The sequence below is a fragment of the Oncorhynchus mykiss genome, chromosome 8, assembly GCF_013265735.2.
Source record: "Oncorhynchus mykiss isolate Arlee chromosome 8, USDA_OmykA_1.1, whole genome shotgun sequence".
NCBI classification, from domain to species: Eukaryota; Metazoa; Chordata; class Actinopteri; order Salmoniformes; family Salmonidae; genus Oncorhynchus; species Oncorhynchus mykiss.
In genome coordinates this window covers 5,923,444-6,067,328 of record NC_048572.1, presented here as the reverse complement: position 1 = coordinate 6,067,328, position 143,885 = coordinate 5,923,444, and the positions used below count along the sequence as shown (strand labels likewise).

General features: G+C 44.1%; 1 protein-coding gene across 1 annotated transcript; it reads left to right on the top strand.

The window, feature by feature from the left end:
- The first annotated feature begins 22,402 nt into the window (after nt 1-22,402).
- LOC110529295 (synapse differentiation-inducing gene protein 1-like) lies at nt 22,403-128,387 on the top strand. Its single transcript, XM_021611414.2, has 4 exons — nt 22,403-23,414; nt 39,970-40,570; nt 106,656-106,793; nt 123,760-128,387. The coding sequence occupies exons 2-4, from the start codon at nt 40,058-40,060 to the stop codon at nt 123,916-123,918; spliced, it is 810 nt and encodes a 269-aa protein (XP_021467089.1). The 5' UTR covers nt 22,403-23,414; nt 39,970-40,057; the 3' UTR covers nt 123,919-128,387.
- Nucleotides 128,388-143,885: the final 15,498 nt, after the last annotated feature.

Genomic DNA, 143,885 nt, shown 5'->3' with positions numbered 1-143,885 from the left:
CTGCAGCTCGGGTACTGACCAAGACCAGACAGAAAGAACACATTATACTGGTTTTAAGGTCTTCTCACTGGCTACCTGTGAGTTTTAAAATGCAGATTGCGCACCTCAATACATGTCAGATATGCTTTTAAGTTATTTACCCAGTTGGTCCCTCAGGTCATCAGACTGAGAGGCATGGAGAGGCAACCTTTAGTTACTATGCCCCCAGCCTTTAAGTATTATGCCCCCAGCCTCTGGAATAGCTGCTAGAGAACCTGAGGGGGGCCAAGAGGCATGGAGAGGCAGCCTTTAGTTACTATGGCCCCATCCTTTAGTTACTATGCCCCCATCCTTTAGTTACTATGTCCCCAGCCTTTAGTTATTATGCCCCCAGCCTCTGGAATAGCTGCCAGATAACCTGAGGGGGGCCAAGAGGCATGGAGAGGCAGCCTTTAGTCACTATCCCCCCATCCTTTAGTTACTATGCCCCTAGCCTTTAGTTACTATGCCCCCAGCCTTTAGTTACTATGCCCCCATCCTTTAGTTACTATGTCCACAGCACGGCCAGGTGGACTGGGGACGGCAAGGAGTCATCATGCCAGGTGGTCCTGAGGCATGGTCCTAGGGCTCAGGTCCTCGTTCGAACAGTCTGTGGATCCAGCCTCTGGAATAACCTGCCAGAGAACCTGAGGGGGACCAAGAGGCATGGAGAGACAGCCTTTAGTTACTATCCCCCCATCCTTTAGTTACTATGCCCTCATCCTTTAGTTACTATGTCCCCAGCCTTTAGTTATTATCCCCCCAGCCTCTGGAATAGTCTGCCAGACAACCTGAGGGGAGCCAAGAGGCATGGAGAGGCAGCCTTTAGTCACTATCCCCTCATCCTTTAGTTACTATGCCCCTAGCCTTTAGTTACTATGCCCCCAGCCTTTAGTTACTATGCCCCCATCCTTTAGTTACTATGCCCCCATCCTTTAGTTACTATGCCCCCATCCTTTAGTTACTATGCCCCAGTCTCTGGAATAGCTGCCAGAGAACCTGAGGGGAGCTGAAACTGTGGACATATTTAAATGACATCTTAAAAAACACCTTTTAGCTTTCCTTTTCCTCACAGTATTTTTTAATGGTTCAGTTTCTGTCATTCTTTGTTTGTTTTCTTCAATCTTACGTTGGTTGGGTAAATAATATTTCTTAATTTTTCCAGTAAAGCACATTGCATTGCATGTCTGAAATAAGCCATATAAATAAAGCTTGGTTTTATTTGATTAGATTATTTTTTGTAGTTAACCCTATCGCAAACCTTAACCATCCAGAATGAGTGCCTGAACTTAAACCTTATTTTAACCATCAAGAATGAGTGTCTAAACTTAACCATTAAATACAACTTTTGAAATGGAGCGATACAGAACAGCAAGAGAACAAAAACAACCTCAAAATTTGACATTTGGAGCAACTTGGACATTTGACGTTTGGAGAACGTGGATGAAGGTCTGATTCTGCAGACTGAGAGAACGTGGATGAAGGTCTGATTCTGCAGACTGAGAGAACGTGTTGTGTAAACTCCATGGAGTCTAAAATACATATTCACAAACAAGTCTACGAATCGTTTGCACAAGAGCTGGAAATTACTCACGTTTGAGAATTGTCAAGCTTTTTTAAAACAATTTAGTTGAAATGTACAATTACCATAGAAAGAATTATTTGTCCCGTGTGTATTAAAGTAGGGAGAACCACATTAAGGGTATTATTTCAATATTTCAAAAACAGCAACGACCAAACAAACATCTATATACTACTGAGATAAGTACGAGGCCGGTTCTCTCTCTCTCTCGTCTCTCGCTAACTCTCTCTCTGTCTTTATCTCTGTCTTCCTCTCCCTCTCTCTGCCTCTTCCTCTCTCTCTCTCTCTCTCACTCTTCCTCTCATCACTGCTGAGTCTGTCATGGTGTTGTGGGTGCAGGTTGTCATGGTGGTGTGGGTGCAGGTTGTCATGGTGTTGTAGGTGCAGGTTGTCATGTTGTTGTGGGTGCAGGTTGTCATGGTGTTGTGGGTGCAGGTTGTCATGGTGTTGTAGGTGCAGGTTGTCATGTTGTTGTGGGTGCAGGTTGTCATGGTGTTGTGGGTGTAGGTTGTCATGGTGTTGTGGGTGCAGGTTGTCATGGTGTTGTGGGTGCAGGTTGTCATGGTGTTGTGGGTGTATGTTGTCATGGTGTTGTGGGTGCAGGTTGTCATTGTGTTGTGGGTGCAGGTTGTCATGGTGTTGTGGGTGCAGGTTGTCATGGTGTTGTGGGTGCAGGTTGTCATGGTGTTGTGGGTGCAGGTTGTCATGGTGTTGTGGGTTCAGGTTGTCATTGTCACGATCGTCGTAAGAAGCGGACCAAAATGCAGCGTGGTATGTGTTCATGATGATATTTTAATTAAAGAAAGCACTGAACACTGAATACAAAACAATAAACGAAAAACGACTGTGAAGCTTTAAGAACTGTGCTGACACAAGCAACAAACATAGACAGACTGGCGGCTCTGGCGCTCATGACAGACTGGCGGCTCTGGCGGCTCAGGACAGACTGCCGGCTCTGGCGGCTCAGGACAGGCCAGGGGCCTAGCAGCTCTGGAGAGACGGGAGACTCTAGCAGCTCTGGAGAGACGGGAGAATCTGGTGGCGCTGGAGAGGAGGAAGGCTCTAGCAGCGCTGGACAGACAGGAGCTGCCAGCCAGCCAGGAGCTGCCAGAGCCGCCAGTCAGCCAGGAGCTGTCAGAGCCGTCAGCCAGGAGCTACCAGAGCCGTCAACAAGCCAGGAGCTGCCAGAGCCGTCAACCAACCTGAGCTACCTCTCCGTCCTGAGCTACCCCTCAGTCCTGAGCTACCTCTCAGTCCTGAGCTACCCCTTAGTCCTGAGCTGCCCCTCAGTCCTGAGCTGCCCCTCAGTCCTGAGCTGCCCCTCAGTCCTGAGCTGCCCCTCAGTCCTGAGCTACCTCTCCGTCCTGAGCTGCCCCTCAGTCCTGAGCTGCCCTTCAGTCCTGAGCTGCCCCTCAGTCCTGAGCTGCCCCTCAGTCCGGAGGAATTTGCTAAGTCCAGGGGTGTCCCTCAGTCCTGTGGGCCTATTTATTAGTGTTCCCAGGTCAGGGTCGGCGGCAAGGGTCGCCGTTTCCTAGGAGACCACAGAGGCGGACTAAGACTATGGTGAAGTGGGGGCCACGTCCAGCGCCAGAGCCGCCACCACGGACATATGCCCACCCAGACCCTCCCCTATAGGTTCAGGTTTTGAGGCCGGAATCCGCCGCACCATGGGGGGGTAGGGGGGGGGGGGGTACTGTCACGTTCTGACCCTAGTTCTTGTGTTATTTGTTTGTTTTAGTTGGTCAGGACCTAAGTTGGGTGAGCATTCTTTGTTTTGTGTTTCTAGGTTGGTTTTCTGTGTTCGGCCTAGTATGGTTCTCAATTAGAGGCAGGTGTCGTTAGTTGTCTCTGATTGAGAATCATACTTAGGTAGCCTGGGTTTCACTGTTGTTTTGTGGGTGATTGTTTCCGTGTCTACGTTTGTTCACCACACGGTACTGTTTCGGTTTTGTTCACGTTTATTGTTTTTGTATTCATAGTGTTCAGTTTATGTTTTTAAATAAACAACCATGGACACTTACCACGCTGCGCATTGGTCCTCCGATCCTTCTCGCTTCTCCTCCTCAAACGAAGAGGAGGAGGAAAACCCTTACAGTCATGGTGCAGGAAATATATAGTTGTCATGGTGTTGTGGGTGCAGGTTGTCATGGTGTTGTGGGTGCAGGTTGTCATAGTGTTGTGGGTTGTCATGGTGCAGGTAATATATAGTTGTCATTGTGTTGTGGGTGCAGGTTGTCATGGTGCAGGTTATATATAGTTGTCATGGTGTTGTGGGTGCAGGTTGTCATGGTGTTGTGGGTGCAGGTTGTCATGGTGTTGTGGGTGCAGGTTGTCATGGTGTTGTGGGTGCAGGTTGTCATGGTGTTGTGGGTGCAGGTTGTCATGGTGTTGTGGCTGCAGGTTGTCATGGTGTTGTGGGTGCAGGTTGTCATGGTGCAGGTAATATATAGTTGTCATGGTGTTGTGGGTGCAGGTTGTCATGGTGCAGGTTATATATAGTTGTCATGGTGTTGTGGGTGCAGGTTGTCATGGTGTTGTGGGTGCAGGTTGTCATGGTGTTGTGGGTGCAGGTTGTCATGGTGTTGTGGGTGCAGGTTGTCATGGTGTTGTGGGTGCAGGTTTTCATGGTGTTGTGGGTGCAGGTTGTCATGGTGTTGTGGGTGCAGGTTGTCATGGTGTTGTGGGTGCAGGTTGTCATGGTGTTGTGGGTGCAGGTTGTCATGGTGTTGTGGGTGCAGGTTGTCATGGTGCAGGTAATATATAGTTGCAGTGGATTGCAGTGGATTGTGCGTCAAATGTCCATCCTTCTGATTCTCCGCTAACCAAAAGTAATAGGAATAACAGATTGAATTTGTTAGGAAACATTTTCTCTCAGTCACAAAAGGTGGAATGTCACTGTTGTTCTCCACTAAAATGTTAAACCCACCTAGTTCTTCTAGTCATGGGCTTTGTTATTGTCCAGGTGTGTTGGATAGAGCTAGAGCCGCCCTGTGGAGCCTAAGACCATGGTTGAAGAAGGCTTTACATCTTACATTTTGCAGTGTCAAATCAACACTACCCCTAGCTCAGATAACATATGGTTTCACTCTACAGAGTGTATAAAGTACTGATCATAGTGTAACATTTTGAGTGTTAATGTAACACTCCACAGTGTACAAAATTAACATTGCATTACAGTTACCAGAGAGAGAGAGAGAGAGAGAGAGAGACGGACGGACGGCGCCTGGGGGAAAACAGTAATTTACTGTCCCTAATATTCTGTGGCAGCGGGATTGAAGTCATTTCAGCACAAACAAATTGGATCTCAGAGCCTCATTGCCGGTGACTCAAGTCAAGCCTAAAGCTACAGTATGCTACGGTAGAAGGGGTATGGTGCAGGTACATAGCTACAGTATGCTACGGTAGAATGGGTATGGTGCAGGTACATAGAAATATAATTAATAGAGAAGGGAAAAACCCAAAGCAGTTTGACTTGAAAGTGAATGTCGGTTCTATTCAGTCTATTTATATGGTATAACAGCAGCAGACCCTGCTACACCACCCAGAGAGGGTCACAGCTGAATCCTCCAGTATGATTGGTGGGTACTTCACTAATGGGCAATCTGGGTGCCATGCTTCAAAAGGGGAGAGGAGAATGAGAGAAAAGATGAGGAGAGAAGTGCGGCGTTTCTGATTGATGTGGTAGAAGTGCTGCCGGGTGCAGCCAACCATCCAGACGATCAGAGCCTGTTCTGTCGAAAGACGGCGGAAGCGTTGATACAGGGGAACGAGGAGCAGGATGGGGCGACGGCTCGTCACATAGAATGAACCTCAGGAAGAGAGAGAGCGAGTCAGAGGACAGAGATGAGCTCAGTGGTTCAGAACTGTTAGGTTATTACACGCTCAGAGACGCCTCCCTTTGTTTCCTCGCTTTCTGTTTCTCTCTCTTTCTCTCTCTCTCTCTCTCCCTCGTGTCTTTCCTTTTCTCTCCCTCTCTCTACGTCTCTCTCTCTCTCCACTCTCTCTCTCCCCCTTCTCTTGTCTCTCGCTCTCTCTCTCCATCACTCTGACTCCACTCTCCCTCGCTCATTTCTATTGTGTGTTCTGTGGTCATCCCAAACAATGGATCCCATAGTTCCTGACTTATAGACTCTTTGATCTGGTTGACTACTTGTTCTACTGCGTTAATGACAGTACTCACCTAAGGGACTGTAACATACACTGTTTTAAAAAGGAGTGACGGCTGGATATATTGTCTCCTTCCATTGAGCCAGCGGGGTTCCCCATCCGTCGAAGCGGACAGGAAGAAAGAACTCTCAAGGGGGGGAAAAAAAGTTGGAGGGATTTGTTTCATGATTAACAACACGTGGTGTGAATGTGGTAACGTACAGGAAGTCCTTTCGTTCCCCTGATCTGGAATACCTCACAAGGAAATGCCGATTGAATTACCTCCCGAGATAATTTTCTTTGGTTATTGTCCCTGCAGTGTATATTCCTCCCCAAGCCAACACCGCGACAGTGGACGCTGGACTTTGTGCAAACTGGAAACAGCATATCCTGAGGCCACTTTCATTGTAGCTTGGGGGGACTGTAATAAAGGAAATCTGAGGAAAACGCTACACAAAATTCTTTCAACACATTTTCTGTGCTACACGCGGGGAGAACAGACTAGACCACTGTTGCTCTCCCTTCTGGGATGGCTCCAAGGCCCTCCCCCTCCCTGCCTTCGACAAATCAGAACACACCTGCATCCTGCTCCTCCTCACCTATAGGCAGAAACTTAAGCAGGAAGCACCCTGGACGGTTGGTCTGACCAATCGGAATCTATGCTTCAAGACTGTTTTGATCAAGTGGAATGGGGAATGTTCCCGGGTCACCTCCTGAGAATAATATCAATGTATACACTGATTCGGTGACTGGGTTCATCAGGAAGTGCATAGAGGATGCTGTTCCTACTGTGACGAATACAACTTATCCCAACCACACACTGTGGATAGGTGGCAGCATTCACACAAAAATAAAAATGCGAGAAAAAAAACCCGCATTTAACCACGGCAAGGTGACTGGGAACATAGACATGGAAACACAGACCAGTTTTGACCTTCGTGAGACAATCAAAGAAGCAAAACGACAGTGCAGGAACAAAGTGGAGTCGCCATTCAACGGCTCAGACACTAGACACATGTGGCAGGAACTCCAGACAATCACGGATTAAAGAGTGAAAGCCAGCCACGTCACGAACACCGATGTCTCGCTCACAGAGAAGCTAACCACCTTCTTCGCCCTTTGAAGAAAACAAGACAGAGTCACTGACATGGCTCCCCCGCTCACAAGGACTATGTACTCCTGATCTCCGTGGCCGATGTGAGCTAGAAATTGAAGCGTGTTTTACCCTGGCTTCTGGCCCAGACGGCATCACAAGTTGCGTCCTCAGAACATATGACAACAGTGGTAGGCCTAATAGACCTGGTAGGTGTGGTAGGCCTGATTACCAACGATGACGGGAAACGTCAATCCCCAACATCGAACAAAACAAAGGAGTTAAACGTGAACTACAGGAGACAGCAGCGAGAGCAGTGGAGAGGGTCAGAAGCTTCAAGTTCCTCTGCGTGCACATCACTGAGAACCTGAAATGGTCCACTTCACACCGACAGCGTGGTGAATATTGTGCAACAGCACCCCTTCAACCTCAGGAGGCTGAATAAATGTGTCTTGGCCCATAAGACCCTCACAAACTTCTACAGATGCACCGTTGAGAGCATTCTGTCGGGCTGTATCACCGCCTGGTACGGCAACTGCACCTCTCGCAAACGCAGGGCTCTCCAGAGGGTGGTTCGGTCATCCCAAAGACTCATCGGAGGCACACTGCCTGCCCTTCAGGACAGCACCCAGTGTCACAGGAAGGCCAAGAAGATCATCAAGGACCTCAGCCACCTGAGTCATGGCCTGTTCACCCTGTTACCATCTAGGTGGAAACAGTACAGGTGCATTAAAGCTGGGTCTGAGAGACTGTAAAACAGCTCCTTTCTCCAGTTCATCAGACTGTTGAACCGGCACCCGCCCAGTACCCTACCCTGAACCTTAGACAATTTCACTAGCCAGCTACCACACTGCATCTTAGAGACTGTTGTCCTATTTATATAGAGTAATTGAACATTGGTCGCTTTAATAATGTTACATACTGTTTTAGCCATATGTAATTACTTTATTTTAGTCATGGCTCAATATATAACTGCTGCTGAACAGAACTTTTTCTTTCCATATACACATATACCACATATACCACATATACCAGGGCTCTCCAACCCTGTTCCTGGAGAGCTAATGTCCTGTAGGTTTATACCAGGGCTGTCCAACCCTGTTCCTGGAGAGCTATTGTCCTGTAGGTTTACACCAGGGCTGTCCAACCCTGTTCCTGGAGAGCTAATTTCCTGTAGGTTTATACCAGGTCTCTCCAACCCTGTTCCTGGAGAGCTACTGTCCTGTAGGTGTTCGCTCCAACCCCAGTTTAAACTAACCTGATTCAGCTTATCAACCAATTAATTAAAAAAAACAATTGCGCTGGATTGAGATTGGAGCGAAAACCTACAGGACGGTAGCTGTACAGGAACAGGGTTGGAGAGCCCTGGTCTATACACACCATTCACATACATATATATTCATTTACTGTATATTCTGGATTGTGATTTTGCTGGTTCTGACATTGATGATTCTGATACTGCTGGTTCCGACATTGCTGGTTCTGGTTTTGCTGGTTCTGGTATTGCTGGTTTTGATATTGCTGGTTTTGATATGGCTGGTTCTGATATTGCTAGTTCTGATATTGCTGGTTCTGACATTGCTGGTTCTAACATTGCTGGTTTTATAAAACTGGTTTTGACATTGCTGGTTCTGACATTGCTGGTTCTAACATTGCTGGTTTTATAAAACTGGTTTTGACATTGCTGGTTCTGACATTGCTGGTTCTGGTATTGCTGGTTTTTATATTGCTGGTTCTGACATTGCTGGTTATGGTATTGCTGGTTTAAAAAAAATACTGGTTCTGATACTGCTGGTTTTGATATTGCTGGTTCTGATATTGCTGGTTCTGATATTGCTGGTTTTGATATTGCTGGTTCAGATATTGCTGGTTCTGATATTGCTGGTTTTGATATTGCTGGTTCTGATACTGCTGGTTCTGAAATTGGTAGTTCTGATACTGCTGGTTCTGATATTGGAAGTTCTGATACTGCTGGTTCTGATATTGGTAGTTCTGATACTGCTGGTTTTGATATTGCTAGTTCTGATACTGCTGGTTCTGATATTGCTAATTCGGATCATGCTGGTTTTGATATTGCTAGTTCTGATACTGCTGGTTCTGATATTGCTGTTTTTGATATTGCTAGTTCTGATACTGCTGGTTCTGATATTGCTGGTTCTGATATTGCTGGTTTTGATATTGCTAGTTCTAAAACTGCTGGTTCTGATATTGCTGGTTTTGATATTGCTAGTTCTGATATTGCTGGTTTTGATATTGCTGGTTCTGATATTGCTGGTTCTGATATTGCTGGTTTTGATATTGCTAGTTCTGATACTGCTGGTTCTGATATTGCTGGTTTTGATATTGCTAGTTCTGATACTGCTGGTTCTGATATTGCTGGTTTTGATATTGCTAGTTCTGATACTGCTGGTTCTGATATTGCTGGTTCTGATTGTGTTTGTTGTTACTGTATTGCTAGATATTGCTGCATTCCGCTGCACCTGCTATAAGATCTGCAAAACTGTTCCAATGACCAATAAATGTGGATTTGATTTGACACTGAAACACACACACACTTTCCCTCTCTCACGACACACATGCAGGGAGGGTGGAATGTTTCACCACATCAGTACCCTGAGTGCAGAGCAGCAGGCGTCAGACCCTTCTTTCACAGATCAAACTGACAACGCCAGCAACACTTTGTGTCCGTGCCAAAAATGGTAGGGCAATAACTTTATATATATATATATATATATATATATATATATATATATATATATATATATATATAAACTCAGCAAAAAAAATTGACATCCCTTTTTCAAGACCCAAAGATAATTAATAAAAAAATCCAAATAACTTCACAGGTCTTCATTGTAAAGGGTTTAAACACTGTTTCCCATGCTTGTTCAATGAACCATAAACAATTAATGAACATGCACCTGTAGAACGGTCATTAAGTCACCAACAGCTTACAGACGGTAGGCAATTAAGGTCACAGTTATGAAAACGTAGGACACTAAAGAGGCCTTTCTACTGACTCTGGAAAAACAACAACAACATTGCCTATGAACACAAACCCACCGTCGCTGGACCAGTGAGGACTGGTAAAAAGTGGTCTTCACTGACAAGTCGCAGTCTTGTCTCACCAGAGGTGATGGTCAGATTTGCGTTTATAGTTAAAGGAATGAGCATTACACCGCCTGTACTCTGGAGCAGGATCGATTTGGAGGTGGAGGGTCCGTCATGGTCTGGGTCAGTGTGTCCCAGCATCATCGGACGGAGCTTGTTGTCATTGTAGACAATCTCAACGCTGTGAGTTACAGGGAAGACATGCTCCTCCCTCATGTGGTACCCTTCCTGCAGGCTCATCCTGACCTGACCCTCCCTCATGTGGTACCCTTCCTGCAGGCTCATCCTGACATGACCCTCCCTCATGTGGTACCCTTCCTGCAGGCTCATCCTGACATGACCCTCCCTCATGTGGTACCCTTCCTGCAGGCTCATCCTGACATGACCCTCCAGCATGACAATGCCACTAAGCACAGAACGAACAGTATGGCTGATTTTTTGACCTGTTGGATCGGAGGGTGAGGGCTAGGGCCATTCCCCCAAGAAATGTCCTGGAACTTGCAGGTGCCTTGGTGGAAGAGTGGGGTAACATCTCACAGCAAGATCTGGCAAATCTGGTGCAGTCCATGAAGAGGAGATGCACTGCAGTACTTAATGCAGCTGGTGGCCACACTGTTACTTTTGATTTTGACCCCTCACCCTTTGTTCAGGGACACATTATTTCCATTTCTGTTAGTCACATGTGTGTAGAACTTGTTCAGTTTATGTCTCAAATGTTGATTCTTGTTGTGTTCATACAAATATTTTCACATGTAATGATTACTGAAAATAAATGCAGTTGACAGTGAGAGGACATTATATTTTTGCGGAGTTTGTATTTATATATATATATATATATATACACTGAGAATACAAAACATTAAGAACACCTGCTCCTTCCATGACATAGACTGACCAGGTGAAAGCTATGATCCCTTATTAATGCCACCTGTTAAATCCACTTCAATCAGTGCAGATGAAGGGGAGGAGACAGGTTAAAGAAGGACTTTCAAGCCTCAAGACAATTGAAGCATGGATTGTGTATGTGTCCCATTCAGAGGACAAATGGACATGACCAAAAGACTTCAGTGCCTTTGAACAGGGTACGGTAGAGATCTGCAACACTGCTGGGTTTTGCACGCTCAACCGCTTCCCACGTGTATCAAGATTGTTCCACCACTCAAAGGACATCCAGACAACTTTCGTCACCTGGTGGAGTCCATGCCCCGTCAAATTGAGGTTGTTCTGAGGGCAAAAGCAGGGTGCAACTCAATATTAGGACGTTTACATATTGTTTCTAAGCATTAGATTGCCATTAAGATCCTTTCAGAGTGAAGGAGGGAAGACCTAGATGGGAGTAATGAAATTAGATTTCAAACCTGGTACCTGGCTGGTTCTGTTTGAAGTTTATTGGCTTAAGTGAGCTACTTAAATCTCAAATGAACCCCAATGAGCAATGAGTCTTTGAACTTTGAACTTTGAATAATGAATAATAAACGTTGTTTAAAAGAACGAACAGGAGAACAAGGCAGACTGTATCTGATACGCTTCATAAAATCTGAATGCCATAAAGTGTCCATACTAAGACTGTTCTCTATTCCTTACAGCAGGGATCATCAACTAGATTCAGCCGTGGGCCAATTTTTTTTTTATTGAGCGAATAGTTGGGAACAAAATTACAAATAATTTGTAGACTGCAAATTGACCGCAAGAAGCCCAGACAGATATAATGTTTGACTAAAACATAATAATTTCAAACTTTGCATACATGTGTATACGATCACATGGTCTCTCTACTATGCGGATACTTGGGGACAGATTTCTTCAATGAATATCACTTAGAGCTGATTTTCCGCTGTAGTTATATATTTTTATTTTTTATAGTCTTTTATATCCAACAATGAACATTTAAATGAAAACACACTTTATTTATTTTTTAAATTTTTATTTTACTCAGAAAACTTCGGGGGCCTAATAAAATCACTGCCAGTTGGGGAACCCTGCTTTAATGGATACGTACTCCTAGGCATAACATAGGCTCCGGGCATAAATAGTGCACTATATAGGGAATAGGGAATCATAGGGCTCCGGTCAAAAGTAGTGCACTATATAGGGAATAGGGAATCATAGGGCTCCGGTCAAAAGTAGTGCACTATATAGGGAATAGGGAATCATAGGGCTCCGGTCAAAAGTAGTGCACTATATAGGGAATAGGGAATCATAGGGCTCCAGTCAAAAGTAGTGCACTATATAGGGAATAGGGAGTCATAGGGCTCCAGTCAAAAGTAGTGCACTATATAGGGAATAGGGAGTCATAGGGCTCCAGTCAAAAGTAGTGATAGGGAATAGGGAGTCATAGGGCTCCAGTCAAAAGTAGTGCACTATATAGGGAATAGGGAATCATAGGGCTCCAGTCAAAAGTAGTGCACTATATAGGGAATAGGGAGTCATAGGGCTCCAGTCAAAAGTAGTGCACTATATAGGGAATAGGGAGTCATAGGGCTCCAGTCAAAAGTAGTGCACTATATAGGGAATAGGAAATCATAGGGCTCCAGTCAAAAGTAGTGCACTATATAGGGAATAGGGAATCATAGGGCTCCAGTCAAAAGTAGTGCACTATATAGGGAATAGGGAGTCATAGGGCTCCAGTCAAAAGTAGTGCACTATATAGGGAATAGGGAATCATAGGGCTCCAGTCAAAAGTAGTGCACTATATAGGGAATAGGGAATCATAGGGCTCCAGTCAAAAGTAGTGCACTATATAGGGAATAGGGAGTCATAGGGCTCCAGTCAAAAGTAGTGCACTATATAGGGAATAGGGAATCATAGGGCTCCAGTCAAAAGTAGTGCACTATATAGGGAATAGGGAATCATAGGGCTCCGGTCAAAAGTAGTGCACTATATAGGGAATAGGGAATCATAGGGCTCCAGTCAAAAGTAGTGCACTATATAGGGAATAGGGAATCATAGGGCTCCGGTCAAAAGTAGTGCACTATATAGGGAATAGGGAATCACAGGGCTCTGGTCAAAAGTAGTGCACTATATAGGGAATAGGGAATCATAGGGCTCCGGTCAAAAGTAGTGCACTATATAGGGAATAGGGAATCATAGGGCTCCGGTCAAAAGTAGTGCACTATATAGGGAATAGGGAATCATAGGGCTCCAGTCAAAAGTAGTGCACTATATAGGGAATAGGGAGTCATAGGGCTCCAGTCAAAAGTAGTGCACTATATAGGGAATAGGGAGTCATAGGGCTCCAGTCAAAAGTAGTGCACTATATAGGGAATAGGGAATCATAGGGCTCCAGTCAAAAGTAGTGCACTATATAGGGAATAGGGAATCATAGGGCTCCAGTCAAAAGTAGTGCACTATATAGGGAATAGGGAGTCATAGGGCTCCAGTCAAAAGTAGTGCACTATATAGGGAATAGGGAATCATAGGGCTCAGGTCATAAATAGTGCACTATATAGGGAATAGGGAATCATAGGGCTCCAGTCAAAAGTAGTGCACTATATAGGGAATAGGGAATCATAGGGCTCCAGTCAAAAGTAGTGCACTATATAGGGAATAGGGAATCATAGGGCTCCAGTCAAAAGTAGTGCACTATATAGGGAATAGGGCTCTGGTCAAAAGTAGTGCACTATATAGGGAATAGCGTGCTGTTTCAGACACCCTATTACTCTGGTTTGAAGCTTTTATATCATCAAGTTTCTGGCTAAATATTTGCTAGAGGCTCAATATGATATACAATGTATTACATGCAGGGGATTAGAAAAAAAAAGCCTTTTGGTACTTTTGAAATGGAATCTGGCACAAAGATGATTTAAGCTTTATTACCTTTCTAAATAAGATATAACACATCACAGATGAACTATCGGAGGACTACGCACAGTGGTGTGTGTGTGTGTGTGTGTGTGTGTGTGTGTGTGTGTGTTTAATAACAAATTCTCCTAATAATAAGTACATCACAGCGTGTGGATTAATGTTGGCAGGAAATATAACTGAATGAAGCTAGTAATATCCTGTTAATTTTGTATTTTAACCGGCAGAGGTCGTATGCCTGTTTTCATTTCTCTACACTGATGATAGATTGCACCATAGAATGAACCAGAACTCTAAATTATATCACGGAAAGAAAGAACGTCTTAGTTCCCATATTCTCTCATCTTTGAAAGTACTGATGTTATGTTTGGTATTGAACTATATATACTGAACCAAAAAAAAATAAACGCAAGATGCAGCAATTTCAAAGATTTTACTGAGTTCATAGAAGGAAAATCAGTCCATTGAAATACATTCATTAGGCTCTAATCTATGGATTTCACATGACTGGGAACACAGATGTGCATCTGTTGGTCACAGATACATTCAAAAAAGGTAGGGGTGTGGATCAAAAAAACAGTCAGTATTTGGTGTGACCACCATTAGCCTCATGCAGCGCGACACATCTCCTTCATATAGAGTTGATCAGGCTGTTGATTTGTGTCCTGTGGAATGTTGTCCCCACTCCTCTCCAATGGCTGTGTGAAGTTGATGGATATTGGCGGGAACAGGAACACGCTGTCGTACAGGTCGATCCAGAGCATCCCAAACATGCTCAAAGGGTGACATGTCTGGTGAGTACGCAGGCCATGGAAGAACTGGTACATTTTCAGCTTCCAGGAATTGTGTACAGATCCTTGAGACATGCATTAACATGCTGAAACATGAGGTGATGTTGGTGGGTGAATGGCAACGACAACGGGCCTCAGGATCTCGTCACGGTATCTCTGTTCAATTAAATTGCTGTCAATAAAATGCAATTGTGTTCATTGTCCGTAGTTTATGCCAGTATATACCATAACCCCACCGCCACCATGGGGCACTCTGTTCACAACGTTGAGCAAACCTCTTGCCGACACAACACCATTCACGTGGTCTGCGGTTGTGAGGCCGTTTGGACGTACTTCAGAATTCTCTAAAAACAACGTTGGAAGGGGCATATGGTGATGAAATTAACATTCAATTCTCTGGCAAAAGCTCTGGTGGACATTTCCTGCAGTCAACATGCCAACTGCACGCTCCCTTTAAAACGTAAGACATCTGTGGCATTGCGTTGTGTGATAAAACTGCACATTTTAGAGAGGCCTTTTATTGTCCTCAGCACACAGTGCACCTGTGTAATGCTCGTGCTGTTTATTTAATCATCTTCTTGATGTGCCACACCTGTCAGGTGGATGGATTATCTTGGCAATGGAGAAATGCTCACTAACAGGGATGTAAACAAATTTGTGCAAAATAAATTGAGAAAATGTGCGTATGGAACATTTCTGGGATCTTTTATTTCAGCTCATGAAACATGGGACCAACACTTGACATGTTCCGTTGATATTTTTGTTCAGTGTAGCTGCAAAGACGAGAAGTCAGCTGTAACGTCGTCAACAACCAACGTGAGGAAGAACCCCAATGTCTCCCGTTTTCATAACTGTGAATGAAAACCAATCTATGTGTGTGTGTGTGTGTGTGTGTCTGTGTGCACATGTTTGTGTGTGTGTACGTTTCATAAAGAATTCCTGTGCGTCAATTTATAGTGAAGTAATTCACCAGGATGCCTCTGAGCTTGAGATATGTGTTGATGAATGGTCTCCGTCATGTTTTCACACACATAAGCAATTTGTCACCAGTATGTGTGTGTGGCTGTGTGTTTGTCTTTAACTATCCTTGAAGGTAACAGAAGTCCTCACAAGGATAGTAAAACAAGGAAAATTCAGACAAGTGGGGACATTTTAGGTTTAGGGGTTAGGGGATAGTTGTATGGGTTAGGTTTAGGCTTAGGGGTTAGGTTTAGGGGTTAGGTTTAGGGGTTAGGTTTATGGGTTAAGGGTTAGGTTTAGGATTATGGTTAGCGGTTTGGGGTTAAGGTTAGGCTTATCGTTAGGTTAAAGGTTAAGGTTAGGGTTATTTTTAGGGTTAAGGTAAATATGATTTTGGATGGGAATCAATTTATTTGGTCCCCACAAGGATAGAAATACAAAACTGTGTGTTTGTGTGTGTGGCTGTTATTGTGAAGTGTTGTGAATTGAAACACATTCTATATTGCAGTGTTGTGAATTGAAACACATTCTATATTGCAGTGTTGTGAATTGAAACACATTCTATAATGCAGTGTTGTGAATTGAAACACATTCTATAATACAGTGTTGTGAATTGAAACACATTCTATAATGCAGTGTTGTGAATTGAAACACATTCTATATTGCAGTGTTGTGAATTGAAACACATTCTATAATGCAGTGTTGTGAATTTAAACACATTCTATAATGCAGTGTTGTGAATTGAAACACATTCTATAATGCAGTGTTGTGAATTGAAACACATTCTATAATGCAGTGTTGTGAATTGAAACACATTCTATAATACAGTGTTGTGAATTGAAACACATTCTATAATGCAGTGTTGTGAATTGAAACACATTCTATATTGCAGTGTTGTGAATTGAAACACATTATATAATGCAGTGTTGTGAATTGAAACACATTCTATAATGCAGTGTTGTGAATTGAAACACATTCTATATTGCAGTGTTGTGAATTGAAACACATTCTATAATGCAGTGTTGTGAATTGAAACACATTCTACAATGCAGTGTTGTGAATTGAAACACATTCTATAATGCAGTGTTGTGAATTGAAACACATTCTACAATGCAGTGTTGTGAATTGAAACACATTCTATAATGCAGTGTTGTGAATTGAAACACATTCTATAATGCAGTGTTGTGAATTGAAACACATTCTATAATGCAGTGCTGTGGATTGTTGTCACGAGTATTCCCAGAATCCCTGGAAATAGCCCATGGAGTGGGAAGGCTCCCCTCTGAACTGTGTTTGCAAGTCTGTGTCAGCCATATTGACTTTACCAAACAAAACATCACAATTGTAAATAATAAGGAGTGAATTGAAAAAAACAAAGACAGATCCATTGTTTCTTTGAAATCCCGGACACCAACATACCATGGCTTCTATTTCCCTGAATGACCACCACAAAGTGTACAGTAGACTTTTACTAAAGTACTATTTTTGATAACTGGCTATTGTTACACTCATACTCTTTAAATACGTGGGCAGGCTAATCATTCTTTAGTCATCTAAAATGTGTTGTGTTGCCATTGACAATTTGAACAACAATGTACAATTCACCTGTTGCTGAGGTAAGTACCCTGCTGCTGAGGTAAGTACTCTGTTGCTGAGGTAAGTACCCTGTTGCTGAGGTAAGTACCCTGTTGCTGAGGTAAGTACCCTGCTGCTGAGGTAAGTACCTTGTTGCTGAGGTAAGTACCCTGCTGCTGAGGTAAGTACCCTGCTGCTGAGGTAAGTATCCTTCTGCTGAGGTAAGTACCCTGTTGCTGAGGTAAGTACCCTGCTGCTGAGGTAAGTACCCTGCTGCTGAGGTAGAGGTACCCTGCTGCTGAGGTAAGTACCCTGTTGCTGAGGTAAGTACCCTGTTGCTGAGGTAAGTACCCTGTTGCTGAGGTAAGTACCCTGTTGCTGAGGTAAGTACCATGTTGCTGAGGTAGAGGTACCCTGCTGCTGAGGTAAGTACCCTGTTGCTGAGGTAAGTACCCTGCTGCTGAGGTAAGTACCCTGTTTCTGAGTGAAGTACCCTGTTGCAAGTACCCTGCTGCTGAGGTAAGTACCCTGTTGCTGAGGTAAGTACCCTGCTGCTGAGGTAAGTACACTGTTGCTGAGGTAAGTACCCTGTTGCTGAGGTAAGTACCCTGCTGCTGAGGTAAGTACCTTGTTGCTGAGGTAAGTACCTTGCTGCTGAGGTAAGTACCCTGCTGCTGAGGTAAGTATCCTGCTGCTGAGGTAAGTACCCTGTTGCTGAGGTAAGTACCCTGCTGCTGAGGTAAGTACCCTGCTGCTGAGGTAAGTACCCTGTTGCTGAGGTAAGTACCCTGTTGCTGAGGTAAGTACCCTGCTGCTGAGGTAAGTACCTTGTTGCTGAGGTAAGTACCTTGCTGCTGAGGTAAGTACCCTGCTGCTGAGGTAAGTATCCTGCTGCTGAGGTAAGTACCCTGTTGCTGAGGTAAGTACCCTGCTGCTGAGGTAAGTACCCTGCTGCTGAGGTAGAGGTACCCTGCTGCTGAGGTAAGTACCCTGTTTCTGAGGTAAGTACCCTGTTGCTGAGGTAAGTACCCTGTTGCTGAGGTAAGTACCCTGTTGCTGAGGTAAGTACCCTGCTGCTGAGGTAAGTACCCTGTTACTGAGGTAAGTACCCTGTTGCTGAGGTAAGTACCCTGCTGCTGAGGTAAGTACCTTGTTGCTGAGGTAAGTACCTTGCTGCTGAGGTAAGTACCCTGCTGTTGAGGTAAGTATCCTGCTGCTGAGGTAAGTACCATGTTGCTGAGGTAAGTACCCTGCTGCTGAGGTAAGTACCCTGCTGCTGAGGTAGAGGTACCCTGCTGCTGAGGTAAGTACCCTGTTTCTGAGGTAAGTACCCTGTTGCTGAGGTAAGTACCCTGTTGCTGAGGTAAGTACCCTGTTGCTGAGGTAAGTACCATGTTGCTGAGGTAGAGGTACCATGCTGCTGAGGTAAGTACCCTGTTGCTGAGGTAAGTACCCTGCTGCTGAGGTAAGTACCCTGTTGCTGAGTGAAGTACCCTGTTGCAAGTACCCTGCTGCTGAGGTAAGTACCCTGTTGCTGAGGTAAGTACCCTGCTGCTGAGGTAAGTACCCTGTTGCTGAGGTAAGTACCCTGTTGCTGAGGTAAGTACCATGTTGCTGAGGTAGAGGTACCCTGCTGCTGAGGTAAGTACCCTGTTGCTGAGGTAAGTACCCTGCTGCTGAGGTAAGTACCCTGTTTCTGAGTGAAGTACCCTGTTGCAAGTACCCTGCTGCTGAGGTAAGTACCCTGTTGCTGAGGTAAGTACCCTGCTGCTGAGGTAAGTACACTGTTGCTGAGGTAAGTACCCTGTTGCTGAGGTAAGTACCCTGCTGCTGAGGTAAGTACCTTGTTGCTGAGGTAAGTACCTTGCTGCTGAGGTAAGTACCCTGCTGCTGAGGTAAGTATCCTGCTGCTGAGGTAAGTACCCTGTTGCTGAGGTAAGTACCCTGCTGCTGAGGTAAGTACCCTGCTGCTGAGGTAAGTACCCTGTTGCTGAGGTAAGTACCCTGTTGCTGAGGTAAGTACCCTGTTGCTGAGGTAAGTACCTTGTTGCTGAGGTAAGTACCTTGCTGCTGAGGTAAGTACCCTGCTGCTGAGGTAAGTATCCTGCTGCTGAGGTAAGTACCCTGTTGCTGAGGTAAGTACCCTGCTGCTGAGGTAAGTACCCTGCTGCTGAGGTAGAGGTACCCTGCTGCTGAGGTAAGTACCCTGTTTCTGAGGTAAGTACCCTGTTGCTGAGGTAAGTACCCTGTTGCTGAGGTAAGTACCCTGTTGCTGAGGTAAGTACCCTGCTGCTGAGGTAAGTACCCTGTTACTGAGGTAAGTACCCTGTTGCTGAGGTAAGTACCCTGCTGCTGAGGTAAGTACCTTGTTGCTGAGGTAAGTACCTTGCTGCTGAGGTAAGTACCCTGCTGCTGAGGTAAGTATCCTGCTGCTGAGGTAAGTACCATGTTGCTGAGGTAAGTACCCTGCTGCTGAGGTAAGTACCCTGCTGCTGAGGTAGAGGTACCCTGCTGCTGAGGTAAGTACCCTGTTTCTGAGGTAAGTACCCTGTTGCTGAGGTAAGTACCCTGTTGCTGAGGTAAGTACCCTGTTGCTGAGGTAAGTACCATGTTGCTGAGGTAGAGGTACCATGCTGCTGAGGTAAGTACCCTGTTGCTGAGGTAAGTACCCTGCTGCTGAGGTAAGTACCCTGTTGCTGAGTGAAGTACCCTGTTGCAAGTACCCTGCTGCTGAGGTAAGTACCCTGCTGCTGAGGTAAGTACCCTGCTGCTGAGGTAAGTACCCTGCTGCTGAGGTAAGTACCCTGTTGCTGAGGTAAGTACCCTGCTGCTGAGGTAGAGGTACCCTGCTGCTGAGGTAAGTACCCTGCTGCTGAGGTATGTACCATATTGCTGAGGTAAGCACCCTGTTGCTGAGGTAAGTACCCTTTTTCTGAGGTAAGTACCCTGCTGCTGAGGTAAGTACCCTGTTGCTGAGGTAAGTACCCTGTTGCTGAGGTAAGTACCATGTTGCTTAGGTAAGTACCCTGTTGCTGAGGTAGAGGTACCCTGCTGCTGAGGTAAGTACCCTGTTGCTGAGGTAAATACCCTGCTGCTGAGGTAAGTACCCTGTTGCTGAGCTAAGTACCCTGTTGCAAGTACCCTGCTGCTGAGGTAAGTACCCTGCTGCTGAGGTAAGTACCATGTTGCTGAGGTAGAGGTACCATGCTGCTGAGGTAAGTACCCTGTTGCTGAGGTAAGTACCCTGCTGCTGAGGTAAGTACCCTGTTGCTGAGTGAAGTACCCTGTTGCAAGTACCCTGCTGCTGAGGTAAGTACCCTGCTGCTGAGGTAAGTACCCTGCTGCTGAGGTAAGTATCCTGCTGCTGAGGTAAGTACCCTGTTGCTGAGGTAAGTACCCTGCTGCTGAGGTAGAGGTACCCTGCTGCTGAGGTAAGTACCCTGCTGCTGAGGTATGTACCATATTGCTGAGGTAAGTACCCTGTTGCTGAGGTAAGTACCCTGTTTCTGAGGTAAGTACCCTGCTGCTGAGGTAAGTACCTTGTTGCTGAGGTAAGTACCCTGTTGCTGAGGTAAGTACCATGTTGCTTAGGTAAGTACACTGTTGCTGAGGTAGAGTTACCCTGCTGCTGAGGTAAGTACCCTGTTGCTGAGGTAAATACCCTGCTGCTGAGGTAAGTACCCTGTTGCTGAGCTAAGTACCCTGTTGCAAGTACCCTGGTGCTGAGGTAAGTACCCTGCTGCTGAGGTAAGTACCTTGTTGCTGAGGTAAGTACCCTGTTGCTGAGGTAAGTACCCTGCTGCTGAGGTAAGTACCCTGTTACTGAGGTAAGTACCCTGTTGCTGAGGTAAGTACCCTGTTACTGAGGTAAGTACCCTGCTGCTGAGGTAAGTACCCTGTTACTGAGGTAAGTACCCTGCTGCTGAGGTAAGCACCCTGCTGCCGAGGTAAGTACCCTGTTACTGAGGTAAGTACCCTGTTACTGAGGTAAGTACCCTGTTACTGAGGTAAGTACCCTGTTACTGAGGTAAGTACCCTGTTACTGAGGTAAGTACCCTGCTGCTGAGGTAAGTACCCTGTTACTGAGGTAAGTACCCTGCTGCTGAGGTAAGTACCCTGCTGCTGAGGTAAGTACCCTGTTACTGAGGTAAGTACCCTGCTGCTGAGGTAAGTACCCTGTTGCTGAGGTAAGTACACTGTTGCTGAGGTAAGTACCCTGCTGCTGAGGTAAGTACCCTGCTGCTGAGGTAAGTACCCTGTTGCTGAGGTACCGTGTTTCTGAGGTAAGTACCCTGTTACACCCCTTTACATCTATCTCTCCTAATGGCCGTGAGCAGCACAGCAGCATGGCGTTTCCAACTGCCTTGAGTGATTCTATTTTTTCTCGTGCTTTAAGTTTAAGTTCCAGCAGCAGCTCGAGTCACATTGCTTAAACTTCAACAACATACCCATGGCTCTGCATATTGGCATTCGTACCTTCCCTCCTTCTAATAACGTCCACTGTTTGAGAAGAAACGTCTTAATTTAGCCTAGGTGTTGTCAGGTTGGAGTTATATCCTCTGGCATAATGCAGTTTCTCTGGACCACAGCAGAATCAGAGTTCGCCCCACTAAAATAAAATTAAATGTAAGTAAAATAAAATGACTCGCAAGACAGCCGCTTACAAACTAGGCCTATAGCCTACCGATCAATGTCCCTGGGATTGAGGCATGTCAATGCGGCTGCTTATCAAATCCTTGATAGGTTTTCCCGTGGTGCCAGACAATGCAGACAGTAGCCTATTCGGTCATCATTTCCTCAAAGCCCAACATTTCACAACGCGAATCAAGACCGCCATGATTAAGACTGCCGGCTGGTAGCAATAATGTCATTATTTGTTCAGTAATTAAAGTTGGAAATTTAAACATTGCAGATTGTAAAATAAATGTTTTTATACGACATCATACTAATCAGCAACAAATATATATGTTTTTTTAAATAGACAACTGACCTGTATAGCCTACCTGAACCTGCATGACATGAGCCATCCTCTCTCCTAGCTGGGACAGAGAGTTGTTGTGTGTAAAACCAGTCTATTAATAACAAATAACACAGTCGGTCCACCCTCAAAAACACTTGAGAGACTCCCCTGGTCTTCTGAAGTCCTCCTGACACACTGTGCATTAGATGTCCATTGTGCTGCACAAAATTTAAACACAGTCAATTTAAACCAAGACATACCAGATATAAGGGACTGTTGTTGATATTGCAACCACACGACTCAAACACCGGTTCACCACTATGAAGAAAACAGCTTTTTTTTTTTTTTTTTTTTGAGCCCTCAAGAACTATTGATCTGTTTGCATCTACCAATGTATTGTCTGTCACAGTATCCCGATGACCTGTCCCAGAGCTTCCTATACAGTTCTCACTGTATAGCGGGGGTGTCCAGTACGCCAGTGATATAACCTATAGGCTTACCACTGCCAGACTCGCGAACATAAACATATTATGCAAACAGTGTCAGGATGCTGTTAACATTAGGCATGAGAGTTGGATGAACTAGCAGCACACTTCACGATCAAATTACACAATTATCTCGATGAGGACGGATACACGTCTGGTGGGATACTGAACGGAGCTCGCAAACTACACCATTTGTTTTATATATATATATATATATATATATAAGAAGACAAATTGTATAAGGATGGAAGACGATACTACTTGGCTGTATTATTTTTTTTTTTTTAAAGAGCATCTTCAAAGTTTGTCTTTATAAACACATACAAAACTAGTTATAGTCTAAAAGTCTCTCTAGATACATGCCAAGGGCACGTTGACGTGTATTGTCACGAACCCTATTAAATGTTGACCTGCACAAGGAAAGCGGACTTGGCGACGCATTGCCATTTAGCTCTGAGAACACCGAGTTGGTTTTGAGTGACGTTTCTTCTCTTTTCCTCCGGTGCGATCGGTCTGCGAGCTACACCGTTTTCTAATTGATCCGTCATAAATGTCATTCCTGAACATAAGAAAGCGGCGACAGCCGCTTACTCCTGTATCGTATTATTTCGTTTCATTAATTTCGAAGCCAGAGGATCGATAAACAAGATCAATTTTTTTGAGAGTTGAGAGAAATCAATAGGCGACATATCAACCGCCACGCCGAGACCTATTCCCTCATTGAAATGAACGCAGTGAAATAACGACTCTAACCGACTCGGTCAGATCAGGTGAATCATTTTCAAAGACAAGGACTATCATTGGTCTCACACCAACCGACAATAATGTCAACAGAAATACAAGCAAGTGGCCGTACATGTCAAACAACGTTTGGATTGTCAGGAATTCGCAGGTAAGACATGTTTTGTATTTTAGATATTATTTTACAAAAGTAACCAACTGTCCTTTTCTTTCCGCATCCAACCATGTAGCTCTGGTATTTCGTGTTCTTCCCATACGATCATATCTCAGCGCGGAGTGAAAGGAGGGCTTGTTGATTTATGAGAAAATGTATCAACTGCCTAAATGCACATTGTCAACGCAAATTGACATGTATGTTAAAACGGTCAAAACATATAGTGTTGGACTGTGGCTTTTAGGGTAACCAAATTGAAAGCGCGCACTTTGCGCATAGGCTGTGTTGTGCCTGTGTGTTGGAACGGTGCGGATATTGGCACATAGGATGCTACGTGTTGTGCAATTGGTCTACCCCATCATTGGTCGTTAAAGTCAGTGTATTTTTGTTACTGGATTAGATGAGGACTTAGTTTATAGGCGTGTGAAACACTGAGAGTTACTTTTTTTTAAATTGTTTTTTTCGTTGCAGTGGGTTTGGAGGCATGAGCATATAGCCTCAAATACCTGAAGTGTACATATCTACATATATGGCACCTTTGTTGTAAATACTAGATCCATTATCCCTGTAGCTTTCAACGTACTGTGTATACTGTACATCCTGACAATAATTGCACAGAATTTTTAATGACAAGAGCATACTGATTCCAAATAGAAAAGTGTGGACTATTGTAAACTGCCCAACAAATTAGAGGGAGACAGTGGCACATCTGAATATTCAAACATCTTTGCAATGGTTTTCCGTGGATCTTAAATTCTCTGTGTTGGGAAGATGAAACAGACAGTCTTTTTTGTCAACTCCCTTTTTCTCTCTTAAGTGAACTACTCACAAGATGATTAATTAATTCTTATCAGAGAAGTGGCGGAGACAGAATCAAAGGAGTACAGTTTTGTTCAGTTCCATATCTCTCTCTCTCTCTCTCTCTCTGTCTCTGTCTCTGTCTCTGTCTCTCTCTCTCTCTCTCTCTCTCTCTCTCTCTCTCTCTCTCTCTCTCTCTCTCTCTCTCTCTCTCTCTCTCTCTCTCTCTCTCTCTCTCGTGTGTCGCCAAGAGGAAGTCAGAGGAGAGCTATAGTCAGGTTGTATCAGCAGGAGTCAGGCGCTCTAATGGCTGGGACTACAGTGTACAGCTGCTGCAGCAACACACACACACACACACACACACACACAATATACTCCCAGTGAATGGAAGGATGCTTCTCACTCAAAATGAAAAGCAGCACTATACAGAAATAACCGTCTTCTCTCTATGTCTCTGTGTCTCTGTCTCTGTGTCTCGGTCTATCTCTCTGTGTCTCTGTGTCTCTCTGTCTCTCTCGGTCTATCTCTCTGTCTGTCTGTGTCTCTGTCTCTGTGTCTCGGTCTCTGTGTCTCTGTGTCCCTGTGTCTCTCTGTCTCTCTCGGTCTATCTCTCTGTCTGTGTCTCTCTGCGTCTCTCTGCATGTCTCTCTGTGTGTGTTTCTCTGTGTCTCTCTGTGTGTCTCTCTCTGTGTCTCTCTGTGTGTCTCTCTGCATGTCTTTCTGTGTGTGTTTCTCTGTGTCTCTCTCTGTGTCTCTGTCTCTGTGTCTCAGTCTATCCCTCTGTGTCTCTGTGTCTCTCTGTCTCTCTCGGTCTATCTCTCTGTCTGTCTGTGTCTGTGTCTCTGTCTCTGTGTCTCGGTCTATGTCTCTGTGTCTCTGTGTCTCTCTGTCTCTCTCTGTCTATCTCTCTGTCTGTGTCTCTCTGTGTCTCTCTGCATGTCTCTCTGTGTGTGTTTCTCTGTGTCTCTCTGTGTGTCTCTCTCTGTGTCTCTCTGTGTGTCTCTCTATGTGTATCTCTCTGTGTCTCTCTGTGTGTCTCTCTGTGTCTCTCTGTGTGTGTTTCTCTGTGTCTCTCTGTGTGTGTTTCTCTGTGTCTCTCTGTGTGTCTCTCTCTGTGTCTCTCTGTGTGTCTCTCTGTGTGTATATCTGTCTGTGTCTCTATGTGTCTCTCTGTGTCTCTCTGTGTCTCTCTGTGTGTGTTTCTCTGTGTCTCTGTGTGTCTTTCTCTGTGTCTCTCTGTGTGTCTCTCTCTGTGTCTCTGTCTCTGTGTATTGTGTGTGTGTGTGTGTGTTTCATGCTAGTCTGCGTTGTACAGTAATCTGAGACAGTGATGATGGCTCCTGATAATACAATTAGAAATGATTAGGGCCTAGTGGACATAGTGTTGATGACATAGTGTTGATGACATAGTGTTGATGACATTGTGTTGATGACATTGTGTTGATGACATAGTGTTGATGACAGTGTTGATGACATAGTGTTGATGACATTGTGTTGATGACATAGTGTTGATGACATAGTGTTGATGACATTGTGTTGATGACATAGTGTTGATAACATAGTGTTGATGACATAGTGTTGATGACATAGTGTTGATGACATAGTGTTGATGACATTGTGTTGATGACATAGTGTTGATGACATAGTGTTGATGACATTGTGTTGATGACATAGTGTTAATGACATAGTGTTGATGACATTGTGTTGATGACATAGTGTTGATAACATAGTGTTGATAACATAGTGTTGATGACATAGTGTTGATGACATAGTGTTGATGACATTGTGTTGATGACATAGTGTTGATGACATAGTGTTGATGACATTGTGTTGATGACATAGTGTTGATGACATTGTGTTGATGACATAGTGTTGATGACATTGTGTTGATGACATAGTGTTGATGACATTGTGTTGATGACATAGTGTTGATGACATTGTGTTGATGACATAGTGTTGATGACATAGTGTTGATGATATTGTGTTGATGACATAGTGTTGCTGACATAGTGTTGATGACATTGTGTTGATGACATTGTGTTGATGACATAGTGTTGATGACATTGTGTTGATGACATTGTGTTGATGACATAGTGTTGATGACGGTAGTAGTTATCAATAGGATCAATCTACAGTACAGCCCCCATTCCATTACACACATCTGTGTTGGTTAACAGGTAAAATCATACTGTAGGACTACAGTAGTATTTTAATAAGGGGATAGGAGAGCAGTAAAAGAACCATTTAGGAAGACGATTCATTTGCTTGATTCAGGTAGGAGGTAGGAGCAGTACATATAACCGTTTAAGATGAAGATGATTCATGAAGAATTGTGTTTAGAATAAACCGAACACGCAACACTAGTCGAGCTCTTCTTCTTTTTCTTCATGTTCTTCTTCTTCTTCTCTAGTCTAGCTCTTCTTCTTCTTCTCTCTAGCTCTTCTTCTTCTTCTTCTTCTTCTTCTTCTCTAGTCTAGCTCTTCTTCTTCTTCTTCTTCTCTCTAGTCTAGCTCTTCTTCTTCTTCTTCTTCTTCTTATCTCTAGTCTAGCTCTTCTTCTTCTTCTTCTCTAGTCTAGCTCTTCTTTTTCTTCTTCTTCTTCTCTAGTCTAGCTCTTCTTCTTCTTCTTCTCTAGTCTAGCTCCTCTTCTTCTTCTTCTTCTTCTCTAGTCTAGCTCTTCTTCTTCTTCTCTAGTCTAGCACCTCTTCTTCTTCTTCTTCTCTAGTCTAGCTCTTCTTATTCTTCTTCTTCTCTAGTCTAGATCTTCTTCTTCTTCTTCTCTAGTCTAGCTCTTCTTCTTCTTCACTAGTCTAGATCTTCTTCTTATCGAGTCTAGTTCTTCTTCTTCTTCTTCTTCTTCTCTAGTCTAGCTCTTCTTCTTCTTCTTCTTCTTCTTCTCTAGTCTAGCTCTTCATCTTCTTCTTCTTCTCTCTAGTCTAGCTCTTCTTCTTCTTCTTCTCTAGTCTAGCTCTTCTTCTTCTTCTTCTTCTCTAGTCTAGCTCTTCTTCTTCTTCTTCTCTAGTCTAGCTCTTCTTCTTCTTCTTCTCCAGTCTAGATCATCATCTTCTTCTTCTTCTCTAGTCTAGATCTTCTTCTCTAGTCTAGATCTTCTTCTTCTTCTTCTTCTCTAGTCTAGCTCTTCTTCTTCTTCACTAGTCTAGATCTTCTTCTTATCGAGTCTAGCTTTTCTTCTTCTTCTTCTTCTTCTCTAGTCTAGATCATCATCCTCTTCTTCTTCACTAGTCTAGCTCTTCTTATTCACTAGTCTAGCTCTTCTTCTTCACTAGTCTTGTTCTTCTTCTTCACTAGTCTATCTCTTCTTCACTAGTCTAGCACTACTTCTTCTTCTTCTTCTTCACTAGTCTAGCTCCTCTTCTTCACTAGTCTAGCTCTAATTCTTCACTAGTTTAGCGCTTCTTCACCAGTCTAGCTCTTCTTCTTCTTCACCAGTCTAGCTCTTCTTCTTCACCAGTCTAGCGCTTCTTCTTCTCTAGTCTAGTGTGTCTTCTTCACTAGTCTAGCACTTCTTCTTCTTCTCTAGTCTAGATCTTCTTCTTCTCTAGTCTAGCTCTTCTTCTTCTTCTTCTCTCTAGTCTAGCTCTTCTTCTTCTTCTTCTCTAGTCTAGCTCTTCTTCTTCTTCTTCTTCTCTAGTCTAGCTCTTCTTCTTCTTCTTCTCTAGTCTAGCTCCTCTTCTTATTGTTCTTCTTCTCTAGTCTAGCTCTTCTTCTTCTTCTCTAGTCTAGCACCTCTTCTTCTTCTTCTTCTTCTCTAGTCTAGCTCTTCTTATTCTTATTCTTCTCTAGTCTAGATCTTCTTCTTCTTCTTCTCTAGTCTAGATCTTCTTCTTCTTCACTAGTCTAGATCTTCTTCTTATCGAGTCTAGCTCTTCTTCTTCTTCTTCTCTAGTCTAGCTCTTCTTCTTCTTCTTCTTCTTCTTCTCTAGTCTAGCTCTTCTTCTTCTTCTTCTCTAGTCTAGCTCTTCTTCTTCTTCTCTAGTCTAGCTCTTCTTCTTCTTCTTCTCTAGTCTAGCTCTTCTTCTTCTTCTTCTCCAGTCTAGATCATCATCTTCTTCTTCTTCTCTAGTCTAGATCTTCTTCTCTAGTCTAGATCTTCTTCTTCTTCTTCTTCTCTAGTCTAGCTCTTCTTCTTCTTCACTAGTCTAGATCTTCTTCTTATCGAGTCTAGCTTTTCTTCTTCTTCTTCTTCTTCTCTAGTCTAGATCATCATCCTCTTCTTCTTCACTAGTCTCTTCTTCTTCTTCTTCACTAGTCGAGCACTTCTTCTTCTTCACTAGTCTAGCTCTTCTTCTTCACCTGTCTAGCGCATGTATTATATCTTACCATTGCGTCACAGCTTCATGGTAGACTACTGATTGCTCAGTCATAGCTAGAGAGAGAAAGAATTTAGCTGTCTGTTTTCATAGTCGTGGCAGCAGGATAAAGCAGGCCTGGAAAAACAGCCCTGACCGATAAGACACGTCGCTATTCCAATGCATCTTCAACGGCTGGCCTTGGGGCTGGGATGATAATGCCTGCCCTCGCTTGCTGAGGTCAGTTGCTTGATTGGCAGCAGGCTGACACAAGGAAATGTTTCCTGGCTGGCTGCTGCCTGCTGTCTAATAGGGTTGTATCCCGAAGCACACGGCAGCCCTGTATCAATATGCATCAGCCCTGCTAGTGGAGTGTAGAGGGTGAGTGGCCATAGCCCCCACTTGTACAGGCGACATGCTGCTTACAGGTGGAGGTGGAAGCTGCTGTGTTCTCATCAGCCACCATCTACCCCCAGGGCCATGTCAGAAAACACAACAGCATCCAGGCTACACAAACAGTGCATTCGGAAAGTTTTCAAACCCCTAGACTTTTTCCACATTTTGTTGCGTTACAGCCTTATTCAACAAAAACAAAAATGTATCTACACAATATACTCCATAATGACAAAGCAAAAACAGGTTATTTTACATTTTGGCTTATTTTTTCAAAATAAAAAAACTGAAATATCACATTTAATTAAATATTCAGCACCTTTACTCTGTACTTTTTTTGAAGCACCTTTGGTAGTTGTTACAGCCTAGAGTCTTCTTGGGTATGATGCTACAAGCTTGGCACACCTGTATTTGGGGAGTTTCTCCCATTCTTCTCTACAGATGCTCTCAAGCTCTGTCAGGTTGGATGGGGAGTGTTGCTGCACAGCTATTTTTCAGGTCTCTCCAGAGATGTTCGATTGGGTTCAAGGCCGGGCTTTGGCTGGGCCACTCAAGGACATTCAGAGACTTGTCCCAAAGCCACTCCTGCGTTGTCTTGGCTGTGTGCTTAGGGTCATTGTCCTGTTGGAAGGTGAAGCTTTGCCCCAGTCTGAGGTCCTGAGCACTCTGGAGAAGGTTTTCATCAAGGATCTCGCTGTACTTTGCTCTGTTCATCTTTGCCTCGATCCTGACTAGTCGCCCAGTCCCTGCAGCTGAAAAAATCCCCACAGCATAATACTGAATAGTGGCTTCTGCCTGACCACTCTACCATAAAGGCCTGATTGGCGGAGAGCTGCAGAGATGGTTGCTTCTGGAAGGTTCTCCCATCGCCACAGGGGAACTCTGGAGATCTCTCAGAGGGACAATTGGGTTCTTAGTCACCTCCCTGACCAAGGCCCTTCTCCTCAGATTGCTCAGTTTGGCTGGGCGGCCAGATCTAGGAAGAGTATTGGTGGTTCCAAACTTATTCTATTTAAGAATGATGGAGGCCACTGTGTTCTCGGCGACCTTCAAAGCTGTAGAAATGTTTTGGTGCCCTTCCCCAGATCTGTGCCTCGACACAAACCTATCTCTTTTGCTCTGACATGCACTGACAACTGTGGGACCTTATATAGACAGCTGTGTGCCTTTCCAAATCATGTCCAATCAATTGAATTTACCACAGGTGGACTCTAATCAAGCTGTAGAAACATCTCAAGGATGATCAATGAAAACAGGATGCACCTGAGCTCAATTTAGAGTCTCATAGCAAAGGGTCTGAACACTTGTGTAAATAAGGTATTTCTGGGCTTTGTCATTATCAGGTATTGTGTGTAGATTGCTGTGCTTTTTGCTCTGTCTCCCGCTCTGTCTCCCGCTCTGCCTCCCGCTCTGCCTCCCCCTCTGCCTCCCCCTCTGCCTCCCGCTCTGTCTCCCGCTCTGCCTCCCCCTCTGCCTCCCCCTCTGCCTCCCGCTCTGTCTCCCGCTCTGCCTCCCCCTCTGTCTCCCGCTCTGCCTCCCGCTCTGTCTCCCGCTCTGTCTCCCCCTCTGCCTCCCGCTCTGCCTCCCGCTCTGCCTCCCGCTCTACCTCCCCCTCTGCCTCCCCCTCTGCCTCAACCTCTGTCTCCCGCTCTGTCTCCCGCTCTGCCTCCCACTCTGCCTCCCCCTCTGCCTCCCCCTCTGCCTCCCCCTCTGTCTCCCGCTCTGCCTCCCGCTCTGCCTCCCGCTCTGCCTCCCCCTCTGCCTCCCCCTCTGCCTCACCCTCTGTCTCCCCCTCTGCCTCCCCCTCTGCCTCCCCCTCTGCCTCCCCCTCTGCCTCCCCCTCTGTCTCCCCCTCTGCCTCCCGCTCTGCCTCCCGCTCTGCCTCCGCTCTGTCTCTCTCTCTGTCTCTCTCTCTGCCTCCCGCTCTGCCTCCCGCTCTGCCTCCCGCTCTGTCTCTCTCTCTGCCTCCCGCTCTGTCTCCCGCTCTGTCTCTCTCTCTGCCTCCCCCTCTGCCTCCCGCTCTGCCTCCCGCTCTGCCTCCCGCTCTGTCTCCCGCTCTGTCTCTCTCTCTGCCTCCCGCTCTGTCTCTCTCTCTCTGTCTCTCTCTCTGCCTCCCACTCTGTCTCTCTCTGTCTCTCTCTCTGCCTCCCGCTCTCTCTCTCTCTGTCTCTCTCTCTGCCTCCCACTCTGCCTCCCGCTCTGCCTCCCGCTCTGTCTCTCTCTCTGTCTCTCTCTCTCTGTCTCTCTCTGCCTCTCTCTCTGTCTCTCTCTCTGTCTCCCGCTCTGTCTCTCTCTCTGCCTCCCGCTCTGTCTCTCTCTCTGCCTCCCACTCTGCCTCCCGCTCTGCCTCCCGCTCTGTCTCTCTCTCTCTGTCTCCCGCTCTGCCTCCCGCTCTGTATCTCTCTCTGTCTCTCTCTCTGCCTCCCGCTCTGCCTCTCTCTCTGTCTCTCTCTCTGCCTCTCTCTCTGTCTCCCGCTCTGCCTCCCGCTCTGTCTCTCTCTCTGTCTCCCGCTCTGTCTCTCTCTCTGCCTCCCGCTCTGTCTCTCTCTCTGCCTCCCGCTCTGTCTCTCTCTCTGTCTCCCGCTCTGTCTCTCTCTCTGTCTCCCGCTCTGCCTCCCGCTCTGTATCTTTCTCTGCCTCCCGCTCTGCCTCCCGCTCTGTATCTCTCTCTGTCTCTCTCTCTGCCTCCTGCTCTGCCTCTCTCTCTGTCTCTCTCTCTGCCTCTCTCTCTGTCTCTCTCTCTGCCTCCCGCTCTGTCTCTCTCTCTGCCTCCCGCTCTGTCTCTCTCTCTGTCTCCCGCTCTGTCTCTCTCTCTGTCTCCCGCTCTGCCTCCCGCTCTGTATCTCTCTCTGTCTCTCTCTCTGCCTCCCGCTCTGCCTCCCGCTCTGTCTCTCTTCATCTATCATTCTCTCTGTCCTGGGAGGTAGTAGAATGGAGATAAAGTTGATGTCAAAGGACAGTTCTGTAAGACACGCACACACACACACACACACACAAACACACACACAGCTGATGTCGATGGTTAACTCTGTAACACTTCTGTAGCAGTTGATCCGAGTTACAATGACAGAAGTATAGCTAACACTGAGTATGAATGGGTTTTTAGACGTGTAAAAAGGGTGGTTTGGGATGCCTGGATCCTGCCAGTAGACCAATCCGTCTCCAAAATGTCTTCCTCTCTTCTTTAGACCAGAGCCCTATTCCCTACAGAGTGCACTGCTTTAGACCAGAGCCCTATTCCCTACAGAGTGCACTGCTTTAGACCAGAGCCCTATTCCATACAGAGTGCACTGCTTTAGACCAGAGCCCTATTCCCTACTGAAAGGAAACCATGATGGTGAGGACGAAGAGGGAGGCATGATGAGGAGGAAGAGGGAACCATGATGATGAGGAGGAAGAGGGAACCATGATGATGAGGAGGAAGAGGGAACCAAGATGATGAGGAGGAAGAGGGAACCAAGATGATGAGGAAGAGGGAACCATGATGATGAGGAGGAAGAGGGAACCAAGATGATGAGGAGGAAGAGGGAACCATGATGATGAGGAGGAAGAGGGAACCATGATGATGAGGAGGATGAGGGAACCATGATGATGTGGAGGAAGAGGGAACCAAGATGATGAGGAGGAAGAGGGAGACATAATGATGAGGAGGAAGAGGGAACCAAGATGATGAGGAGGAAGAGGGAGAAATGCTGATGAGGAGGAAGAGGGAACCAAGATGATGAGGACTAAGAGGGAGACATGATGATGAGGAGGAAGAGAATGGGACATTAGACCGAAGAAAGAATGGGACAGTAGACCGATGAAAAAATGGGACAGTAGACCAAAGAAAGAATGGGACAGCAGACCAAAGAAAGAATGGGACAGTGGTCTCAGGAAAGAATGGGACAGTAGATTGAAGAAAGAATGGGACAGTAGACCAAAGAAAGAATGGGTCAGTAGACCGAAGAAAGAATGGGACAGTGGACTCAGGAAAGAATGGGACAGTAGATTGAAGAAAGAATGGGACAGTAGACCAAAGAAAGAATGGGTCAGTAGACCGAGGAAAGAATGGGGCAGTAGACCGAAGTAAGAATCTGTCAGTAGACCGAGGAAAGAATGGGAGAGTAGACCGAAGATAGAATGGGACAGTAGACGGAAGAAAGAATGGGACAGTAGACCGAAGAAAGAATGGGACAGTGGACTCAGGAAAGAATGGAACAGTAGATTGAAGAAAGAATGGGAGAGTAGACCAAAGAAAGAATGGGTCAGTAGACCGAGGAAAGAATTGGGCAGTAGACCGAAGTAAGAATATGTCAGTAGACCGAGGAAAGAAGGGGAGAGTATACCGAAGATAGAATGGGACAGTAGACCGAAGAAAGAATGGGACAGTAGACCGAAGAAAGAATGGGAGAGTAGACCGAAGATAGAATGGGACAGTAGACGGAAGAAAGAATGGGACAATAGACCGAAGAAAGAATGGGACAGTAGACGGAAGAAAGAATGGGACAGTAGACGGAAGAAAGAATGGGACAGTGGACAGAAGAAAGAATGGGACAGTAGACCGAAGAAAGAATGGGAGAGTAGACTGAAGAAAGAATGGGACAGTAGACCGAAGAAAGAATAGCATGGGACAATGCGTGTGTCTAGAGACTGGTATGAAGGTAGCGTCAGAAAGGAAGGAATGAGGCATAACAACACCAGCAAGGCGAGACAAACCTAATCCATGAGGGACCCCTGAGGAGCGTGTTGTGTTCAGGCATGCCCCAGTGCATCCTGGGAGCACGGACCTGCTGGTTTATTCATGGGGGGTGAACTATGTCGAACCCAGTGAGGGAAGGAGGGTGAGAGGAGCGAGGGGAGAGGGGGAGGTGTGGAGATGAGGAAAGGAGAAGAGGTTAGAGAGAAGTTGCAAGCCACTGGCTTGGAAAACCAATGGCACAGAATGATGTATCGCCTGGGGTTTGGAGGTTACTGAAGACAGCATCCATCCAGGAGAGAGGAGCCACTTAGGTCCCTAAGCCGAGAGAGAGAGAGAGAGAGAGAGAGAGAGAGAGAGAGAGAGAGAGAGAGAGAGAGAGAGAGAGAGAGAGAGACAGAGAGATGGGGGCAGGGACAATAGGAGAGCCACTTGGGACTGAAAACCAATAGAGAAAGAAAGGGAGGGACAGTGAGCTGGTAGTGTTCCCAGGCTGTAGTAAATGGGAAACCCTGGATTTAGAAGGTCACTGAAAACATAATCCATCTTCTCCTTAGGTGATCATTCTACAGTGACTGGCTTCTCCTGTTCCTTGCAGCCAAGCCAAGCCAAGCAGGCCAGACCCGACCTGCCCCACATTCCCTTACTTCACCATCTCCTATCTGTCTATGACAGCTACATGGATACCACGCTACGCATTGCCAACATGGTATAATTTAATTTTTTAAATCTTTCACAGAAAGTGAAAAGATAAGTGTCCTTGACACGTAAATCAATACATTGCAATAAATGCTCAATTGTGGAAGAACACGTTTTTGCGCCACAGCACTTCTGTATTGGTTTTTTGACCCCCAGTTTTCTCAGCATTAGACCTCATTCTCAGTATTAATGATCGTGTTGCTTCTCATTGACCAGTAGCTTGATATTTGTCATTTGCAAAAACGCTGTATTTTAGTGATCCAGACCAGACAGGGAGGTCAATGAGTCAACACCACTGGAAATAATCTGCACTTTATTAGATTACATGCAATCAGATTAATCAAATTATGGTTAGGAGGTGCAAGGCCCACTGCAACACTCATAGAGCATACACAAATCAAATCACATTTGCCACCACACACACACACACACACACACACTCAAACACACACACACAAAACACACAATCTCCCTGGATAGCTCCAGTACAGGTGGTGCTATCGCCTAGGTTATCTGTGCATAGTATGGATATCGAAGCCCATTGATGACAACAACATAATTCTAAGAATAAAAAGGCCCAGACAGGAGCATACACAGAGTGGACAAAACATTAGGAACACCTGCTCTTTCCGTGACCTAGACTGACCCAGTGAATTCAGGTGAAAGCTATGATCCCTTATTGATGTTACTTGTAAAATCCACTTCAATCAGTGTAGATGAAGGGGAGGAGACAGGTTAAAGAAGGATTTTTTTAAGCTTTGAGATAATTGAAACATGGACCGTGTATGTGTGCCAGTCAGAGGGTGAATGGACAAGACAAAAATACTGAAGTGCCTTTGAACAGGGTACGGTAGTAGGTGACAGGTGCACCGGTTTGAGTGTGTCAAGAACTGCATCGGTTTAGCAGATAATAAGAAAAGGTTATCAGTATTTACCCGACGAAGAGAGAAGGAATATAATATATATTATTTCCTGGAAACTCATTCAACTATCTTAAATGAAGTTAAAGAAGGAAGAAGAACTGGCGGGAAGAAATGTAAGCTACCGTTCAGAAGTTTGGGGTCACTTAAGAAAAGCTCATTTCTGATCAATTTTATGTTATTTTAATGGACAACTAAAATGTGTTTTTCTTTCAAAAACAAGGACATTTCTAAGTGACCGCGACATTTTTGAACGGCAGTGTATGTGCCAGGAAGAACAATTCCCACCATACTGACGATCTAAATTATAATCAATTGATTAATCTGATGAATGTTGTTAGAGGTACAGACGCATACAAATAAAATATACACACGTTTAAATGCTTTACACAGAGACCCAGACATAATTGTAAATCATATACGGGTAACTGCCCAAATAACAGAAACACCAACAGAAAAGGTCGTAATAGGCCGTCAGGCCACCACGATCCAGAACAGTTTCAATATGCCATCGATTCTACTAGTGTCTGGACTTCTATAGGAGGGATGTGGACTTCTATAGGAGGGATGTGGACTTCTATAGGAGGGATGTGGACTTCTATAGGAGGGATGTGGACTTCTACAGGAGGGATGTGGACTTCTATAGGAGGGATGTGGAACTCTATAGGAGGGATGTGGAATTCTATAGGAGGGATGTGGACTTCTATAGGAGGGATGCGACACCATTCTTCCACGGGAAATGCCGTAATTTGGTGTTTCGTCGGTGGAAAACGCTCCAGAATCTCCCACGAGTGTTCAATTGGGTTGAGATCTGAGGTGTAATTCTTTACTGAAACCATTTTCTGTTTTAAGAACCGAACAAAAGCAAACGGAACGAAATTGCGATCTCTTTGAGATCACTGAGATCTCTTTTTCTAGCCATGGTAGGCAAAATAATGTTCAACCGAGCATACATGACCCTAAGCATGATGGAAAGTTAATTGCTTAATTAATACACCTGTGTGGAAGCACCTGCTTTCGATATACTTTGTAAACCTCATTTACTCAAGTGTTTCCTTTACTTTGCCAGTTACCGGTACTGAATACATTTAGACAACTTTAATATGTTCCTGGGTGAACCATCGTTATCCTAATGATCAAATTGTCTGTGTGTGTGTTGCTAGAGGTTTCTGGTCTGCAAACCTCAAAGAGCTTGCTTCTCAGATGGTATTTTACTTCTCATATGGTATTTTACTACACACTAGCTAGTACACACTACCTAGCAACTACAGACTAGCTATCTAGTACACACTATCTAGCTAGTACACACTATCTAGCTAGTACACACTAGCTTGTACACACTATCGAGCTAGTACACACTAGCTAGTACACTACAAGCTAGCTAGTGCACACTAGCTAGTACTAACTAGCATTAACTAGCTAGTACAAAACTAGCTTCCTAGTACAACACTAGCTTCACTAGTACCAACACTTGCTCTAGTACCAACACTTGCTCTAGTACAACACTAGCTAGCACACACTACCTAGCTTGTACAGACTAGCTAGCTATTACACACTAGCTAGTATAGCACTTGCTTCACTAGTACCAACACTACCTAGCTTGTACAGACTAGCTAGCTATTACACACTAGCTAGTATAGCACTTGCTTCACTAGTACCAACACTTGCTCTAGAACAGTGTCTGTGGCGTCAGAAGGTATCTGCCAGATCCTATTGAAGGCTTCAGGCAGAAAGCCTCAGTGAGTGATAGCAACCATCCTCCTCCTCCTCCTCCTTCGTTGTGTTGTGTTGTTCTCTCTGTTTTGTAGGCAGGCTAAACAAGCCTTAACAATGAGTACACCAGTATCTGTGGGGAGGGAGGCAAACGCATACACACACGCACACACACACACACACACACACACACACACACACACACACACACACACACACACACACACACACACACACACACACACACACACACACACACACACACACACACACACACACACAAGAGAGAACACAAACACACCTTGCCCTAGTGTTTAATTAAAATGTCTGTATTTTCTACAGATCATGCAGATTAAGCAGGTTCCAGGAGATGGGCTTTGTGAGTGTGTGTGTGTGTGTGTGTGTGTGTTGGTTATTCTTTCCTTGTGAGGACCTAAAATCCCCAAAAGTCCCCACAAGGATAGTAAAACAAGGACAATGATCCCTCCTCGGAACGTTTCCCACATCCACATTAGGTGTTTTAAGCTGTTTTAAGTTACGGGGTTAAGTTAGGTCACACTCAGGGTTAGAATTAGGGCTAGGGTAAAGGGTGAGTGTTTATAAGGGGCGGCAGGGTAGCCTAGTGGTTAGAGTGTTGGACTAGTAACCGAAACCCCCTGACAAGGTACAAATCTGTCGTTCTGCCCCTGAACAGGCAGTTAACCCACTGTTCCTAGGCCGTCATTGAAAATAATAATTTGTTCTTAACTGACTTGCCTAGTTAAATAAAAATAAATAAGGTTAATTAAGAAGAATTGACCAGCCACATTGCCCTGGCTAAACCCTAGCCTACCGTACACAATGGCCTAGCTAAACCCAGGTGTACCGTCCATAACACCCTAGGTTAGGGTTGCCAACTTTCTCACTACCAAATAAGGGACAAAGGGCGGGGTGTGGGTACGGTATTGTGTGAATGAATATACACTGTATATTCATATTCTTATTCAATTGGAAAAACTTTTTTTTAAAATTACATTTAGCCTATAGCTTTACTAAAACTGTATCATTATGTAAACTTACGTGAATAAACGTCAAAATAAATGATCGTAGAAATCACAATTTGGACCTTTTACCTTTTTTAATAAAATAAATACATATTGAAATGCAAAAGAGGAAAGGAGGGTCATGAGTCACTCACCAGGTCTACTTATGTTTTGCTGCTCTTGACTGATTCAAACAGTCCTTTCTCCTCTTGCAAAGCCATTACATGACAAGTCACAGTTCATTTGAAGTTCATTCTTTTCATCAGCTCTGTGCTACATCTGTTTCTAGAGTCTGACCATTTACTGGTCATCGGGGAGAAAGTCCTCTCCACAAAGGCATTTGAGCCTGGCACACTGAGGACAAATGAGACAATCCCGAACATGTTGATCAAGTTGGCTTTCCCTAGGTCTTGGAAAACTGCCACCTGCTTCTCACTGGCAGAGTTTGTGGTATCCTGTCTGGCTTTCTGTATTTCCTCCAGGCTAACACAAAACTCTTCGTAGAGTTGGTCCCTGTCATTTGGAGGGCAACCACCACCTGCTCCAGGTCAGTGGAGGAGAGCTCCTCATGGAGGCCGATCAGTTTTACCATTACATTACCCGGTGAGAAATCAAACCACTTGTAAATGTATGTAATGACAGTGTCATAGAACGTCCTGTTGCTGCTTGGACCTTTGACAATTGTTTATCCATCAGCTGCTTGGTCTGGTATCCCAAAACATCAGCTGCTTGGTCTGGTATCCTAAAACATCAGCTGCTTGGTCTGGTATCCCAAAACATCAGCTGCTTGGTCTGGTATCCCACAACATCAGCTGCTTGGTCTGGTATCCCAAAACATCAGCTGCTTGGTCTGGTATCCCAAAACATCAGCTGCTTGGTCCGCTCACAAAAAAACTGTCCTGTTTCAGCTGAAGCATCTTCAATGTTGAACTTTTGGACTTCCTCGTAAACATCTGTGATGCAGAGCGTTGTTTCCTCCAGCTTTTTTACGAGTTGGTCATAAACACACCCCACTTTGTGGAAAAAGCACAGATAAATCTCAGCAGCTTCCTTTTTTTTCTTCATACTTAAAAATACTATTCAGCGCCACAGGACAGGTCTCCCTAAGGGACCTGAAGTTTGATGTAAGAGCTGGCCAGCTTTGCAGGAGACGATCGACGGCTGGAGAGCCATTGTGTGCAAACATGTCGCAGAATTTCACGCCACTCAGTGTCAACAAAGGCAAAAAAAAAAAAAATGCACGCAGTTCCTCTCTTCGGGAAGCGGATACTGATAGGTGTCTGTGGATCTGTAAAACAATTCTCTCAATATCCACTGACCGCTGATCGCAGGCATTATGAGCTATGTGAGCTGGGCAATTAGCTTTCAGAATGCGATTGTTGTTGGCACTGCTCAATAACTGGTAAACGGAGAGGTGTTTTCCAATTATGTCGGTTTCCTCAGTAGACGTCACGAAGAATGCACCGATATTGCTAGCACCTTTAGCTTAGCGTGGCCTTGTGCATTTCTGTGGATGCATGCTGAGTTAGGTCATTCTCCCTTCTCATTGGCCAATTGAGATTTCCTGACGGCATATAAAGTACAGAAAGCTTTCGTCGGGTCACCACTGACGGCCTTAACACACATCTTCATTGCGTCACGTTGTTTGTTGTAGCTGCACAGTTATTTTCTATTCTGCATGTTTATCCATTTTTCCTTGATATGCCAAACCGACCGAACAATAACAGAAATTACTTTGCAGGAATTGGCGCGTTTACACTATACTGTGATTGGAAGAATATTTAGCCAAATATATAAGGGACATCCCGGCTAATACTGGACAGTTGGCAACCCTACCCTAGCTAAACCTTAGACATCTTTCTAACAGCTACCAGGAGACTAACAACTTGATGTCATTCTTCTGGAAGTGTTAAATGCAGTGTTGTCTCTCAGTAGCCCAGTGTATTGTGTTCACACCACTGCTTCACTGAGACAGAAACCTGAGTTTACTAACTTCTCTTATTTCCTCTCCTCTCTGCAGCTCTCATCCTGTTGAACGCCATCAGTAGCTGCCACCTTCAGTGCGGTCCTCTTAAGCCACTTCCACTGACCCCTGAACCCTCGTTGCCATGGAGAACATGAGTGAGCTCCAGAACCCGCTCCTGGACAAGAACAGCAAGCACGTCGTCAACGGTTACGGCGGCGACTTCCCTAACAACCAGTACCAGGAGAACATCATCAACTACTTAACCGGTGGCGACAGCGGAGAAGGAGGAGGTAACACTAACAACGGTACGGTGGCCCATGTGGGACACAACAACCCCAACGGCAAGACGAAAGCTCAACAACTCCTGGACGCCACCTCACTCCATCTGGCCGTCGAGGCCTTCTACAGGCCTAACTTCATCCTGTACAAGGAGGAAGGGGGAGGAGGAGGCGGAGTCAAGGCCAAGGATTATAAGAACGAGTGTTGCGAGACTACCTTCACAGAGAAGAAAGAGAAGGCGAGGGAGGCGTCTGTAGCAGTGGAGACCCCCGGAAGCACAGAGGACCCTCAGGCCAAGCTGCTGGAAGAAGGAGACAACGTGAAGATACAGACTGTCTCCTACGAGGTGGAGGAGGAGGAGTATGTGGATTACGAGGTAAGGAAAATAATACACTCAGATGTATCCTCCCCATAGTAGATTCAGAATTTATGAGCAGGTACGTGAGCATGCACCTGGGGAATTGCTGGAAGTGTGATAACGGATTTGTGGTTTGGTAGAAAGTAGACATCGCTGTGCCTCCATCTTCTCTAGCTCCTGTGTGTGCTGGCTGGGGGAGCAAGTGGGATTGGTTAGGATTGAGGGGTAGACCAGAGAAGAAGGTAGTGGATTGGAAAGTGGTGCAGAGAAGCAGTTACCAGGTTAGGCAGTAGAGCAGAGAAGCAGGTACCAGGTTAGGCAGTAGAGCAGAGAAGCAGGTACCAGATTAGGCAGTAGAGCAGAGAAGCAGGTACCAGGTTAGGCAGTAGAGCAGAGAAGCAGGTACCAGGTTAGGCAGTAGAGCAGAGAAGCAGGTACCAGGTTAGGAAGTAGAGCAGAGAAGCAGGTACCAGATTAGGCAGTAGAGCAGAGAAGCAGGTACCAGGTTAGGCAGTAGAGCAGAGAAGCAGGTACCAGGTTAGGCAGTAGAGCAGAGAAGCAGGTACCAGGTTAGGCAGTAGAGCAGAGAAGCAGGTAGTAGGGATGTTGTAATTTTTTACAGTAAGAAAAGTAGTAAAGTGAAGTATATTACAGCATCTCTGCTGTAAAGCAACATTACAGTATGAAGCTGGCAACTCTGGTGACAGGACAATGCTGTAAATTTACAGTGACATTCTTCCTGAAATCTAAAAGAAAAACAATACATTTATACATATATATACAGTACCAGTCAAAAGTTTGGACACACCTACACATTCCAGGGGTTTTCTTTATTTTTTTTTATTATTTTCTACATTGTAGAATAAGACATCAAAAAACATGAAATTTCACATTTGGCATCATGTACTAACCAAAAAATATTTATACTTGAGATTCTTCAACGTGGCCACCCTTTGCCTTGATGACAGCTTTTCACACTCTTGGCATTCTCTCAACCAGCTTCATGAGGTAGTCACCCGGAATACATTTCAATTAACAGGTGTGCCTTGTTAAAAGTTAATTTGTGGAATTTCTTTCCTTCTTAACCATACCATGTGGTTAAACGCTTAGACTATTGATACTGACAGAATAAGAATATGAATTACTAGTCTGCAGCTAGGAATTCGGTATCATTGAACGCGAAGAACGACAACCGCCGGAACATCTATTCTATAACGACATGAATGAATGTCACTCTGAACTATCTATTCTAACCACGACAGAGAGAGGGCGGGCAATCTCTCCAACAGAAACAAACTTTTCAACAGAGATCCCGACGACACACTGAACGTATATATATATATTGATTGCAATTATTCCCGAATGAGTGAGCGTTCATGTGCAAAGGATTAGCATTTCAATTGTTACAATTATCAACTTTGTAGTGTCTCATCTCAGTCGACCCCCACTCCCCTTTCTGTCCACCAAGCCGCGATGCCGGTTTATCCCACTAGGGAAACTTCATTATCATTTCCTTGTAACTATCTACTGTTTGTTTATGCATTTCTGTGAATTACTTAGTAAGTAAATAAATGATTTAAGACAATTGATGAATGGATGACTCATAGTGAAGACTGTATTCGTGCAGATAACCAACAATTTACGACGTTTGGAATGAGACTGGAATGAGACTAACGTGAGGTAAAATAAAGAATAAATCATTAATCAGAAGACTAATTGATCAGATATTAAAATATCTGAAAAGTTATATTAGGTAAATTAGAACTTTGTGACCTGAATATTTTCCTTGGTGCCCCGACATCCTAGTTATTAATTACATTTGCCTGATTAGTTAATCACGAAATGCTAATTACAGAGAAACTTTGATAAAAACTATAAGTCTTCAGTTAATGATAGTAAAGGCATGACACTACCATACCCCTGTCTGTACATTATGCCCTGAATCTATCCTACCATGCCCAGAAATCTGCTCCTTTCATTCTCTTTCCCCAGTCCATGAGACAACCAGTTTTGATAGCCTTTAGCCGTACCCTCATCCTACTCCTCTGTTCCTTGGGTGATGTGGAGGTAAACCCAGGCCCTGCGCGTCCCCAGGCGCTCTCATTTGTTGACTTCTGTAACTGTAAAAGCCTTGGTTTCATGCATGATAATTATCAGAAGCCTCCCTAAGTTTGTTTCATTCACTGCTTTAGCACACTCCGCCAAACCTGATGTCCTTGCCGTTTCTGATTCCTGGCTTAGGAAGGCCACCAAAAATTCTGCGATTTCCATCCCCAACTACAACATTTTCCATCAAGAAAGAACTGCCAAAGGGGGAGGAGTTGCAATCTACCGCAGAGAAAGGGAAGTCAGGAACCAATACACGCAGTCAGTCAGGAAAGTAAAGGCTAACGGAAATTTGCTTCCTGTAGCTCTAACTCCAAAAGGTTTTGGGACACTGTACTCTCTTCTCCGTATACATCAACAATGTCGCTCTTGCTACGGTTGATTCCCTGATCCACCTCTACGCAGACGACACCATTCTGTATACTTCTGGCCCTTCTTTGGACACGGTAATAACAAACCTCCAAACGAGTTTCAATGCCATACAACACTCCTCCCGTGGCCTCCAACTGCTCTTAAACGCTAGTAAAACTAAATGCATGCTGTTCAACTGATCGCTGCCCGCACCCGCATCGTCCGTCTAGCATCACTACTCTGGACGGTTCTGACTTAGAATATGTGAACAACTACAAATACCTAGGTGTCTGGTTAGACTCTAAACTCTCCTTCCAGACTCACATAAAACATCTCCAATCCAAAATTAAATCTAGAAGTAGCTTCCTATTTCGCAACAAAGCCTCCTTCACTCACGTCGCCAAACATACCCTAGTAAAACTGATTATCCTACCGATCCTCGACTTCGGCGATGTCATCTACAAAATAGCTTCCAACACTCTACTCAGCATACTGGATGCTATACTGGAAGCCCGATATACCAACCACCACTGCGACCTGTATGCTCTAGTCAGCTGACCCTCGCTACATATTCGTCGCCAGACCCACCAGGTCATCTATAAGTCTTTGCTAGGTAAAGCTCTGCCTTATCTCAGCTCACTGGTCAAGATAACAACACCCACCCGTAGCACGCGCTCCAGCAGGTATATCTCACTGGTCATCCCCAAAGCCAACACTGCCTTTCCTTCCAGTTCTCTGCTGCCAATAACTGGAACGAATTGCAAAAATTTCTGAAGAATTATATCTCCCTCACTAAACATCAGCTATCTGAGCAGCTTACCAACCGCTGCAGCTGTACACAGCCCATCTGTAAATAGCCCATCCAATCTACCTACCTCATCCCCATATTGTTTTTATCTACTTTTTTGCACACCAGTATTTCTACTTGCACATCATCATCTGCACATCTTTCACTCCAGTGTTAATTTGCTAAACTGTAATTACTTCGCTACTATGGCCTATTTATTGCCTTACCTCCTCACGCCATTTGCACACACTGTATATAGACTTTTTTCTATTGTTTTATTGACTGTTTTTTTCTATTCCATGTTAATCCATTCATTCCATGTGTAACTCTGTGTTGTTGTTTGTGTCACACTGCTTTGCTTTATCTTGACCAGGTCGCAGTTGTAAATGAGAACTTCTCAACTGGCCTACCTGGTTAAATAAAGGTGAAATAAATAATTGAAAACATACAGTTTATTACCTCAAACATAGAACGCTGCGTCTCCTGAAACATCTCCTCTTGCTAACTCTCCTCTTTACCAACATTTTAAGCGATATATTGTCAAATAAAGCCCTTTTTTGTCTACTTACCCAGAGTGATAGGAACTCATGTTGCTAACTAGTGTTAGCGCAATTGCTAACTAGTGTTAGTGCAATGACTGGAAGCCTACAGGAAGAGTTAGCTAGCAGTTGGTCTGAAAATGGAGAGGATTTGTGACTGCAAACACAAGTGCTTTGTGCTGTAGAAAGAACCTGCAATGTACACCATCTGATCCCGTACACCATCTGATCCCGTACACCATCTGATCCCGTAAACCATCTGATCCCGTACACCATCTGATCCCGTACACCATCTGATCCCGTACACCATCTGATCCCGTACACCATCTGATCCCGTAAACCATCTGATCCCGTACACCATCTGATCCCGTACACCATCTGATCCCGTACACCATCTGATCCCGTACACAATCTGATCCCGTACACCATCTGATCCCGTACACCATCTGATCCCGTATACCATCTGATCCCGTACACCATGCGAATCCCGAACACCATGTGTATCCCGTACACCTTGCGTATCCCGTACACCATCTGATCCCGTACACCATCTGATCCCGTACACCATGTGAATCCCGAACACCATGTGTATCCCGTACACCATGTGTATCCCATACACCATCCCGTACACCATGCGTATCCCGTACACCTTGCGTATCCCGTACACCATGCGTATCCCGTACACCATGCGAATCCCGAACACCATGTGTATCCCGTACACCTTGCGTATCCCGTACACCATGCGTATCCCGTACACCATGCGAATCCCGAACACCATGTGTATCCCGTACACCTTGCGTATCCCGTACACCATGTGTATCCCATACACCATGCGTATCCCGTACACCATCCGTACACCATGCGTATCCCGTACACCATCCGTACACCATGCATATCCCGTACACCATGCGAATCCCGAACACCATGTGTATCCCGTACACCATGCGAATCCCGAACACCATGTGTATCCCGTACACCATGTGTATCCCGTACACCATGTGTATCCCATACACCATCCGTACACCATGCGAATCCCGTACACCATGTGTATCCCGAACACCATGTGTATCCCGTACACCATGCGAATCCCGAACACCATGTGTATCCCGTACACCATGTGTATCCCGTACACCATGTGTATCCCATACACCATCCCATATATTTTATCTTCACTATCTTTTCAGGTTCAGCCAGGGCCAGACATTGGTCAAACAGCCAAGGCCAGACATTGGTCCAACAGCCAGGGCCAGACATTGGTCAAACAGCCAAGGCCAGGTATTGGTCCAACAGCCAGGGCCAGAAAATGGTCAAAACATTCACCAGCAATATCAATTCAAACAGCACATACAGTTGGGTCGGAAGTTTACATACACTTAGGTTGGAGTCATTAAAACTCATTTTTCAACAAGTTGGCAAGTCGGTTAGGACTTCTACATTGTGCAAGTCATTTTTCCAACAATTGTTTAGACAGATTATTTCACTTTTAATTCACTGTATCACAATTCCAGTGGGTCAGAAGTTTACATACACTAAGTTGACCTTGCCTTTAAACAGCTTGGAAAATTCCAGAAAATTATGTAATGGCTTTAGAAGCTTCTGATAGGCTAATTGACATAATTTGAGTCAATTGGAGGTGTACCTGTGGATGTATTTCATGGCTTACCTTCAAACTCAGTGCCTCTTTGCTTGACATCATGGGAAAAGGAAATCAGCCAAGTTCATCCTTGGGAGCTATTTCCAAACGCCTGAAGGTACCACGTTCATCTGTACAAACAATAGTACGCAAGTATGAACACCATGGGACCACGCAGCCGTCATATCGCTCAGGAAGGAGCTAGAGATGAACGTACTTTGGTGCGAAAAGAACAAATCAATCCCAGAACAACAGCAAAGGACGTTGTGAAGATGCTGGAGGAAACAGGTACAAAAGTATCTATATCCACAGTAAAACCAGTCCTATATCGACATAACCTGAAAGGCCGCTCAGCAAGGAAGAAGCCACTGCTCCAAAACCGCCATAAAAAAGGGGACAAAGATCGTACTTTTCTGAGAAATGTCCTCTCGTCTGATGAAACAAAAATAAAACTGTTTGGCCATAATGACCATCGTTATGTTTGGAGGAAAAAGGTGGAAGCTTGCAAGCCGAAGAACACCATCCCAACCATGAAGCACGCTGGTGGCAGCATCATTTTGTGGGGGTGCTTTGCTGAGGGAGGGACTGGTGCACTTCAAAAAATAGATGGCATCATGAGGGGGGGAAATTATGTGGAGATATTGAAGCAACATCTCAAGACATCAGTCAGGAAGTTAAAGCTTGGTCTTCCAAATGGACAATGACCCCAAGAACTCTTCCAAAATTGTGGCAAAATGGCTTAAGGACAACAAAGTCAAGGTATTGGAGTGGCCATCACAAAGCCCTGATCTCAATCCTATAGAAAATGTGTGGGCAGAACTGAAAACGTGTGTGCGAGCAAGGAGGCCAACAAACCTGACTCAATTACAGCAGCTCTGTCAGGAGGAATGGGCCAAAATTTGTTGTGGGAAGCTTGTGGAAGGCTACCCAAAATGTTTGACCCAAGATAAACAATTTAAAGGCAATGTTACTAAATACTAATTGAGTGTATGTAAACTTCTGACCCACTGGGAATGTGATGAAAGAAATAAAAGCTGAAATAAATCACTCTCTACTATTATTCTGACATTTCACTTTCTTAAAATAAAGTGGTGATCCTAAGACAGGGAATTTTTACTTGGATTAAATGTCAAGAATGGTGAAAAACGGAGTTTAAATCTATTTCGCTAAGGTGTTTGTAAACTTCCGAATACAACTGTAGATTTCGGAGATCCTTATCTGTACCAAACAGTATCTAGACATTCGTATCTATACAAAACACTATCTATACAAAACACTATCTATGCAAAACACTATCTATGCAAAACACTATCTATAAAAAACACTATCCTATACAAAACACTATCTATACAAATCACTATCTATACAAAACACTATCTAGACATTCGTATCTATACAAAACACGATCTATGCAAAACACTATCTATGCAGAACACTATCTATGCAAAACACTATCTATACAAAACACTATCTAGACATACCTATCTATACAAAACACTATCTAGACATTCGTATCTATATAAAACACTATCTATACAAAACACTTATCTATACATCCCTACCTATACAAAACACTATCTATACATCCCTATCTATACAAAACACTATCTATACATCCCTATCTATACAAAACACTATCTATACATCCCTATCTATACAACACACTATCTAGACATCCATATCTTTACAAAACACTATCTATACATCCCTATCTATACAACACACTATCTAGACATCCATATCTTTACAAAACACTATCTATACATCCCTATCTATACAACACACTATCTATACATCCCTATCTATACAAAACACTATCTATACATCCCTATCTATACAACACACTATCTAGACATCCATATCTTTACAAAACACTTATCTATACATCCCTATCTATACAACACACTATCTATACATCCCTATCTATACAAAACACTATCTATACATCCGTATCTATACAAAACACTATCTAGACATCCATATCTTTACAAAACACTATCTAGACATCCTTATCCATACAAAACACTATCTAGACATCCCTATCTATACAAATCACCACCTAGACATCCCTATCTATACAAAACATGATATAGAGATCCCTATCTAACACTGTCTAAAGACCCAATATATGTCTCAGCTGTCAATGCTGACTATATGACATTATCTGACTGATATTCAGGCCTGTGTGTGTGTGCGCAGTGGCTCTCCATCCCTCTATCAGTCCGTCTCTCCTCTATCCATCCTTTTCTCCTCTATCCATCCTCTCTCCATCCCTCTCTCCTCTATCCATCCCTCTATCCATCCTCTCTCCATCCCTCTCTCCTCTCTCCATCCCTCTCTCCTCTATCCATCCCTCTATCAGTCCCTCTCTCCTCTCTCCATCCCTCTCTCCTCTATCCATCCCTCTATCAGTCCATCTCTCCTCTCTCCATCCCTCTCTCCTCTCTCCATCTCTCTCGCTCCTCTCATCCCTCTCTCCTCTCTCCATCCCTCTCCCCATCCCTCTCTCCATCCCTCTCTCCTCTATCCATTCCTCCCTACGCCCTCGCTCCACCCTGTCTTTAATGGTCACCAGGGACTATGGCGTTTTGGATCTCTTAACAGTGTAATAAAGGCCCAGATTTGATCTCCTGATAAACACCCACTTTAAATCTCTCTCTACCACCATCAGATCTTACTTTCCTCCAGAGAGAGAGAAGGAGAGGGGAGAAAGGGCGATGAGGGAAGGAGGTATGACGGGAGGGAGACAGAAACAAATCAGTTCAATGTAATTGAAGACAATTGGGAAAATTGGAACACGCTAAAAAAACAACAGGAAGAGCTACAGTATCTATCCAAAATGGAGGTTTATTGATAATAATTTCTCCAAATCTTTTTTGGGCCTATAACAAAGAACAAACACATACTGTATACACAATTGATTACATAGCAGTCAGCTATTAACTTGAACTGACCAGATTTACATTCAAAATACAAAAAAAACCTCCAAACCAAAAAGGCCTGTGGTGTTGATGTTATCCTAAATTAAATTATAAAATATACAGACAACATATTCCAATTGGCTATACTGAAACTCTTTAACATCATCCTCAGCTCTGGCATCTTCCCCAGTATTTGGAACCAAGTACTGATCACCCCAATCCACAAAAGTGAAGACAAATTTGACCCCAATAACTATGGTGTGATATGCGTCAACAGCAACCTTGGGAAAATCCTCTGCATTATCATTAACTTTATTTCCTCTGTGAAAACCAATGTCCTGAGTAAATGTCGAATTGGCTTTTTACCAAATTACCGTACGACAGACCACGTATTCACCCTGCACATCACTATTGACAAACAAATGAAATCAAAAGCAAAGTCTTCTCCTGCTATGTTGTTTTCCAAAAAGCTTTTGACTCGATTTGGCATGAAGGTCTGATATTTAAACTGACCCAAAGCAGTGTTAAGGGGAAAACATACGACATTATACAATCCATGTACACAAACAACAATAATAATAATAATAATAATAATAAAAAACATGTATTTCCACAGGGCCATGGGGTGAGACACGGAGGCAATTTGAACCACACTTTCATTAACATATTGTAACGGTTTTCTTGATGAGAAGGAGAGTCGGACCAAAATGCGGCGTGTCTATTGCAATCCATGTTTAATGAAGTAACACACTAAACACAAACACTACCAAAACAATAAACTTAACGAAAACCGAAACAGCCTATACTTGTGTAACCTAACACAGAACAATGACATCAGGACACTAAGGACAATCACCCACGACCAACTCAAAGAATATGGCTGCCTAAATATGGTTCCCAATCAGAGACAACGATAAACACCTGCCTCTGATTGAGAACCACTTCAGACAGCCATAGACTTAGCTAGAACACCCCACTAGCTACAATCCCCATACATACACACCACCTACAAAAACCCATGCCACACCCTGGCCAAATAAATAAAGATAAACACAAAATACTTCGACCAGGGTGTGACAGAACCCCCCCCCCCCTAAGGTGCGGACTCCCGAACGCACCTCAAAACAATAGGGAGGGTCCGGGTGGGCGTCTGTCCATGGTGGCGGCTCCGGCGCGGGATGTGGACCCCACTCAATCAATGTCTTAGTCCCCTCTCCTCGCGTCCCTGGATAGTCCACCCTCGCCGCCGACCATGGCCTAGTAGTCCTCACCCAGAACCCCACTGGACTGAGGAGCAGCTCGGGACTGAGGGGCAGCTCGGGACTGAGGCAGCTCGGGACTGAGGGGAAGCTCAGGCAGGTTGATGAATCTACCAGATCCTGGTCGACTGGCAGATCTGGAAGAGTCTGGTCGACTGGCAGATCTGGAAGAGTCTGGTCGACTGGCAGATCTGGAAGAGTCTGGTCGACTGGCAGATCTGGAAGAGTCTGGTCGACTGGCAGATCTGGAAGAGTCTGGTCGACCGGCAGATCTGGGAGAGTCTGGTCGACCGGCAGATCTGGGAGAGTCTGGTCGACCGGCAGATCTGGGAGAGTCTGGTCGACCGGCAGATCTGGGAGAGTCTGGTCGACCGGCAGATCTGGGAGAGTCTGGTCGACCGGCAGATCTGGGAGAGTCTGGTCTCCATGCTGACTGGCGGCCCTGGCTGCTCCATGCTGACTGGCGGCCCTGGCTGCTCCATGCTGACTGGCGGCCCTGGCTGCTCCATACTGACTGGCGGCCCTGGCTGCTCCATGCTAACTGGCAGCTCTGGCGGCTCCTTGCAGACTGGCAGCTCTGGCGGCTCCTTGCAGACTGGCAGCTTTGGCGTTATCCTGCAGACAGGCAGCTCTGGCGGCTCCTTGCAGACTGGCAGCTCTGGCGGCTCCTTGCAGACTGGCAGCTTTGGCGGCATCCTGCAGACAGGCAGCTCTGGCGGCTCCTTGCAGACTGGCAGCTCCTTGCAGACTGGCAGCTCTATGCAGACTGGCAGCTCCTTGCAGACTGGCAGCTCCTTGCAGACTGGCTGCTCCATGCTGACTGGCTGCTCCATGCTCACTGGCGGCCCTGGCTGCTCCATGCTGACTGGCGGCCCAGGCTGCTCCATGCAGACTGACAGCTCCTTGCAGGCTGGCAGCTCCTTGCAGACTGGCAGCTCAGGCTGCTCCATGCAGACTGGCAGTTCTGGCTGCGCTGAACAGGCGGGAGACTCCGGCAGCGCAGGAGAGGAGAGAGGCTCCGGCTGCGCTGAACAGGCGGGAGATTCCGGCAGCGCAGGAGAGCAGAAAGGCTCTGGCTGCGCTGAACAGGCGGGAGACTCCGGCAGCGCAGGAGAGGAGAAAGGCTCTGGCTGCGCTGAACAGGCGGAAGACTCCGATAGCGCATGAGAGAAGAGAGGCTCTGGCTGCGCTGAACAGGCGGGAGACTCCGATAGCGCAGAGAGGAGGAGGGCTCCGACAGCGCTGGACAGGCGAGGCGCACTGTAGGCCTGATGCGTGGTGCTGGCACAGGACGTGCAAGGCTAGGGATGGGCACAGGAGGCCTGATGTGTGAGACTGGAACCAACTTCACCAGCCGACTAAAACGGACCTCAGGACGAGTATGGAGCGCTAACCCAGGTGCCATCAAATCCCTGACACGTTCCGTCAGGCGAATTCTATGCAAAAAAGCACCAACACAGCAACTCCCTCATTTCTCTCTCCTCCAATTTCCCCATTAACTCCTTCACAGTCTCTGTTTCGCTCACCTCCAACACCGGCTCTGGTTCTGGTCTCCTCCTTGGCTCCTCACGATAAACAGGAAGAGTTGGCTCAGGTCTGGCTCCTGACTCTGCCACACTCTCCCTGAGCCCCCCCCCAAGAAATTTTTGGGGGTGACTATGGGGCCTCCGTCCGCGCCGCCTTGCTTGCTTCGCAAACTCCATTCTCCTATATCCTTCCGCGCACTGCTCCATCGAATCCCAGGCGGGCTCCGGCACTCTCCCTGGGTCGGCCGCCCACCTGTCGATCTCCTCCCAAGTCGTATACTCCATACTGTACTCCTCTTTGGGCTGCGCCTGTTGTTTCTTCTCTCGCTGCACCTTTGGGCGGCTACACTCCCCTGGTTTAGCCCAGGGTCCTCTCCCGTCGAGGATTTCCTCCCATGTCCAGAAATCCTTATTGCGCATCTCCTCGCGCTGCTCCTGCCTGTTGACACGCTGCTTGGTCCCTTTGTGGTGGGTGATTCTGTAACGGTTTTCTTGATGAGAAGGAGAGTCGGACCAAAATTCGGCGTGTCTATTGCAATCCATGTTTAATGAAGTAACACACTAAACACAAACACTACCAAAACAATAAACTTAACGAAAACCGAAACAGCCTATACTTGTGTAACCTAACACAGAACAATGACATCAGGACACTAAGGACAATCACCCACGACCAACTCAAAGAATATGGCTGCCTAAATATGGTTCCCAATCAGAGACAACGATAAACACCTGCCTCTGATTGAGAACCACTTCAGACAGCCATAGACTTAGCTAGAACACCCCACTAGCTACAATCCCCATACATACACACCACCTACAAAAACCCATGCCACACCCTGGCCTGACCAAATAAATAAAGATAAACACAAAATACTTCGACCAGGGTGTGACACATATGCTGTATGTCAATGAATTTGCGAGGGCACTAGAACAGTCTGCTGTGTAGATTCTGTCAGGCCTGTGCACTGAAAGTTAATCTCAGTAAGAAAATTATAGTCTTCCAAAAAAACTCCAGTTATCAGGACCAAAGTTACAATTTCCATCTAGACACCGCTGCCCTAGAGCAGAAAAAACACTATACATACCTCGGCCTAAAGACCAGGGCCACAGGTCACTTCCACAAAGCTGTGGACCATCTGAGAGACAAGGCAAAAGGAACATCAAATTTGACATCCCAATTAGGATCTAGCAAAAAAAAATACTTGAATCAGTTATAGAACCCATTGCCCTTTATGGTTGTGAGGTCTGGGGTCCGCTCACCAACGAAGAATTCACAGAATGGGACAAACACCATATTCTCTTTATGCAGAATTCCGCAAAAACATCCTTCGTGTACAACATCAAACACCAAATAATGCATGTAGAGCAAAATAAGCACAAAACCCGCTAATTATCAAATCCAGAAAAAAGCCGTTAATTAAATTCTACAACAACCTAAAAACAACTGATTCCCAAACCTTCCATAACAAAGACCTCATTTACAAAGAGATGAACCTGGAGAAGAGTCCTCTGCTGCTGATACGGGGATTCTGCTCACAAACAAAATCAGGCTGTCACGTTGTATAATGATGGGAGACAGGCGCAGGAATACGAAATAATTTTTTATTTTATTTCACTACCCAAAATAGTGTACATCATGGTCATGACGGGGACGAAGCCCAAAACAAACACTTCTATATATATATAACACAGGGCTGTAACCCAAACAAAGAGTGAGGTGTAAACCTCTAATAAATACACAGGAAGAGACCCGTAATGACAACACACAGGACAAGACCCGTAATAACAACACACAGGACGAGACCCGTAATAACATACACATGGAACGAGACCCGTAATAACAACACACGGGAACGAGACCCGTAATAACAATACACAGGATGAGACCCGTAATAACACCACACAGAACGAGACCCGTAATAACAACACACGGGACGAGACCCGTAATAACAACACACAGGATGAGACCCGTAATAACAACACACAGAACGAGACCCGTAATAACAACACATGGGACGAGACCCGTAATAACAACACACAGGACGAGACCCGTAATAACAACACACAGGATGAGACCCGTAATAACAACACACGGGACGAGACCCGTAATAACAACACACAGGATGAGACCCGTAATAACAACACACGGGAACGAGACCCGTAATAACAATACATGGAACGAGACCCGTAATAACAAAACACAGGACCAGACCCGTAATAACAACACATGGAACGAGACCCGTAATAACAACACATGGAACGAGACCCGTAATAACAACACACAGGACGAGACCCGTAATAACAATACATGGAACGAGACCCGTAATAACAAAACGGAGGACCAGACCCGTAATAACAACACATGGAACGAGACCCGTAATAACAACACATGGAACGAGACCCGTAATAACAACACACAGGACGAGACCCGTAATAACAACACATGGAACGAGACCCGTAATAACAAAACACGGAACAAGACCCGTAATAACAAAACACAGGACGAGACCCTTAATAACAACACACAGGACGAGACCCGTAATAACAACACACAGGACGAGACCCGTAATAACAACACACAGGACGAGACCCGTAATAACAATACACAGGACGAGACCCGTAACAACAAAACACGGAACGAGACCCGTAATAACAACACACAGGACGAGACCCGTAATAACAACACACAGGACGAGACCCATAATAACAATACACAGGACGAGACCCGTAATAACAAAACACAGGACGAGACCCGTAACAACAAAACACGGAACGAGACCCGTAATAACAAAACACGGAACGAGACCCGTAATAACAAAACACAGGACGAGACCCGTAATAACAACACACAGGATGAGACCCGTAATAACAACACACAGGACGAGACCCGTAATAACAACACACAGGACGAGACCCGTAACAACAAAACACGGAACGAGACCCGTAATAACAAAACACGGAACGAGACCCGTAATAACAAAACACAGGACGAGACCCGTAATAACAACACACAGGATGAGACCCGTAATAACAACACACAGGATGAGACCCGTAATAACAACACACAGGACGAGACCCGTAATAACAACACACGGAACGAGACCCGTAATAACAATAGTAAAAAAACACTAAAACAGAAACAACTCACATAGTTACGTTTAGGTTACTCATTCTGAGTGGTTAAGGCTATAATTTGGAGAAGGCTTATTAAAACAAAATTGTTAAAAATGATTTGCTCTTAACATCAGTGTTTTTCGAGTGATCAGTCTGGTTTAGCACTGGCTACATCTAGTGATGACCAGAGACAGACTGCATTACATGGGACGTTTTCCAATGTTTGGTTGGCAACACATTATAATGAGAATTATGGCTGCTGGCTGCTCAGTAGTGTGGCACAGTGGAATGTTCATGTACTGTAGAATACTGAGAAAGGATTCTAGAGTTCTGGAACATTTTTAACTTTCCAGATGGTTTATCCATTATGGCCATTGGTCCACACACCACAGAATGTTGCATTGAATGTCAGTTCTTATATCCTTCTGATTCTGTGGTCACATGTACTGTAGGTATGCTGAAGTCGTACGCTGTGGGTCCCTTTGATCTTGTAGATGAAACATACGGACCATTCGCAGATGTATCGCAGATGTATCTGCTCGTATGTAAAAATCTCAGACGATCTGTGGAGGATAAGGAAGGTTAGGGAAGTGCCATTTGTCACACCATCTCCCAGAGCATGACATTAGCATTTATAGGCAGTTTTCATGGAAATGGGACCTGTTCCAAATCCAACCTCTTGCTCCTGGCATTTTTTACAGCACAGACACACTGACACATTCCAATACAGATTCCAAGACAAACCAGAGCAGCTCTGAGATCAGATACAGACTCCAATACAAACCAGAGCAGCTCCAGGATCAGATACAGACTCCAATACAAACCAGAGCAGCTCCAGGATCAGATACAGACTCCAATACAAACCAGAGCAGCTCTGAGATCAGATACAGATTCCAATACAAACCAGAGCAGCTCCGGGATCAGATACAGATTCCAATACAAACCAGAGCAGCTCCAGGATCAGATACAGATTCCAATACAAACCAGAGCAGCTCTGAGATCAGATACAGATTCCAAGACAAACCAGAGCAGCTCTGAGATCAGATACAGATTCCAAGACAAACCAGAGCAGCTCTGAGATCAGATACAGATTCCAATACAAACCAGAGCAGCTCTGAGATCAGATACAGACTCCAATACAAACCAGAGCAGCTCTGAGATCAGATACAGATTCCAATACAAACCAGAGCAGCTCTGAGATCAGATACAGACTCCAATACAAACCAGAACAGCTCCAGGATCAGATACAGATTCCAATACAAACCAGAGCAGCTCCAGGATCAGATACAGATTCCAATACAAACCAGAGCAGCTCTGAGATCAGATACAGACTCCAATACAAACCAGAGCAGCTCTGAGATCAGATACAGATTCCAATACAAACCAGAGCAGCTCTGAGATCAGATACAGACTCCAATACAAACCAGAGCAGCTCTGAGATCAATACAGATTCCAATACAAACCAGAGTAGCTCTGAGATCAGATACAGACTCCAATACAAACCAGAGCAGCTCTGAGATCAGATACAGACTCCAATACAAACCAGAGCAGCTCTGAGATCAGATACAGACTCCAATACAAACCAGAGCAGCTCTGAGATCAGATACAGACTCCAATACAAACCAGAGCAGCTCCGGGATCAGATACAGACTCCAATACAAACCAGAGCAGCTCCAGGATCAGATACAGATTCCAAGACAAACCAGAGCAGCTCTGAGATCAGATACAGATTCCAATACAAACCAGAGCAGCTCTGAGATCAGATACAGATTCCAATACAAACCAGAGCAGCTCTGAGATCAGATACAGATTCCAATACAAACCAGAGCAGCTCCGGGATCAGATACAGACTCCAATACAAACCAGAGCAGCTCCAGGATCAGATACAGACTCCAATACAAACCAGAGCAGCTCCAGGATCAGATACAGACTCCAATACAAACCAGAGCAGCTCCAGGATCAGATACAGACTCCAATACAAACCAGAGCAGCTCTGAGATCAGATACAGACTCCAATACAAACCAGAGCAGCTCTGAGATCAGATACAGACTCCAATACAAACCAGAGCAGCTCCAGGATCAGATACAGATTCCAATACAAACCAGAGCAGCTCTTCGATCAGATACAGATTCCAATACAAACCAGAGCAGCTCTGAGATCAGATACAGACTCCAATACAAACCAGAGCAGCTCTGAGATCAGATACAGACTCCAATACAAACCAGAGCAGCTCCAGGATCAGATACAGATTCCAATACAAACCAGAGCAGCTCTTCGATCAGATACAGACTCCAATACAAACCAGAGCAGCTCTGAGATCAGATACAGACTCCAATACAAACCAGAGCAGCTCTGAGATCAGATACAGACTCCAATACAAACCAGAGCAGCTCTGAGATCAGATACAGACTCCAATACAAACCAGAGCAGCTCTGAGATCAGATACAGACTCCAATACAAACCAGAGCAGCTCTGAGATCAGATACAGATTCCAATACAAACCAGAGCAGCTCTGAGATCAGATACAGATTCCAATACAAACCAGAGCAGCTCCGGGATCAGATACAGACTCCAATACAAACCAGAGCAGCTCCAGGATCAGATACAGACTCCAATACAAACCAGAGCAGCTCCAGGATCAGATACAGACTCCAATACAAACCAGAGCAGCTCCAGGATCAGATACAGACTCCAATACAAACCAGAGCAGCTCTGAGATCAGATACAGACTCCAATACAAACCAGAACAGCTCCAGGATCAGATACAGACTCCAATACAAACCAGAGCAGCTCTGAGATCAGATACAGACTCCAATACAAACCAGAGCAGCTCTGAGATCAGATACAGACTCCAATACAAACCAGAGCAGCTCCAGGATCAGATACAGATTCCAATACAAACCAGAGCAGCTCTTCGATCAGATACAGATTCCAATACAAACCAGAGCAGCTCTGAGATCAGATACAGACTCCAATACAAACCAGAGCAGCTCCAGGATCAGATACAGACTCCAATACAAACCAGAGCAGCTCTGAGATCAGATACAGACTCCAATACAAACCAGAGCAGCTCTGAGATCAGATACAGACTCCAATACAAACCAGAGCAGCTCCAGGATCAGATACAGATTCCAATTCAAACCAGAGCAGCTCTTCGATCAGATACAGATTCCAATACAAACCAGAGCAGCTCTAAGATCAGATACAGATTCCAATACAAACCAGAGCAGCTCTTCGATCAGATACAGATTCCAATACAAACCAGAGCAGCTCTGAGATCAGATACAGATTCCAATATAAACCAGAGCAGCTCCAGGATCAGATACAGACTCCAATACAAACCAGAGCAGCTCTGAGATCAGATACAGATTCCAATACAAACCAGAGCAGCTCCAGGATCAGATACAGATTCGAATACAAACCAGAGCAGCTCTGAGATCAGATACAGATTCCAATACAAACCAGAGCAGCTCCGGGATCAGATACAGACTCCAATACAAACCAGAGCAGCTCTGAGATCAGATACAGACTCCAATACAAACCAGAGCAGCTCTGAGATCAGATACAGACTCCAATACAAACCAGAGCAGCTCCGGGATCAGATACAGACTCCAATACAAACCAGAGCAGCTCCAGGATCAGATACAGACTCCAATACAAACCAGAGCAGCTCCAGGATCAGATACAGACTCCAATACAAACCAGAGCAGCTCCAGGATCAGATACAGACTCCAATACAAACCAGAGCAGCTCTGAGATCAGATACAGATTCCAATACAAACCAGAGTAGCTCTGAGATCAGATACAGATTCCAATACAAACCAGAGCAGCTCCAGGATCAGGTACAGATTCCAATACAAACCAGAGCAGCTCTTCGATCAGATACAGATTCCAAGACAAACCAGAGCAGCTCTGAGATCAGATACAGACTCCAATACAAACCAGAGCAGCTCTGAGATCAGATACAGACTCCAATACAAACCAGAGCAGCTCCGGGATCAGATACAGACTCCAATACAAACCAGAGCAGCTCCAGGATCAGATACAGACTCCAATACAAACCAGAGCAGCTCCAGGATCAGATACAGACTCCAATACAAACCAGAGCAGCTCCAGGATCAGATACAGACTCCAATACAAACCAGAGCAGCTCTGAGATCAGATACAGATTCCAATACAAACCAGAGTAGCTCTGAGATCAGATACAGATTCCAATACAAACCAGAGCAGCTCCAGGATCAGGTACAGATTCCAATACAAACCAGAGCAGCTCTTCGATCAGATACAGATTCCAAGACAAACCAGAGCAGCTCTGAGATCAGATACAGATTCCAATACAAACCAGAGCAGCTCTGAGATCAGATACAGATTCCAATATAAACCAGAGCAGCTCTGAGATCAGATACAGATTCCAATACAAACCAGAGCAGCTCCGGGATCAGATACAGACTCCAATACAAACCAGAACAGCTCCAGGATCAGATACAGACTCCAATACAAACCAGAGCAGCTCCAGGATCAGATACAGACTCCAATACAAACCAGAGCAGCTCTGAGATCAGATACAGACTCCAATACAAACCAGAGCAGCTCCAGGATCAGATACAGACTCCAATACAAACCAGAGCAGCTCTGAGATCAGATACAGACTCCAATACAAACCAGAGCAGCTCTGAGATCAGATACAGACTCCAATACAAACCAGAGCAGCTCCAGGATCAGATACAGATTCCAATACAAACCAGAGCAGCTCTTCGATCAGATACAGATTCCAATACAAACCAGAGCAGCTCTGAGATCAGATACAGATTCCAATACAAACCAGAGCAGCTCCAGGATCAGATACAGATTCCAATACAAACCAGAGCAGCTCTGAGATCAGATACAGATTCCAATACAAAACCAGAGCAGCTCTGAGATCAGATACAGATTCCAATACAAACCAGAGTAGCTCTGAGATCAGATACAGACTCCAATACAAACCAGAACAGCTCCAGGATCAGATACAGATTCCAATACAAACCAGAGCAGCTCCAGGATCAGATACAGACTCCAATACAAACCAGAGCAGCTCCAGGATCAGATAAAGATTCCAATACAAACCAGAGCAGCTCTGAGATCAGATACAGATTCCAATACAAACCAGAGCAGCTCCGGGATCAGATACAGATTCCAAGACAAACCAGAGCAGCTCCAGGATCAGATACAGATTCCAATACAAACCAGAGCAGCTCTGAGATCAGATACAGACTCCAATACAAACCAGAGCAGCTCTGAGATCAGATACAGATTCCAATACAAACCAGAGCAGCTCTGAGATCAGATACAGACTCCAATACAAACCAGAGCAGCTCCAGGATCAGATACAGACTCCAATACAAACCAGAGCAGCTCTGAGATCAGATACAGACTCCAATACAAACCAGAGCAGCTCTGAGATCAGATACAGACTCCAATACAAACCAGAGCAGCTCCAGGATCAGATACAGATTCCAATACAAACCAGAGCAGCTCCAGGATCAGATACAGATTCCAATACAAACCAGAGCAGCTCTGAGATCAGATACAGATTCCAATACAAACCAGAGCAGCTCTGAGATCAGATACAGACTCCAATACAAACCAGAGCAGCTCCAGGATCAGATACAGACTCCAATACAAACCAGAGCAGCTCTGAGATCAGATACAGACTCCAATACAAACCAGAGCAGCTCTGAGATCAGATACAGACTCCAATACAAACCAGAGCAGCTCCAGGATCAGATACAGATTCCAATACAAACCAGAGCAGCTCTGAGATCAGATACAGACTCCAATACAAACCAGAGCAGCTCCAGGATCAGATACAGATTCCAATACAAACCAGAGCAGCTCTTCGATCAGATACAGATTCCAATACAAACCAGAGCAGCTCTGAGATCAGATACAGATTCCAATACAAACCAGAGTAGCTCTGAGATCAGATACAGATTCCAATACAAACCAGAGCAGCTCCAGGATCAGATACAGATTCCAATACAAACCAGAGCAGCTCTGAGATCAGATACAGATTCCAATACAAACCAGAGTAGCTCTGAGATCAGATACAGACTCCAATACAAACCAGAACAGCTCCAGGATCAGATACAGATTCCAATACAAACCAGAGCAGCTCCAGGATCAGATACAGACTCCAATACAAACCAGAGCAGCTCCAGGATCAGATACAGATTCCAATACAAACCAGAGCAGCTCTGAGATCAGATACAGACTCCAAACAAACCAGAGCAGCTCTGAGATCAGATACAGATTCCAATACAAACCAGAGCAGCTCTGAGATCAGATACAGACTCCAATACAAACCAGAGCAGCTCTGAGATCAATACAGATTCCAACACAAACCAGAGTAGCTCTGAGATCAGATACAGACTCCAATACAAACCAGAGCAGCTCTGAGATCAGATACAGACTCCAATACAAACCAGAGCAGCTCTGAGATCAGATACAGACTCCAATACAAACCAGAGCAGCTCTGAGATCAGATACAGACTCCAATACAAACCAGAGCAGCTCTGAGGTCAGATACAGACTCCAATACAAACCAGAGCAGCTCTGAGATCAGATACAGACTCCAATACAAACCAGAGCAGCTCCAGGATCAGATACAGACTCCAATACAAACCAGAGCAGCTCTGAGATCAGATACAGACTCCAATACAAACCAGAGCAGCTCCAGGATCAGATACAGATTCCAATACAAACCAGAGCAGCTCTTCGATCAGATACAGATTCCAATACAAACCAGAGCAGCTCTGAGATCAGATACAGATTCCAATACAAACCAGAGCAGCTCTGAGATCAGATACAGATTCCAATACAAACCAGAGCAGCTCCGGGATCAGATACAGACTCCAATACAAACCAGAGCAGCTCCAGGATCAGATACAGACTCCAATACAAACCAGAGCAGCTCTGAGATCAGATACAGACTCCAATACAAACCAGAGCAGCTCCAGGATCAGATACAGACTCCAATACAAACCAGAGCAGCTCTGAGATCAGATACAGACTCCAATACAAACCAGAGCAGCTCCAGGATCAGATACAGATTCCAATACAAACCAGAGCAGCTCTGAGATCAGATACAGATTCCAATACAAACCAGAGCAGCTCTGAGATCAGATACAGATTCCAATACAAACCAGAGCAGCTCCAGGATCAGATACAGACTCCAATACAAACCAGAGCAGCTCTGAGATCAGATACAGATTCCAATACAAACCAGAGCAGCTCCAGGATCAGATACAGATTCCAATACAAACCAGAGCAGCTCTGAGATCAGATACAGATTCCAATACAAACCAGAGCAGCTCTGAGATCAGATACAGATTCCAATACAAACCAGAGTAGCTCTGAGATCAGATACAGACTCCAATACAAACCAGAACAGCTCCAGGATCAGATACAGATTCCAATACAAACCAGAGCAGCTCCAGGATCAGATACAGACTCCAATACAAACCAGAGCAGCTCCAGGATCAGATAAAGATTCCAATACAAACCAGAGAAGCTCTGAGATCAGATACAGATTCCAATACAAACCAGAGCAGCTCCGGGATCAGATACAGATTCCAAGACAAACCAGAGCAGCTCCAGGATCAGATACAGATTCCAATACAAACCAGAGCAGCTCTGAGATCAGATACAGACTCCAATACAAACCAGAGCAGCTCTGAGATCAGATACAGACTCCAATACAAACCAGAGCAGCTCTGAGATCAGATACAGACTCCAATACAAACCAGAGCAGCTCCAGGATCAGATACAGATTCCAATACAAACCAGAGCAGCTCTTCGATCAGATACAGATTCCAATACAAACCAGAGCAGCTCTGAGATCAGATACAGACTCCAATACAAACCAGAGCAGCTCTGAGATCAGATACAGATTCCAATACAAACCAGAGCAGCTCCGGGATCAGATACAGACTCCAATACAAACCAGAGCAGCTCCAGGATCAGATACAGACTCCAATACAAACCAGAGCAGCTCCAGGATCAGATACAGATTCCAATACAAACCAGAGCAGCTCTGAGATCAGATACAGATTCCAATACAAACCAGAGCAGCTCCGGGATCAGATACAGACTCCAATACAAACCAGAGCAGCTCTGAGATCAGATACAGACTCCAATACAAACCAGAGCAGCTCTGAGATCAGATACAGACTCCAATACAAACCAGAGCAGCTCCAGGATCAGATACAGATTCCAATACAAACCAGAGCAGCTCTTCGATCAGATACAGATTCCAATACAAACCAGAGCAGCTCTAAGATCAGATACAGATTCCAATACAAACCAGAGCAGCTCTTCGATCAGATACAGATTCCAATACAAACCAGAGCAGCTCTGAGATCAGATACAGATTCCAATACAAACCAGAGCAGCTCCAGGATCAGATACAGACTCCAATACAAACCAGAGCAGCTCTGAGATCAGATACAGATTCCAATACAAACCAGAGTAGCTCTGAGATCAGATACAGACTCCAATACAAACCAGAACAGCTCCAGGATCAGATACAGATTCCAATACAAACCAGAGCAGCTCCAGGATCAGATACAGACTCCAATACAAACCAGAGCAGCTCCAGGATCAGATAAAGATTCCAATACAAACCAGAGCAGCTCTGAGATCAGATACAGATTCCAATACAAACCAGAGCAGCTCCGGGATCAGATACAGATTCCAAGACAAACCAGAGCAGCTCCAGGATCAGATACAGATTCCAATACAAACCAGAGCAGCTCTGAGATCAGATACAGACTCCAATACAAACCAGAGCAGCTCTGAGATCAGATACAGATTCCAATACAAACCAGAGCAGCTCTGAGATCAGATACAGACTCCAATACAAACCAGAGCAGCTCCAGGATCAGATACAGACTCCAATACAAACCAGAGCAGCTCTGAGATCAGATACAGACTCCAATACAAACCAGAGCAGCTCTGAGATCAGATACAGACTCCAATACAAACCAGAGCAGCTCCAGGATCAGATACAGATTCCAATACAAACCAGAGCAGCTCTTCGATCAGATACAGATTCCAATACAAACCAGAGCAGCTCTGAGATCAGATACAGACTCCAATACAAACCAGAGCAGCTCCAGGATCAGATACAGATTCCAATACAAACCAGAGCAGCTCTGAGATCAGATACAGATTCCAATACAAACCAGAGCAGCTCCGGGATCAGATACAGACTCCAATACAAACCAGAGCAGCTCCAGGATCAGATACAGACTCCAATACAAACCAGAGCAGCTCCAGGATCAGATACAGATTCCAATACAAACCAGAGCAGCTCTGAGATCAGATACAGACTCCAATACAAACCAGAGCAGCTCTGAGATCAGATACAGACTCCAATACAAACCAGAGCAGCTCTGAGATCAGATACAGACTCCAATACAAACCAGAGCAGCTCCAGGATCAGATACAGATTCCAATACAAACCAGAGCAGCTCTTCGATCAGATACAGATTCCAATACAAACCAGAGCAGCTCTGAGATCAGATACAGATTCCAATACAAACCAGAGCAGCTCCAGGATCAGATACAGACTCCAATACAAACCAGAGCAGCTCTGAGATCAGATACAGATTCCAATAAAAACCAGAGTAGCTCTGAGATCAGATACAGATTCCAATACAAACCAGAGCAGCTCCAGGATCAGATACAGATTCCAATACAAACCAGAGCAGCTCTGAGATCAGATACAGATTCCAATACAAACCAGAGTAGCTCTGAGATCAGATACAGACTCCAATACAAACCAGAACAGCTCCAGGATCAGATACAGATTCCAATACAAACCAGAGCAGCTCCAGGATCAGATACAGACTCCAATACAAACCAGAGCAGCTCCAGGATCAGATAAAGATTCCAATACAAACCAGAGCAGCTCTGAGATCAGATACAGATTCCAATACAAACCAGACTCATTCCTCGCCCCCACTGCTCACCCTCTCCTTTCATTCCCATCCCGAGTCCCTTTGCGATTATAGGGAAGTTTCCCAAATGGCACCCTATTCCTTCTTCCCATAGGGATCTAGTATATAAGTTATAGGGCACCGTCTGGTACACTTGCCAGTGAAATCTTTCAGGGATAGACCCCCCCCCCCATTTTCTCATTTAGCTGTAAATGATGTGCAAATGGTTCTGTGCCAGTTGTAATCTCTCGGATCATTTGGGCTAGCAGTGAGACGGCCGGTCTGTTGCATTTCAATGGCCTTCTCACCTACATCTATTGGTAGTAGGGTTTGTGAAGAATCTCTATTGAAAGAGCTTTCTAAGTCCAGGGCTTAATCTGTGTCTGGGGAAACACGGCCCTTAGTGTTGTGTTTCTGCCTGTTCCACAACAATATGTTGTGAAAGGACAATGTGCTCAGGTTTTCCCAGGTAGCAATGAGTTATGTGCTTGATGTTGACAGATGATAGCTCAGTGTTGCTTCAACACAGATTAAAGATCTGAGTACAAAATGCTTTCCAAAAATAAAAATATTTTCTCTCTCCTGCACTCTGCAAATGTTCTTTGCACCTCCATGCTTCACACAAACACTCCCACACAGTCAACACAAACACTCCCACACAGTCAACACAAACACTCCCACACAGTCAACACAAACACTCTCACACAGTCAACACAAACACTCCCACACAGTCAACACAAACACTCCCACACAGTCAACACAAACACTCCCACACAGTCAACACAAACACTCCCACACAGTCAACACAAAAAATCCCACACAGTCAACACAAACACTCCCACACAGTCCCATACAGTCAACATAAACACTTCCACACAGTCCCATACAGTCAACACAAACACTCCCACACAGTCCCATACAGTCAACATAAACACTCCCACACAGTCCCATACAGTCAACATAAACACTCCCACATAGTCAACACAAACATGCCCACACAGTCAACACAAACACTCCCACACAGTCAACACAAACACTCCCACAAAGTCAACACAAACACTCCCACACAGTCAACACAAACACTCCCACACAGTCAACACAAACACTCCCCCACAGTCAACACAAACACTCCCACACAGTCAACACAAACACTCCCACACAGTCAACACAAACACTCCCACACAGTCAACACAAACACTCCCACACAGTCCCATACAGTCAACACAAACACTCCCATACAGTCAACACAAACACTCCCACACAGTCCCATACAGTCAACACAAACACTCCCACACAGTCCCATACAGTCAACACAAACACTCCCACACAGTCCAATACAGTCAACACAAACACTCCCACACAGTACCATACAGTCAACACAAACACTCCCATACAGTCAACACAAACACTCCCACATAGTCCCATACAGTCAACACAAACACTCCCACACAGTACCATACAGTCAACACAAACACTCCCACACAGTCCCGTACAGTACACACAAACACTCCCACACAGTACCATACAGTCAACACAAACACTCCCACACAGTCCCATACAGTTAACACAAACACCCTCACACAGTACCATACAGTCAACACAAACACTCCCACACAGTACCATACAGTCAACACAAACACTCCCACACAGTTAACACAAACACTCCCACACAGTCCCATACAGTCAACACAAACACTCCCCCACAGTACCATACAGTCAACACAAACACTCCCACACAGTCCCATACAGTCAACACAAACACTCCCACACAGTACCATACAGTTAACACAAACACTCCCACACAGTCAACACAAACACTCCCACACAGTTAACACAAACACTCCCACACAGTCCCATACAGTCAACACAAACACTCCCCCACAGTACCAAACAGTCAACACAAACACTCCCACACAGTCCCATACAGTCAACACAAACACTCCCACACAGTACCAAACAGTCAACATAAACACTCCCACACAGTCCCATACAGTCAACACAAACACTCCCACACAGTACCATACAGTCAACACAAACACTCCCACACAGTCCCATACAGTTAACACAAACACCCTCACACAGTACCATACAGTCAACACAAACACTCCCACACAGTACCATACAGTCAACACAAACACTCCCACACAGTTAACACAAACACTCCCACACAGTCCCATACAGTCAACACAAACACTCCCCCACAGTACCATACAGTCAACACAAACACTCCCACACAGTCCCATACAGTCAACACAAACACTCCCACACAGTCAACACAAACACTCCCACACAGTTAACACAAACACTCCCACACAGTCCCATACAGTCAACACAAACACTCCCCTACAGTACCATACAGTTAACACAAACACTCCCACACAGTCCCATACAGTCCCATACAGTTAACAAACACTCCCACACAGTCCCATACAATTAACACAAACACTCCCACACATGCCCATACAGTTAACACAAACACTCCCACAGAGTTAACACAAACACACCCACACAGTCCCACACAGTTAACACAAACACTCCCACACAGTCAACACAAACACACCCACACAGTTAACACAAACACTCCATTACAGTTAACACAAACTTCTCCCACACAGTTAACACAAACACTCCATTACAGTTAACACAAACACTCCCACACAGTTAACACAAACACTCCATTACAGTTAACACAAACACTCCCACACAGTTAACACAAACACTCCATTACAGTTAACACAAACACTCCCACACAGTTAACACAAACACTCCATTACAGTTAACACAAACACTCCCACACAGTTAACACAAACACTCCCACACAGTTAACACAAACACTCTGTAACGGATTTCCTCCTCTTCGTCTGAGGAGGAGTAAGAATCGGACCAAAGTGCAAGGTGGTAAGTGTTCATGATGATTTTAATTAAAGAAAGCACCGAACACTGAATCAAACCAATAAACGATGACGTGGATTTACTAAACAGTACCAACACCCAAACAGTACCGTGTGGCCCGAACACTCACACGGAAACAAACACCCACAAACCAAAACCCAAACAGTACCGTGTGGCCCGAACACTCACACGGAAACAAACACCCACAAACCAAAACCCAAACAGTACCGTGTGGCCCGAACACTCACACGGAAACAAACACCCACAAACCAACAGTGAAACAGTACCGTGTGGCCCGAACACTCACACGGAAACAAACACCCACAAACCAAAACCCAAACAGTACCGTGTGGCCCAAACACTCACACGGAAACAAACACCCACAAACCAAAACCGAAACAGTACCGTGTGGCCCAAACACTCACACAGAAACAAACACACACAAACCAACAGTGAAACAGTACCGTGTGGCCCGAACACTCACACGGAAACAAATACCCACAAACCAAAACCCAAACAGTACCATGTGGCCCAAACACTCACACGGAAACAAACACCCACAAACCAAAACCGAAACAGTACCGTGTGGCCCAAACACTCACACAGAAACAAACACCCACAAACCAAAAGTGAAACCCAGGCTACATAAGTATGATTCTCAATCAGAGACAACTAACAACACCTGCCTCGGATTTAGGACCATACTAGACCGAACACAAAAACCAACATAGAAAAATAACCATAGACTGCCCACCCCAACGCACGCCCTGACCATACTAAAACAAAGAATAAAACAACAGAACTATGGTCAGAACGTGACACACTCCCACACAGTCCCATACAGTCAACACAAACACTCCCACACAGTACCATACAGTTAACACAAACACTCCTACATATACACTAGTAAACAAACATCTAATTTCTTCGTTGGTCAATCAAGTTAGACAATCTGTGATCTATAGCAGGCGAGGAAGAGATAGAGAGAGAGACAGATGGAGAGAGAGATACAGAGAGATAATGAGAGAGAGAGACAGCTGGAGAGAGAGAGAGCGAGAGAGATACAGAGAGATAATGAGAGAGAGAGAGACAGATAGAGAGATAGAGAGATAATGAGAGAGAGAGACAGATGGAGAGAGAGAGAGAGAGAGAGAGAGATAGAGAGACAGAGAGAGAGAGAGAGAGACAGAGAGACAGATGGAGAGAGAGAGATACAGAGATATAATGAGGGAGAAAGACAGATGGAGAGAGAGAGAGAGAGACAGATGGAGAGAGAGATACAGAGAGATAATGAGGGAGAAAGACAGATGGAGAGAGGGGGAGAGAGAGACAGATGGAGAGAGAGATACAGAGAGATAATGAGGGAGAAAGACAGATGGAGAGAGGGGGAGAGAGAGAGAGAGAGAGAGAGAGATGGACAAATAGAGAGACAGGGTAAGTGAGTCACACTGCTGGCTGACTGTCATCTGCATTGGCTAGGGTGGAGACTCCGTTTTTGCAGGTATTGCAGGTATTCTCTCTGCTCTCTAGACAGTCTTTGAAGCACCTGCATAGCGGAGCACGTTTTATCTTAACTCGGCTCCTGAGGAAAATACATTCATTATAATATACGCCATTTTGCCGACACTTTTATCCAAACTTACAGTCATGCATACATTTTAGGTATGGGTATTCCAGGTATGGGTAGTCCAGGTATGGGTAGTCCAGGTATGGGTAGTCCAGGTATGGGTAGTCCAGGTATGGGTATTCCAGGTATGGGTAGTCCAGGTATGGGTAGTCCAGGTATGGGTATTCCAGGTATGGGTATTCCAGGTATGGGTAGTCCAGGTATGGGTATTCCAGGTATGGGTAGTCCAGGTATGGGTAATCCAGGTATGGGTATTCCAGGTATGGGTAGTCCAGGTATGGGTATTCCAGGTATGGGTAGTCCAGGTATGGGTAGTCCAGGTATGGGTAGTCCAGGTATGGGTAATCCAGGTATGGGTATTCCAGGTATGGGTAATCCAGGTATGGGTATTCCAGGTATGGGTAGTCCAGGTATGGGTATTCCAGGTATGGGTATTCCAGGTATGGGTAGTCTAGGTATGGGTATTCCAGCTGTGTGATGAACTTCTATGTGCATACCTGAGAATTCCCGACTAAAACAAAGTCTCCACCCTAGACAAAGCTGACTAGAGTCAGCCTGCAGGGAGTTTGCTTTCTCTCCGACAGGAAACGTACTGTGTTTCCACTTCCCTGACCTTGTTTGTAAAAAATAGATTTGACGTAATCAATCAATCAAATGTATTTATGAAGCCCTTGTCACAAAGTGCCGATGTCACAAAGTGCTACACAGAAACTCAACCCCCCCACAAAAAGAGCAAGCAATGCAGATGTAGAAGCAGGACGTTGAAACGTGACGATAAAATATCTGCTGAGGTACTGAACAGGAAGCTGAACATCAAGGAGGCTCCTTGCTCCACTAGAAGGAGAGAAGTCAGTCACGTAGTAGAAAACACTGTTGAATGATTTAACTCAGCTCTGCATGCTACACTCGTCCAAAACACATCTTTAGTAAAGTATCAAGACAGATGACATATTGATTTTTTTTTTTTTTGGGGGGGGGGGGTCAGGTTCAACCACTTACTATTCTAATGAAGCGTCAATTAACATGGAGCGTTGCATCATGGGCACGTGTGATGCGTTATGCATCCAGGTCTAACATTGTGTGACCCGCTTGTAATTTCCCTCCAGTTCCTCTTTGATTCATATCACTTCCTGTCTTGTCAAATAACTTTTATGTTACAGCCGTTGCCTAGAGGGCTTGTCAGATTCTTGTCGTCTCATCTCTTTTCTCTCCGGTCATGTCTGACACCGTCTCATTGGTCTAGACGTTCTTATACGGCTCTCCGATTGGCTGATGTGAATTTGTAATATGCTGACAGCCTGTGAATGTCTAATCTGTCTGCTGATTGGTTATGAATGTGTAATATGACTCTCCATATTGATCTCTCCGCTTAGGTCTGAAAATTGGCTCTTGAATGTATAATATGACGGATGATTGGCTAATATGGCTGCCATGACAGGCCATATCCTATATAAAACGCCACTGCCAACGGCTTAATCAATTACCTGCTAAATGATTAACCGAGCGTTTCTCTGTAATGCTGAGGCATTCTCAGTAAGATAGATGTTACACTAATCATGCAGGGCTGTGTGTAGGAATGCATTCAGGTCCTAACTCTCCCTTTTTAAAAAACTATTTCTCCAGTTCGGTATTTTAGAGAAGCACATTAGAGTAAGCAGCCCAGTAAAAAAAAATGTTTTAAAGTTTTGTGTTTATCACGTGAGATTTTACATCCCTAGTGAGATTAGTGCAATGTCCGTTTTACTGATACACACACCCATGCACACACAGTCTTGTATAGCTAACCTTGTGGGGACACACAATTCAGTCCACTTTAAAATCCTGTTTTCCCTAACCCAACCCTAAACCCTAACCCTAACCCTGACCCTAACCTGTACTCTTACCCTAAACCCTATAACTAACCCTAGCTCCTAACCCTAACCCTAAACCCTAAAACCAACCCTAGCTCCTAACCCTAAACCCTAAAACTAACCCTAGCTCCTAACCCTGACCCTTAACGTAACTCTAACCCTGGCTCCTAACCCTAACCCTAACCATAAACCCTATAACTAGCCCTAGCTCCTAACCCTAACCCTAACCCTAAAACTAACCCTAGCTCCTACCCTAACCCTAACCCTAAACCCTAAAACTAACCCTAAACCCAAAAACTAACCCTAGCTCCTAACCCTAACCCTAACCCTAAACCTAACCCTAAACCCTAAAACTAACCCTAGCTCCTAACCCTAAACCCTAAAACTAACCCTAGCTCTAAACAGCACTCTTACCCTAAACCCTAAAACTAACCCTAGCTCCAAACCCTGACCCTAACCCTAAACCCTATAACTAACCCTAGCTCCTAACCCTAACCTGTACTCTGACCCTAACACTAAAACTAACCATAGCACCTAACCCTGACCCTAACCCTAAACCCTAAAAGTAACCCTAGCTCCTAACCCTAAACCCTAACCCTAAGCCCTAAAACTAACCCTAACTCCTAACCCTAACACTAACCCTAAACCCTATAACTAACCCTAGCTCCTAACTCTAATCCTAAACCCTAAAACTAACCCTAGCTCCTAACCCTAACAATAACCCTAACCCTAAACACCTATAACTAACCCTAGCTCCTAACCCTGACCCTAACCCTAAACCCTAAAACTAACCCTAGCTCCTAACCCTGACCCTAAACCCTAAAACTAACCCTAGATCCTAACCCTGACCCTAACCCTAAAACTAACACTAGCTCCTAACCCTAAACTGTATTCTTACCCTAAAACTAACCCTAGCTCCTAACCCTGACCCTAAACCCTAAAACTAACCCTAGCTCCTAACCCTAACCCTAAACCCTAAAACTAACCCTAGCTCCTAACCCTAAACCCTAAAACTAACCCTAGCTCCTAACCCTAAACCCTATAACTAACCTTAGATCCTATCCCTGACCCTAACCCTACACCCTAAAACTAACCCTAGCTCCTAACCCTAAACCCTATAACTAACCCTAGCTCCTAACCCTGACCCTAACCCTAAACCCTAAAACTAACCCTGACCCTAACCCTAAACCCTAAAACTAACCCTAGCTCCTAACCCTAACCCTGAACCCTGAAACTAACCCTAGCTACTAACCCTAACCCTAAAACTAAACCTAGCTCCTAACCCTGACCCTAACCCTGACCCTAACCCTAAACCCTAACTCTAACCCTAGCTCCTAACCCTGGCTCCTGACCCTAGCTCCTAACCCTAGCTCCTAACCCTGACCCTAACCCTGACCCTAAACCCTAAAACTAACCCTAGCTCCTAACCCTAACCCTAAACCCTGAAACTAACCCTAGCTACTAACCCTAACCCTAAAACCCTAAAACTAAACCTAGCTCCTAACCCTGACCCTAACCCTAAACCCTAACTCTAACCCTAGCTCCTAACCCTGGCTCCTGACCCTAGCTCCTAACCCTAGCTCCTAACCCTGACCCTAACCCTGACCCTAACCCTAAACCCTAACTCTAACCCTGGCTCCTAACCCTAAACCCTAAAACTAACCCTATCTCCTAACCCTAAACCCTAACTCTAACCCTAGCTCCTAACCCTGACCCTTAACGTAACTCTAACCCAAGTTCTATCCTTAAATGTCCTCAGTTGATCAAATGTTTGTTCGTTTACAATTATTGCGTGGACTTATGGTCCTCACAAGAACAGTTAAACATGTCCTCACCCACACTATCTTGTAAAACTAACCTTGTAAGGACACAAAATTCTGTCCTATTCAAGATTCCCCCCCCCCCCCCCCCCCCCCAAACCCTTACCCTAAACGTGTTTGTTTACTATTCTTGTGGAGACTTCTGGTCACCACCAGTAGAGTTAAACATGTCCACACACATGTCCACACATGTCCACACATGTCCACACACACACACATGTCCACACATGTCCACACACACACACACACACACACACACACACACACACACACACACACACACACACACACACACACACACACACACACACACACACACTAAGATTAACACAATGGTCCTTGAGCACCCCGCACACGTAGCCGGTGAGCTGTGCCAAATGAGTCTGTGTGTAAATCACCTAGTCTTATTAACAGCTCAGTAAACCCCAGTGTGTTCATACCAGTCTGCTAGACTCTGGGCGTCCATCAAACTGCCTGATGAATTACCACCCCGAGGACCCCACAGCCTCAGGACCATCAGGCAGTCAATCAGGTACCTGCCCTGGCATAACTTACACACCTCATCACAGGGATGGAGAGGAGGGACAGAGAGAGGAGGGACAGAGAGAGGGGGGACAGTGAGAGGGGGGACAGAGAGAGGGGGTACAGAGAGAGGGGGGACAGAGAGAGGGGGGACAGAGATAGGAGGGACAGAGAGAGGAGGGAGACAGAGAGAGGAGGGGGCAGAGAGAGGAGAGGGATAGAGAGAGGAGGTACAAAGGGAGAAGAGGTAGGGAGGAGAAGGATAGAGAGAGGAGGGACAGAGTGAGGAGAGAGAGATAGGAGAGGGAAGAGAGGGATAGAGAGAGGAGGGATAGCGAGAGGAGGGATAGAGAGAGGAGGGACAGAGAGAGGGGCGATAGAGAGAGGAGGGACAGGGAGAGGAGGAACAGAGACAGGAGGGACAGAGAGAGGAGGGACAGAGAGAGGAGGGGGACAGAGAGAGGAGTGGGACAGAAGGAGGAACAGAGAGAGGAGCAACAGATAGAAGAGAGAGGGCACAGAGAGAGGAGAGGGCCAGGGCCAGAGAGAGGAGAGGAAGGGAGGAGAGGGCCAGAGAGAGGAGAGGTAGGGAAGAGAGGGACAGAGAGAGGAGAGGTAGGGAGGAGAGGGACAGAGAGAGGAGAGGAAGGGAGAAGAGGGACAGAGAGAGGTGGGACAGAGAAAGGTGGGACAGAGAGAGGAGGGACAGAGAGAAGAGAGAGACAGAGAGAGGAGGAACAGAGAGAGGAGGGACAGAGAGAGGAGAGACAGAGAGAGGAGAGAGACAGAGAGAGGAGGGACAGAGAGAAGAGAGGGACAGAGAGAGGAGTGGGACAGAAGGAGGAACAGAGAGAGGAGCAACAGAGAGAGGAGAGAGGGCCAGGGCCAGAGAGAGGAGAGGAAGGGAGGAGAGGGCCAGAGAGAGGAGAGGTAGGGAGGAGAGGGACAGAGAGAGGAGAGGTAGGGAGGAGAGGGACAGAGAGAGGAGAGGAAGGGAGGAGAGGGACAGAGAGACGAGAGGTAGGGAGAAGAGGGACAGAGAGAGGAGAGGTAGGGAGGAGAGAGAGAGATGAGAGGTAGGGAGGAGAGGGACAGAGAGAGGAGGAAAAAAAATACATCTTCAATTAGCACTAACGTGTCAAGTGAGAGGTGTCAGAGCCTTTAGCTCAACAATGCCAGGAGAATCAAACAGCACAGTCTACTCCAACCAAATGCCAAGGGCTTTGAAGCTGCTTCCCGCTGTTCAGAGGTCATTCAAATACAGTACCCTCTGTATGTAAAATAATGACAAGGCAGGAAAAGATCACAAAATGGAGCTCCTTATGGAAATCAAGAGACACTTTTTGCTGACTATTGTAAAAATGGGAACATAAGCAACTTAATTTTCCATACAGACCATCCCCTGTCAGTGCTATATTAACCAGACCATCCCCTGGCACAGTGCTATATTAACCAGACCATCCCCTGGCACAGTGCTATATTAACCAGACCATCCCCTGTTAGTGCTATATTAACCAGACCATCCCCTGGCACAGTGCTATATTAACCAGACCATCCCCTGTTAGTGCTATATTAACCAGACCATCCCCTGTTAGTGCTATATTAACCAGACCATCCCCTGGCACAGTGCTATATTAACCAGACCATCCCCTGGCACAGTGCTATATTAACCAGACCATCCCCTGTTAGTGCTATATTAACCAGACCATCCCCTGTTAGTGCTATATTAACCAGACCATCCCCTGGCACAGTGCTATATTAACCAGACCATCCCCTGTTAGTGCTATATTAACTAGACCATCCCCTGGTACAGTGCTATATTAACCAGACCATCCCCTGGCACAGTGCTATATTAACCACATCATCCCCTGTTAGTGCTATATTAACTAGACCATCCCCTGGCACAGTGCTATATTAACCAGACCATCCCCTGGCACAGTGCTATATTAACCAGACCATCCCCTGGCACAGTGCTATATTAACTAGACCATCCCCTGGCACAGTACTATATTAACTAGACCATCCCCTGGCACAGTGCTATATTAACCAGACCATCCCCTGGCACAGTGCTATATTACCAGACCATCCCCTGGCACAGTGCTATATTAACCAGACCATCCCCTGGTACAGTGCTATATTAACCAGACCATCCCCTGGCACAGTGCTATATTAACCAGACCATCCCCTGGCACAACACAGTGCTATATTAACCAGACCATCCCCTGGCACAGTGTTATATTAACCAGACCATCCCCTGTTAGTGCTATATTAACCAGACCATCCCCTGGCACAGTGCTATATTAACCAGACCATCCCCTGGCTCAGTGCTATATTAACCAGACCATCCCCTGGCACAGTGCTATATTAACCAGACCATCCCCTGGCATGGCACAGTGCTATATTAACCAGACCATCCCCTGGCTCAGTGCTATATTAACCAGACCATCCCCTGGTACAGTGCTATATTAACCAGACCATCCCCTGGCACAGTGCTATATTAACCAGACCATCCCCTGGCACAGTGCTATATTAACCAGACCATCCCCTGGCACAGTGCTATATTAACCAGACCATCCCCTGGCACAGTGCTATATTAACCAGACCATCCCCTGGCACAGTGCTACATTAACCAGACCATCCCCTGGCACAGTGCTATATTAACCAGACCATTCCCTGGCACAGTGCTATATTAACACACTGGGGTGTTAACGAGGGTTGGAAACTCAGGATACTAGACAATTAGGACTCTTGAGTCAGCTAATATAAATCTCTATAAGTCTGGAACAGTAATGGTACAGGGCGATCACAAACAGTTTCAGCTGGACTTTCACCTAATCAAAGAATTAGCCCAGCAGGAGAAGCTCTCCCTTGAGAAAGATACCCCCACCCCGAGCGGGTCAGACCAGACCTCTTCATTATATAACCCCACAGACGAGAAACCCCAAGTGGAAAGTCAATCTCCCAGCACAGAGTACTACCCCCTCATTGAAATGAAGGATACATTCAGCCAGCTGGAGGTAAAGGCAGGTGGAGCTGGAACAGCAGGTGATTACACTCCAGTCAGCACAGACCCAGACAACAGTCTAGCACAACAACACCCCCTTAACCAGGCCCGGAGAGCTGGAGGCAGAGAGAGATATATCTGCACTCTGGACTGTAGTGAGACAACATCTACAAGATAATAAGTTGGAGCAGGAGAAGAACAGAGCACTAGAGGAGAGGATCAGACTGCTGGAGGAGAGGTTGAGGGGGATGGCGTGTGACAGAGAACAACCTACTGGCCACGCACGCTGGACAAAACGTTACACTGTAATAGTGAAGGTGTAAACTTGGGAGTAGAAAATATTAACAGTACATTTGACCTCTCAGCTTCCCTATCAAATCTAAAAACCTCAAATAGAAAACCGAAGAAAATGAACAACAATGACAAATGGTTTGATGAAGAATTTAAGAACCTATGAATGAAATTGAGAAACCTATCCACCCAAAAACATAGAGACCCAGAATACCTGAGTCTACGCCTTCACTATGGTGAATCACTAAAACAATACAGAAATACACTACGGAAAAAGAAGGAACAGCACGTCAGAAATCAGCTCAATGTAATTGAAGTATCCATAGACTCTAACCACTTCTGGGAATATTGGAAAACACTAAACAAACAACAAAACAAAGAGCTTTCTATCCAAAACAGAGATGTATGGGTAAACCACTTCTCTAATCTTTTTGGCTCTATAACAAAGAACAAACAACAAAAACATATGCATGATCAAATACAATTCTTAGAATCAACTATTAAACCCACAAGAATTCTCCAATTACATTGAATGAACTACAGGACAAAATACAAACCCCCCCCAACCCAAAAAGACTTGTGGGGTTGATGGTATCCTCAGTGAAAATATCAAATGAACTCAGCAAAAAAAGAAATGTCCTTTCACTGTCAACTGTGTTTATTTTCAGCAAAATTAACATGTGTAAATATTTATTTGAACAAAACAAGATTCAATAACTGAGACATAAACTGTTCCACAGCCATGTGATGAACAGAAATTGAATAATCTGTCCCTGAACAAAGGGGGCGGGGGTCAAAATCAAAAGTAACAGTCGGTATCTGGTGTGGCCACCAGCTGCATTAAGTACTGCAGTGCATCTCCTCCTCATGGACTGCACCAGATTTGCCAGTTCTTGCTGTGAGATGTTGCCCCACTCTTCCACCAAGGCACCTGAAAGTTCCCGGACATTTCTGGGGGGAATGGCCCTAGCCCTCACCCTCCGACCCAACAGGTCCCAGACGTGCTCAATGGGATTGACATCCGCTGACATTCCTGACTTGCAGGAAATCACACACAGAACGAGCAGTAAGGATGGTGGCATTGTCATGCTGGAGGGTCATGTCAGGATGAGCCTGCAGGAAGGGTACCACATGAGGGAGGGTCATGTCAGGATGAGCCTGCAGGAAGGGTACCACATGAGGGAGGAGCATGTCCGGATGAGCCTGCAGGAAGGGTACCACATGAGGGAGGGTCATGTCAGGATGATCCTGCAGGAAGGGTACCACATGAGGGAGGAGCATGTCTTCCCTGTAACTCACAGCGTTGAGATTGCCTGCAATGACAACAAGCTCCGTCCGATGATGTGGTGACACACTGCCCCAGACCATGACGGACCCTCCAAATCGATCCCGCTCCAGGGTACAGGCCTCAGTGTAACGCTCATTCCTTCAGCAATAAACCCGAATCCGACCATGAGACAAAAACCGCGAATCGTCAGTGAAGAACACTTTTTGCCAATCCTGTCTGGTAGTTTTGTGCCCAGCGTTGCCGGTGACATCTGGTGAGGACCTGCCTTACAACAGGCCTACAAGCCTTCAGTCCAGCCTCTCTCATCCTACTGTGGACAGTCTGAGCACTAATGGAGGGATTGTGCGTTCCTGGTGTAACTCGGGCAGTTGTTGTTGACATCCTGTACCTGTCCCGCAGGTGTGATGTTCGGATGTACCGATCCTGTGCAGGTGTTGTTACACCTGATCTGCCACTGCATGGACGATCAGCTGTCCTTCCTGTCTCCCTGTAGCGCTGTCTTAGGCGTCTCACAGTACAGACATTGCAATGTATTGCCCTGGCCACATCTGCAGTCCTCATGCCTCCTTACATCATGCCTAAGGTACATTCACACAGAAGAGCAGGGACCCCGGGCATCTTTCTCTTGGTGTTTTTCAGACTCAGTAGAAATGCGTCTTTAGTGTCCTACGTTTTCATAACTGTGACCTTAATTGCCTACCGTCTGTAAGCTGTTAGTGTCTTAACTTCTTGGTGACTGGGGAGCAATATTGAGTAGCTTGGATAAATTAGGTGCCCAGAGTAAACTGCCTGCTACTCAGCCATAAAAGCTAGAATATGCATATAATTTTATCCAATAATTTGGATAGAAAACACTGAAGTTTCTAAGAAAGTTTGAATAATGTCTTTGAGTATAACAGAACTCATATGGCAGGCAAAAGCCTGAGAAAAATCCAACAAGGAAGTTGGAAATCTGAGGTTTGTAGGTTTTTAACTCTTAGCCTATCGAAGATACAGTGGGATATTGGTCATGTTGCACTTCCTAAGGCTTCCATTACATGTCAACAGTCGTTTGAACCTTGTTTGATGCTTCTACTGTGAAGGGGGGCCGAATGAGAGGGGATTGAGTGTCTGGCAGATTGACGCGTGGTCCTGTGAAAGTTGGCTTGCTTTTCTACAGATAAAGGAATTCTCCGGTTGGAACATTATTGAAGATTTATGAGAAACATCCTAAAGATTGATTCTATACTTCGTTTGACATGTTTCTATGACCTGTAATATAACTTTTCGTCCGACCTTTTGGCTGGACTTGCACGCGCATTTGGATTTGTTTACCAAACGCCCTAACAAAAGGAGCTATTTGGACATAAATTATTAACTTTATCGAACAAATCAAACATTTATTGTGGAACTGGGATTCCTTGGAGTGCATTCTGATGAAGATCATCAAAGGTAAGTTAATATTCATAATGTTATTTCTGACTTCTGTTGACTGCACAATATGGCGGATATCTTTTTGGCTTGTTTGGTCTCTGAGCGCCGTACTCAGATTATTGCATGGTATACTTTTTCGGGAAAGTTTTTTTGAAATCTGACACAGAGGTTGCATTAAGGAGAAGTGTATCTAAAGTTCCATGTATAATAGTTGTATCTTTTATCAATGTTTATTATGAGTATTTATGTACATTGATGTGGCTCTCTGCAAAATCACTGCATGTTTTGGAACAACAACATAACACTCCAATGTAAAATTTGATTTTTGGATATAAATATGCACTTTACCAAACAAAACCTACATGTGTTGTGTAACATGAAGTCCTATGAGTGTCATCTGATGAAGATCATCAAAGGTTAGTGATTAATTTGATCTATAATTCTGCGTTTTGTGACTCCACTCTTTGGCTGGAAAAATTGCTGTGTTTTTCTGTGACTTGGTGGCGACCTAACATAATCATTTTGGTGCTTTCGCTGTAAAGCCTTTTTGAAATCAGACACTGTGGCTGGAATAATGAGGATTTTATCTTTAAAATTGTGTAAAATACTTGTATGCTTGAGTAATTTTAATTATTACTTTATTGTTGTTTTGAATTTGGCGCCCTGCACTTTCACTGGCTGTTGGTGGGGTAGGGCACTACCGTCCGGAATATCCCAGAGAGGTTAACGACCGTTCCACAGGTGCATGTTCATGAATTGTTTATGGTTCATTGAACAAGCATGGGAAACAGTGTTTAAACCTTTTACATTGAAGATCTGTGAAGTTATTTGGATTTTACAAATTATCTTTGAAAGACAGGGTCACGAAAAAGGGACATTTATTTTTGCGTTTATACAGACAACAATTTCCAACTATACTAAAACTGTTTAACATCATCCTTAGCTCTGGCATCTTCCCCAATATTTGGAACCAAGGACTGATCACCCCAATCCACAAAAGTGGAGACAAATTTGACCCCAATAATTACCGTGGAATATGCGTCAACAGTAACCTTGGGAAAATCCTCTGCATTATCATTAACAGCAGACTCGTACATTTCCTCAGCGAAAACAATGTACTGAGCAAATGTCAAATTGGCTTTTACCAAATTACCGTAAGACAGACCACGTATTCACCCTGCACAGCCTAATTAACAAACAAACAAACCAAAATAAAGGCAAGGTCTTCTCATGCTTTGTTGCCTTCTAAAAAGCTTTCGACTCAATTTGGCATGAGGGCCTGCTTTGCAAATTGATGGAAAGTGGTGTGGAAAAACATATAAAATTATATACTCCATGTACACAAACAAGTGTGCGGCTAAAATGTGCAACATTTTGCAAAAACACACTTTTCTTCCCACAGACTCGTGGGGTGAGACAGGGATGCAGCTTAAGCCCCACCCTCTTCAACACACATACACATATATATGTACACACACACACATATATATATATATATATATATATATATATATATATATATATATATATATATATATTTGTATATATATGTGTATACACACATATCGATGAATTGGGCACTAGAATAGTCTGCAGCACCCTACTAGAATCTGAAGTCAAATGTATACTGTTTGCTGATGATCTGGTGCTTCTGTCAACAACCAAGGAGGGCCTACAGCAGCACCTAGATCCTCTGCACAGATTCTGTCAGACCTCGGCCCCGACAGTAAATCTCAGTAAGACCAAAATAATTGTGTTCCAAAAAAGGTCCAGTCGCCAGGACCACAAATACAAATTCCATCTAGACACCGTTGCCCTAGAACACACAAAAAACTATACATACCTCAGCCTAAACATCAGCAACCCACAGGTAACTTCCACAAAGCTGTGAACGATCTGAGAGACAAGGCAAGAAGGGCATTCTATGCCATCAAAAGGAACATAACATAAAAATACTTGAACCAGCTATAGAACCCATTGCCCTTTATGGTTGTGAGGTTTGGGGTCCGCTCACCAACCAAGAATTCACTAAATGGGGCAAACACCAAATTGAGACTGCATGCAGAATTATGCAAAAATATCTTCTGAGTACAACGTAGAACACCAAATAATGCATGCAGAGCAGAATTAGGCCGATACCCACTAATTATCAAAATCCAGAAAAGAGACGTTAAATTCTACAACCACCTAAAAGGAAGCGATTCCCAAACAAAGCCATCACCTTCAGAGAGATGAACCTGAAGAAGAGTGCTCTAAGCAAGCTGGTCCTGGGGCTCTGTTCACAAACACGAACAGACCCCACAGAGCCCCAGGACAGCAACATGAGAAAACAAAAAGATAATTACTTGACATTGGAAAGAATTAACAAAAAAACAGAGTGAACTAGTTTGTTATTCAGCCCTAAACAGAGGCAGATTTTTTTTATTTTACCTTTATTTAACTAGGCAAGTCAGTTAAGAACAAATTATTATTTTCAATGACGGCCTAGGAACAGTGGGTTAACTGCCTGTTCAGGGGCACCTGACCACTGTGACTGACCCAAACTTAAGGAAAGCTTTGACTATGTACAGACTTAATGAGCATAGCCTTGCTATTGAGAAAGAACGGCGTAGGCAGACTTGGCTCTCAAGAGAAGACAGGCTATGTGCACACTGCCCACAAAATAAGGTGGAAACTGGGATGCACTTCCTAACCTCCTGCCCAATATATGACCATATTAGAGACACATATTTGCCTCAGATTACACAGATCAACAAAGAATTTGAAAACAAACCCGATTTTGATAAACTCCCATATCTACATTGTAAATACAACCCATATTTATGCTTATTTATTTTCCCTTGTGTACTTTAACCATTTGCACATTGTTACAACACTGTATACACATAATATGACATTTGAAATGTCTTTATTCTTTTGGAACTTCTGTGAGTGTAATGTTTACTGTTCATTTTTATAGTTTATTTCACTTTTGTATTATATTTCCCTTGCCAATAATGCCTCTTGAATTGAATTGAACTGAGAGGAGAGGGATAGAGAGACAGAGGGATAGAGAGAGGGATAGCGAGACAGATGATAGAGAGGGATAGAGAGATATAGGGATAGAGAGAGGGATAGAGAGACAGATGATATAGAGAGGAATAGAGAGAGGGGTAGAGAGAGAGTGGGATCGAGAGATAGAGGGATATAGAGATAAAGGGATAGTGTGATAGAGGGAAAGAGAGATAGAGGAATAGAGGGAGGCGGGTAAAGAGAGGGATAGAGAGACCGTGGGATAGAGAGAGGGATACGGAGATTGATAGAGAGGATAGAGATTGAGAAAGGAGAGGGATAGATATATAAATATATAGATATAAATAGAGAGAGAGAGAGAGAGAGAGGGATAGAGAGAGAGCAAGAGAGAGATAGAGAGAGGAGAGGGGTCAGAGGTTGCTAATGTGGCGAGGATACATCCGTCCAACATTAAAATACACGAGGCAGTCCTGCATTTTGTCGTTGTTATGGTGACTAGTTGTGCCTACCCACAGACCAAAAGGTTAGACAACCTGGCGATGACATTCTTGTTGCGTGTTTGTTACGCATGTGTGCGTGTGTGTGTGTGCGTGTATGTGATCACAGCCAGTCAGATCCCCCCCACCCCTCAGGCAGTAGGGCCAGATGACCTGGTGTGACACTCTTGCTGCAGTCACCGGGTCTCCTTTGTAGCAGTCTAATTAACATGAAAGGTCTGCTGTTAGAGCACAGCACTATAAATACCTATCGTTACAGCTGGTCACATCATAAAGGCTTTATTCTCTGGTGTATTAGATTACTATGGCCCAGTGTTGTAGTCGGAAGATGCCATGAACTCTGTGTTCATGGATAAGTCTGAGGGTAATACTATTTCTAAATGTAAGTGACCTATAACCTTCCAGTGACATATAACCTCTCAGTGACCTATAACCTCCCAGTGACCTGTAACCTTCCAGTGACCTATAACCTTCCAGTGACCTATAACCTCCCAGTGACCTATAACCTTCCAGTGACCTATAACCTCTCAGTGACCTATAACCTCCCAGTGACCTGTAACCTTCCAGTGACCTATAACCTTCCAGTGACCTATAACCTCCCAGTGACCTATAACATTCCAGTGACCTATAACCTCTCAGTGACCTATAACCTCCCAGTGACCTGTAACCTTCCAGTGACCTATAACCTTCCAGTGACCTATAACCTCCCAGTGACCTATAACCTTCCAGTGACCTATAACCTCTCAGTGACCTATAACCTCTCAGTGACCTATAACCTCCCAGTGACCTGTAACCTTCCAGTGACCTATAACCTTCCAGTGACCTATAACCTTCCAGTGACCTATAAACTTCCAGTAACCTATAACCTTCCAGTGACCTATAACCTTCCAGTGACCTATAACCTTCCAGTGACCTATAACCTCCCACTGACCTATAACCTCCCACTGACCTATAACCTTCCAGTGACCTATAAACTTGTTCTAGTGTTGTTTGTTGTTATTCACCTAGATTCAGAAAACTCCCATGATGTTCAATTAGCATGTTCACCCTCTAACCCACGTGTGTCCAACTCATTCCACAGAGGGCCGAGTGTCTGCAGTTATTCCACTCCACTTGTACTTGATTGATGCATTTAAGGTCCCTGATTATTAAGGAACTCCCCTCACCTGGTTGTCTAGGTCCCTGATTATTAAGGAACTCCCCTCACCTGGTTGTCTAGGTCCCTGATTATTAAGGAACTCCCCTCACCTGGTTGTCTAGGTCCCTGATTATTAAGGAACTCCCCTCACCTGGTTGTCTAGGTCCCTGATTATTAAGGAACTCCCCTCACCTGGTTGTCTAGGTCCCTGATTATTAAGGAACTCCCCTCACCTGGTTGTCTAGGTCCCTGATTATTAAGGAACTCCCCTCACCTGGTTGTCTAGGTCCCTGATTATTAAGGAACTCCCCTCACCTGGTTGTTTAGGGTTTAATAAAACCTGCAGACACTAGGCTCTTCATTAAATGAGTTTGACAGTTCTAAAAAAAATAATGTGTATCTATTCACAACCACTATAATATATATATATATATACACACAGTGGGGCAAAAAGTATTTAGTCAGCCACCAATTGTGCAAGTTCTCACACTTAAAAAGATGAGAGAGGCCTGTCATTTTCATCATAGGTACACTTCAACTATGACAGACAAAATTAGATTTTTTTTTTTTTTTAAATCACATTGTAGGATTTTTTATGAATTTATTAGCAAATTATGGTGGAAAATAAGTACACACACACACACACACACACACGTACACACACACACACACACACACACACACACACACACACACACACACTGTACCCAGGCCTCTCATTTGTTGTGTTCCCATTGGGCCCAATGGAGATGCTGGCTATAAGTAGCACTTGGATCAGTCTACTGCTAATGAACAGACACACGTACACACACACACACACTGAATGGAAGATACATTTAGCCTCCGATCTTGTTATGTTTACATAAACAGGCTTGATACAAGGACCTACGGGACCTCATTAAAAATGTCACGACGAGTGTGTGTGTGTGTCTGTGTGTGTGTGTGTGTGTGTGTGTACGTGTGTGTGTCTGTGTGTGTGTCTGTGTGTGTGTGTGTGTGTGTGTGTGTTTGTGTGTGTGTCTGTGTGTGTGTGTGTGTCTGTACGTGTGTGTCTGTGTGTGTGTGTGTGTGTGTGTGTCTGTACGTGTGTGTGTGTCTGTGTGTGTGTGTGTGTGTGTACGTGTGTGTGTCTGTGTGTGTGTGTGTGTGTACGTGTGTGTGTGTGTGTGTGTGTGTGTGTACGTGTGTGTGTCTGTGTGTGTGTGTTTGAATACATAAGTCTAGTAAAGCTGTAAAGGTGTGTAGTTGGCATTCCACAAGTTCTGGACAACAACAAGCGGCAGGTTCCCTGTAGAGGCCAGCCTGTGATGACAAGCCATTCTCTGCGTCCTTTCTGACCATAGTCAGTGATTGACTGAGGAAGGTGTTTGTTGTTGCTGGCCCTTATCTGGGGTATCTTGGACTTGGCAGGGACTAGTAGCGCGAGGCTCTGCCCAAACAGACCAAAAACACCCACGTGCCTCAGAGATGATTTAACCTTGGTGGTACAGTACATGGCAAAAAAAAAAATGTATTTGTTGAAGGAGGAATTTCATTTGAAACCTTTACTAATTGTTTTTATATGCCACCTCGTTCTCGTTTTAGAAACTGCCAGTGTATTAGGATTCCCCTCTGATTAACCTTCTTCTTCTTCTTCTTCTCCTGCTTCCCTCCTTTTTTTTTAAATGTCATAATGCAGTTCTTATAAGTTTATTTTCCCCACTTAGTAATTACGAGAGTTCCTCTGTCCAGTGTCTGTGTTCTTTTGCCCATCTTCATATTTTATTTTTATTGGCCAGTCTGAGATTTTTCTTTTTCTTTGCAACTCTGTCTAGAAGGCCAGCATCCCGGAGTCACCTCTTCACTGTTGACGTTGAGACTGGTGTTTTTGCGGGTACTATTTAAAGAAGCTGCCAGGTTGAGGACTTGAGGATTCTGTTTCTCAAATGACACACGCTAATGTACTTGTCCCTTTACTCAGTTGTGCACCGGGGCCTCCCACTCCTCTTTCTATTCTGGTTAGAGCCCATTTGTGCCGTTCTGTGAAGAGAATAGTACACAGTGTTGTACGAGATCTTCAGTTTCTTGGCAATTTCTCAGAACAAGAATAGACTGACGAGTTTCAGAAGAAAGTTATTTGTTTCTGGCCATTTTGAGCCTGTAATCGAACCCACAAATGCTGATGCTCCAGATACTCAACTAGTTTAAAGAAAGACAGTTTTATTGCTTCTTTAATCAGAACAACAGTTTTCAGTTGTGCTAACATAATTGCAAAAGGGTTTTCTAATGATCAATTATCCTTTTAAAATGATCAACTTAGATTAGCTAACACAACGTGCCATTGGAACACAGGAGTGATGCCTGTGTGATGGAGTGATGCCGTACGCCTATGTAGATATTCCATAAAAAAATATATATATGTTTCCAGCTACAATAGTCATTTACAACATTAACAATGTCCACACTGTATTTCAAATGAAACAAATAAATAATAATAAAATATTTAAAAAACAAGGATATTTCAAAGTGACCCAAAACTGTAGTGTGTATTTTACGTCTGTGTAGATATTCCATAACAAATCAGCCGTTTCCAGCTACAAATCGTTATTTACAACATTAACAATGTCTGCATTGTATTTCTTATCAATTTGATGTTATTTTAGATGGACAAAAAAATAATGATTTTCTTTCAAAAACAAGGTGTCACTCCCTGACCTTAGTATTCTTTGTTTTCTTTATTGTTTTGGTTAGGTCAGGGTGTGACATGGGTGATGTATGTGTTTTTGGGCCTGTCTAGGGGTTTTGTATGTCTATGGGTGTTTACTAGTCTAGGTTGTTTATGTATGTCTATGGTTGCCTAGATTGGTTCTCAATTAGAGGCAGCTGTTTATCGTTGTCTCTGATTGGGAACCATATTTAGGCAGCCATATTCCTTGGATATTTCGTGGGTTATTTTCTATGTGTCAGTTGCCTGTGTCTACACTTATCATATATAGCGCCATGTTCGTGTTGTTGTTTTTGTAAGTTTGTTTAAGTGTTCTTCAAGTGTTCTTCGTCTTGTTAAAGAGGATGTATTCATCTCACGCTGCGCCTCGGTCTCCTCCATACAACGAACGTGACACAAGGACATTTCTAGGTGACCCCAAACTTTTGACCAGTAGTGTATGTTCATGTCTTAGTTGTTATTCAGCACTGTCAACACTTCAACACTTTTAGGCTTTTAAGCTATAAAATACAACAAACGTATATACATGTATTACCAGTGTGATCGTATACCTAAAATTCTGAATTATAATTTGTTCTGAGAAGAACAACATTGTCAGGGTAATTCAAGCAAAGCCAATATGCATTGATAATGTATTGGGCCTATAGCTGACTGTACAATCCACATTGCTACAGAACTATTTAATAGGCTAATGTTGCATTAGTCATGTAAAGAAAAATCTCAGAAAGTGATCTTGAATGAGAAAAGGTACCACTGACTGCAGTCTGGGGATCGATAATCTGGAACATCATTTACAGAGGGGAACGGCAGGATGTGTAAGGCGTCTAGGTGTAGCAGGTAAGGCGGAGTCAGGCGCAGTACACAGAGATGAGTAATTCATGTAACTTTACTCAAAACAACCAATATTCCAAGAAGGAAAATAATCAAGCTCACAAACCACAGACCAATTTACAACGAACAAACACGCACAAAACCACGGGGGAACCAGAGGGTTAAATAAGGAACATATAATTATGGGAATGGAAACCAGGTGTGTACAATGAAGACAAAACAAATGGAAAATGAAAAGTGTATCGGTGGCGGCGAGAAAACCGGTGACCTCGACCGCCGAACACCGCCCGAACAAGGAGAGGGACCAACTTCGGTGGAAGTTGTGACAGGTTGGGCATCAATAATCTAGAACATCATTTACAGAGAGGAACGGCAGGATCGATAATCTGGAACAACATTTACAGAGAGGAACGGCAGGATCGATAATCTGGAACAACATTTACAGAGAGGAACGACAGGATCGATAATCTGGAACATCATTTACAGAGAGGAACAGCAGGATCGATAATCTGGAACATCGTTTACAGAGATGAACGTCAGGATCGATAATCTGGATCATCATTTACAGAGAGGAACGGCAGGATCGATAATCTGGAACATCATTTACAGAGAGGAACAGCAGGATCGATAATCTGGAACATCGTTTACAGAGAGGAACGGCAGGATCAATAATCTGGAACATCATTTACAGAGAGGAACGGCAGGATCGATAATCCGGAACAACATTTACAGAGAGGAACGTCAGGATCGATAATCCGGAACAACATTTACAGAGAGGAACGTCAGGATCGATAATCTGGATCATCATTTACAGAGAGGAACGGCAGGATCGATAATCTGGAACAACATTTACAGAGAGGAACGGCAGGATCGATAATCTGGAACATCATTTACAGAGAGGAACGTCAGGATCGATAATCTGGATCATCATTTACAGAGAGGAACGGCAGGATCGATAATCTGGAACATAATTTACAGAGAGGAACAGCAGGATCGATAATCTGGAACATCGTTTACAGAGAGGAACGGCAGGATCAATAATCTGGAACATCATTTACAGAGAGGAACGGCAGGATCGATAATCCGGAACAACATTTACAGAGAGGAACGTCAGGATCGATAATCCGGAACAACATTTACAGAGAGGAACGTCAGGATCGATAATCTGGATCATCATTTACAGAGAGGAACGGCAGGATCGATAATCTGGAACAACATTTACAGAGAGGAACGGCAGGATCGATAATCTGGAACATCATTTACAGAGCGGAACAGCAGGATCGATAATCTGGAACATCATTTACAGAGAGGAACGGCAGGATCGATAATCTGGAACATCATTTACAGAGAGGAACGGCAGGATCGATAATCTGGAACATCGTTTACAGAGATGAACGTCAGGATCGATAATCTGGATCATCATTTACAGAGAGGAACGGCAGGATCGATAATCTGGAACAACATTTACAGAGAGGAACGGCAGGATCGATAATCTGGAACATCATTTACAGAGAGGAACGTCAGGATCGATAATCTGGAACATCATTTACAGAGAGGAACGTCAGGATCGATAATCTGGATCATCATTTACAGAGATGAACGTCAGGATCGATAATCTGGATCATCATTTACAGAGAGGAACGGCAGGATCGATAATCTGGAACATCATTTACAGAGAGGAACGGCAGGATCGATAATCTGGAACATCATTTACAGAGAGGAACGTCAGGATCGATAATCTGGAACAACATTTACAGAGAGGAACGGCAGGATCGATAATCCGGAACAACATTTACAGAGAGGAACGGCAGGATCGATAATCTGGAACATCATTTACAGAGAGGAACGGCAGGATCGATAATCTGGAACATCATTTACAGAGAGGAACGTCAGGATCGATAATCTGGAACATCATTTACAGAGAGGAACGGCAGGATCGATAATCTGGAACATCATTTACAGAGAGGAACGTCAGGATCGATAATCTGGAACAACATTTACAGAGAGGAACGGCAGGATCGATAATCTGGAACATCATTTACAGAGCGGAACGGCAGGATCGATAATCTGGAACATCATTTACAGAGCGGAACGTCAGGATCGATAATCTGGAACATCATTTACAGAGAGGAACGGCAGGATCGATAATCCGGAACAACATTTACAGAGAGGAACGTCAGGATCGATAATCTGGAACAACATTTACAGAGAGGAACGGCAGGATCGATAATCTGGAACATCATTTACAGAGCGGAACGGCAGGATCGATAATCTGGAACATCAATTACAGAGAGGAACGGCAGGATCGATAATCTGGAACATGATTTACAGAGAGGAACGGCAGGATCGATAATCTGGAAAATGGGAGATGTTACACCGAACAGAGAGGTGAAAGACAGACACAGTGTTAGTAAAAGAACCCAACTGTCATACTTAAGTGAAAGTATAGATATGTTAATAGAAAATGACTCAAGTAAAAGTGAAAGTCACCCAGCAAAATACTACTTGAGTTAAAAGTATTTGGTTTTAAATATACGTAAGTATCAAAGTAAAAATAATTTCACATTTTATATATATTAATTAAATCAGACGGCACATTTAAAAAACTTTTTTTTTTTTAAGGACAGCCAGGGGCATACTCCAACACTCAGATAAAATGTACAAACGAAGCATCTCTGTTCAGTGAGTCTGCCAGATAAGAGGCAGTAAGGCCGACCAGGGATGTTCTCTTGATAAGTGGGGGAATTGGACCATTTTCCTGTTCTGCTAAGCATTAGAAATGTAAGGAGTACTTTTGGGTGTCAGGGAAAATGTTTGAAGTAAAAAGTACATATATTCTTTAGGAATGTAATAGAGTAAAAGTAGTAAAAAAATATTATTATAAAGTACAGATATCGCAGAAAAAAACGTAATTAGTACTTTAAAGTATTTTTTTACTTAAGTACTTTACACCACTGGTGAGACAAAGGAGGAGGGAGTGAAGGAGGGAGAGGAGGAGGGAGAGAAGGAGGGCAAAGAGGGATGGGTAGGAGACAGACAGAAGATAAAGGAGAGAGTCACACAGGATAGAAGGAGGGAGGGAAAAGTAGGAGGACTGAAGGAGAGTGGCAGAAGATAAAGGAGAGAGTCACACAGGATAGAAGGAGGGAGGGAAAAGTAGGAGGACTGAAGGAGAGTGGCAGAAGGAAAGGAGGTAAAGGAGGGATGACAGAGCAACAGATTGGAACGATGCAAATAGGGAAAGAAGGAGAGAGAGAAACAGACAGAGGGAGGGAAGGAAGGAGAGAGAAACAGACAGAGGGAGGGAGGGAAGGAGAGAGAGAAACAGACAGAGGGAGGGAGGGAAGGAAGGATATGGGAGGAAAGAGTAGGAGGGAGCGATGGAATGACAGAGGAAGGTAGGGAAGGAAGGAAAGACAGGGGAGGAGAGAGAGTAGGAGGGAGCGATGGAATGACAGAGGAGAGGGAGGGAAAGAAGGAGAGAGAGACAGAGGAAGGTAGGGAAGGAAGGAAAGACAGGGGAGGAGAGAGAGTAGGAGGGAGCGATGGAATGACAGAGGTGAAAGAAGGAGGGAAAGAAGTAGGAACTGAAAGGAGGGGGTTAATCTCATCTCCCCCAAGCTGTGGAGGCAATGTGGCAACCTTCATTACCCGGACCTCTCCCTGTTTCTGCTGTCATGGCAATGGGATGGGGCCATCTATTCATCTATGGTTCTGTCAGTACTCTAGCTACCCCGTGGTGACAGCAGAGTGTGTGTGTGTGTGTGTGTGTTCGTCTGTCATTACCTGTCTAGCCTATAGCGTAACAGCAGATCTATCAGACAGACATGTCCCATAGGATAACACTGGAGCCATGTCAGCACTAAACTGCAGTTTCATCACATGCATACACATCGTACACAACATTTCCCTCCCTCTTTCATCTCTGTCATTCCATCGCTCCCCCCTACTCTCTCTCCTCCCCTGTCCTGTCCTTACCTACCGTCCTCTGTCTGTCTCTCTCCTTCTTTCTCTCCCTTATTCAAATGTATTTTTTTTCTGTAGTTTTATTTCTTTATCTACACACACACACACACACACACACACACACACATTTTGTTTCACACTATTGGTTAGAGCCTGTAAGTAAGCATTTCACGTGCCAAATAAACTTCGATTTGATTTAATCATATACTAGGGTTTATAGGACTGCCGTTTCTAACTCTTAGAAACAACAATGCTCTGTACATTTCCATGGCAATGTACCATGAAGAGGAGAGTGTGATACAGCTCCCGACAGTTGCTGAGAATGATCCTCTCTTTTTCTTTCCAGTAGCCAGACAGAGCACACTCAGCTAGCACATAACCTTCTGAGATCCATAGGTTTCTTAGAGTGTGGTTGTCCTATGGTTATTATGTATACAGTCTACTCGGGAATGGTGTAGGATAGTTGCTTGTCTTTGGAACATTCTCAGCACATTTAAGGAACCTAAAAAAATAAAAAAAATCTGCAAACGTGGTGTTGGAAGGCCAGTAGCACTTTTTCCTCTGATTAAAAAAAAAATCCCAATACCCCAGGGCAGTGATTGGAGACATTGCCGTCTTTACAGATGGGAAGTTACATGGGTGTCCTGGCTCTCTGTGATCACTAAGGATCCCATGGTACTTATCATAAGAGTAGGAGTGTTAACCCTGGTTTCCTGGCTAAATTCCCAATCTGTCCCTCAATCAATCAATCAATCAATCAAATGTCATTTTAAAGCCCTTCTTACATCAGCAGATGTCACAATGTGCTGTACAGAAACCAGCCTAAAACCCCAAACAGCAAGCAATGCAAATGTAGAAGCAGGAACCTAGGAAGAAACCTAGAGAGGAACCAGGCTCTTAGGGGTGGCCAGTCCTTTTCTGTCTGTGCCAGGTGGAGATTATAACAGTACGTGGCCATAATAATCACAGTGGTTGTAGAGGGTGCAACAGGTCAGTACCTCAGGATTAAATGTCAGTTGGCTTTTCATAGCATTCAGTGGTCGAGACAGCATGTGCGGTAGAGAGAGAGACTCGAAAACAGCAGGTCTGAGACAAGGTAGCATGTCCGGTGAACAGCTCAGGGTTCCCTAGCCGCAGGCAGAACAGTTGAAACTGTAACAGCAGCACGACCAGGTGGATTGGGGACAGCCAGGACTCATCAGGCTAGGTCGTCCTGAGGCATGGTCCTAGGGCTCAGGTCCTCCGTGAAGGGAGGGACAGAGAGAGAATTAGAGGGAGCATACTTAAAATTCACACAGGATACCAGATAAGAAGGGAGAATTACACCATATATAAACAGACTGACCCTACCCCCCGACACAAACTATTGCAGCATAGATACTGGAGACTGAGACAGGGGTGGGTCGGGGGACACTGTGGCCCGTTCGACGGTACCACCGGACAGGGCCAACCAGGCAGGATATAACCCCACCCACTTTGCCAAAGCACAGCCCCCACAACACTAGAGGGATATCAACAGAACTTACTGCCCTAAAGACAAGGCTGAGTATAGCCCATGAAGATCTCCACCGCACGAGCACATAGGGGCACAAAACCGGACAGGAAGATCATATCAGTGACTCAAACCACTCAAGTGACACACCCCTCCTAGGGACGGCATGGAAGAGCACCAGTAAGCCAATGACTCAGCCCCTGTAATAGGGTCAGAGGCAGAGAATCCCAGTGGAGAGAGGGGAGCCGGCCAGGCAAAGACAGCAATGGAGTTCATCACTCCGGTGCCTTGCCGTTCACCTTCACACACCAGGCCAGACTACACTCAATCATATGACCCACTGAAGAGATGAGTCTTCAGTAAAGACTTAAAAGTTGAGACCGAGTCTGCGTCTCTCACATGGGTAGGCAGGCCCTTCCATAAAAATGGAGCTCTATAGGAGAAAGCCCTGCCTCCAGCTGTTTGCTTAGAAATTCTAGGGACAATAAGGAGGCCTGCGTCTTGTGACCGTAGCGTACGTGTAGGTATGTACAGCAGGCCAAATCAGAGAGATAAGTAGGAGCAGGCCCATGTAATGCTTTGTAGGTTAGCAATAAAACCTTGAAATCAGCCCTTACTTTAACAGGAAGCCAGTGTAGAGAGGCACTGGAGTAATATGATCACATTTCTGGGATCTAGTCAGGATTCTAGCAGCCGTGTTTAGCACTAACTTCATTTTAATTTGTGCCGGGGTAGCCAGAGAGTAGATTATTGCAGTAGTCTAATCTAGAAGTGACAAAAACATAATTTTTTTTACAAAAAGAAAATATTTAGATTCAATGTTACGAAGATGGAAAAAAGCTGTCCTTGAAAAGTTATTGTTTGTCAAAAGAGAGATCAGGGTCTAGTGTAATGCGGATTTAATGCCGAGGTCCTTCACAGTTTTATTTGAGACGACTATGCAACCATCACGATGACTTGTCAGATCCAACAGCAGATCTCTTTGTTTGTTGGGACCTAGAACAAGCATCTCTGTTTTGTCCGAGTTTAAAAGTAGAAAGTTTGCAACCATCCACTTCCTTATGTCTGAAAAGCAGGCTTCTAGCAAGGGCAATTTTGGGGCTTCACCATGTTTCATTGAAATGTACAGCTATGTGTCATCCGCATAGCAGTGAAAGTTAACATTATGTTTTCGAATTACATCCCCAAGAGGTAGAATACATAGTGAAAACAATAGTGGTCCTCAACCAGCACCTTGAGGAACGGCGAAACGTATAATTGATTTGTCAGAGGACAAAACCATCCACAGAGACGAACTGATATCTTTCCGACAGATAAGATCTAAACCAGGCAAGAACTTGTCCGTGTAGACCAATTTGGGTTTCCAATCTCTCCAAAATAATGTGGTGATTGATGGTGTCAAAAGCAACACTACGGTCAAGGAGCACGAGGACAGTTTCAGAGCCTTGGTCTGATGCCATTAAAATATAATTTACCACCTTCACGAGTGCAGTCTCAAACGATGGGGTCGAAAACCTGACTAAAACCTGACTGAAACATTTATTGTACATTATTTGTCTTCTAAAATGCAAATTAATTACTTAAAAATCATACAATGTGATTTTCTGGATTTTGGTTTAGATTCCGTCTCTCACAGTTGAAGTGTACCTATTATAACAATTACAGACCTCTGCATGCTTTGTAAGTAGGAAAGCCTGCAAAATTGGCAGAGTATCAAATACTTGTTCTCCCCACTGTATATCCAAATGTCTATTTATTTGACGTGTTTGATCCAGAAAAAAAGGACTTCCAAAAACGCAACGTCAGTTGCCTATGAACTTTGCCAAAATATTTCAAACTACTTTTGTAATACAACTTTTAGGTATTTTTGAACGTTAATAATCAATCCAATTGTAGATGGGTCTGTCTGTGTTCAATACAGGAAGACAACAAACCAACGCTACTTTTCACGTCTTACGCACTCTCAACAGTGTTACCCAGTTCCTAGATGGCCTACTTATTCATTGCACAAATGAATAACCTCACCCAAATTCCAAAGACTGGTGACATCCAGTGGAAGCAGTAGGAACTGAAAACAGGTTCCTAAGAAATATAATTTGCCAATGAGAGAGTGAACAGACAGAGACCAAAAAGAAAGAAAAAAAATTCTGAACGGTTAGTCCTCTGGGTTGTGCCTGCTACATAAGTTCTGTTATGCTCATAGACATGATTCAAACATTTTTAGAAACTTCAGAGTGTTTTCTATCCAAATCTACTAATAATATGCATATCTTATATTCCTGGCATGAGTAGCAGGAAGTTGAAATTGGGCACGCTATTTATTGCCCCCTATACCTTACAAAGTTCAATTAATGATCTTCATCTGGTTGCACTCCCAGGACTCCATGTTACACAATAAATGTTTGTTTTGATCAATAAATTCCCTCTTTATTTCCAAATACCTCTGTTTTGTTCGCGCGTTTAGTTCAGTAATCCAAAGGCACAAAGCGCTCTCACAACATCCAGACGAAAAGTCAAAAAAGTTCTATCAAAGTTCGTAGAAACATGTCAAACGATTTTTATAATCAATCCTTAGGATCTTTTTATCATAAATATTCAATAATATTTCAACCCAGACAATACTGTTTTCATTAGAAAGGAAATAGAACGAACGTCGCGCTCACGGCCACACGCAATAAACAACTCATGGCTTTCAGCTGAGCCACTTACTCTGAGTGGTCTTATTCTCTCCCCTTTCCCAATAGAAGCCTGAAACAACTTCTAAAGACTGTTGACATCTACTGGAAGCCTTAGGAAGTGCAATCTGACCCCACAGACACTGGATACTGGATAGGCATTCACTTAAAATACTACAAACCTCAAAATTCCCACTTCCTGGTTGGATTTTTCTCAGGTTTCTGCCTGCCATATGTGTTCTGTTATACTCATATACATTATTTTAACAGTTTTGGAAACTTCAGAGTGTTTTCTATCCCAATCGACCAATTATATGCATATTCTAGCTTCTGGGCCTGAGTAGCAGGCAATTTACTCTGGGCATGCTTTTCATCCAAACTGGAGGGAGTCTGGAAGGGCATCTAGGAATCTTTGGGTTGTCTGAGAATTTATAGCACAGCTTTTGATGATTCTTGGTTGGGGTCTAAACAGATTATTTGTTGTGGTTGCAAACGTAATAAAATGGTGGTCCGATAGTCCTGGATTATGCGGAACAACATTTAGATCCCTGGTATGACTGTGGCAATGAGTAGGTCTGGAGACCTCGATGATGGCTCCGAAAGCCTTTTGGAGTGGGTCTGTGGACTTTCTCATGTGAATATTAAAGTCACCAAAAATGTGAATATTATCTGCCATGACTACAAGGTTTGATAGGAATTCAGGGAACTCACTGAGCAACGCTGTATGTGGCCCAAGAGGTAAACAGTAGCTATAAGAGGTGATTGAGTAGGCTGCATAGATTTCATGACTAGAAACTCCAAATATGAAAACGCAGTCTTTTTTTTTTCTTTTTTTGTAAATTTAAATTTACTATCGTAAACATTAGCAACACCTCCGCCTTTGGATAAGCGGTCACTAGTATAACCAGGAGGAGAGGCCTATTTAAAACAGTAAATTCATCAGGCTTGAACCATGTTTCATTCTGGCCAGGCACATCAAGATTATGATCAGTGATTAGTTAATTGACTATAGCTGCCTTGGAAGTGAGGGATCTAACATTAAGTAGCCCTATTTTGAGATGTGAGGTATTACAATCTCTTTCAATAATGACAGGAATGGAGGTCTTTATTCCAGTGAGATTGCTAAGGCGAACACCGCCATGTTTAGTTTTGCCCAACCCAGATCGAGGCACAGACACGGTCCCAATGGGGATAGCTGAGCTGATTACACTGACTGTGCTGGTGGCAGACTCCAATAAGGTAGCAGGGTGGCTAACAGCCTGCTGCCTGGCCTGCACCCTATTTCATTGTGGAGCTAGAGGAGTTAGAACCCTCTGTCTCTATGTTCATAGATAAGATGAGAGCATCCCTCCAGCTAGGATGGAGTCCGTCACTCCTCAGCAAGCCAGGCTTTGTCCTGTTTGTGGGTGAGTCGCAGAAAGAAGGCCAATTATCTACAAATTTCATCTTTTGGGAGGGTAATTTTCAACCAACGATTAAGTTGAGGCACCGCTATAGAGCTCATCACTCCCCCTAACTAGGAGGGGGCCAGAGACAATTACTCGATGCCGAGACATCTTTCTAGCTGATTTATACGCTAAAACCATGTTGCGCTTGGTGACCTCTGACTGTTCCATCCTAACATCGCTGGTGCTGACGTGGATAAGCATATTTATAACCCTATACCTCACCAGTTTTAGCCTCAGCCAGCTCCATATTGAGATTAGCCTTTACGTCAGTAGTCCTTCCCCCTGGTAAACAGTGTATGATCGCTGGTTGAATATTTTTTTATTCTAATACTGCGGGTTATGGAGTCGCTAATGGGTTTTCAATTTGTCAGCGTCTCAGACCCCGTAACGGGAGAAGTAGAGACCAGAGACGGCTCGGCCTCTGACTCCGACACCAACTCCAACTCGCTGCTTAATGGGGTTGAAAGTTTCTATCGGTTGAATGAGCGACACCGGTTGAGCATGCCCAAAGCATTTCTTTCCAGAAGCCGTGAGAAATCTGTCAGGCTGCGGGGACTGTGCCAGGGGGATTTATACTACTATCAGTATTTACTGGTGGCACAGACGCTGTTTCATCCTTTCCTACACATAAATTGACCTTGCCTAACGATTGCATCTGAAGCTGTGCTTCCTCACCATAAGGTGATAGTTCTCCTGCATATGAGTACAGCGACTGCAATTAGAAGGCATAGTGTTAATGTCACTACTTAACTTTTTTTCGTCTGGTGGAGGTCCTGACCTTGTCCAGACAAAGTGTCCGGGGTGAATAAGTATAAGGACAAAAGTAGAACGAGAGAAAAAAAAACAATGTTGGTATAAAAAGTAAAATATGAAAAGTTGGGTAGAGTAAACTTGTTGCCAAGTAGCAACAAACAGCACATGACGCAGACAAATCCGGAAGTTGAGGGCGAAGCGATGAGCAGTGTCTCCCCAATGTGATCAGAGCTGGGAGAGAGGTCTGGAGATAAAAGATGTTTATCAGTCTGATGGTCTGGATATTAAAAGCTGTTTATCAGTCTGATGGCCTGGAGATAGAAGCTATTCAACCACCAGCTTCTAATTGTCTCTTTCATCCTTCCTTCCTTTGTAACTATTACCCAGGTTGCTGCTGTAAATGAGGTGTTCTCAGTCAACTTACCTGGGTATTAAAATATGTTATAAGGGTATTTTTTTAATAAATAGTTACCTTCAAATAACCCTCAAACTCAACTCTGGACGTCGAAGCCACTGTGTTTTGTTATTGTTCCCCTCTAATCAGGGATTGATTTAGACCTGGGACACCAGGTGGGTGATTCCCCTCTAATCAGGGACTGATTTAGACCTGGGACACCAGGTGGGTGATTCCCCTCTAATCAGGGACTGATTTAGACCTGGGACACCAGGTGGGTGATTCCCCTCTAATCAGGGACTGATTTAGACCTGGGACACCAGGTGGGTGATTCCCCTCTAATCAGGGACTGATTTAGACCTGGGACACCAGGTGGGTTCAATTCATTACCAGGTAGAACAGAAAACCAGCAGGCTTCGGGCCTCATAGTGTAAGAGTTTAATACCCCTGACCTATAATTTCCATTCTCAGAACGTTCATAAAACCTCCCAGGAAAAATGTCAGGAATCCAGAGTAAAACATTCTCAGAACCTCCCTGCAACCTAAAAATGTACGTTCCAGGCAACATCTGTGCTTCCGTTCCCAGAACGTTTAGAAAACTTTCCATTTTACTGGTAAGGAAACTTATTGGCTTAATTCCCAAAACCAATGGAGAACCAAAAACGTACGTACCACAACTTCCAAGAAACCAAATGTGCTAGCTGGGAAGTGGACTCTGGAAGTGGTGCTAAAGCCATTCTGCTCAAAGCTATGGGGGATGACTAGGCTTTATCATTATGTGGGAATCATTATGATATGCTGTGATCTCAGTGTGCCTCTGCTACAGCAGTACTGTAGAAAGAAATGAAAAGTATAGATCATTTTGCCTGGGTTGTATTGTGTTAATAAATGAATAAAGATGGAACTCAGGGGTTGAAAAGAGTCTCTCTCTTTCTCTCTCTGTCTCTATCAAAAGAGAAAATAAATAACCTAAATATGGGTTGTATTTACAATGGTGTGTGTTCTTCACTGGTTGCCCTTTTCTCGTGGCAACGGGTCACATATCTTGCTGCTCTGATGGCACACTGTGGTATTTCACCCAGTAGATATGGGAGTTTATCAAAATTGGATTTGTTTTCAAATTCTTTAATCGTCTGTGTATTCTAAGGGAAATAGGTATCTCTAATATGGTCATACATTTGGCAGGAGGTTAGGAAGTGCAGCTCAGTTTCCACCTCATTTTGTGGGCAGTGAGCACATAGCCTGTCTTCTCTTGAGAGCCATGTCTGCCTACGGCGGCCTTTCTCAATAGCAATGCTATGCTCACTGAGTCTGTACATTGTCCAAGCTTTCCTTCATTTTGGGTCAGTCGCAGTGGTCAGGTATTCTGCCACTGTGTACTCTCTGTTTAGGGCCAAATAGCATTCTAGTTTGCTCAGTTTTTTTGTTAATTCTCTCCAATGTGTCAAGTAATTATATTTTTATTTTGTCATGATTTGGTTGGGTCTGATTGTGTTGCTGTCCCAGAACCAGCTTGCTTACGCTTCGATCACACCGACAGCGTCATTGCATTTTGGTACACCAGAATTACATTAACGTCCAATGAAACGCTGCGTTTGCCTTTGAGCTTTGCGTTGCAGAGGCAGTTTCAGTGCCTTCGGTGTGGTGCATACTCTGGATTTATCAAACTTACAGTTCAAGTCAGAAGTTTACATACACTGATGTATTTCAAGGCCTACCTTCAAACTCAGTGCCTCTTTGCTTGACATCGTTAGAAAATCAAAAGATATCAGCAAAGACCTCAGAAAAAAATTGTAGACCTCCTCAAGTCTGTTTAATCCTTGGGAGCAATTTCCAAACGCCTGAAGGTACCACGTTCATCTGTACAAACAATAGTACGCAAGTATAAACACTATGGGACCATGCAGCTGTCATACCGCTCAGGAAGGAGACGCGTTCTGTCTCCTAGAGATGAACATACTTTGGTGCGAAAAGTGCAAATCAATCCCAGAACAACAGCAACGGACCTGTTGAGTTTTTGCCTAATTGTTTTTTGGTAGGTTTCCACTCTACTTTCCTTCCATCTTATGGCATTTCTTAATATTATTCAGTTAATTTGGCTTTGTTGCCTCATGACTGAGTATTGCTCTGTTCCAGTAGACTGTGATTTTACTGTGATCTGATAGGGGTGTCAGTGGGCTGACTGTGAACGCTCTGAGAGACTCTGGGTTGAGGTCAGTGATAAAGTAGTCTACAGAATTGCTGCCAAGAGATGAGCTATAGGTGTACCTACCATATGAGTCCCCTCGAAGCCTACCATTGACTATGTACATACCCAGCGTCCGACAGAGCTGCAGGAGTTCTGACCCATTTTTGTCGGTAATGTTGTCGTGGTTGTGTCTAGGGTGGAATATGGGGGAGGGAATGCTGTCACGTCCAGGCAGGTGTTTGTCCCCCGAGGTGCTGAGGGTATCGCGTTCTTGTCCAGTTCTGTACGATGGAGTACCTGTCATCGTTGAAGTATGGGGGTTATATTGGGGGGATATAGGTAGCACACAGGGACATTTATCTCTGTTGAGATCATTTCCTTATTCATTTCTAGCCAGATGTAAAATGTTCCTGTTTTGACTAATTTAAAAGTGGGTTAGGTCTCCTCTATACCAAATTAGCATACCTCCTGAGTCTCTTCCCTGTTTCACACCTGGTAGTTTGTGGATGGGTCTCTCTCTCCCCCCCCCTCTCTCTCTCTCTCCCCCCCCCCCCCCTCTCTCTCTCTCTCTCCCCCTCCCCTACACACTCTTTTTCATTTCCTCTCTCTACATATCTCTCTCTCTGGTAGTTTTGTGGCTGGTTTTCCCCCCCCCTCTCTCTCTCCCACCTCTCTCTCCCCCTCTCTCCCCCCCCCCCCCCCCTCTGTCTCTCCCCCCTCTGTCTCTCTCTCCCCCCCCTCTGTCTCTCTCTCCCCCCCCCCCCTCTGTCTCTCCCCCCTCTGTCTCCCCCCCCCCCCCCCCCTCTGTCTCTCCCCCCTCTGTCTCTCTCTCCCCCCCCCCCCCCCCCCCCTCTGTCTCTCTCTCTCCCCCCCCCCTCTGTCTCTCCCCCCTCTGTCTCTCTCTGCCCCTCCCCTACACACTCTTTTTCATTTCCTCTCTCTCCATCCTGCACGCCACCAGTATAGCTTGTACCCTGCACCGGGGATGATGGTAGGATGGTAGGTCAATTTGTGATTTATTTTTTTATTCCACCTCTTCTCATCTTAGAACATTCTCCAGCGGTGAGAATATATTAACACTCACTCTTTGTGTTGATGGAAAGTGAAAAGGAAAACCATTGCATCACAAATCCAGACAGTGTACAAAGGACTGCTGTAATGACTAGGATTTATGCTTCAGGTATACTGCGCACAGGCATATCACAGGTATTCTTCCATAGAAGATTGGGGATTTAATAAAATGATATTGAAAAGGGCAGTGAGATTTGTTTTGCTTTGGCCAAAAATAATTGCCCCGTAGAGGGAATAACACAGTATCCCCACATATCTACCTCAATTACCTCGTACCCCTGCGCATGGACTCGATACTGGTACCCCGTGTATATATAGACAAGTTATCGTTACTCATTGTATATTTATTGTATATAGCCTAGTAATCGCTATTCATTGTGTATTTATTGTATATAGCCTGGTAATTGTTGCTCATTGTGTATTATTGTATATAGCCTAGGAACCGCTACTCATTGTGTATTTATTGTATATAGCCTAGTAATTGTTGCTCATTGTGTATTTATTGTATATAGCCTAGTAATCGCTATTCATTGTGTATTTATTGTATATAGCCTGGTAATCGCTACTCATTGTGTATTTATTGTATATAGCCTAGTAATTGTTGCTCATTGTGTATTTATTCCTTGTGTTAATATTTTTTTTAATGATCTATTCTATTTTTTCCTCTGCGCATTGTTGGGAAGGGCCTGTAAGTAAGCATTTTACTGTCAGTCTACACCTGTTGTTGACGAAGCATTTCACTGCTAGTCTACACCTGTTGTTGACGAAGCATTTCACTGTTAGTCTACACCTGTTGTTGACGAAGCATTTCACTGTTAGTCTACACCTGTTGTTGACGAAGAATTTCACTGTTAGTCTACACCTGTTGTTGACGAAGCATTTCACTGTTAGTCTACACCTGTTGTTGACGAAGAATTTCACTGTTAGTCTACACCTGTTGTTGACGAAGCATTTCACTGTTAGTCTACACCTGTTGTTGACGAAGCATTTCACTGTTAGTCTACACCTGTTGTTGACGAAGAATTTCACTGTTAGTCTACACCTGTTGTTGACGAAGCATTTCACTGTTAGTCTACACCTGTTGTTGACGAAGAATTTCACTGTTAGTCTACACCTGTTGTTGACGAAGCATTTCACTGTTAGTCTACACCTGTTGTTGACGAAGAATTTCACTGTTAGTCTACACCTGTTGTTGACGAAGCATTTCACTGTTAGTCTACACCTGTTGTTGACGAAGAATTTCACTGTTAGTCTACACCTGTTGTTGACGAAGCATTTCACTGTTAGTCTACACCTGTTGTTGACGAAGAATTTCACTGTTAGTCTACACCTGTTGTTGACGAAGCATTTCACTGTTAGTCTACACCTGTTGTTGACGAAGCATGTGACAAATAAAATGAGATTTTTATTTGATTTTTTGTTGGATTTTGGGTTAACTCACCATTTAAACAGCGTCTCCCCTCCCTTAATCTGGGTGAACTCACCATTTAAACAGCGTCTCCCCTCCCTTAATCTGGGTGAACTCTCCATTTAAACAGCGTCTCTCCTCCCTTAATCTGGGTGCACTCACCATTTAAACAGCATCTCCCCTCCCTTAATCTGGGTGAACTCACCATTTAAACAGCGTCTCTCCTCCCTTAATCTGGGTGAACTCACCATTTAAACAGCGTCTCCCCTCCCTTAATCTGGGTGAACTCACCATTTAAACAGCGTCTCCCCTCCCTTAATCTGGGTGAACTCACCATTTAAACAGCGTCTCTCCTCCCTTAATCTGGGTGAACTCACCATTTAAACAGCGTCTCCCCTCCCTTAATCTGGGTGAACTCACCATTTAAACAGCGTCTCCCCTCCCTTAATCTGGGTGAACTCACCATTTAAACAGCGTCTCTCCTCCCTTAATCTGGGTGAACTCACCATTTAAACAGCGTCTCCCCTCCCTTAATCTGGGTGAACTCACCATTTAAACAGCGTCTCCCCTCCCTTAATCTGGGTGAACTCACCATTTAAACAGCGTCTCCCCTCCCTTAATCTGGGTGAACTCACCATTTAAACAGCGTCTCCCCTCCCTTAATCTGGGTGAACTCTCAAACCAACAACTAACAAACAAACATTGTCCTTATAACGTTGGTATAGAGACAGAGATATACGTTTATTTCTCCGTCTCGGTCCACCGTATGTCGGCCGTCCGCATGGTTGCCGAGCTACTGCGGTGTTTGTCAGAGAATTCCCCAAAAATCATCATCAGAAAGTTTTCGCATAAAAACTAATAATGACCACTCACAAGTGTCACCGGACTCGTCTGAAGGTCTTACAAATTAATGAAAGTATCATTTAGAATTCTACTATCTATTTAAATCTCTACTGGATCGGTGTCCCTATTCACGCGGCGGTTATTGCTAACATGAGCTAACGTGACGTTAAATGTCCAATTTACAGTAGCTATTAGAGTGAAAGAATGCCATGCTATTGTTTATTACGGAGAGTGCACTAGCCACTACCACGGCAACTGGTTTGATACATTCACCTCTGAAGGTATATAATGTACTTACATTCTGTAATCTTGCTCTGATTTTTCATTCTGAGGGTTCCAGGGATAAAATCTAGCATAGTTTTGTTTGATAAAATACAGTTTTATTTTCAAATGTAGGAACTGGGTTCTACAGTTTGTCCCCACTGCTGTCTCTGGCTCCACCCCCGCCCCGCCCAGCCATATAGATGTGTGAAAGTTGAAGTTGGAAGTTTACATACACCTTAGCCAAGTAGATTTAAACTCTGTTTTTTACAATTCCTGACATTTAATCAGAGTAAAAATTCCCTGTTTTAAGTCAGTTAGGATCACCACTTTATTTTAAGAATGTGAAATGTCAGAATAATAGTAGAGAGAATGATTTATTTCAGCTTTTATTTCTTTCATCACATTACCAGTGTGGGTCAGAAATTTACATACACTCAATTAGTATTTGGTAGCATTGCCTTTAAATTGTTTAATAATTGTAACTTTCGACAAACGTTTCAGGAAGCCTTCTACATGCTTCCCACAATAAGTTGTGTACATTTTGGCTCATTCCTCCTGACAGAGCTGGTGTAACTGAGTCAGGTTTGTAGGCCTACTTGCTCGCATATGCTTTTTCAGTTCTGCCAACAGATTTTCTATAGGATTGAGGTCAGGGCTTTGTGATGGCCACTCCAATACCTTGCCTTTGTTGTCCTTAAGCCATTTTGCCACAACTTTGGAAGGATGTTTGGGGTCATTGTCCATTTGGAAGAGACATTTGTGACCAAGCTTTGACTTCCTGACTGATGTCTTGAGATGTTCGCATCAATATATCCACATAACTCTCCCTCTGCATGATGCCATCTATTTTGTGAAGTGCACCAGTCCCTCCTGCAGCACAGCAACCTCACAACATGATGCTGCCACCCCCACAACATGATGCTGCCACCCCCGGGCTTCACGGTTGGGATGCTGTTCTTCAGCTTGCAAGCATCCACCTTTTTCCTCCAAACATAACGATGGTCATTATGGCCAAACAGTTCTATTTTTGTTTCATCAAACCAGAGAACTTTTCTCCAAAAAGTACGATCTTTATCCCCATGTGCAGTGGCAATCCGTGATCTTTTCTTTATGGTGGTTTTGGAGCAGTGGCTTCTTCCTTGCTGAGTGGCCTTTCAGGTGATGTCAATATAGAACTATTTTTACTGTGGATATAGATACTTTTGTACCTGTTTCCTGCAGCATCTTCACAAGGTCCTTTGCTGTTGTTCTGGGATTAATTTGCACTTTTCGCACCAAAGTACATTCGTCTCTGGGAGACAGAACGCGTCTCCTTCCTGAGCAGTATGACGCTGCATGGTCCCATGGTGTTTATACTTGTGTACTATTGTTTGTACAGATGAACGTGGTACCTTCAGGCATTTGGACATTTCTCTCAGCGATAAACAGCTGTCTCTGATTGGGAACCATATCAGGCCAAAATAGAAATACAAAAACCCTAGAAGAACAAAACTAACCCTAGATGAACGAAACTAACCCTAGATGAACAAAACTAACCCTAGATGAACAAAACTAGAATACCCACTCTAGTCACACCCTGACCTAACCAAAATATAAAGAAAAAACAGAGGTATCTAAGGTCAGGGCGTGACACTGTAAACAATTGTTGGAAAAAATGACTTGTGTCATGCACAATGTTGATGTCCTAACCGACTTGCCAAAACAAGAAATTTGTGGTGGTTAAAAAACTAGTTTTAATGACTCCAACCTTAGTGTATGTAAACTTCCAACTTCAACTGTAGAAGCTGATGATCCGTCATTTATGACGTTCCTGGGAGTGTGTAAACGTACATTTTGTATTACCATATAATTGTTGTATGTTAACTATAGTTATGTACTTGAAAATGTATAAACTGACCAATTCGGCACATTTGGGCAGACTTGAAAAAAAATATTGTGCAGTATTGCAATGCTTCACTGGATCAATATGAAACGTTGCATACACACTGCTGGCATCTAGTGGCCACAATCTAAAATGCGCCTAGATTCCTTTATAATGTTATGGCCTTTCTCTTGCATTTCAAAGATGAAAATACCTGTTTTTTTTTTTGTTTGCATTATCTTTTATCAGATCAAATGGGTTACATTCTCCTTTATGAATTTAACATTTCCACAAAGGTCAAAGTGTTTCCTTTCAAATGGTATCAACAATATACATATCCTTGCTTCAGGTCCTGAGCTACAGGCAGTTAGATGTGGCTATGCCAAAAAGGGTCCAATCTTTTAACTGTCCCTGTAATGTGAGAAACTTCCCCTGTTTTTTGTCTTTTTTTAGTCTCTCCACTCGTCCTAAAAAATTAATTGCAGCAAAGTTGTTTCTCTCCTCCTGTACAATGAGTGAAGATAACTTCATCTTGTTCTATATGAACTGTAATGGTGGTAGGAGCATTGGGCCAGTTGTACAACTGACAAGGTTGTACAACCTGTTCCTTTTTAACAGTGTTTGTCTCTTTCAGACGGACTGCTCCAGCGACAGCGAGAGTGAAGATAACTTCATAGTGATCCCACCCAGAGACCATCTGGGCCTGGCCATCTTCTCCATGCTCTGCTGCTTCTGGCCCCTGGGCATCGCTGCTTTCTACTTCTCCCAGGGGGTAAACATGACACACACACAGAACACACACTGTACACACACATACCCGTGATACAGCACCTTTCTTTCGGGGTTAACACCCACACCTGTCACTACCATGAAGTCACTGCTTTCTACTTCTCAGGCCATGAAGTCACTGCTTTCTACTTCTCCCAGGGGGTAAACATGACACACACACAGAACACACACTGTACACACACACATACCCGTGATACAGCACCTTTCTTTCGGGGTTATCACCCACACCTGTCACTACCATGAAGTCACTGCTTTCTACTTCTCAGGCCTAACACACACCCACACACAGGACAGGTCGTTGATGGCAAACCTATCTCAAGTGTGAAGTCTTATCGAAGGCTCAACATCCAGTCTCCTCATCTGTCTGTGCAACCACGGCAACCATGGCAAGCAGGCAGACAGGCAGGCAGACATGGGGCAGGTAGACAGACCAGCTGGCAAGTAGACAGCCAGGCAGACGGAAAGGTAGGCAGACCTGACAGGCGGACAGCCAGGCAGATGGAAAGGTAGGCAGACAGACAGCAGCTAATTTAGTTCTTCCTCAGTAATTATAGGTAATAATGTAGTTCAGTGTTCAGAGATGGCTAATTCCTCCAGCCTGTCAATCTACCCTGAGTTGAAGCAGCTTGAAAAGGACGTGGTAGGAAAAGGCAGAAATGTAGACGGTATTTGTTTCAACACACACTAAGTGCTGCAGAGAAAATGTTATGAGTAGCTTGCCCTGAATTCAAAATGTTCTGCTGACAAGCCCTCAACAATTAGCCATAGTTTTCTCTTTCCGAAACAAACTGTCCTTTTCCAGATACAGCATACATGATTGCTAACGATTAAAACATCCTGCCAACACAGTAAATAGACTGGTGGCTTATATAAAATATTTGACAGTATGGCTAAGCTACTACAGCCTATTGCTGTGCGATAGAGGCTACAGTATTTCTGTGTGATAGGAGAGTGACATCATTGCCTGTTTAATCTCAGAGTCTATACCAAGGCAGGATAGGAGCGTGACCTCATCGCCTGTTTAATCTCAGAGTCTATACCAAGGCAGGATAGGAGCGTGACCTCATCGCCTGGTTAATCTCAGAGTCTATACCAAGGCAGGATAGGAGCGTGACATCATAGCCTATTTCATCTCAGAGTCTATACCAAGGCAGGATAGGAGCGTTACATCATAGCCTATTTAATCTCAGAGTCTATAACAAGGCAGGATAGGAGCATGACCTCATCGCCTGTTTAATCTCAGAGTCTATACCAAGGCAGGATAGGAGCGTGACCTCATCGCCTGTTTAATCTCAGAGTCTATACCAAGGCAGGATAGGAGCGTGACCTCATCGCCTGTTTAATCTCAGAGTCTATACCAACGCAGGATAGGAGCGTGACCTCATCGTTTAATCTCAGAAATGTAATAATCTATTGATAAACTAAATATTGAACGAGAATTCATCTTTACATGCCGTGGCCTACTGACAATAGTTACAAATTATACAGAAAATAAAGGCCGTTATTGTTACCATGGAAACGTGAATGTATCAGGAATCAAGGTAAAACCCAAGTGCAGGCTGTTGAAGTAACAATGTTTATTGTAACAACAGGGGAAGGCAAACGACAGGTCAAGGCAGGCAGGCGGGGGTCGATAATCCAAAGTAGAGGTCAAGGTTCAGGACAGCAGGCAGACTCAGGGTCAGGTCAGGAAGAGGTCAGTAATCCAGAGTAGAGTTCAAGGTTCAGGACAGCAGTCAGGGTCAGGTCAGGCAGAGGTCGGTAATCCAGAGTAGAGGTCAAGGTACAGGAAGGCAGGCAGGCTCAGAGTCAGGTCAGGCAGAGGTCGGTAATCCAGAGTAGAGGTCAAGGTACAGGACGGCAGGCAGGCTCAGGGTCAGGCAGAGAGGTCAGGTGGGCGGGTACAGGGTCAGGACAGGCAACGGTCAAAAACCAGGAGGACGAGAAAAAGAGAGACTGGGGAAAAACAGGAGCTGAGACAAAACGCTGGTAGACTTGACAAACAAGACGAACTGGCAACAGACAGACAGAAAACCCAGGTATAAATACACAGGGGATAAGTTGGGAAAGATGGGCGACGTCTGGAGGGGGGTGGAGATAAGGACAAGGACAGGTGAGTTTTACGACAGGTCTGATTTATAACGAGAAACAGTTTCTAAAAGTTTATGAATCTCAATTATTTTTTTAACATGCACAGACATTTCAGAAATGGCGTAAGAAATGTAGGTAACGGTAATGAGGTCATTTCCATTTCCAGTTGATACATATGTGGTAGGTAGCCTAGTGGTTAGAGCGTAGAGGCGACAGCGTAGCCTAGTGGTTAGAGTGTAGAGGCGACAGCGTAGCCTAGTGGTTAGAGCATAGAGGCGACAGCGTAGCCTAGTTGTTAGAGCGTAGAGGCGACAGCGTAGCCTAGTGGTTAGAGCGTAGAGGCGACAGTGTAGCCTAGTATTTTTTTATTTTTTTTTTCACCTTTATTTAACCAGGTAGGCTAGTTGAGAACAAGTTCTCATTTGCAACTGCGACCTGGCCAAGATAAAGCATAGCAGTATGAACAGACAACACAGAGTTACACATGGAGTAAACATGTGTTCCTACCAACCTAAGGATTTGTTTATTATCCCCCTATGTAGCTATAGCTCAAACAGACCAAATGGAAACTTTACCATCTAAGATGTTTGCTGGTTGGTGAAAACGTGTGTAAAATAAACATTTTGGCTCTCTGGGCTGGCTGGTGACCAATAACGGTACGTCACCGCCAGACAAATAAGACATCCTCATGGTCTGTGGAGTATTCCATTTTTATTTTGTTTATGCTTCACAACGCTAACCGGAATGTAGGCAGCAGCCATCTTGAAATTAGATCATCGGCTCGGCCTGCACTTATACATGTGCCTTTTTAGGGTAATAATTCACATTGGCGATTTTAAGGCACAGATCAATAGCTATAAGATACTTAGCTTTCAGCAGACACCATGCTTTTGCAGATAGGGGCTACCGTTCGTATACCAGACAAGTCAAATAGAGTCCCCAAATATGGGGCTTGACATGTGAGAAGCGCAGCAATGTTAGCATCCATACAGTAGTTCCCACTCTCACCAGGAGTAGACTGTTGACCAATCACCAACGAAGGGGCGTAAAAGACCCTTATTTTGTAGATGATGTTGCTGCTACATTCTCTAACACCCGAAAAGAGCTTATGGACATCAGAACAGTGATTACCCACCATGAACTGGACAAATATTTTTTATTTAATGAGTCAGACAAGAGGGATTTACTCCAGACACCTGACAAGACCCTCATCATCGCAGGAGAAAAAGACAGATATGTATGTAAGGATCCAGTGACGAGTGGCTAATCTGCCTTTGTACGTTGGTCAATAGTACCGGTGGCAATCGCTGGATAATAAAGTGAACAAACTACAAGCACGTATATCCTACCAACCGGACATTAAAAACTGTAATATCTTGTGTTTCACTGAGTCGTGGCTGAACGACGACATTAATAACTTACAGCTGGCGGGTTATTAAACCCTGTATCAGCAGGATAGAACAGCAGCCTCTGGTAAGACAAGGGGTGACGGTCTATGTATATTTGTAAACAGCAGCTGGTGTGCGATATCTAAGGAAGTCTCTAGGTTTTGCTCGCCTGAGGTAGAGTATCTCATGATAAGCTGTAGACCACACTATTTCAAAACAGAGTTTTCATCTATATTCTTTGTAACTGTCTATTTACCACCACAAACCAATGTTGGCACTAAAACCACACTCATTGAGCTGATTCGGCCATAACTAAATAGGAAAACGCTCATCCAGAGGCGGCACTCCTAGTGGCCGGGGACTTTAATGCAGGGAAACTTAAATCTGTTTCACCTCATTTCTACCAGCATGTTAAATGTGCAACTAGAGGGGGAAAACCCCTAGGCCACCTTTACTCCACACACAGAGACATGTACAAAGCTCTCCCTCACCCTCCATTTGCCAAATCTGACCATAATTCTATCCTCCTGATTACTGCTTACAAGCAAAAACTAAATAAGGAAGCACCAGTGACTCGATCAATAAAAAAGTGGTTAGATGAAGCTGATGCTAAACTACAGGACTATTTTGCTGTCACAGACTGGAACATGTTCCGGGAATTCCTCTGATGGCATTGAGGAGTACCACACATCAGTCACTGGCTTCATCAATAAGTGCATTGAGGACGTCGTCCCCCCAGTGACTGTACGTACATACCCCAACCAGAAGCCATGGATTACAGGCAACATTCACACTGAGCTTTCAAGCAGCGGGACTCTAACCCGGAAGCTTATTAGAAATCCAGCTTTTCCCTGCGATGAACCATCAAACAGGCAAAGCATCAATACAGGGCTAAGATTGAATCATACTACACCGGCTCTGATGCTCGTCGGATGTGGCAGGGCTTGCAAACTATTACAGACTACAAAGGGAAGCACAGCCGAGAGCTGCCCAGTGACACGAGCATACAGGACGAGCTAAATTACTTACACTTGAAGTCGGAAGATTACATACACTTATGTTGGAGTCATTCAAACTTGTTTTTCAACCTCTCCACAAACTTCTTGTTAACAAACTATAGTTTTGGCGAGTCGGTTAGGACATCTACTTTGTGCATGACACAAGTAATTTTTCCAACAATTGTTTACAGACAGATTATTTCACTTATAATTCACTGTATCACAATTCCAGTGGGTCAGAAGTTTACATACACTAAGTTGACTGTGGACTTAGAAGCTTTAGGCTAATTGACAACATTTGAGTCAATTGGAGGTGAACCTGTGGATGTATTTCAAGGCTTACCTTCAAACTCAGTGTCTCTTTGCTTGACATCATGGGAAAAATCTAAAGACCTATCCAAGACCTCAGAAAATACATTTGTAGACCTCCACAAGTCTGGTTCATCCTTGGGAGAAATTTCCAAACTCCTGAAGGTACCACAATCATCTGTACAAACAATAGTACACAAGTATAAACACCATGGGACCATGCAGCCATCATACCATTCATGAAGGAGACGCGTTCTGTCTCCTAGAGATGAATGCACTTTGGTGCGAAAAGTGCATATCAATCCCAGAACAACAGCAAAGGACCTTGTGAAGATGCTGGAGGAAACAGGAACAAAAGTATCTATATCCACAGTAAAATGAGTCCTATATCGACATATCCTGAAAGGCCGCTCAACAAGGAAAAAGCCACTGCTCCAATTGTTTACAGTGTCACGCCCTGACCTTAGATACCTCTGTTTTTTCTTTATATTTTGGTTAGGTCAGGGTGTGACTAGAGTGGGTATTCTAGTTTTGTTCATCTAGGGTAAGTTTTGTTCATCTAGGGTTAGTTTCGTTCATCTAGGGTTAGTTTTGTTCTTCTAGGGTTTTTGTTTTTTGTTCTATTTTGGCCTGATATGGTTCCCAATCAGAGACAGCTGTTTATCGCTGAGAGAAATGTCCAAATGCCTGAAGGTACCACGTTCATCTGTACAAACAATAGTACACAAGTATAAACACCATGGGACCATGCAGCGTCATACTGCTCAGGAAGGAGACGCGTTCTGTCTCTAGAGACGAATGTACTTTGGTGCGAAAAGTGCAAATTAATCCCAGAACAACAGCAAAGGACCTTGTGAAGATGCTGCAGGAAACAGGTACAAAAGTATCTATATCCACAGTAAAATGAGTCCTATATCGACATATCCTGAAAGGCCGCTCAACAAGGAAAAAGCCACTGCTCCAAAACCGCCATAAAAAAGCCAGACTACGGTTTGCAACTGCACATGAGGACAAAGATCGTACTTTTTGGAGAAATGTCCTCTCGTCTGATGAAACAAAAATAGAACTGTTTGGCCATAATGACCATTGTTATGTTTGGAGGAAAAAGGGGGAGGCTTGCAAGCCGAAGAACACCATCCCAACTGTGAAGCATGGGGGTGGCAGCATCATGTTGTGGGGGTGCTTTGCTGCAGAAGGGACATGTGCACTTCACAAAATAAATGGCATCATGAGGAGGGAAAATTATGTGGATATGTTGAAGCAACATCTCAAGACATCAGTCAGGAAGTTAAAGTTTGTCGCAAATGGGTCTTCCAGATGGACAATGACCCCAAACGTACTTCCAAAGTTGTGTCAAAATGGCTTAAGGACAACAATGTCAATTTATTGGAGTGGCAATCAAAAAAAACCTGACCTCAATCCTGTAGAAAACTTGTGGACAGAACTTTAAAAAAAAGTGTGCGCGAGCAAGGAAGCCTACAAACCTGACTCAGTTGCACCAGCTCTGTCAGGAGGAATGGGCCAAAATTCACCCAAATTATTTTGTAAAGCTTGTGGAAGGCTACCCGAAACATTTGACCCAAGTTAAACAATTTAAAGGCAATGGTATCAAATACTAATCATATACTAATTGAGTGTATGTAAACTTCTGACCCACTGGGAAAGTGATGAAAGAAATACAAGCTGAAATAAATCATTTTCTCAACTATTATTCTGACATTTCACATTCTTAAATAAAATGGTGATCCTAACTGACCTAAGACAGGGAATTTTAACTTGGATTAAATGTCAGGAATTGTGAAAAACTGAGTTTAGATCTATTTGGCTAAGGTGTATGTAAACTTCCAACTTCAACTGTATATGCTCGCTTCGAGGCAAGGAACACTGAAACATGCATGAGAGGGTCAGCTGTTCCGGACGACTGTGTGATCACGCTCTCCTTAGCTGATGTAAGAACTTTAAACATGTCAACATTCATAATTCCACAGGGCAGATTACCAGGACGTGTACTAAGAGCATGTGCTAACCAACTGGCAAGTGTCCTCACTGACATTTTTCAACCTCTCACTGACTGAGTCTGTGGTACCAACATGTTTCAAGCAGACCACCATAGTCCCTGTGCCCAGGAACAATAAGATAACCTGAATGACTACCGACTTGCAGCACTCACGTGTGTAGCCATGAAGTGCTTTGAAAGGCTGGTTCACATCAACAACATCAACAACATTATCCCAGAAACCCTAGACCCACTCCAATTTGCATATCTCCCCAACAAATCCACAGCTGATGCAATCTCTACTGCACTCCATACTGACCTTTCACACCTGGACAAAAGGAACACCTATGTGAGAATGACGTTGATCGTTGACTACAGATCAGCGTTCAACACCATAGTCCTCTCAAAGCTCAACACTAAGCTAAGGATCCTGGGACTAAACACCTCCCTCTGCAAATGGATCTTGGACTTCGTGAGGGCCGCCCCCAGGTGGTAAGGGTAGGTAACAACACATCCGCCACGCTGATCCTCAACACTGGAGCCCCTCAGGGGTGCGTGTTCAGTCCCCTCCTCCTCCCCTCCTCCTTCCCTCAGTCCCCTCCTCTGGCAAATGGTCAGTCTCCGACCGCAAAACACTCATGAGGGTAGTGCGTACGGACCAGTACATCCCTGGGGCCAAGCTTCCTGCCATCCAGGACCTCTATACCAGGCGGTGTCAGAGGAAGGCCCTAGAAATTGTCAAAGACTCCAGCCACCCTAGTCATAGACTGGTCTCTCTGCTACCACACTGCAAGCGGTACTGGAGTGCCAAGTCTAGGTCCAAGAGGCTTCTTACCAGCTTCTACCCCCAAGCCATAAGACTCCTAAACAGCTAATCAAATGGCTACCCAGACTATTTGTATTGCCCCCCTTTTTACACCGCTGCTAGTCTCTGTTGTTGTCATCTATGCATAGTCACTTTAATAACTCTACATGTACATATTACCTCAATTACTTCGACTAACCGGTGCCCCCGCACATTGACTCTCTACCGGTACCCCCTGTCTATATCCTCGCTGTTGTAATTTTACTACTGCCCATGAATTATTTGTTACTTTTATTTTGAATTTTCTTAGGTATTTTATCATAAAATATGTTCAAACTGTTTCAACTGGGATGCATGTGACAGGTTTAAGGTGATCCCCTACACCAAACACACACACAACCAGACATGGGTTGATTGATTGGAGACAGCTGGTGTCAATTAAAAAACATTTCCTAGGAGTTTGTGTGTGTCACGGCTGTCGTAAGAACGGGACCAATGCGCAGCGGATGTTGAGTTCCACATATTTAATAACAATTACCAGCTCCCTCTAATTGGGAATCATACAAAACACCAACATAGTAAATATAAACTTGAACACAACATAGAAATTATAAACTAGAATACCCCCTAGTCACGCCCTGACCTAATGCACCATAGAGAAACAAGGGCTCTCTATGGTCAGGGTGTGACAGTATGTGTATGTGCGTATAGATATAGAGGCCACTATACAACAACCCTGGAGATATAGAGGATGAAATACATTGATTAATGGACTCAATGTGATTTCCCAGCAGGCAGTTGGGAGGAATAAGGATCCAGAGGGTTTGGAAAACAATTAACATCAATTACAGTAACAGCCACAGCGCTGGAGGATGAATTTTAAAGGGCCATAGCACCAGAGGATGAATGTTAAAGAACTACAAGACTGTCAGAGGACTGGAGGAATGATGTTATAGAACTACAAGGCTGTCAGAGGACTGGAGGCTTGATGTTATAGAACTACAAGACTGTCAGAGGACTGGAGGGTTGATGTTAAAGAACTACAAGACTGTCAGAGGACTGGAGGATGAATGTTAAAGAACTACAAGACTCAGAGGACTGGAGGGTTGATGTTAAAGAACTACAAGACTGTCAGAGGACTGGAGGGTTGATGTTATAGAACTACAAGACTGTCAGAAGACTGGAGGGTTGATGTTAAAGAACTACAAGACTCAGAGGACTGGAGGGTTGATGTTAAAGAACTACAAGACTGTCAGAAGACTGGAGGGTTGATGTTAAAGAACTACAAGACTCAGAGGACTGGAGGGTTGATGTTAAAGAACTACAAGACTCAGAGGACTGGAGGGTTGATGTTAAAGAACTACAAGACTGTCAGAGGACTGGAGGATTGATGTTAAAGAACTACAAGACTGTCAGAGGACTGGAGGCTTGATCTTATAGAACTACAAGACTGTCAGAGGACTGGAGGATGAATGTTAAAGAACTACAAGACAGAGAGCTGTGACAGAGAGCTGGGCCTCCCAGGAAGGGCCAGAGTGTGTCTGGTAGTAGAAGTGGACATCTCTAACACACAGAGAAACAGTATTAAGACACAAACTTGAATTTAGTAACTCTCTCTCAGGAGTCCAGTCTAAGGGTTAGAATCTATAGTATATTTCTGTAATGATGTAGCAGTAGTAGTAGTCTGCTCAATGAGAGAGAAAATCCCATCTATGCCAATGTTTCCCCCCCTCAGCCTGAAGCCCAGCCAGCTACATCTTGTCTAATAATCTACTATTTTCTTCCTTAACCTCACAAACTTTAAAGTTGCTATTTTATACTATGATTTGTTATTTTACACTATGAGTTGTTATTTTACACTATGAGTTGTTATTTTACACTATGAGTTGTTATTTTACACTATGAGTTGTTATTTTACACTATGAGTTGTTATGAGTCGTTGTGGGTCATTATGAGTTGTTTCTGGGTTGTTGTGAGTCGCTGTGGGTCGTTATGAGTCGTTATGGGTCGTTGTGATTCATTGTGGGTCGTTATGGGTCGTTATGAGTCGCTGTGGGTCGTTATGGGTCGTTATGAGACGCTGTGGGTCATTATGAGTCGTTATGCGTCGTTATGAGTCGCTGTGGGTCGTTATGAGTCACCACTCTCCACAAATATTGAGGCTGATAACACAGTGAATAGCATGAGTATCCGGGGAGAGAGAAGCAGCTCTGAGCTTTAGATAGGGAAGTAAATTACCTTCAATAATTAACCCTAATAGGCGCTTGTGCTTTGTTTGGATAGATAGTGACAAATGCTGCTTTCAGCTTTATAATACACAGCCTCTGAATTAACCATCTGTGCTGCCAAGTTTAGAGGCAGTCATTTATGTTTTGAAAATGCAAATAAGATACCTAAAGAGTTTCTCGCTAATAAACTCTGAATCATAATAAAAGCAAGGTCTAAATAATCCCACGAGTCATAATAATCTATCAAATTACAGTTAATGGATTTTTGTGACTTCATAAGATTAGGACAGATTATGTTGTTGTGGGTGTTTTGTAAGAGCAAGTGTTTGTACGGAATGAGGGAGGGAGATAAGGGAGGGAGATAAGGGTGGGAGGGAGGGATTTTAAAATGTTTCCACCACTGTCCAAGTCAGTAAGCACCCAGATGCTATCTCGCTCTGTCTCTCTGTCTGTCTCTCTCTGTCTCTCTCTCTGTCTCTCTGTCTCTCGGTCTCTCTCTGTCTCTCTGTCTGTCTCTCTGTCTGTCTCTCTGTCTGTCTCTGACTGTAACGCCACATTTCAATAATTCAGTCAAGGTTGTAGAGATAAAGCTGTAAGGCTTCAACCATTTACATCTCAAAGCGATTCAAGGACAATGGAGAAAAATTGCAGCGTTACTCACAGAGACACTCATATTCACTAGTCACACACAAGGACACAGATATACAAACACACGCACTCTAATACATAATGTACAAACACACACACACACACACACACTCCGTCCATTCACTCCATTCCCTCTAAGGCTGACACTCAGCCCTGTAAATCTGTCCACAGGGAGACCAGCCCTACGCTATGACATTATTATTCATCTGAAGCCAAGCTACGGATTGATTAATCAATTACAGGCTGTTTAATAGATGGCTTTATTAAATAGACGAAATAACAGGGTCTGAAGTGTTTGACTCGTTCCCTCCCCATAAGACCCTAAAAGCAGGGTCACAATATGAACAACTGTATTTTTCTCCTCTTTATTAAGACATGGTTTCCGAAGCTAATTTCCCATAAGGCCACAGTAATGGTGCCATTGTTTCAATACTCACTTTGTTGGCATGGAAACTAATGGTTGTCTTGAATATATTTTTCTGTTTGTTTGATTCGGTTCCCGGCTGTTGCTTTGCTGTATAGCAAGGCTGCTTTATTTTGTATTTTTTTAAGTGCTGTCTCCTGAAAACTTGTCTGCATAAATGAAACAAAAATAATAATAAATGGGGGTGGGGGGAAAAAAATAATTTGTTAATATGTTGAAAAGGCTCCATCTGTGTGTTTGTTATGCAGCAGACGCCTGTTTCACTGCAGTCGTCTCCCTCTGTGTTTTTCTGAAGCAGCCGAGTCCAGGCCAGAGCCGGCTTTGTGAACCATTAGACAGAAAACAGAGCTGCTAGCTGCGATGCTGATCATTAACAGGAAACCTTTTTGGGGGGGCACAATATGTCTACTCTACATTACCATGCGAAAGGAGATTGACAGAATATCTTTGCACACAAAAAAAATAAAAAAATAAATAAGTCATTCTTATTGTAGTTCTTGGCTTTAACAGCAATGTAGCTACAGTGCATGAGATTGACAGGACAAGGTTTTAAGACCTCAGCGTTTTTATGACTCAGTATCTGACAATATGTGTATTTTTTGGGAAATACACAAATTATACTTAAGGAAATACAACATTTAGCCTCGTAGCTGGACCGTGACCCACCGTTACCTCATGGTTAAACCGACCGTGACCCACCGTTACCTCATGGTTAAACCGACCGTGACCCACCGTTACCTCATGGTTAAACCGACCGTGACCCACCGTTACCTCATGGTTAAACCGACCGTGACCCACCGTTACCTCATGGTTAAACCGACCGTGACCCACCGTTACCTCATGGTTAAACCCACCGTGACCCACCGTTACCTCATGGTTAAACCCACCGTGACCCACCGTTACCTCATGGTTAAACCCACCGTGACCCACCGTTACCTCATGGTTAAACCCACCGTGACCCACCGTTACCTCATGGTTAAACCCACCGTGACCCACTCTTACCTCATGGTTAAACCCACCGTGACCCACCGTTACCTCATGGTTAAACCCACCGTGACCCACTGTTACCTCATAGTTAAACCCACCGTGACCCACTGTCACCTCATGGTTAAGCCCACTGTTACCTCATGGTTAAACCCACCGTGACCCACTGTCACCTCATGGTTAAACCCACTGTCACTTCATGGTTAAACCCACTGTCACCTCATGGTTAAACCCACTGTCACCTCATGGTTAAACCCACTGTCACCTCATGGTTAAACCCAATGTTAAACCCACTGTTACCTCATGGTTAAACCCACCGTTACCTCATGGTTAAACCCACCGTGACCCACCATTACCTCATGGTTAAACCCACTGTGACCCACCGTTACCTCATGGTTAAACCCACTGTTACCTCATGGTTAAACCCACCGCGACCCACTGTTACCTCATGGTTAAACCCACCGTCACCCACTGTTACCTCATGGTTAAACCCACTGTGACCCACCGTTACCTCATGGTTAAACCCACCGTTACCTCATGGTTAAACCCACCGTGACCCACTGTTACCTCATGGTTAAAACCACCGTGACCCACTGTTACCTCATGGTTAAACCCACCGTGACCCACCGTTACCTCATGGTTAAACCCACTGTTACCTCATGGTTAAACCCACTGTTAAACCCACTGTCACCTCATGGTTAAACCCACTGTCACCTCATGGTTAAACCCACTGTCACCTCATGGTTAAACCCACTGTCACCTCATGGTTAAACCCACTGTCACCTCATGGTTAAACCCACTGTCACCTCATGGTTAAACCCACTGTCACCTCATGGTTAAACCCACTGTTACCTCATGGTTAAACCCACTGTCACCTCATGGTTAAACCCACTGTCACCTCATGGTTAAACCCACTGTCACCTCATGGTTAAACCCACTGTTACCTCATGGTTAAACCCACTGTCACCTCATGGTTAAACCACTGTTAAACCCACTGTTACCTCATGGTTAAACCCACTGTCACCTCATGGTTAAACCCACTGTTACCTCATGGTTAAACCCACTGTCACCTCATGGTTAAACCACTGTTAAACCCACTGTTACCTCATGGTTAAACCCACTGTCACCTCATGGTTAAACCCACTGTTACCTCATGGTTAAACCCACTGTTACCTCATGGTTAAACCCACTGTCACCTCATGGTTAAACCCACTGTCACCTCATGGTTAAACCCACTGTCACCTCATGGTTAACCCACTGTTAAACCCACTGTTACCTCATGGTTAAACCCACTGTCACCTCATGGTTAAACCCACTGTCACCTCATGGTTAAATCCACTGTCACCTCATGGTTAAACCCACTGTCACCTCATGGTTAAACCACTGTTAAACCCACTGTTACCTCACGGTTAAACCCACTGTTACCTCATGGTTAAACCCACTGTCACCTCATGGTTAAACCCACTGTTAAACCCACTGTCACCTCATGGTTAAACCCACTGTTACCTCATGGTTAAACCCACTGTCACCTCATGGTTAAACCCACTGTCACCTCATGGTTAAACCCACTGTCACCTCATGGTTAAACCCACTGTTAAACCCACTGTCACCTCATGGTTAAACCCACTGTTACCTCATGGTTAAACCCACTGTCACCTCATGGTTAAACCCACTGTCACCTCATGGTTAAACCCACTGTCACCTCATGGTTAAACCCACTGTTAAACCCACTGTCACCTCATAGTTAAACCCACTGTCACCTCATGGTTAAACCCACTGTCACCTCATGGTTAAACCCACTGTTAAACCCACTGTTACCTCATGGTTAAACCCACTGTTAAACCCACTGTCACCTCATGGTTAAACCCACTGTCACCTCATGTTTAAACCCACTGTCACCTCATGGTTAAACCCACTGTTAAACCCACTGTTAACTCATGGTTAAACCCACTGTCACCTCATGGTTAAACCCACTGTCACCTCATGGTTAAACCCACTGTTACCTCATGGTTAAACCCACTGTCACCTCATGGTTAAACCCACTGTTAAACCCACTGTTAACTCATGGTTAAACCCACTGTCACCTCATGGTTAAACCCACTGTCACCTCATGGTTAAACCCACTGTTACCTCATGGTTAAACCCACCGTGACCCACTGTTACCTCATGGTTAAACCCACCGTGACCCACTGTTACCTCATGGTTAAACCCAACGTGACCTCATGATTAAACCCACTGTCACCTCATGGTTAAACCCACTGTCACCTCATGGTTAAACCCACTGTCACCTCATGGTTAAACCCACTGTCACCTCATGGTTAAACCCACTGTCACCTCATGGTTAAACCCACTGTCACCTCATGGTTAAACCCACTGTCACCTCATGGTTAAACCCACTGTCACCTCATGGTTAAACCCACTGTTAAACCCACTGTTACCTCATGGTTAAACCCACTGTCACCTCATGGTTAAACCCACTGTTACCTCATGGTTAAACCCACTGTCACCTCATGGTTAAACCCACTGTTACCTCATGGTTAAACCCACTGTCACCTCATGGTTAAACCCACTGTCACCTCATGGTTAAACCCACTGTCACCTCATGGTTAAACCCACTGTCACCTCATGGTTAAACCCACTGTTAAACCCACTGTCACCTCATAGTTAAACCCACTGTCACCTCATGGTTAAACCCACTGTCACCTCATGGTTAAACCCACTGTTAAACCCACTGTTACCTTATGGTTAAACCCACTGTTAAACCCACTGTCACCTCATGGTTAAACCCACTGTCACCTCATGTTTAAACCCACTGTCACCTCATGGTTAAACCCACTGTCACCTCATGGTTAAACCCACTGTCACCTCATGGTTAAACCCACTGTCACCTCATGGTTAAACCCACTGTCACCTCATGGTTAAACCCACTGTCACCTCATGGTTAAACCCACTGTCACCTCATGGTTAAACCCACTGTCACCTCATGGTTAAACCCACTGTCACCTCATGGTTAAACCCACTGTCACCTCATGGTTAAACCCACTGTCACCTCATGGTTAAACTCACTGTCACCTCATGGTTAAACCCACTGTTAAACCCACTGTCACCTCATAGTTAAACCCACTGTCACCTCATGGTTAAACCCACTGTTAAACCCACTGTTACCTCATGGTTAAACCCACTGTTAAACCCACTGTCACCTCATGGTTAAACCCACTGTCACCTCATGTTTAAACCCACTGTCACCTCATGGTTAAACCCACTGTTACCTCATGGTTAAACCCACTGTTAAACCCACTGTTACCTCATGGTTAAACCCACTGTCACCTCATGGTTAAACCCACCGTTACCTCATGGTTAAACCCACTGTCACCTCATGGTTAAACCCACTGTCACCTCATGGTTAAACCCACTGTCACCTCATGGTTAAACCCACCGTTACCTCATGGTTAAACCCACTGTCACCTCATGGTTAAACCCACTGTCACCTCATGGTTAAACCCACTGTCACCTCATGGTTAAACCCACTGTCACCTCATGGTTAAACCCACTGTCACCTCATGGTTAAACCCACTGTTAAACCCACTGTTACCTCATGGTTAAACCCACTGTCACCTCATGGTTAACAATTCCTCTTTAATTGTACCAAAGAGTGTATTTATCTGACAGGCTTTATCGGGCCTCATTTTGTAACCATTCTGTTCATTTCATTATCAATGTCTGGCGTGTGCGTATTTCTGAAAATATTATGTCGGTATAAATATAGAGATTTATAAACTTGTTGCACGCCACACATACCCATGTTTCCTCGTTATTAGTCAGACCCGTGGTAAAACTGTGTAAAACTGAGCGTGAACGAGCGTCATAACTCTGCCTTGAAAACACCCTCCATTCCTCTTTTATGGTCACAATAGCGTGGTATAATTTGGTACTATTGGAATTAAGCCACGGTAGTTTCTGAAAGAAAGAGCAATGACAATCGAATGTTTGCAAAAATATTTGAATCTTTTTGCAGTAATTTATGCTGTAAAAGACCGTGACAGTTTCTGAAAGAGAAAACTAAGGCAAAAAAAAAAAATGCAAATTGAACCATCAGCAGAACGTTGGAATTCAACAATGTTTTGCGTTAAACTTTCCCCCCCTGACCTATACGCTGGACAGCTCGCGTGTTCTGAAACATTTTCTGGGCCAATAATAAAATATAACATGCTTATTAATGTCAAAGATCAATTGTCTGTTCGACCTGTTAAAATGTGCCTTATAAACCGTGCTGCCTACGGGATCACATACGGCAATACATCTATTTAGTAGGTTACAAAAGACGGTTTGGTTGTTTAGCGACAAAATCAATGCATGCACAACTATGGGGCAAAATAGACTAGGTTGGCTTAGGTTGTTGATAACATGTAAACTGTATTCAGTCTCCAATGTTTATATAAAAAAAACATAAACACTTGTCTCTCAAATACATAGTTACAGTTGTTGGTTAGCTACCTAGATATCACATTTTAGCCATATTAGCAATGATGTCACATCAGTCTTCCTTCCTGCCTTCCTTCTTTCCTGCCTTCCTTCCTTCCTGCCTGCCTGCCTGCCTGCCTGCCTGCCTGCCTGCCTGCCTGCCTTCCTTCCTTCCTTCCTTCCTTCCTTCCTTCCTTCCTTCCTTCCTTCCTTCCTTCCTGCCTGCCTTCCTTCCTTCCTGCCTGCCTTCCTTCCTGCCTTCCTTCCTGCCTAACTGCCTTCCTTCCTTCCTTCCCTCCCTCCGTTGTTTCTCTCTCTCTCTCTCTCTCATTCCTTCCCTGCCTTCCTTCCTCCCGCTCAACCTCCCCCGCTTTCCTTCCTTCCCTCCCTCCCTCCCTCCCTCCGTTGTTTCTCTCTCTCTCTCTCTCTCTCATTCCTTCCTTCCCTGCCTTCCTTCCTCCCGCTCAACCTCCCCCGCTTTCCTTCCTTCCTTCCCTCCCTCTGTCGTTTCTCTCTCTCTCTCTCTCTCTCTTATACCTTCCCTGCCTCCCTTCCTCCCGCTCAACCTCCCCCGCTTTCCTTCCTTCCTTTATTTCTTATCTCTTCCCTTCCACCAGACCAGCAAGGCGGTGGCGAAGGGGGACTTCCCGCTGGCGAGCATCGCATCCCGAAGGGCTTTGTTCCTGGCGGCCCTCTCCATCACCATTGGGACAGGCGTCTACGTGGGGGTGGTGGTGGCCCTCATCGCCTACCTCTCCAAGCCAGGTCACATATAGCAGCGCCGGGGGGAACCGGTAATGGACACTGCTACTGCCAGGGAAAGGTGAAGGGGGCATCATTATTTTTTCTTCCACCATCCCTCTCTCTGTCCAGCCTTCTCTCAGACTACCAGGTGAACAACAGGAGAGAAGTGAGGAACCACCCCTTCTCAGTGGACACTGCTAATACCAGGGAATGGTTTGAACTGCCCTCCTCCCGTAACATAACAGCACTGCTGACATGGAATCCGTTCCTCTCTCTTTCCCCCTCATCCCTTCATCTCTCTATCCTCCTCCCTTCAGCCTCCCTACAGGCAGCAAAGATTAGATGAAGGAACAAAGAGGAGCTAGGCATGAAGGGGAGATGAGGAGGAGGAGGAGGAGAAGAGCAGGGGAAACTAGGACAGAGAGAACACAGACACTGTTTTCTCTGGGAAAAGTTATCTGAAGTGAGGTAAAGAGGAACACAGTTTGAGTTGTGCTGTCATGTTCTGTTCCCCCTCCCCCCTGTAGGGTGTTTAAACTTAGCTTTGTTACTTCAACATTCTATAGACCATTACAGAAAACGAGATGGGTGGGTGAGGGATCAGACAGCAAAAAAAACACGGTTTGCAATTACGGAGACTTTAGCAGACGGAGGAACTTCAAGGGACCGCAGTGTCTGGAGGTCTCACTGAGAGGACTATAAAAACGTCCTTGAATTCTCTATCTGTATGCCATCTGAACCAGGATTGAACATTTTGACTATCTGGATCCCCTGCTACTAACTGACTGTCTCTGTTAATTTACCATCAAATGCTTCTTCAATGGGCCTGGTTCTAAGGCCTACTGCTGGGTGGTTCTCTGTCAACATGGAGAGAGAGAGAGAGACAGAGACAGACAGAGAGAGAGAGACAGAGACAGACAGAGAGAGACAGACAGAGAGAGAGAGAGACAGAGACAGACAGAGAGAGGGAGACATAGTGATGGTGGTGTCATATAACAGACCCCTAATGCTTTCTGCATTTCAGAACTGTAACGTTTCTGTCTGGCCAATGGCGTGTTTTCATCTTCAATAAGGAGACTATTGTCAACAAACTCAGAAGTGTTTAATTGCAGTTTGTCTTTTCATTGAAGAAAAAAGGATAATGACAACAAGGAAAAAGCAGCATCCAAACATTGACAGATCTCATCAAAGACGGATTTGTTTTGTGTATTCCTTAGCTGAACCAGCTGCGATGGCATGAATTAAATGATATGAATTCAAGTGGAACAAAAAGCGAACTTCCTTGCTCTCTGCAGGTGAACTGGGGGGGTTACTAGGGAGAGATACCTATTGTGCATAGTTCTGAAGTTAACTTTTCCTCCTTAAAGCTACATCAATATCAGTACGCCAGTTCAATGAGGACAGGATAAATCATCCTCTAGTACTAATGTCTACTAATCTATCATCTGCATCATAAACTCAACTCTCTGGTCTCTGGGACCAGTGTAAACTCAACTCTCTGGTCTCTGGGACCAGTGTAAACTCAACTCTCTGGTCTCTGGGACCAGTGTAAACTCAACTCTCTGGTCTCTGGGACCAGTGTAAACTCAACTCTCTGGTCTCTGGGACCAGTGTAAACTCAACTCTCTGGTCTCTGGGACCAGTGTAAACTCAACTCTCTGGTCTCTGGGACCAGTGTAAACTCAACTCTCTGGTCTCTGGGACCAGTGTAAACTCAACTCTCTGGTCTCTGGGACCAGTGTAAACTCAACTCTCTGGTCTCTGGGACCAGTGTAAACTCAACTCTCTGGTCTCTGGGACCAGTGTAAACTCAACTCTCTGGTCTCTGGGACCAGTGTAAACTCAACTCTCTGGTCTCTGGGACCAGTGTAAACTCAACTCTCTGGTCTCTGGGACCAGTGTAAACTCAACTCTCTGGTCTCTGAGTTCTAACTCAGTGGTTGTGATACAGTAAAGTACAGGTATTCAATAAATGCCTTTCCAGGACCCAGGCAGAGTGCGAACAGTGAAGCATTGAATCTCAACACTGTAAAAAAAAATACAGCCTCCTCCCTCCCATATGCCATAGGAGATATTAAAAAGGGAAAAAAAACTATTTCAGCATCACTAATAAAGACTGAACCGTGTGGATTTGGCTCCTGAGGGAAAAAGGCTGGGAAGTGTTTTGCTATAATGGCTCCCATTAGATCTCAGCAGCAGTAGCCAGAAGGCTATACGCTCGGAAAGTGGAGACATCATATAACGTTCAAAAGTCAACATTGTGGAGACAGCTTGACGTTTCGGAGACACCGTCGCGCTTGCTAGCATTGGAGATTTGAGCTGGCTAATTAACGGTAAATACTGTAAGTGAATCGTTTCCCCCTCTCAGTCAAACTAAAATTGTTTACCGTTAGTTAGCAATCACTATTTTGCTAGCTACGGTAGTGCTCCAGTGTCAACAATAACATTGTTGTCTCCAGTTGTATTTACATGTCTACATTGTGACCCGCAGACATGCGAATCCACTTCTGTCTGCAGTCGGCAGATAGGTTGTCTGAAAAGGTCTTTTCCAACTGCTATGGACATTGTCTCGCCAACAGGCTAATTACGTCTGACCATTATCAATAGACACACAGAGGGACTTCTTCTTCATTAGACTAGACACTGAGGCCATGCACACACACACACACATCCTCTGGTAACAGCCCACCATGTTTTAATTGATTTCCTGGAAACTTTTGTTGTTCTGAGCCGTTAACACTCGCCTCATTCACTACCTAAATGAACTGAACTCACTATTTTACACCTAGTTGCTCCTACAATTACATGACCTTTGACCTTTCAACCTCCCCCACCCCTTTTACAGTGCGTTCCCATGGCAACTGTTTGGCCCCAACTGTTGCAGTGCCATTGATTTTTACTGCAGTGTGGCTAAAATCAGGGTCACACAGAGTGTTTCTTGGTTTGTCTTTAAACAAATCTACTTTGAAACTAAAGTAAAACACCTCACACACATGGTCATGGTCTTAAAAAAAGATGACGCCTGAACCATGTCAGATATATAGAGTTGAAATGTATTACATTTTGAGTTTGCATCTCAATAATACACTTCATACAATACACATCCCAGAAGACTGAAATTTTGCAAAACTGTTCGATGTGGAAAAAACGTATTTTCGTCGAGGTTTCTTTAAATAACGTTAATTATTTACTAATTTATGATAAATATTCATAACATTCCATCCATGAGGCCACTAGGTCATTTGACTGCAGGAAAGGGATCTATGATAGATCTGTCTCTGGTCTGTGGAATCTATGATAGATCTGTCTGTGGAATCTATGAAGGGATCTATGATAGATCTGTCTCTGGTCTGTGGAATCTATGAAGGGATCTATGATAGATCTGTCTCTGGTCTGTGGAATCTATGAAGGGATCTATGATAGATCTGTCTCTGGTCTGTGGAATCTATGAAGGGATCTATGATAGATCTGTCTCTGGTCTGTGGAATCTATGATAGATCTGTCTGTGGAATCTATGAAGGGATCTATGATAGATCTGTCTCTGGTCTGTGGAATCTATGAAGGGATCTATGATAGATCTGTCTCTGGTCTGTGGAATCTATGAAGGGATCTATGATAGATCTGTCTCTGGTCTGTGGAATCTATGAAGGGATCTATGATAGATCTGTCTCTGGTCTGTGGAATCCGTTAAGATCACATTATAAAAGATGATGTTATGATGCCCAACACCGTCATTTGCAGGGGATACTTGGCGCTGCCTCTGACCGGGTGGATGGGAAATTGGAGGACGACTTCCTGCAATGAGATCGAGGTCAGGTCATTTGACCTCACTCATCCAGCCACTCGGGTCATGTGACAGTGTTGATGCCCATTCTGTGTTCTACTACTGAGAGATGGTATAGGTAGTTTTGTTTGTTTTTTTACAGTGTCCATATTAGGACATTCAACTCCACATGAGACTGAAGATGTCCTAATATGGACACCATATTATTGTTTGTTTATTTTATTTTTTTGAGGAAAACTCTTCACTGCTGATACATCTGATGATAAATGATTTGTGTTTTGTATGACGTGTTTTATGTGGCTCTTTAGTGAACCAGGTATTGTCCAATTATGTCAAATACGGTTTACCATTAATGTTGATGCTGTTGTTTCTCCCCCACTCTAAACCTTATTGGCTGATGATCTCCATCGATGTAACAACGCTTAAACTGATTAGGCTGAACATTTCCGTGTACGTAACTAAGAGGTTTTAACAGGATGTTTCTGAGCATTCTTCAATACCAGGGTGGTCATGTTATCTCTTGAGTATTGTGATATTAAAAATAAAAAATAAATAATAAAAAAAGATTTAAAAATGACATGCATTTTATGTTGGATTTACATTAAGGTTGGGATGCCCCACCTACTGTGCGTCTTGTGAGATGACAACATGTAAATATTCCGGGATGTCATTTCAAATAAAAACAAAAAAGGAGATGATTTTCTTTTCTTAAAACTTGAAAAAAATTGTTTTTCTTTCTCAGTCGTTTGGCAAATCAAACCACATGTTATTTGTCACATGCGCCGAATACAACAACCTTACAGAGAAATGCTGATTGACAAGCCTTTAATCAACATTGCAGTTTTAAGAAAAATAAGTGTTTAAAGTATTTACTAAAAATAAACAGAAGTAAAAAATAAAAAGAACAAAAGATAAAATTAATTAATTAAAAAGAGCAACAATAAATAACAGTAAAAAGGCTTTATACAGGGAGTACCGGTACAGAGTCAATGTGCGTGGGCACAGGTTAGTCGAGGTAATCAAGGTAATGTATTCATGTGAGTAAAGTGATTATGCATAGATAATTAGCAGCAGCGTAAAAATGGGGGTGAGCGGGGAGGGGAGAGGGGTTCAATGCAAATAGTCTGGGTGGCCATTTGATTAGCTGTTCAGGAGTCTTCTGGCTTGGGGGGGGGGGGGGGGGTAGAAACTGGCTGTTAAGCTGTCAAATACAGGGAATATGGTGGTCTGCTTGAAAAATGTTGGTATTACAGACTCAGACAGGGACAGGTTGAAAATGTCAGTGAAGTCACTTGCCAGTTGGTCAGCACATGCTCGTAGTACACATCCTGGTAATCTGTCTGTCCCTGCGGCCTTGTGAATGTTGACCTGTTTAAAGGTCTTACTCACATCAGCTACGGAGAGAGTGATCACACAGTCACACGGAACAGCTGATGCTCTCATTGCATGCTTCAGTGTTGCGTATTTTAGCTCGTCTGGTAGGATCGAGTCACTGGTCAGCTCTCAGCTGTGCTTCCCTTTGTAGTCCGTAATAGTTTGCAAGCCCTGCCACATCCGACGAGCGTCGGAGCCGGTGTAGTATGATTCAATCTTAGTTCTGTATAGACTCTTCGACTGTTTAAGGGTTCGTCGGAGGGCGTGGCGGGATTTCTTATAAGCTTCTGGGTTAGATTCCCGCTCCTTGAAAGCGGCAGCTTTAACCTTTAGCTCAGTGTGGATGTTGCCTGTAATCCATGGCTTCTGGTCGGGGTATGTACGGTCAGTCACTATGGAGAGGACGTCATCGATTCACTTATTGATGAAGCCAGTGACTGATGTGGTGTACTCCCCAATGCTATTGGAAGAATCCCGGAACATAATCCAGTCTGTGCTAGCAAAACAGTCCTGTAGCTTAGCCTCATCTGACTGCTTCTGTATTGCGTGAGTCACTGATACTTCCTGCTTTAGTTTTTCCTTGTAAGCAGGAATCAGGATGATAGAGTTATTGTCAGATTTGCCAAATGGAGTGAGAGGGAGAGCTTTGTACGCTTCTCTGTTTGTGGAGTAAAGGTGGTCTAGAGTTTTTTTTATCCTCTGCTTGCACATTTAACATGCTGGTAGAAATGAGTTCAAATGGATTTAAGTTTGCCTGCATTAAAGTCCCCGGCCACTAGGAGCGCTGCCTCTGGGTGAGCATTTTCTGGTTAGCTTACGGCCTTGTACAGCTTGTTGAGTGTGGTTTTTCTGCCAGCATCAGTTTGTGACGGCAAATAGAAGGCTATGAAAAATATATATGAAAACTCTCTTGGTAAATATTATGGTCTACAGCTTATCATGAGATACTCTACTTCAGGCGAGCAGAACGTTGAGACTTCCTCAATATCAGATTTTGTGTACCAGCTATTATTGACAAATTGACACAGACCACTGGGCCAGGAACCAAAAGGTTGCTGGATTGAATCCCCGAGCTGACAAGGTAAAAATATGTTGTTCTTCCCCTGAACAAGGCAGTTAACCCACTGTTCCTAGACCAGTTAACCCACTGTTCCCTGGTAGGCCGTCATTGAAAATAAGAATGTGATCTTAACTGACTTGCCTAGTTAAGTCACAGACGTACCTCAGTACCCACCCACCCACTGACAAGTCAGACTTACCTTAGTACCCACCCACCCACTGACAAGTCACAGACGTACCTCAGTACACACCCACTGACAGGTCACAGACTTACCACAGTACCCACCCACAAGTCACAGACTTACCTCAGTACCCACCCACCCACTGACAAGTCACAGACGTACCTCAGTACCCACCCACCCACTGACAAGTCAGACTTACCTCAGTACCCACCCACTGACAAGTCACAGACGTACCTCAGTACACACCCACTGACAGGTCACAGACTTACCTCAGTACCCACCCACCCACTGACAAGTCAGAGACTTACCTCAGTACCCACCCACCCACTGACAAGTCACAGACGTACCTCAGTACCCACCCACCGACAAGTCCAGACGTACCTCAGTACCCACCCACCCACTGACAAATCACAGACGTACCCACCCACCCACCGACAAGTCACAGGCGTACCTCAGTACCCACCCACTCCTGTCAGACAACCCTCCATGCTGACATTCCGCCACATAACAGATAGCAGAGAAACAAGAGATTTCACACTGCAGTCAGTATTGTCATGGGAACAATCACATACCCACTCTCCCAATGCTTCCACTGTAGTGATTAAAGGGGGGGGGGGGGGGGGGATTATGGCGTGCATAAGTATCCTCCGTGAGCGTGGTTGTCATTATCTGCAACATGAAAGGAGCTTACACACACACACACACACCACACAGGCATCTCTCTGAAAGCAGCTAACACCAGACCATGTTGGTTGGCCAATCCTCTTTTCTGCGCTGTCTGTCTGTGGCAGGTGTCTAAACCGGTTTTGGATGGTGTGGTATTTTTAGAAGGTCTCTGTGTGTTTGTGTGTGTGTATACTATGCTGTGTATGAGCCAGTGTGTATGGGGTGGTGTGTGTGTGAGGGGTGGTGTGTGTGTGTGTGTGTGTGTGTGTGTGTGTGTGTACACAGCTGTGTGCATGGGGTGATGTGTGTGTCTGTATAGCATTGTGTATGGGGTGGTGTGTGTGTATAGCATTGTGTATGGGGTGGTGTGTGTGTGAGTGTGAGTGTGTGTGTGTGTGTGTGTGAGGGGTGGTGTGTGTGTGTGTGTGTGTACAGCTGTGTGCATGGGGTGGTGTGTGTGTCTGTATAGCATTGTGTATAGCATTGTGTATGGGGTGGTGTGTGTGTGAGTGTGAGTGTGTGTGTGTGTGTGTGTGTGTGTGTACAGCTGTGTGTATGGGGTGGTGTGTGTGTGTGTGTGTGTGTGTGTGTGTGTGTGTGTGTGTGTGTGTGTGTGTATGGGGTGGTGTGTGTGGGGTGGTGTGTATATTGCATTGTTTATGGGGTGGTATGTGTGTGTGTATGGGGTGGTGTGTGTGTGTGTGTGTGTGTGAACAGCTGTGTGTATGGGGTGGTGTGTATATTTTACATCCAACTAGCTCTCAAAGTCTCATGTCAGAATTAGACGTTTATCCACATTTCTAAGACGTCAAATGTTGAAGTGTTTAAGGTTAAGTTTAGGCATTAAAACCACATGGTTAGGGTTTGAGTTTAGGTTTGGGTTAAGGTTAAGGTTAGAGTTAAGGTTAGAGTTAAGGTTTGAGTTAAGGTTTGAGTTAAGGTTTGAGTTAAGGTTTGGGTTAAGGTTTGGGTTAAGGTTTGGGTTAAGGTTTGGGATCTGCTTAAAACAAACATCTGAAAAACAACTTTCTACCACTGGATTTGAAACTTGCAACCAGAGGCAGATGCTTACGCCCATCCACCATCCCAGTCCACAACATCCTAGCAAAACCGAAACCTACTTCAAAGTAACAGCGCTCACTGTTGCCCCCTAGTGGCCAGTTTCCACGTCATCTCCCGACGTCCTCAGACCTGGATGAACGTTGAATATTGACTTGTATCATTGGTGACCTGGCTGTTACGTCAGTGTGTATGGGGTAGAATTTTCCATTAGGAAACGTGACAGGGAAGATTTTAATTTACTGGCCGCTTGAGACATTTTACGGTCACATACACATTGGGTGTGTAACCCATTAGGGCATCCACCCATGGTGCACAGAATGACAGAAATCACATTTACATTATGGTAATTCATTTTAACAAAAAAATGCAACTCCTGTAATTGAAGCAGCCAATAAAACAAGATTTTCAAACATTTGCCAAAATGCATTTTGCAGGGGAAAAAAAGGGTAAACACAATACTATTTTTTATATGGCAGGGATAGAAAATTATGTTGGAAACTTAATCTAATGATGCAACAACTAGGATGGGTTGTCGTTGACGACGATTATGCATTTCGGTCCTGGACAACGAAAACAAGTTGATATGACAACCGATAGAACAGGAAAGAATTATGTCTTGAGTATAATTTAATTAAAGAACGAGGCGTGTCTCTCTACAGAATGAATGCGGCTCAGCTCTCCAAAATCCACTCAGCTGTCTCCCGACTATTTGTTTTTGCGGCATTCATTGTTTTATGTAAATTGTTTGCTCTTTGATTGTTTCTTTCGAACAATAAAGTAAAGCGCTTAACAACCACAACATAACATGACAATAATTACACACAAAACATGATGGGAAACAGAGGGTTAAATACAAGTAGATTGATTGGGGAAATGCAAACCAGGTGTGTATGAAAACAAGACAAAACAAATGGAGCGGCGATGGCTAGAAAGCCGGTGACGTCGATCGCCGAACGAACAAGGAGAGGAGCCGAACGAACAAGGAGAGCCGACTTCAGCGGAAGTCGTGACAGGTTAGAGCCTGAAAGCCGATTGGCTGACAGCCATGGTATATCAGACCGTATACCACAGGTATGACAAAACATGTATTTTTACTGCTCTAATTACGTTGGTAACCAGTTTATAATAGCAATAAGGCACTTTGGGAGGTTGTGATATATGGCCAATATACCACGGCTAAGGGCTGTGTCCAGGCACTCAGCATTGGTCGTGGATAAGAATAGCCCTTAGCCGTGGTAAATTGGCCACACCTCCTAGGACCTTAGTGCTTATGTGTCTCAGTCAACAGGTCCAACAGTAATGCACTTGGCTTCTTTGTCATTTTTTTCTTCACCTCATGTATTAAATCAAGGAAGTCTGTTTATGTTTTTTTTTTTACATCCATTGTGAATGATAGGCCTACTGTGAGGAACTATTAGGCTATTTGAAAAATCGTTCCAACAATCTACCCACTCGATAATCACCTGGAGAGCAAAATATCATCGTCTGATGATCCCATGTATTCAGTGGAAACGTCCTAAAAAAATACAGTTAAAGTAAGAAGTTTGCATACACTTACGTTGGAGTCATTATTAAAACTCGTTTTTCAACCACTCCACAAATGTCTTGTTGACAAACTATAGTTTTAGCAAGTCGGTTAGGACATCTACTTTGTGAATGACTCAAGTAATTTTCCCAACAATTGTTTACAGACAGATGATATCACTTATAATTCACTGTATCACAATTCCAGCTGGTCAGAAGTTTACGTACACTAAGTGGACTGTGCCTTTAAACCGCTTGGAAAATTCCAGAAAATGATGTCATAGGCTAATTGACATAGTTTGAGACAATTGGAGGTGTACCTGCGGATTATGTCAAGGCCTACCTTCAAACTCAGTGCCTCTTTGCTTGACATCATGGGAAACTCAAAAGAAATCAGCTGGAGGAAACAGGTACAAAAGTATCTATATCCACAGTAAAACAAGTCCTATATCAACATAACCTGAAAGGCCGCTCAGCAAGGAAGAAGCCACTGCTCCAAACCGCCATAAAAAAGCCAGACTACGGTTTGCAACTGCACATGGGGACAAATATTGTACTTTTTGGAGAAATGTCCTCTGGTCTGATGAAACAAAAATAAAACTGTTTGGCCATAATGACCATCATTATGTTTCCCAACCGTGAAGCACGGGGGTGGCAGCATCAGGTTGTGGGGGTGCTTTGCTGCAGGAGGGACTGGTGTACTTCACAAAATAGATGGCATTATGAAGGAGGATAATGATGTGGATATATTGAAGCAACATCTCAAGATATCAGTCAGGAAGTTAAAGCTTGGTCTCAAATGTGTCTTCCAAACGGACAATGACCCCAAGCATACTTCCAAAGTTGTGGCAAAATGGCTTAAGGACCACAAAGTCAAGGTATTGGAGTGGCCATCACAAAGCCCTGACCTCAATCCTATAGAAAATCTGTTGGCAGAACTGAAAAAGCACATGCGAGCAAGGAGGCCTTACAAACCTGACTCAGTTACACCAGCTCTGTCAGGAGGAATGGGCCAAAATTCACCCAACTTATTGTGGGAAGTTTGTGGAAGGCTACCTGAAACATTTGACCCAGGTTAAACATTTTAAAAGGCAATGCTATCAAATACTAATTGAGTGTATGTAAACTTCTGACCCACTGGGAATGTGATGAAATAAATAAAAGCTGAAATAAATAATTCTCTACTATTATTCTGACATTTCACATTCTTAAAAATAAAGTGGTGATCCTAACTGACCTAAAACAGGGAATTTTTACTAGGATTAAAATGTCAGGAATTATGAAAAACAGAGTTTAAAATGTATTTGGCTAAGGTAAACTTCCATCTTCAACTGAACATTTATTTCCCCTTGCGCAAGAACAGATGTCTGTTGCAATATCCCGAGTTGACTGGTGCGGAAAACCAGTTGACACGATGTTTGCAAGTTCGCTAAAAACAGCTCGGTCACGGATCCAGTTGATTGATTTGATATAGCGTTGCGCTTCAGTAGCAATAACTCAAGTCAAGACAGATAGAAAGGGAGGAAGACAGGCTGAGTAGAGAGATGAATGTGATGAAAATAACTAGAATTTTCATCAGAGTATTTTCGTCTTTAGCCCTACGTATTTTACTGAGTGTAGACTATTTTCTTTTTTTACTTTGTTGATAATGGAAGTAATTTGAATTACTGCGTTGGACATTTCTAAAGTTAAATGCGCTCATTTAGGCTATTTAGTCGTGCTTTCTCATTAGTTTCATTTTAACTTGTATATTTGAATAATAAATATATATATATATATATATATATATATATATATATATATATATATATATATATATATATATATGATTAACCATGTGACAATGATTTTGAGAAACAAAAAAAATGTTATTATTGAAACGAAACTGTTCCATGAAAATCCACATGTGAAAATCATAACTGACACGCCGACATATTCTGTATGCATTCCCGAATGTGAAACTCACTATGAAATCTTTCTAAAATAATTGCCTTCACTTTTCTGTGGTCTGATATTCAAGCAAGGTAATACATGCCTCATAATATAAAGTAAAATGTTCAGGTTTCAAACAATAAAGTATGTTTTGAAAATGCGTACTGCCTCCAGCTCAAATTGTAAGCGGTAGGTTAACACTGATAACTGGTCCACTGTTGTTTTAAATTACATGCTTTAAGAGTATATACACTGGAATAAACGGAAACTCTGCTATGGGGTGGTGTGTGTGTGTGTGTACAAAAGTGTGTGTGTGTGTGTGTGTGTGTGTGCCTGTGTGTACAAAGTGTGTGCGGTGTGTGTGTATGCCTGTGTGTGTACAAAAGTGTGTGAGGTGTGTGTGTGTGTGAACAGCATTGTGTGTATGGGGTGTTGTGCGTGTACAGCAGTGTGTATGCAGTGGTGTGTGTGTGTGTGAGAGAGAGAGTGTGATGCTGTTATCTCTCCTCGCTCTGCCAGTGGGTGGAATCGCTGAGAACAGGCCTTCCAGAAACAATGACTCAGGTGCCTGAAAACACAAACAAGCTACATCCTGTTTACCTAGTCCTTTCAGAGAGACATTATCCTACATCCCTGTTTACCTAGTCCTTTCAGAGAGACGTTATCCTACATCCTGCTTACCTAGTCCTTTCAGAGAGACATTATCCTACATCCCTGTTTACCTTTCAGAGAGACATTATCCTACATCCCTGCTTACCTAGTCCTTTCAGAGACATTATCCTACATCCCTGTTTACCTAGTCCTTTCAGAGAGACATTATCCTACATCCCTGTTTACCTTTCAGAGAGACATTATCCTACATCCCTGCTTACCTAGTCCTTTCAGAGAGACATTATCCTGCTTACCTAGTCCTTTCAGAGTGACATTATCCCACATCCCTGTTTACCTTTCAGAGAGACATTATCCTACATCCCTGTTTACCTAGTCCTTTCAGAGAGACATTATCCTACATCCCTGTTTACCTAGTCCTTTCAGCGAGACGTTACCCTACATCCCTGTTTACCTAGTCCTTTCAGAGAGACATTATCCTACATCCCTGTTTACCTAGTCCTTTCAGAGAGACGTTATCCTACATCCCTGTTTACCTAGTCCTTTCAGAGAGACATTATCCTACATCCCTGTTTACCTAGTCCTTTCAGAGAGACATTATCCTACACCCCTGTTTACCTAGTCCTTTCAGAGAGACGTTATCCTACATCCCTGCTTACCTAGTCCTTTCAGAGAGACATTATCCTACATCCCTGTTTACCTAGTCCTTTCAGAGAGACATTATCCTACATCCCTGTTTACCTAGTCCTTTCAGAGAGACATTATCCTACATCCCTGTTTACTTTTGAGAGACATTATCCTACATCCCTGTTTACCTTTCAGAGAGAAATTATCCTACATCCCTGCTTACCTAGTCCTTTCAGAGAGACATTATCCTACATCCCTGTTTACCTAGTCCTTTCAGAGAGACATTATCCTACATCCCTGCTTACCTAGTCCTTTCAGAGGGACATTATCCTACATCCCTGCTTACCTAGTCCTTTCAGAGAGACATTATCCTACATCCCTGCTTACCTAGTCCTTTCAGAGAGACATTATCCCACATCCCTGTTTACCTAGTCCTTTCAGAGAGACATTATCCTACATCCCTGTTTACTTTTGAGAGACATTATCCTACATCCCTGTTTACCTTTCAGAGAGACATTATCCTACATCCCTGCTTACCTAGTCCTTTCAGAAAGACGTTATCCTACACCCCTGTTTACCTAGTCCTTTCAGAGAGACATTATCCTACATCCCTGTTTACCTTTTTGAGAGACATTATCCTACATCCCTGTTTACCTTTCAGAGAGACATTATCCTACATCCCTGCTTACCTAGTCCTTTCAGAGAGACATTATCCTACATGCCTGCTTACCTAGTCCTTTCAGAGAGACATTATCCTACATCCCTGTTTACCTAGTCCTTTCAGAGAGACATTATCCTACACCCCTGCTTACCTAGTCCTTTCAGAGAGACATTATCCTGCTTACCTAGTCCTTTCAGAGTGACATTATCCCACATCCCTGTTTACCTTTCAGAGAGACATTATCCTACATCCCTGTTTACCTAGTCCTTTCAGAGAGACATTATCCTACATCCCGGCTTACCTAGTCCTTTCAGAGAGACATTATCCTGCATCCCTGTTTACCTTTCAGAGAGACATTATCCTACATCCCTGTTTACCTAGTCCTTTCAGAGAGACATTATCCTACATCTCTGTTTACCTAGTCCTTTCAGAGAGACATTATCCTACATCCCTGTTTACCTAGTCCTTTCAGAGAGACATTATCCTACATCCCTGTTTACCTAGTCCTTTCAGAGAGACATTATCCTACATCCCTGTTTACCTAGTCCTTTCAGAGAGACATTATCCCACATCCCTGTTTACCTAGTCCTTTCAGATAGACATTATCCTACATCCCTGTTTACCTAGTCCTTTCAGAGAGACATTATCCTACATCCCTGTTTACCTAGTCCTTTCAGAGAGACATTATCCCACATCCCTGTTTACCTAGTCCTTTCAGAGACATTATCCTACATCCCTGTTTACCTTTCAGAGACATTATCCTACATCCCTGTTTACCTAGTCCTTTCAGAGAGACATTATCCTACATCCCTGTTTACCTTTCAGAGAGACATTATCCTACATCCCTGTTTACCTAGTCCATTCAGAGAGACATTATCCTGCATCCCTGTTTACCTAGTCCTTTCAGAGAGACATTATCCTACATCCCTGTTTACCTTTCAGAGAGACATTATCCTGCATCCCTGTTTACCTAGTCCTTTCAGAGAGACAATATTTTTAAATAACATGTACATTATCCTACAACAATGTATTTCTTTGTTTGACTAGAAAGTGACAGGGACAATGTGTCGCCAAACAATGTAGCAGATATTATGAACAAAAATATAAGATCAAAAGCTGAGAAGAACAGTAGTCCTACCATGTACCATTATAGTTATAACAGTAGTCCTACCATGTACCATTGTAGTTATAACAGTAGTCCTACCATGTACCATTATAGTTATAACAGTAGTCCTACCATGTACCATTGTAGTTATAACAGTAGTCCTACCTTGTACCATTGTAGTTATAACAGTAGTCCTAACATGTATCATTGTAGTTATAACAGTAGTCCTACCATGTACCATTATAGTTATAACAGTAGTCCTACCATGTACCATTGTAGTTATAACAGTAGTCCTACCATGTACCATTGTAGTTATAACAGTAGTCCTACCATGTACCATTATAGTTATAACAGTAGTCCTACCATGTACCATTGTAGTTGAACAGTAGTCCTACCATGTACCATTATAGTTAGAACAGTAGTCCTACCATGTACCATGTCCTCCTCCTCAGCCTGTCGTTTGATAGTGCTTGTCAGTATTTGTAAATACTCTCTTTTGAAGCTGTTTGTCATACATAGCAAAATTGCGCTATTGAATTGCTAAAAAAAACATGTTTGATCCCGTGCGTTGTGGTGATCCAGTGCGTTGTGGTGATCCAGTGCGTTGTGGTGATCCAGTGCGTTGTGGTGATCCAGTGCGTTGTGGTGATCCAGTGCGTTGTGGTGATCCAGTGCGTTGTGGTGATCCAGTGTGTTACTGTGAAACCATGTGATTCAGTTTTACAGTGTGTTTCTGTGATACGGTGTGCTGCGTTGATACAGTGTGAATCAGTGATAGTGTGTTTCTGTGATACAGTGTGATTCAGTGTGTGTGTGTGTTTGTGAATGCTCTCTCTAGTCTAAATCCATGCATGACAAAATGTTCCTATTGAATTCCTTAAAACAATTTCAAAAGAGATGATTAAATATTGCCAAATGCTGACACAACCGAGACAATCGAATCAGCTTTTTGTTCAATGTTTAAAGACTGGAACATGTTTGAGTATATTTAGATTGAAATGGACCCGTAACTACAAAGCAACATCATGGAAGGCTGCTCCTCCTCTCATCTCCTCTCTCATGACTCAACACTGACGGTTCGTTGCTGCTTCTTGGTTGGTCTACATTGGAGAGCAAAACAAAACACAGAGTGAAAAAACAACCCAGAATGCACAGCTAAATAATATTGAATGTGTATGACCAGATCAATATATTTAGATAGAAATCGATTTCTACACAAATTGACAAAACAACTTTGCCACCAAACAAATATTGAAAGACTTTTAAGAGAAACTTATATCATGACTAATGATAAATAAGTACAGTATGTAAAAAAAGTGTTTTAATAAAAGTATATTGTCTCGCTGATTATCTCAGTCAAACTCGTTTAGCTGTTAAGAGACAGATCACTAGTGTGACTTCATACCGAGAGTTTTCACACCAATCATTACACACTGATGAGAGAGGCTGTCATTGATTAGTGATCAATGAAGATGTCAATGTTGAATACCACGTTCCCCTGAAGAGAGACAGAGGACAGCAACAAGATCATGTGTCCCACATAACATTATTTTCCCTTTATAGGTCACTACTTTTGACTAGGGCCCATAGGGAATAGGGTGACATTTGGGACACACATTTTATGGGATTCCTTGTCACCATTGACAATACATTTCTCTCAGACAAATGTTAGTTCCCAATCTAAAGAGACTGGGGCAAAATTGTGATGAATTCCTATAAACATTGAGGTCGAGAGAGTGAGCAAAAGAGAGAGCGAGAGATGAAAAGAGCGAAAGAGAGAGACAGACAGACAGAGACCTGGCTTCCATGTCTATTGGGTGAAATACCACAGTGTGCCATCACAGTAGGAAGATTTGTGACCTGTTGCCACAAGAAAAGGGCAACCAGTGAAGAACAAACACCATTGTAAATACAACCCATATTTATGCTTATTTATTTCCCCTTTTGTACTGCAAGTATTTGCACATAATATTACCTTTGAAATATCTTCATTCTTTTGGATCTTTTGTGAGTCATATTTACTGTTAGTATTTGTTTTGTTCAATTCACTTTTGTTTATTATCTATTTCACTTGCTTTGGCAAAGTAAACATATTTCACATGCCAATAAAGCCCTTCAATTAAAATTGAATTGAGATAGAGAGAGAAGGGCACTAGAATAGTCTGCAGCACCCTACTAGAATCTGAAGTCAAATGTCTACTGTTTGCTGATGATCTGGTGCTTCTGTCCCCCAACCAAAGAGGGCCTACAGCGGCACCTAGATCTTCTGCACAGATTCTGTCAGACCTGGGCCCTGACAGTAAATCTCAGTAAGACAAAAATAATGGTGTTCCAAAAAAGGTTGAGTTGCCAGGACCACAAATACAAATTCCATCTAGACACCGTTGCCCCAGAGCACACAAAAAAACGATTCATACCTCGACCTGAACATCAGCGCCACAAGTAACCTCCACAAAGCTGTGAACGATCTGAGAGACAAGGCAAGAAGGGCATTCTATGCCATCAAAAGGAACATAAATTTCAACATACCAATTAGGATCTGGCTAAAAATACTTGAATCAGTCATAGAGCCCATTGCCCTTCATGGTTGTGAGACCTAAACATCATCGTCTGGCACGTTCGTCGTATTAATGAGACCACTGACCAAACTAACAAATTAACAAACCGTGAAGCTATACAAACGAGTGCTGACAGGCAACTACACATAGACAAGATCCCACAAACACCAAAGGGAAATGGCTACCTAAATATGATCCCCAATCAGAGACAACGATAAACAGCTGTCTCTGATTGGGAACCATCAGGCCAACATAGAATTACAAAACCCCCTAGACATACAAAACCCTAGACAATTCAAAAATCCTAGACAATACAAAACTAGTCTACCCACCCTAGTCACACCCTGACCTAAACAAAATATAAAGAAAACAGAGATATCTCAGGTTAGGGAGTGACAGCGCCACATGTAACTTCCGCAAAGCTGTGAACGATCTGAGAGACAAGGCAAGAAGGGCCTTCTATGCCATCAAAAGGAACATAAAAAGCAACATACCAATTAAGATCTGCCTAAAAAATACCTGAACCAGCTATAGAACCCATTGCCCTTCATGGTTGTGAGGTCTGGGGTCCGCTCACCAACCAAGAATTCACAAAATGGGACAAACACCAAATTGAGACTGCATGCAGAATTATGCATAAATATCCTCTGAGTACAACGTACAACACCAAATAATGCATGCAGAGCAGAGCTAGGCCGATACCCGCTAATTATCAAAATCCAGAACCTGGAGAAGAGTCCCCTAAGCGAGCTGGTCCTGGGGCTCTGTTCACAAACACAAACAGACCCCACAGAGCCCCAGGACAGCAACACAATTAGACCCAACCAAATCATGAGAACACCAAAAGATAATTACTTGACACATTGGAAAGAATTAACAGAATGCTATTTGGCCCTAAACAGAGAGTACACAGTGGCAGAATACCTGACAACTGTACTGACTCAAACTTAAGGACATCTTTGACTATGTACAGACTCAGTGGGCATAGCCTAGCTATTGAGAAAGGCTGCCATAGGCAGACATGGCTCTCAAAAGACAGGCTATGTGCACACTGCCCACAAAATGAGGTGGAAACTGAGCTGCACTTCCTAACCTCCTGCCAAATGTATGACCATATTAGAGGCACATATTTCCCTCAGATTACACAGATCCACAAAGAATTCGAAAAAACAAATCCAATTTTGATAAACTCCCATATCTACTGGGTGAAATACCACAGTGTGCCATCACAGCAGCAAGATGTGTGACCTGTTGCCGCAAGAAAAGTGCAACCAGTGAAGAACAAATACCATTGTAAATACAAACCCTATTTTTTTTCTTCTATTTTCTACTTTAACTATATGCACATCGTTACAACACTGTATATAGACATAATGACGTTTGAAATGTCTCTATTCTTTTGGAACTTCTGTGAGTGTAATATTTACTGTTTATTTTTCATTCCATTGAAATGGAATGAAGGTAGAGGTAGAGAGAGGTAGAGAGAAAGGGGGTAGAGAGAGAGGGAAGAGGGTGTGAGAGAGGGAGAGAGAGAGGGAGGGAGAGAGGTAGGGAGAGAGAAGGGGTGAGGGAGGGAGGGAGGGAGGGAGGGAGGGAGGGAGGGAGGGAGGGAGGGAGGGAGGGAAGGAAGAGGGGGTGAGAGAGAGAGGGAAAGAGAGAGGGGTAGAGAGAGAGGGAGAGAGGGAAGAGGCGATGAGGGAGGGAGAGAGAGAAAGGGAGAGGGGGGGAGAAAGAGAGGGAGGGGGAGATAGAGAGCTCAAGTCAAAACCAAGGCCAAAGGACCCAGATGGAAGTTAGTGTGTGAGTGAGTGAGTGAGTGAGTGAGTGAGTGAGTGAGTGCGTCCCTCCTCTCACTAACTTATTCCTCTGTATTCCTCTTGGCGGTGTATTTTTTTGTGTGAGTGTATTTTTATGTGTGAGGGTTTGGCTCATGACTTGGTTTCCATGGGTTTTCAGAACTCATGAAGTTCAGTCATGATGTGTGTTTTTGGATCTGGTGGAGACAAACATTGCCTCCGTTCTTGGAGAGAGTTTCAGCTGGCTGTAGAATTTAATTTAGCCTCTATGACTCTACGTTTTGCAGAAATAGCACGGCGAGGGACAGACAGGTTTTGACCACGAGAATCAGGTTTGCAATGAATAACTTCAATCAGACACCCTTTCACCCACAGAGGAGGGAGGAAAGAACTAGGTGGAATAAAGACCTAGATTGGAATAAAGACCCAGTGGGGATATGGAACTAGTGGGGATATGGAACTAGTGGGGATAAAGACCTAGTGGGGATAAAGACCTAGTGGGGATAAAGAACTAGTGGGGATAAAGAACTAGTGGGGATAAAGAACTAGTGGGGATATAGAACTAGTGGGGATAAAGACCTAGTGGGGATAAAGACCTAGTGGGGATAAAGACCTAGTGGGGATAAAGACCTAGTGGGGATAAAGAACTAGTGGGGATATAGAACTAGTGGGGATAAAGAACTAGTGGGGATATAGACCTAGTGGGGATAAAGAACTAGTGGGGATAAAGAACTAGTGGGGATATAGAACTAGTGGGGATATAGAACTAGTGGGGATATAATACTAGTGGGGATAAAGAACTAGTGGGGATAAAGAACTAGTGGGGATATAGAACTAGTGGGGATATAGAACTAGTGGGGATATAGAACTAGTGGGGATATAGAACTAGTGGGGATATATAACTAGTGGGGATAAAGACCTAGTGGGGATAAAGACCTAGTGGGGATAAAGACCTAGTGGGGATATAGACCTAGTGGGATATAGAACTAGTGGGGATATAGGACTAGTGGAGATATAGAACTAGTGTGAATATAGAACTAGTGGGGATAGAGAACTAGTG

What these genes read in the sequence shown, in the direction of transcription:
- LOC110529295 (XM_021611414.2), top strand. Translation starts at nt 40,058, where the DNA reads ATGGAGAACATGAGTGAGCTCCAGAACCCGCTCCTGGACAAGAACAGC. An exon ending in AGGAGTATGTGGATTACGAG is followed by an intron (nt 40,571 to 106,655) that starts GTAAGGAAAATA and finishes TGTCTCTTTCAG; the next exon opens with ACGGACTGCTCCAGCGACAG. An exon ending in CTTTCTACTTCTCCCAGGGG is followed by an intron (nt 106,794 to 123,759) that starts GTAAACATGACA and finishes CCCTTCCACCAG; the next exon opens with ACCAGCAAGGCGGTGGCGAA.